We start from the raw sequence: 142,352 nt of genomic DNA on the forward strand, positions 1-142,352 counted from the left end.
ACATCAACAATTTCCAGTTCCCTGGCCCCAACCGCTTCCTCTTCACCATGGACGTCCAATCCCTCTACACCTCCATCCCCCACCAGGATGGTCTGAGGGCCCTTAGCTTCTTCCTCGAACAGAAGCCCGAACAATCCCCCTTGTCCTCACTTATCACCCCACCAGCCTCCGCATTCAAAGGATCATCCTCCGCCATTTCCGCCAACTCCAGCATGATGCCACCACCAAACACATCTTCCCTTCACCCCCCTTATTGGCATTCCGTAGGGATCGCTCCCTCCGGGACACCCTGGTCCACTCCTCCATCGCCCCCTACTCCTCAACCCCCTCCTATGGCACCACCCCATGCCCACGCAAAAGATGCAACACCTGCCCCTCCACTTCCTCTCTCCTCACCGTCCAAGGACCCAAACACTCCTTTCAAGTGAAGCAGCATTTCACTTGCATTTCCCCCAACTTAGTCTACTGCATTCGTTGCTCCCAATGTGGTCTCCTCTACATTGGAGAGACCAAACGTAAACTGGGCGACCGCTTTGCAGAACACCTGCGGTCTGTCCGCAAGAATGACCCAAACCTCCCTGTCGCTTGCCATTTTAACACTCCACCCTGCTCTCTTGCCCACATGTCTGTCCTTGGCTTGCTGCATTGTTCCAGTGAAGCCCAACGCAAACTGGAGGAACAACACGTCATGTTCCGACTAGGCACTTTACAGCCTTCCGGACTGAATATTGAATTCAACAACTTTAGGTCGTGAGCTCCCTCCCCCATCCCCACCCCCTTTCTGTTTCCCCCTTCCTTTTTTTTCCAATAAATTATAAAGATTTTCCTTTTCCCACCTATTTCCATTATTTAAAAAAAATTTTTTAAAAAATTAAAAAAAAATAAAAAAAACCCCCCACTAGAGATATACCTTGAGTGCCCTACCATCCATTCTTAATTAGCACATTCGTTTAGATAATATCACCAACTTTAACTTTAACACCTATGTGTTCTATTGTCTCTTTGTCTCTCTATCTCTCCGCCCCCCACACACACACCTTAAACCAGCTTATATTTCAACTCTTTCTTGGACTCGAACGCAAGTTCTGTCGAAGGGTCATGAGGACTCGAAACGTCAACTCTTTTCTTCTCCGCCGATGCTGCCAGACCTGCTGAGTTTTTCCAGGTAATTCTGTTTTTGTTTTGTTCTATTGTACTATTGTCATTGACATCTTTTGATGATCTGCTTCTATCACTGCTTGTTTGTCCCTACAACCACAGCCCCCCCCCCCTCCACCTCTCTCTCTCTCTATCTCTCCGCCCCCCCCACTCACACACCTTAAACCAGCTTATATTTCAACTCTTTCTTGGACTCGAACTCAAGTTCTGTCGAAGGGTCATGAGGACTCGAAACGTCAACTCTTTTCTTCTCCGCCAATGCTGCCAGACCTGCTGAGTTTTTCCAGGTAATTCTGTTTTTGTTTTGGATTTCCAGCATCCGCAGTTTTTTTGTTTTTATATATAAATAAAATAAGAGCAGGACTAGGTCAGTTAGCCCTTTGAGCCTGCTCCGCCATTCAATATGATCATGGTTGATCCTTTATCTCAATGCCATACTCCTGCTCTCTCCCCATACCCCTTGATACATTTAGAGTCCAGAAATCAATTTCATTCTTAAATATATTTAGTGACTTGCCCTCCACAGCCCCCTGTGTTAGAGAATTCCACAGGTTCACCACCCTCTGAGTGAAATTACTCCTCATCTCAGTTGTAAATGGCTGTATCCTTATGGGTGACCCCTTATTCTAGGCCCTCCAGCCAGAGGAAATATTATCCCTGTAACCAGTCCATCCCTATCAGAATTTTATGCGTTTCAATGAGATCTCCTCTCATTCTTCCAAACTCCTTGAATACAGACTTAGTCGGCCCAATCTCTCCTCATACAACAATCCTGCTGTCCCAGGAATCAGTCTGGTGAACCTTCACTGCACTCTCTATGGCAAATATATCCTTTCTTAGGTAAGGAGAGAAAAACTGCACACAGCACTCCTGGTGTGGTTTGACCAAGGCCTTGTACAACTGCAGTAAGACATCCTTACTCCTGTATTCAAGTCCTTTTGCAATGAAGGCCAACATACCATTTGCCTTCTTAACTGCTTGCTGCACCTGCATGCTTGCTTTCAGTGACTGGTGTACAAGGACACCCAGGTCCCTTTGGACATCAACCTTTTCCAATCTATCACCATTTAAATAATACTCTGCTATTTTTTTTCCTACTGAAGTGGATAACTTCATACTTATTCGAGTTATACTGCATCTGCAATGTATTTGCCCACTCACTCAACCTGTCTAAATTATTTTGTCGCCTCCTGATATCCTCTTCAATGGTCATTTTCCCACCAAGTTTCATGTCATCAGCAAATTTGGAAATATTACATTTGGTTCCCTCATCCAAATCACTGATATATATTCTGCATCTACCCTGTCTAGTCCTGTTAGAATTTTATAGGTTTCTATAAGATCCCCCCCTCATTCTTCTGAACTCCAGCGAATATAATCCTAAACGACTCAATCTCTCCTCACATGTCAGTCCCACCATCCCAGGAATCAGTCGGGTAAAGCTTTGCTGCACTCCCTCTATAGCAAGTACATCCTTCCTCAGATAAAGTGACCAAAGCTGCACACAATATTCCAGGTGTGGTCTCACCAAGGCCCTGTATGATTGCAGCAAGACATCCCTGCTCCTGTACTCGAATCCTCTCGCTATGAAGGCCAACATACCACTTGCCTTCTTTACCGCCTGCTGCACCTGCATGCTTACCTTCAGCGACTGGTGTACGAGAACACCCAGGTCTCGTTACACATTCCCCTCTCTCAATTTATAGCCATTTAGATAATAATCTGCCTTCCTGATTTTGCTACCAAAATGGATAACCTCACATTTATCCACATTATACTGCATCTGCCATGCTTTTGCCCACTCACTCAGCTTGTCCAAACCATACTGAAGCATCTCTGCATCCTCCTCACAGCTCACCCTCCCACCCAGCTTTGTGTCATCTGCAAATTTGGAGATATTACATTAAGTTCTCTCATCTAAATCATTAACATATATTGTTAATAGCTGGGGTCCCAGCACAGATCCCTGGGGTACCCCACTAGTCACTGCCTGCCATTCAAAAAAGACAAGTTTATTCCTACTCTTTGTTTCCTGTCTGCCAACCAGTTTTCTATCCATCTCAATACACTACACCCAATCCCATGTGCTTTAATTTTACACACCAATCTCTTCTGTGGGACTTTATCAGAAGCTTTCTGAAAATCCAATTACGCCACATCCACTGGTTCTCCCTTAACTATTCTGCTAGCTACATCCTCAAAAAACTCCAGTAGGTTTGTCAAACATGATTTCCCTTTCATAAATCCATGCTGACTTTGTCAAATCCCGCTGCTATTTTCTAAATGTCCTGTTATCACATCCTTTATAATAGACTGTCACATTTTCCTTACTACTGATGTTAGGCTAACTGGCTGTAATTCGCTGTTTTTACAGAATCACAGAATCTCACAGTGCAGAAGAGGCCCTTCGGCCCATCGAGTCTGCACCAACACGTGAGAAACACCTGACCTACCTAACTAATCCCATTGACCAGCACTTGGCCCATAGCCTTGAATGTTATGATGTGCCAAGTGCTCATCCAGGTACTTTTTGAAGGATGTGAGACAACCCTCCTCCACCACACTCCCAGGCAGCGCATTCCAGACCGTCACCACCCTCTGGATAAAAAAGTTTTTTCTCACATCCCCCCTAAACCTCCTGCCCCTCACCTTGAACTTATGTCACCCTTCAATTAAGGGGAACTGCTACTCCCTATTCACCCTGTCCATGCCTCTCATAATCTTGTACACCTCGATCAGGTCGCCCCTCAGTCTTCTCTGCTCCAACGAAAACAACTCAAGTCTATCCAACCTCTCTTCATAACTTAAATGTTTCATCCCAGGCAACATCCTGGTGAATCTCCTCTGCACCCTCTCCAGTGCAATCACATCCTTCCTATAATGTGGTGATCAGAACTGCACACAATACTCCAGCTGTGGTCTCACCAAGGTTCTATACAACTCCAACATGTCCTCCCTACTTTTGTAATCTATGCCTTGATTGATAAAGGCAAGTGTCCCATATGCCTTTTTCACCACCCCACTAACATGCCCCTCCGCCTCCAGAGATCTATGGACACACACGCCAATGTCCCTTTGTTCCTCAGAACTTCCTAGTGTCATGCCCATTGAATACTTCCTTGTCAAATTACTCCTTTCAAAGTGTATCACCTCACACTTTTCAGGGTTAAATTCTACCTGCCACTAATCTGTCCATTTGACCATCCCGTCTCTCTCTTCCTGTAGCTCAAGACACTCAACCTCACTGTTAACCACTCGGCCAATCTTTGTGTCATCCGCAAACTTACTAATCCTACCACCCAAATAGTCATCTATGTCGTTTATATATATGACGAATAATAGGGGACCGAGCACAGATCTCTGTGGTATGCCACTGGACACTGGCTTCTAGTCACTAAAGCAGCCTTCTGTCATCACCCTCTATCTCCTACAACTAAGCCAATTTTGAATCCACCTTATCAAATTACCCTGTATCCCTTGTGCATTTGCCTTCTTTATAAGTCTCCCATATGGGACCTTGTCAAAGGCTTTGCTGAAATCCATGTAAACTACATCAACTGCACTACCCTCATCTACACACCTGGTCACCTCCTAAAAAAATTCAATCAAATTTTGTTAGGCATGACCTCCCTCTGACAAAGCCATGCTGACTATCCCTGATCAAACCTTGCCTCTCCAAGTGGAGTTAGATTCTCTCCTTCAGAATTTTCTTCAATAGTTTCCCAACTACTGACGTGAGACTCACTGGCCTGTAGTTCCCTGGCTTATCTCTACAACCCTTCTTAGATAACGGAACCACATTAGCTGTTCTCCAGTCTTCTGGCACCTCCCCCGTGGCCAGAAAGGAGTTAGAAATTTGGGTCAGAGCCCCTGCGATCTCCTCCCTTGCCTCCCTCAACAGTCTGGGACACCATTCATCCATTTTCTTCCTCCCTCCTTTTATAAATAGCGGGGTTACACGTGCCACCCTCCAATCTGCCAGGAAGGTTCCAGAATCAACAGGATTTTGGAAGATGACAACCAACGCATCCAGTATTTCCACGGCCACCTCCTTTAGTACCCTGGGATGTAGATTGTCAGGCCCTGGGGATTTATCGGCTTTCAGCCCCATTAATTTCTCCAGCACTATTGTTTTAGTAATACTAATTTCCTTCAATTCCTCCTACTCACGAGACCCTTGGTTCCCTAGTATTTCTGGGAAGTTATTTGTGTCTTCCTACTTTTCTGCCTTTAATTCCTATCTTTGTTTCCCTCTCTGTGTCTCCGTGGTCAGGTTCCCATCCCCCTGCCAATCTAGTTTAAACTCTCCCCCACAGTATGAGCAAATACCCCTGCAAGGATATTGTCCTGCTGGGGTGTGACCCATCCATCTTCCCCAGAATTTGTCCCAATTCCTCAGGAATCTAAATCCCGCCTTCCTACACCATCTCTCCAGCAATGCATTCATCTGGTCTATTCTCCTATTCCTGATCTCGCAAGCACGTGGCACTGGGAGTAATCCTGAGATTACTACCTTTGAGGTCCTGCTTTTTAATTTATTTGGTATATCCCTATATTCTACTTTCAGGACCTCATCCCTCTTTTTACCCAAGTTGTTGGTACCGATATGGACCACAACCTCTGGCCATTCACTTTCCCCCTTCAGAATGTCCTGCAGTTGCTCAGTGACATCCTTGACCCTGGCACCAGGGAGGCAACATACCTTCCTGGTGTCATGTCTGCAGCCACAGAAACATCTATCTGTTCCCCTTATGATAGAATCCCTTATCACTATTACTCTCCCGCTCTTTTCCACCCCACACTGTGCAGCTGAGCCACTTGTGGTGTCACGGACATGGCCCTTCTTGCATTCCCCTGAGAAACCATCTGCCCCAGCAGTATCCAAAAAGGAAAATTTGATGGAGAGGGAGAGGGTGATGGACCCAGGGAACTTCTGCACTACCTGCCTAGTGTTTCTCTCTGTCTGGCGGTCACCCATTCCCTTTCTGCCTATGTGATCTTTACCTGCGGTGTGACCACTTCACTATATATGCTATGCATGAAGATCATATCCTTGAGGATACTGGAAGTGTCCCTGATTTCCCACATTGCACAGGAGGAGCATTCCACTTGGCCGAGCCACCCTGCCATGGCTTACCCTTAAATAACTCCCTTTACTTGTAATTCCTCTAGTTTAGAGAATATTAAGGGCAGGTCCGTCACTCTTCTTACTGAGGAAAGATAGAAAATGAAAGGATCACCTCCTTCTCTCTTCAGCAAACTCCCTCTCTCACCGAACTCCAATTGGAGCTCTGCAATACGGCCCAGAGCAGTACTCCATGCGGACAAAAGCAGCACTGTCAATGGCTTGCTTTTATGTTGTCTGAATCTAGCTTCTGAAATCCTGCTTAAGCCAGAGCCTATATAATCCCTGTTTTAAAGCTGGACTAAAACTTACCTTCTCCCAACCCAAAGGGCAACTTTTAGTTAGCAGCTAAATTTAGTTAGCAGAGAAAGATTAGACTTTAGACAGAAATTAACCCTTAAAAGCCCATCTCTTACCAAACTCCAACTGAAGCACTCTAATGTATCCAAAGCAGCACTGTCTAGAAGCAGTTCTGTCTCCTGTATCACAGTCTGTAATATAACCATCCAGAACAGTCCCATCTCCTGTATCACAGCCTGTAATGCTAAAAAAAAGAGACATGTCTAAGCTTATTGTCTTGCACCCATCAGGACACTCGCAAGAATACCAATATAAGGGTTTAAACAACAATTTATGCCCTATACGAGCAGAGTGCTGATTGGTTGGCAAGTAGCATTGCCATGGAGAATGCACCACTGATGGTGACTTACAGTTTGAAATGTTAAATTGTTTGAAATTTAAATCGGGCTGCTTGACCCTGATTGGTCAAGGCATTGCCCTTAGGAATGAGTCAGCGAATGGCCGTCACTTATTTTGTTTAGCTGATACAGACGCAATGTGTGTACTTGTTCTTTCTGTCTGCGAAGAGCAAGTCCTGTGTATGTAGCTTCCAGTACACGCAAATGCGCCACATTGCGAGCCTGACTGACAATCTTAGATTGGTTGTCAGTGTAATTCTTAGCACACTGAGGATTATTTAGCAATCCAGTCACGGAATCACATCTAACATTGGACACTGTGTTTTGAGTTTTGCAAGCCCAGACTGGTTGGGAACAGAAACAAAAACAGAAACAGAAATACCTGGAAAAACTCAGCAGGTCTGGCAGCATTGAAGGGTCATGAGGACTCGAAACGTCAACTGTGCTCTTCTCCGCCGATGCTGCTAGACCTGCTGAGTTTTTCCAGGTATTTCTGTTTCTGTTTTTGTTTTGGATTTCCAGCATCCGCAGTTCTTTGTTTTTATCTCTGGTTGGGAACAGTCTGTACTCTGTTGCGAACAGCGGCTGGGACATGCTGTTTGGTACGATCTGCCGGTCTACATCACACTGGCACTGAAATTCATATACCACATTACTCCTTTGTGTGTTAGGGAGAATGTCTTTTTAGCTCGATGGCAGCATCCTGTTAGTTGCGAATACCACTCATGGCAGCGTGAAACAGTTTGAGACCACTTGCCCTTCTAGGGCAATCTGAGGTAGGCTGAAAGTGACAGCCTTAGGCCCATTCATGAGTTTGCATGATACACAGCATGAAATGATCTGATCAGAGTAACCAATATCCTGCAGGATGCCATTGATGTGCCCTATTTCAGCATCAAACTTGCATGGGGAGCAAATTGCTCAGGCCCCATTTACACAGTACCCTTTCCTCCATAACACTCCCTGTTAGTAGACAGAATGATTAGAGGCAGAAAACTGAAATAATAATCAACCCTTAGCAACTATAATGGATAAATGTGAGCAAATGTCACACTGCCTCTTCCCTGCCTCCAGTCCAATGATTGGTTTAGTTTCATTCATTCCCCAGCTGAATTGCTGACAATAAAATGATTGGACCTGAAGGTCATACTGCTTGTGATGTTTGTAATCTCGGCGAGCGTGCAATCGTGAGCTGTGTGAACAGTCCAATGATCACTTTGGTCGACAAGATCGAACGATCCATTAGGAATTTATCTGAAACTTTGGTTTCCACCTTCTAGTCGGTCACCAAAAAGTGGATTGGGCAAATTGTACGTTGCATCACCCACTTCACATCGCCTGGGCCCAGCAAAGGCAAATGTGAGCTGGGGAAGGAGGGGAAGGGAGGGGGAGGGAAAGGGAGAGGGCGTTGGGGTGGGGGGAGGGAGAGGAAGGAAGAGGAGGGAAGGCAGGTGGAGGGAGGGGAGGGAGGGGAGGGAGGGAAGGCAGGTGGAGGGAGGGGAGGGAGGGAAGGCAGGTGGAGGGAGGGGAGGCAGGTGGAGGGCTGGGGAGGAGAGGGAGAGGAGAAGGGTGGAAGGAAGCAAGGCATAGCAAAGTGAATGGGAGGAAAGGAGAGGGAGAGGGAGGGGGAGGGGAAAAGGGGAGGGAGGGAGGGGGAGGGGAAATGTGGAGGGGGAGGGGGAGGGGGAGGGGAAACGTGGAGGGGGAGGGGGAGGGGAAACGTGGAGGGGGAGGGGGAGGGGAAATGTGGAGGGGGAGGTGAAACGTGGAGGGGGAGGGGAAACGAGGAGGGGAAGGGGGAGGGGAAACGTGGAGGGGGAGGGGGAGGGGAAACGTGGAGGGGGAGGGGAAACGTGGAGGGGAGGGGGAGGGGAAAGGGAAATGGGGAAGGGAGGGGAAATGGGGAGGGGGAGGGGAAATAGGGAGGGGGACGGGGATGGGGAAATGGGGAGGGGGATGGGGAGGGGGAGAGGGAGGGGGACGGGAAATGGGGAGGTGGAGGAGACGGGAAATGGGGAGGTGGGGAAGGGGGAGTGGAGGGGGAATGGGTGGAGTTGGGGGGGGATGGATGGGGGTGAAAGGGGGATGGATTGGGGTGGAGGGGAGGGAAGGAGTGGGGGTGAGGGGAAGGTAGGGGGAAGGGCAGGTGGGTAAGGAGTGGAGAGGGGAGGGGGGAAAGGAGAGGGGGCGGGGCAGAGGGTGAGAGGGGGTGGGGTGGGGGGGATGGGAGAGGGGGCGGGATGGGGGGGAATGAGGGGGCGGGGGGAGAGTGAGGGGGCGGGGCCGGGGGAGAGTGAGGGGGCGGGGCGGGGCGGAGAGTGAGGGGGCGGGGTTTGCTGCTGTCCGTTTGCGGCTGTGATGGCAGCGGCGGTTGGGAGGATTGTGTGCGAAGGTGTTGTCTCTCACACAGAGTGAGGCCTCGGCACAGCCGCTGTACAGGATGGGTGGACAGCAAGAAGAAGAACCGAGTGTCCGCTTGTTCCGGGAGTACCTGCGAATCAGAACCGTGCACCCTCAGCCACACTATGGTAAGGTGGCTGTGCTGATGTGAGTGCTGCAGACTGGGCCTCCGTACAATGCGCTGATTATCACAGACTCAGCCACCTCCCGCGTTATGTATCTTCATCTTGTGGCTACGCTCACACACCAGCTTAGATCCAAATGTTTCTCTTTTTATTGCTGGCTTTGTTTCTGTTGCTCCAGGGGAGGAGAATTTAGAGTTGGATAAAGAAATCTTCTATTGTTAGCCCTCAGTGCTAGTTTCACACAGTCCCAGGATTGGTAGAGCACAGGCAGGTCAGAGTCAACAGCCTTTCTTTCACTCTGCAACAGTGTGGCATGTGTGACATTTTTCAACACCAGCCATCTACCAGGAGTGAGCTTGCAGGTTGGTGGGGAATTTAGTGAGGGCTTTCTGCCTGTTCACGTCAGCATCTGTCCAAGGGGTTTCTTTCTTGTAGGACCCTCAGTGCAGACCGAGTCTTTCACCTGATCAGTCCCGACCTCAGTAGTAGCATTCTGTCCTCTAGATCCCAGAGCCCAGACTGACAGTACTGAAGGTACTTGCTTGAGATATTAGGCTGAGACCCCATCTGCCTTGACAACTGGTCATGCAAGATCCTGTGGGACTCTTTGAAGAAGAGTTGGTGAGTTCGATTTCGGCCAATATTTAACCCTGGCCCAACACCATCAAATATAATGAGAAAATGTTGGAAATACTCAGCTCGTGTTTCACAGCACCTGTGAGAGAAAAAAAATAGAGTTTCATCAAATACAGTATAGATTTGTTTATCTCAGGGTTGCTCTCCTTGGAGAAGAGAAGGTTGAGAGGAGATTTGATAGAGGTTTTCAAAATCATGACTGGTCTGGACAGAGTAGATAGGGAGAAACTATTCCCATTGGCAGAAGGATCGAGAACCAGAGGGCAGTGATTGAAGGTAATCGGTAAAAGAGCCAGAGGCGCCATGAGGAAGAGCTTTTTCATGCAGCAAGCGGTTAGGATCTGGAATGCACTGCCTGAAAGTGTGATGGCAACAGGACCAATCATGGCTTTCAAAAGAGAGTTGGATTATTATCTGAAGAGAAAAAAAAATTGAAGGGCTGCAGGAAAAAGGCGGGGGAATTGGACGAGATGAGTTCCTCCAGCAGAGAGCTAGCACACACGATGGGCTGAATGGGCTCCTGTGCTGTAACTGTTGGATGATTCTGTAAATTATCTGTTCCATTTGCCTGCGAAGTGCCTTTGTGTAGCTGAGGATGTGAAAAACAATAAAAATGCAAATTCTTCCCCCTACTTTCCTTGAAACTGATAGGTAATGTAATATAACAAGACACAGATCAGTATATGAACCTGCTAGGAGCATAGGAAACGTACACAATAACTGAACTTCCTCAGCCCTCTGGATTAGAGAATTCCAAAGATTCACCACCCTCTGAGTGAAGAAATTCTTCCTCATCTCAGTTATAAATGGCCTTTTCAGAGAGTATGGTCCCTGGTTCTAGACTCCCCAACCAGTGGAACATCCTTCCTGCATCTACTCTGTCGAACCGTGTAAGACCATAAGCTACGTCTATGGAGTGTAGTGGTTATGTCAGTGGGCTAATAGTTTAGAGAATGTGTGTTCAAATCCCACCAGTTTGAGATTTTTTAAATTCAGTTTTAAAAACCTGGAGTTGGTGTCGGTAAAGAGACCATGGAGCTGTTGGCTTGTCATAAAAACCTAACTAGGTTCATTAATGCCCTTCAGGGGAGAAATCCTCCTGTCCTTACCCGGCCTGGCCTGTATGTGATTGTAGTCCCACACCAACATGGTTGACTCCAAACTGCCCTCTGAAGTTGACGGACAAGCTACTCAGTTGTGTAGAAGACATCCCACCACCATCTGGGTAACTAGGGATGGGCCATAAATGCCAGCCACGGCCTGAAAATGTTTTAAAGAAAGATAAAATGGATTCTTTCTCAGATAATTAACCATTTCTACATGTAAGCTAAAAATATATAGACAGGTAGTATTGGTTGGTACTTGTCTGTTGCTCTCGATTGGAACAACTATTCAGATTAACAACAGAAAATGTTGGGAATATTAGCAGGTCATGCAGCATTCCGTGAGAGAAACAGAGTTAAATGCTTCAGGTCGATGAACTAGGAGCTTTGGGACATCATGCGGTGGATATAATCCCAAAACTGTTGGAGATTTAACTTTTATCAGCAAGGCACAGAGGGATTGGGGGAGAGTAAAAGAGGAAGGTAGGAAAAGAGAGCAAGACAGGAGGGGGTGATAAATGGACAAGAAGAGAGAGAAGAAATGAGTCAAGCAGTGATGTAAACAATTACAACAGAATTAGAGAGAGAAGGGAAACATGGAAAATCAGCCTCAGACTAAGGCGCCTGTGACCTGGGAAGAAAAGCAAGTGAGCCTTGGGATGCGTTGCTGTCCAAGTACTGATAGGGGATCCCCATCCTAGTCACGAAGGGCCAAATGGCCTCCTTTGGCATTGTTAAAGTTATGTGATTCTGTGATATCAGCCATCTCACTGATAGGGGATTCCATCCCAATGCCCGTTTGTGGGAGCATCTGTCTGTTTTCATTCCCTCACAGTGTCTTGGCCCACTCCCTTGTTATTCACTCATCCCCACCCCCCCGTTCCCTTAGAATAACCAGGAAGAGGATTTGGACATTGGGGGAGACCGAGTGCCATGGGAGAGGGTCAGGAAACTGGGAGAGAGTGAATAACGTGGTAGAGGGTCAAGAAACTGGGAGAGAGTGAATGACACGGGAGAGAGTGAATGACACGGGAGAGAGTGAATGACACGGGAGAGAGTGAATGACACAGGAGAAGGCCAGGAAACTGGGAGGGAGTGAATAACATGGGAGAGGGTCAGGAAACTGGGAGAGAGTGAATGACAAAGGAGAGGGTTTGGACACTGGGAGATAGTGAATCACATGGGAGAGGGCCAGGAAACTGGGAGAGAGTGAATAATGTGGGAGAGGGTCAGGAAACTGGGCGAGTGAATGACAAGGGAGAGGGTTTGAACACTTGGAGAGAGTTTGGACACTAGGAGAGAGTGAATCACACGGGAGAGGGTCAGGAAACTGGGAGAGAGTGAATGACATGGGGAGAGGGTTTGGACACCAGGAGAGAATGAATAACGCGGGAGAGGGTCAAGAAACTGGGAGAGAGTGAATGAAACGGGAGAGGGCCAGGAAACTGGGAGAGAGTCAGGAAACTGGGAGAGAGTGAATGACAAGGGAGAGGGTTTGGACATAGGGAGAGAGTGAATGACCTGGGAGAGGGTTTGGACACTGGGAGAGAGTGAATGACACGGGAGAGGGCCAGGAAACTGGGAGAGAGTGAATGACACGGGAGAGACTGAATGACACGCGAGAGGGCCAGGAAACTGGGAGAGGGTCAGGAAACTGGGAGAGAGTGAATAATGTGGGAGAGGGACAGGAAACTGGGAGAGAGTGAATGACAAGGGAGAGGGTTTGGACACTGGGAGATAGTGAATCACATGGGAGAGGGCCAGGAAACTGGGAGAGAATGAATAATGTGGGAGAGGGACAGGAAACTGGGAGAGAGGGAATGAGCTGGGAGAGAGTTTGGACACTCGGAGATAGTGAATCACATGGGAGAGGACCAGGAAACTGGGAGAGAGTGAATAACATGGGAGAGGGTCAGGAAACTGGGCGAGTGAATGACAAGGGAGAGGGTTTGGACACTTGGAGAGAGTGAAAAACGCAGGAGAGGGTCAGGAAACTGGGAGAGAGTGAATGAGAAGGGAGAGGGTTTGGACACTTGGAGAGAGTTTGGACACTAGGAGAGAGTGAATAACACGGGAGAGGGTCAGGAAACTGGGAGAGAGTGAATGACATGGGGAGAGGGTTTGGACACCAGGAGAGAGTGAAAAACGCAGGAGAGGGTCAGGAAACTGGGAGAGAGTGAATGACACGGCAGAAGGTGAGGAAACTCGGAGAGACTAAATAACATGGGAGAGGGTCAGGAAACTGGGAGAGAGTGAATGACAAGGGAGAGGGTTTGGACATAGGGAGAGAGTGAATGACCTGGGAGAGGGTTTGGACACTGGGAGAGAGTGAATGACACGGGAGAGGGCCAGGAAACTGGGAGAGAGTGAATGACACGGCAGAAGGTGAGGAAACTCGGAGAGACTAAATAACATGGGAGAGGGTCAGGAAACTGGGAGAGAGTGAATGACATGGGAGAGGTTCAGGGCACTGGGAGAGAGTGAATGACACGGGAGAGGGTTTGGACACTGGGAGAGGGTGAATAACACGGGAGAGGGTCAGGAAACTGGGAGAGAGTGAATGACAAGGGAGAGGGTTTGGACACTGGGAGATAGTGAATCACATGGGAGAGGGCCAGGAAACTGGGAGAGAGTGAATAATGTGGGAGAGGGTCAGGAAACTGGGAGAGAGTGAATGAGCTGGGAGAGGGTTTGGATATTGGGAGATAGTGAATCACATGGGAGAGGGCCAAGAAACTGGGAGAGAGTGAATAACATGGGAGAGGGTCAGGAAACTGGGCGAGTGAATGACAAGGGAGAGGGTCAAGAAACTGGGAGAGAGTGAATGAGAAGGGAGAGGGTTTGGACACTGGGAGAGAGTGAATGACCCGGGAGAGGGTTTGGACACTGGGAGTGAGTGAATAACACGGGAGAGGGTCAGGAAACTGGGAGAGAGTGAATGACACGGCAGAAGATGAGGAAAATGGGAGAGAGTGAATAACACGGGAGAGGGTCAGGAAACTGGGAGAGAGTGAATGACATGGGAGAGGGCCAGGAAACTGGGAGAGAGTGTATAACACGGGAGAGGGTCACGAAACTGGGAAAGAGTGAATAAAGTGGGAGAGGGTCAGGAAACTGGGAGAGAGTGAATGACAAGGGAGAGGGTTTGGACACTGGGAGAGAGTGAATGAGCTGGGAGAGGGTTTGGACATTGGGGGAGACCGAGTGACACGGGAGAGTGTCAGGGAACTGGGAGAGAGTGAATAACATGAGAGAGAGTCAAGAAACTGGGAGAGAGTGAATGACACGGGAGAAGGCCAGGAAACTGGGAGAGAGTGAATAACGTGGTAGAGGGTCAAGAAACTGGGGGAGAGTGAATGACAAGGGAGAGGGTTTGGACACTGGGAGAGAGTGAATGAGCTTGTAGAGGGTTTGGACACTGGGCGAGAGTGAATGACACGTGAGAGGACCAGGAAACTGGGAGAGAGTGAATAACATGGGAGAGAGTGAATAACATGGGAGAGAGTGAATAACATGGGAGAGAGTGAATGAAGCTGGGAGAGGGCCAGGAAACTGGGAGAGGGCCAGGAAACTGGGAGAGAGTCAGGAAACTGGGAGAGAGTGAATGACAAGGGAGAGTGTTTGGACACAGGGAGAGAGTGAATGACCTGGGAGAGTGTTTGGACACTGGGAGAGAGAGAATGACACGGGAGAGGGCCAGGAAACTGGGAGAGAGTGAATGACACGGGAGAGAGTGAATGACAAGGGAGAGGGACAGGAAACTGGGAGAGAGTGAATGACACGGGAGAGACTGAATAACATGGGAGAGGGTCAGGAAACTGGTAGAGAGTGAATGACATGGGAGAGGTTCAGGGCACTGGGAGAGAGTGAATGACACGGGAGAGAGTTTGGATACTGGGAGAGAGTGAATGACACGGGAGAGGGTTTGGACACTGGGAGAGAGTGAATAACACGGAAGACGGCCAGCATTCTGGGAGAGAGTGAATAACATGGGAGAGGGTCAGGAAACTGAGAGAGAGTGTAACACGGGAGAGCGTGAGGAAACTGGGAGAGAGTGAATAATGTGGGAGAGGGTCAGGAAACTGGGAGAGAGTGAATGACACGGGAGAGGGTTTGGACACTGGGAGAGTGAATAACACGGGAGAGGGTCAGGAAACTGGGAGAGAGTGAATGACACGGCAGAAGATGAGGAAAATTGGAGAGAGTGAATAACACGGGAGAGGGTCAGGAAACTGGGAGCGAGTGAATGACACGGGAGCGAGTGAATGACGGGGGAGAGGGTTTGGACACTGGGAGAGAGCGAATGACACGGGAGAGGGACAGGAAACTGGGAGAGAGTGAATAACAGAGGAGAGGGTCAGGAAACTGGGAGAGAGTGAATGACATGGGAGAGGGGTGAGGAAACTGGGAGAGAGTGAATAACAGAGGAGAGGGCCAGGAAACTGGGAGAGAGTGAATGACATGGGAGAGGGTCAGGAAACTGGGAGAGAGTGAATAATGTGGGAGAGGGTCTGGAAACTGGGATAGAGTGAATGACAAGGGAGAGGGTTTGGAAACTGGGAGAGAGTGAATGACATGGGAGAGAGTGAATAACATGGGAGAGAGTGAATAACATGGGAGAGAGTGAATGAAACTGGGAGAGGGCCAGGAAACTGGGAGAGAGTCGGGAAACTGGGAGAGAGTGAATGACAAGGGAGAGGGTTTGGACACTGGGAGAGAGAGAATGACACGGGAGAGGGCCAGGAAACTGGGAGAGAGTGAATGACACGGGAGAGAGTGAATGACACGCGAGAGGGCCAGGAAACTGGGAGAGAGTGAATAACACGGGAGAGGGTCAGGAAACTGGGAGAGAGTGAATAATGTGGGAGAGGGTCAGGAAACTGGGAGAGAGTGAATGACAAGGGAGAGGGTTTGGACACTTGGAGATAGTGAATCACATGGGAGAGGGCCAGGAAACTGGGAGAGAGTGAATAATGTGGGAGAGGGTAAGGAAACTGGGAGAGAGTGAATGAGATGGGAGAGGGTTTGGACACTGGGAGATAGTGAATCACCTGGGAGAGGGCCAGGAAACTGGGAGAGAGTGAATAACATGGGAGAGGTTCAGGAAACTGGGTGAGTGAATGACAAGGGAGAGGGTCAAGAAACTGGGAGAGAGTGAATGAGAAGTGAGAGGGTTTGGACACTGGGAGAGAGTGAATGACCCGGGAGAGGGTTTGGACACTGGGAGCGAGTGAATAACACGGGAGAGGGTCAGGAAACCGGGAGAGAGTGAATGACACGGCAGAAGATGAGGAAAATGGGAGAGAGTGAATAACACGGGAGAGGGTCAGGAAACTGGGAGCGAGTGAATGACACAGGAGCGAGTGAATGACACGGGAGCGAGTGAATGACACGGGGGAGAGGGTTTGGACACTGGGATAGAGTGAATGACCTGGGAGAGGGTTTGGACACTGGGAGAGAGTGAATGACATGGGAGAGGGCCAGGAAACTGGGAGAGAGTGAATAACAGAGGAGAGGGTCAGGAAACTGGGAGAGAGTGAATGACAAGGGAGAGGGTTTGGACACTGGGAGATAGTGAATCACATGGGAGAGGGCCAGGAAACTGGGAGAGAGTGAATAATGTGGGAGAGGGTCAGGAAACTGGGAGAGAGTGAATGAGCTGGGAGAGGGTTTGGATATTGGGAGATAGTGAATCACATGGGAGAGGGCCAAGAAACTGGGAGAGAGTGAATAACATGGGAGAGGGTCAGGAAACTGGGCGAGTGAATGACAAGGGAGAGAGTCAAGAAACTGGGAGAGAGTGAATGAGAAGGGAGAGGGTTTGGACACTGGGAGAGAGTGAATGACCCGGGAGAGGGTTTGGACACTGGGAGTGAGTGAATAACACGGGAGAGGGTCAGGAAACTGGGAGAGAGTGAATGACACGGCAGAAGATGAGGAAAATGGGAGAGAGTGAATAACACGGGAGAGGGTCAGGAAACTGGGAGAGAGTGAATGACATGGGAGAGGGCCAGGAAACTGGGAGAGAGTGTATAACACGGGAGAGGGTCACGAAACTGGGAAAGAGTGAATAAAGTGGGAGAGGGTCAGGAAACTGGGAGAGAGTGAATGACAAGGGAGAGGGTTTGGACACTGGGAGAGAGTGAATGAGCTGGGAGAGGGTTTGGACATTGGGGGAGACCGAGTGACACGGGAGAGTGTCAGGGAACTGGGAGAGAGTGAATAACATGAGAGAGAGTCAAGAAACTGGGAGAGAGTGAATGACACGGGAGAAGGCCAGGAAACTGGGAGAGAGTGAATAACGTGGTAGAGGGTCAAGAAACTGGGGGAGAGTGAATGACAAGGGAGAGGGTTTGGACACTGGGAGAGAGTGAATGAGCTTGTAGAGGGTTTGGACACTGGGCGAGAGTGAATGACACGTGAGAGGACCAGGAAACTGGGAGAGAGTGAATAACATGGGAGAGAGTGAATAACATGGGAGAGAGTGAATAACATGGGAGAGAGTGAATAACATGGGAGAGAGTGAATAACATGGGAGAGAGTGAATAACATGGGAGAGAGTGAATGAAGCTGGGAGAGGGCCAGGAAACTGGGAGAGAGTCAGGAAACTGGGAGAGAGTGAATGACAAGGCAGAGGGTTTGGACACAGGGAGAGAGTGAATGACCTGGGAGAGTGTTTGGACACTGGGAGAGAGAGAATGACACGGGAGAGGGCCAGGAAACTGGGAGAGAGTGAATGACACGGGAGAGAGTGAATGGCAAGGGAGAGGGACAGGAAACTGGGAGAGAGTGAATGACACGGGAGAGACTGAATAACATGGGAGAGGGTCAGGAAACTGGTAGAGAGTGAATGACATGGGAGAGGTTCAGGGCACTGGGAGAGAGTGAATGACACGGGAGAGAGTTTGGATACTGGGAGAGAGTGAATGACACGGGAGAGGGTTTGGACACTGGGAGAGAGTGAATAACACGGAAGACGGCCAGCATTCTGGGAGAGAGTGAATAACATGGGAGAGGGTCAGGAAACTGAGAGAGTGTGTAACACGGGAGAGCGTGAGGAAACTGGGAGAGAGTGAATAATGTGGGAGAGGGTCAGGAAACTGGGAGAGAGTGAATGACACGGGAGAGGGTTTGGACACTGGGAGAGTGAATAACACGGGAGAGGGTCAGGAAACTGGGAGAGAGTGAATGACACGGCAGAAGATGAGGAAAATTGGAGAGAGTGAATAACACGGGAGAGGGTCAGGAAACTGGGAGCGAGTGAATGACACGGGAGCGAGTGAATGACGGGGGAGAGGGTTTGGACACTGGGAGAGAGTGAATGACACGGGAGAGGGTTTGGACATTGGGAGAGAGCGAATGACACGGGAGAGGGACAGGAAACTGGGAGAGAGTGAATAACAGAGGAGAGGGTCAGGAAACTGGGAGAGAGTGAATGACATGGGAGAGGGGTGAGGAAACTGGGAGAGAGTGAATAACAGAGGAGAGGGCCAGGAAACTGGGAGAGAGTGAATGACATGGGAGAGGGTCAGGAAACTGGGAGAGAGTGAATAATGTGGGAGAGGGTCTGGAAACTGGGATAGAGTGAATGACAAGGGAGAGGGTTTGGAAACTGGGAGAGAGTGAATGACATGGGAGAGAGTGAATGACATGGGAGAGAGTGAATAACATGGGAGAGAGTGAATGAAACTGGGAGAGGGCCAGGAAACTGGGAAAGAGTCGGGAAACTGGGAGAGAGTGAATGACAAGGGAGAGTGTTTGGACACTGGGAGAGAGAGAATGACACGGGAGAGGGCCAGGAAACTGGGAGAGAGTGAATGACACGGGAGAGAGTGAATGACACGCGAGAGGGCCAGGAAACTGGGAGAGAGTGAATAACACGGGAGAGGGTTAGGAAACTGGGAGAGAGTGAATAATGTGGGAGAGGGTCAGGAAACTGGGAGAGAGTGAATGACAAGGGAGAGGGTTTGGACACTTGGAGATAGTGAATCACATGGGAGAGGGCCAGGAAACTGGGAGAGAGTGAATAATGTGGGAGAGGGTAAGGAAACTGGGAGAGAGTGAATGAGATGGGAGAGGGTTTGGACACTGGGAGATAGTGAATCACCTGGGAGAGGGCCAGGAAACTGGGAGAGAGTGAATAACATGGGAGAGGTTCAGGAAACTGGGTGAGTGAATGACAAGGGAGAGGGTCAAGAAACTGGGAGAGAGTGAATGAGAAGTGAGAGGGTTTGGACACTGGGAGAGAGTGAATGACCCGGGAGAGGGTTTGGACACTGGGAGCGAGTGAATAACACGGGAGAGGGTCAGGAAACCGGGAGAGAGTGAATGACACGGCAGAAGATGAGGAAAATGGGAGAGAGTGAATAACATGGGAGAGGGTCAGGAAACTGGGAGCGAGTGAATGACACAGGAGCGAGTGAATGACACGGGAGCGAGTGAATGACACGGGGGAGAGGGTTTGGACACTGGGATAGAGTGAATGACCTGGGAGAGGGTTTGGACACTGGGAGAGAGTGAATGACATGGGAGAGGGCCAGGAAACTGGGAGAGAGTGAATAACAGAGGAGAGGGTCAGGAAACTGGGAGAGAGTGAATGACATGGGAGAGGGTGAGGAAACTGGGACAGAGTGATTATCACTGGAGAGGGTCAGGAAACTGGGAGAGTTTGAATAACGTGGGAGAGGGTCAGGAAACTGGAAGAGAGTGAATGACACGGGAGAGGGCCAGGAAACTGGGAGAGAGTGAATGACATGGGAAAGGGCCAGGAAACTGGGAGAGAGTGTATAACACGGGAGAGGGTCATGAAACTGGGAAAGAGTGAATAATGTGGGAGAGGGTCAGGAAACTGGGAGAGATTGAATGACAAGGGAGAGGGTTTGGACACTGGGAGAGAGTAAATGAGCTGGGAGAGGGTTTGGACATTGGGGGAGACCGAGTGACACGGGAGAGGGTCGGGACACTGGGAGAGAGTGAGAACATGGGAGAGGGTCAAGAAACTGGGAGAGAGTGAATGACACGGGAGAAGGCCAGGAAACTGGGAGAGAGAGTGAATAATGTGGGAGAGGGTCAGGAAGCTGGGGGAGAGTGAATGACAAGGGAGAGGGTTTGGACACTGGGAGATAGTGAATGAGCTTGTAGAGGGTTTGGACACTGGGAGAGAGTGAATGACACGTGAGAGGACCAGGAAACTAGGAGAGAGTGAATAACATGGGAGAGAGTGAATAACATGGGAGAGAGTGAATAACATGGGAGAGAGTGAATAACGTGGGAGAGAGTGAATGAAACTGGGAGAGGGCCAGGAAACTGGGAGAGGGCCAGGAAACTGGGAGAGGGCCAGGAAACTGGGAGAGGGCCAGGAAACTGGGAGAGGGCCAGGAAACTGGGAGAGGGCCAGGAAACTGGGAGAGGGCCAGGAAACTGGGAGAGAGTGAATGACAAGAGAGAGGGTTTGGACACAGGGAGAGAGTGAATGACCTCGGAGAGGGTTTGTACACTGGGAGAGAGAGAATGATATGGGAGACGGCCAGGAAACTGGGAGAGAGTGAATGACACGGGAGAGGGTCAGGAAGCTGGGAGAGAGTGAATAATGTGGGAGAGGGTCAGGAAACTGGGAGAAAGTGAATGACAAGGGATAGGGTTTGGACACTGGGAGATAGTGAATCACATGGGAGTGGGCCAGGAATCTGGGAGAGAGTGAATAACATGGGAGAGGGTCAGGAAACTGGGCAAGTGAATGACAAGGGAGAGGGTCAAGAAACTGGGAGAGAGTGAATGAGAAGTGAGAGGGTTTGGACACTGGGAGAGAGTGAATGACCCGGGAGAGGGTTTGGACACTGGGAGAGAGTGAATAACAAGGGAGAGGGTCAGGAAACTGGGAGAGAGTGTAACAAGGGAGAGGGTGATGAAACTGGGAGAGAGTGAATAATGTGGGAGAGGGTCAGGAAACTGGGAGAGAGTGAATGACACGGGAGTGGGTTTGGACACTGGGAGAGAGTGAATAACACGGGAGAGGGTCAGGAAATTGGGAGCGAGTGAATGACACGGGGGAGAGGGTTTGGACCCTGGGAGAGAGTGAATGACCTGGGAGAGGGTTTGGACACTGGGAGAGAGTGAATGACACGGGAGAGGGCCAGGAAACTGGGAGAGAGTGAATAACAGAGGAGAGGTTCAGGAAACTGGGACAGAGTGATTATCACTGGAGAGGTTCGGGAAACTGGGAGAGAGTGAATGACGTGGGAGAGGGTTAGGAAACTGGAAGAGAATGACACGGGAGAGAGTGAATGACACGGGAGAGGGCCAGGAATCTGGGAGAGAGTGAATGACACGGGAGAGAGTGAATGACAAGGCAGAGGTCCAGGAAACTGGGAGAGAATGAATGACACGGGAGCGAGGGAATGACACGGGAGCGAGTGAATGACACGGGGAGAGGGTTTGGACACTGGGAGAGAGTGAATGAGCTGGGAGAGGGTTTGGACATTGGGGGAGACCGAGTGACACGGGAGAGGGTCAGGAAACTGGGAGAGAGTGAATAACGTGGGAGAGGGTCAAGAAACTGGGATAGTGTGAATGACATGGGGAGAGGGTTGGGACACCAGGAGAGAGTGAATAACGCGGGAGAGGGTCAAGAAACTGGGAGAGAGTGAATGAAACGGGAGAGGGCCAGGAAGCTGGGAGAGAGTGAATGACGAGGGAGCGGTTTTGGACGCAGGGAGAGAGTGAATGACACGGGAGAGCGCCAGGAAACTGGGAGAGAGTGAATAATGTTGGAGAGGGTCAGGAAATTGGGAGAGAGTGAATGAGCTGGGAGAGGGTTTGGACACTTGGAGATAGTGAATCATATGGGAGAGGGCCAGGAAACTAGGAGAGAGTGAATAACACGGGAGAGGGTCAGGAAACTGGGCGAGTGAATGACAAGGGAGAGGGTTTGGACACTGGGAGAGAGTGAATGAGCTGGCAGAGTGTTTGTACACTGGGAGAGAGTGAATGACACGGGAGAGGGCCAGGAAACTGGGTGAGAGTGAATAGCATGGGAGAGGGACAGGAAACTGGGAGAGTGAATGACAATGTAGAGGGTTTGGACACTGGAAGAGAGTGAATAACACGGGAGAGGGTGAGGAAACTGGGAGAGAATGAATAATGTGGGAGAGGGTCAGGAAACTGGGAGAGAGTGAATGACACGGGAGAGGGTTTGGACACTGGTGAGAGTGAATAACGGGAGAGGCTTTGGACACTGGGAGAGAGTGAATGACACGGGAAAGGGTTTGGACACTGGGAGAGAGTGAATAACATGGGAGAGGGTCAGGAAACTGGGAGTGGGTCAGGAAACTGGGAAAGAGTGAATGACATGGGAGAGTGTCAGGAAACTGGGCGAGAGTGAATAACACGGGAGATGTTTAGGATACTGGGAGAGAGTGAATAACACGGGAGAGGGTCAGGAAACTGGGAGAGAGTGAATGACAAGGGAGAGGGTTTGAATACTGGGAGAGAGTGAATGAGCTGGGAGAGGGTTTGGGCACTGGGAGAGAGTGAATGACAAGGGAGAGAGTTTGGACACTAGGAGAGAGAATGTAACAGACAGAATCAGATGCTCCCACAAACTTTATAGAAACGTTGGCATTGCATCAAGCGATGATATATCCCCATGAGAGATGAAAAGGATTTGTTTCCATTTAGAGGATTGTTGGGACCTGGTACTCTTGACTTGGAAAAGTGGTTGGAGCTGATTGCATAAATAATGTAAAATGGCGTTGGACAAATGCTCGAGGGTGAGATGCCTTCAGGGTTACAGATAAAAGCAGGGATGTGGGATGAAGCTTTTTCAGCGAACTGCCACAGGCCCGTTAGAGCTCTGAACACATTGGTCCCTACAATTTCTACAATTCTAATTCTAATCAGTGTGTAACTTCTGAAGGATTGAGAGTTCAATAACAACTGGACATTGTTAATTGGCCAGTGCTTATATAATTCATGTAACTGTAGTTAAAACCACTCACTCATTTTGGAGCCCAAACTAATTTCAATGATTTTCATATTTCCAAGTCCTGTAATAACTAGGAAGCAAGCAAAGTGAACCCTGGTGATTCTGAATTCTTTGGCTACAGGATCTCTGCAAGGGCAGGTAGCCACAAGGCTGAACTTGGGGCATAGCAACAGAAGTGAGCCATTCAGCCATCAAGCCAGTTCAGTTAGACCATGTCTGATCTGTACCTTAACTCTGTCTACTTGGTTCTGTTACCACCCAGACACTTAACTAACAAAAACCTATCAATTTCACACTTGAAATTTTCAATTGATCCCCTAACCAGCAGCTTTTTGCTGGGGTGGGGTTGGGTGTTAGAGTTGGTAGGCAAGGTGGCGGGGCTACTGGTGGTGATAAATGGGAGAAGAGTTTCATATTTCCACTGCCCATTGTACAAAGAAATGCTTCCTGATTTCATGACCAAATGGTCTAGCACTAACTTTCAGGTTATAACCATTGCTCTGGACTCCCCCCTTTAGAGACAATATATAATATAACACAATACATAATAGCCAGGATGCTGGCACCATGCCAGTAATTAGCTGTAAAATCACTGCCCTCTTTCTATATCGGTAAACTGTGGGAAATGCAGTCGTCAGCGCCAGAGCCAGTTAATCATTGGCTCCTGCAGTTTTGCAAGTGTCGGAACCAAGGAGCCTGGCATTGAAGATTTGCTGTTTTGTACCTTTTTTTCTGTTAGCAAGCTCCCAGTCCATTAGTGGCACTTAATATAGTTAAGGGGAATGAGTTACTTGCAATGCTGAGAGATGCGCTGCTTTTCTTGTTGTTTGCCCCTTTTCCCTGTTTTGAAATGGTACCTCATGCCGTGGTTGCAGTTCTCTGTTGTTCAGAGTCCTCTGCCACATCTCAAGTCTGTTCTGCTATTCAGTGGGATCATGGCTGATCCTAACTCCATATACACACCTTTGCCCCACATCTCTTTAATATCTTTGCCTAACAAAACTCTAGCAACAAAATTAACAACTGATCTAGCATCAATTGTTGTTTGTGGAAGAGAGTTCCAACTTCTACCACCCTTTGTGTGAAGAAGTATTTCCTAATTTCACACCTAAAAGGTCTGGCACTCATTTTAGATTCTGCCCTGCAAGTCCTCGACTCCCTAAACACCAGAAGTAGTTTCTTCCAATTCCAACCAGGAATTATGGTTTTAAAATGCCTACCCTTACACACAGCCTTCGCTCCTTTATACATATTTTCCCCTTTGAATGCAAATTCCCATTGTTTCACCATGTCTTTGGACTTGACCTTTCTGATAAAAATCTCTCAAAACACTTAAGTTTTACCAGTAATCTTTGGGAAAAATAAACACATGTTTCTAAACTTCGCCTGGCTAGGTGACACATTCACCCTCCATTGAAAACAATCTGGTCTGGTTTATTTAACAATGCAAATGTCCCTTTTCACCTTACTTTCTAAACCTCCCCGATGTTTACCATATTTACATCAAAGCCTTCAGACCAGCTGCCTTTAATCCAATTAAGTCTCTCTCTCACTCACACACACACATACATAAAGACACAGATACTAGTATTTTACAATAAATTCCAATAACATTGAGAATTATTATATCTTCCTGATAGTGAACACTGACAAGCACGCCATTCCAAAAATCGAAGACCTGTGTACCAAGCTGGCAGGAGGGACAATGTACACAAAGGTTGACATGAGTCATGTTCATCAACAACTAGAGTTGGATAATTCCTCCTAGGAATTTTTCACAATTAATGCCCACAAAGTGTTGTACCAATATACACAATTGCATTTTGGTGTCTCCTCCGTTTGTGCCATATTTCAGAGAACAATGGAAAGCTTACTGCAGGGACTGACCCAGGTTGTAGTCTAGTTAGGCAATGTATTGGTGACTGGATTCACTGAAAAAGAGCATTTGGCAAACTTAGAAGAAGTTTTAAAACATTTCTTGAAAGCTGGAGTGCGTTTAATAAAAAAAGATAAGTGCACGTTCCTAGCAAGGGAGGTAATCTATCCATCCAGATGAGGAGAAAGTGAGAGCCATAAGAGAGGCATCTGCACCAAAGAACACCTCAGAGCTCAAATCATTTCTAGGAATGATCAGTTATTATGGGCGATTTTTAACTAATTTGTCTACAGTGCTGGTCCCCCTTCATCCTCTACTCAAAAAGAACCAATATTGGTCTTGAGAGGTGCCCCAGAAAGAAGCTTTCGTAAAGATGAAACAATTGTTGCACTCGTCCAATCTATTAGTACATTATGACCAGATGAAAGAATTGGTGATGCATCCCCCTACGGATGCATCTTTCACCGGATGGATGACGGCACAGAATGGCCAGTAGGTTACTTATCGAGAACTCTCACCATAGTGGAAAGGGATATTTGCAGATGGAAAAAGGCGGCTTGTCCATCATCTTTGCTGTCAAGAAATTTCACCAGTATGTATACAGCTGCTATTTTACAATTGTTCACACCACAAACCATTGTTAGGATTGTTTAGTGAGGACAAGGCTATACCACCCATAGCCTCAGCAAGAATACAACGATGGACTTTAATCCTGGCAGCGTACGCATACATTTTCATACGTAGGCCTGGTAATCAAATCACAAACACCAATGTCTTTAGTCATTTGCCTTTACAAGACAATGATGGGCACTTTCCAGTTCCATAGAAACTTAGTTTACTGTTAAATTTCTTAGAATCCTCACTGTTATGTGCTCGACAGATCAGAGACTGGACAAGTTGGGACCCAGTCCTATCTCAAATACGAGAACAAGTGCTGCAAGGTTGGTCACAGGAGCCCGTATCTGATTAAATGAAATCGTACTTCTAAATGAGACATGAAATAACCAACCATTTTATTGTGGGGAGCACGAATGATAGTTCCTCCAAAGGGAAGGGAGCCACTTTTGATTGAACTATACACAGGGTGCATCCAGGAATTTCACGAATGAAGACCATAGCATGCAACTATCTATGGTGGCCTGGGATGGATGGTGAAATAGAGAGTTTAGTAAAGCACTGTGTAAAATGTCAGCAAGTGCAAAAGTTGCCAGTGACAGCTCCATTACACCCATGGGAGTGGCCAGGTAGATGCTGGGTGTGGTTGCGCATTGACTACGTTGGACCTTTCCTGGGAACAATGTTTCTGCTCATTGTCGATGCCCATTCAAATTGGTTGGACGTGTATAAAATGAAGTCACCAATGTTGACCGCAGCAATTGAGAAACCACGTTAGAGTTTTGGCATTCACGGACTACCGGAAGTAGTCGTTTCTGATAAAGGCATGGCATTTATATGTGTTGAATTTCAACAGTTTATCAGCCTCAACAGTATCATTCATGTGAAAACTGCACGTACCACCCTTCCTCGAATGGACTGGTTGAAAGGGCATTTCAAACGTTCAAGGCAGTCATGAGAAAGCTAACTGGCGATTCCTTGTCAACCAAGCTAGCATGCTTACTTTTTCATTACAGGACTATCCCTCACAAAACAGGTGTCACACCTGTGGAGTTATTGTTGAAACGCCATCTCAGAACGAGATTGAACTTAATAATGCTGAATTTAGAGGGCAAGGTGGAAAGGGGTCAGGGAAGCCAGAAAACTAGAGATGATTGGCAAAGGCACGAGAGGAAATTTACAGTGGGAGAGCTGGTATACGTGAAGAACATCGGGGAAGGACCAAAGCGGATACCGGGTGACTGGATCTTTCTTACCACACGGAGGTGGAATGCCGGATCATCACTAAACATGTGGACCATTTCAGGAAGAGAGAGACAAATCACCAAGATATGTTTCCACCAGTGATCATGTGGGTCTGTGTTTCCTGTTGAGGATACTCAACCCAGGACTGACATGTCTGATGTTCCTGTAAGAGTTGAGGATACAGAACTGCAAGTGCCCAGCAAAGCACCTGATGTTCAGGCAACTCCAGAAAGGAGATTCCTGACAAAGAATCTGAAGTTGTGGAGCTGCGATGTTCCACACGTACCAGGAAACCACCTGAAAGACTTAACTTGTAAATTCTTTACCCAGTGTAAATGTTATGTTATCTTGAAAAATATGTATTTGTAAATATAATATGTATAGCCAAGTTAAAAGGGGAGGAATGTAGTAATTACGATTTTATTTAGTGTGCAGTGACCCTTTTAAGAATAATACTTGTTAAGGAAGTTCAAATAATCTGTAGTCACCAATGGGAGAGCAGCATGGGCCACCTCAGCAGTCAGTGTAGATAGAGTTGGAGTTGAAAGCACACGTGTAGTTGCTGCTGTGTATATTATAAATAAACTTAATGTTTCCACCCAAGAAGTGCCTGCAGATCAACTCTATCACTAATAGCACAATTCAGCCACCCTACAACGCTTCTGTATCGGTTCCCCTTAATATCTTGCAAATTTCACAGGTATGATTCTGATAAACACTACATTACCTCCAAGGTCAATATATCCTTCTTAAGGTGTGGTGCTCAGAACTGTTCACAGTAACTCCAGGTCTAGCCAGTTCTGACAAAGAGTCACATTGAACTCGAAATGTTCACCCTGTCTCTCTCCACAGATGTTGCCAGATCTGAGTTTTTCCAGCATTTTCTGTTTTTATTTCAGATCTCCAACACCCACAGTATTTTGCTGTTATTTTAGTAGTCCAACCAGAACTTTGTATAGCTGATTCATGAATTCTACCCCCTTGTATTCTAGCCCTCTAGATATAAAGGCCAGCATTTCGTTAGCCTTTTGGATTATTTTCTGTACATGTTCAGGACATTTTAATGATCTGTGTACCTGGACTCCCCTAATCTCTTTGGACCTCCACTGTTTCTAGCTTTTCACCATTAAGAAAATATCCTGTCCTATCTGTTTGGGTCCAAAGCAGATGACCTCACATTTACCTAAACTGCTCTGTCCAGACTCCTCATGATTTTGAACACCTCTTGTCACGACTCACTGGAGATGGTGCGCTGTGGTATCAAGCTTCCTGAGCCAAGACAAATGTGAAAAGTTTAATCAGACCACCAGATTGCCTCAATTCTACCTAACTGTTTAATTTAGGTTAAAAGAACACGAGCACCAGGTTTGTAAACTTAACAAATAAATAACTGTCTGTTAAACAAATTGACTGTAACCAGCGGCAAAAGAAAGAAATATGATATATATGTGTGTATATATATATATATATATATATATATATACACACACACACACAAAACATGGATTTTAAGGGTGGGATAAAACAGCTCAATAACACCAATCTGGAGTATAGGATTAGATGGGTTGACTTTGATTGCTTTCTTCCAAATTCCTTGCAAGTTGTTGTGGCTGACATGAGGTGGTTTCCCATCGCTTGCAGTGGTTCTCTGGTTGAACCTTGCTTTTGATGCCTCTACTTGTGATTTTTCCTCTTTTTCTTCTGTCAGGGGTTTCTCAAAGAAAGCAGGATATGGTGATGTGAGTAATAGCAAGCTAGCTACTATGGCAGGATTACTGGAGTCTTACAAACAGAGGAGAGAGAGGTTTCAGGTCTTTAAACTTTGCAGGGTAGGAGCTAATCCTCTGCACTATCCTCACACAAAACCTGGCCACTTGGTCAGGAGCCAATCAAAACACTGTCGCTAGGCAGCCCCCTCCTAAACTAGGTCTCCTTTCCAGCACCATTCTGTCCAACCTAGCATACATTGTTCCAGGATATAGCGACATTGTAGATTTTCTTCTTCCTGCTCTAGTGAACATCTCTTTTAAACTGCAGCCATGGTAATTTATAAAGCCACAGTCCAATCTTAAAGCCGCAGACCAAGAAAAAATAAAAAATATGTTCTTTACACTATACCAAATCTCCTCTTAATTTTCTCTACTCCAAAAAGGGTCCCAACTTTTCTGATCCTTCTACGTAACTGAAGTTCCTCATCCCTGGAACAATTCTTGTGAGTCTTTTCTGTGCACTCTCTAAAACTTTCACACCCTTCCTAAAATCTGGTGCCCAAAATGTAAGTGTGAGTCAATGTTTGATACCTTTAGTGCCGATTAGTCACCAATCACTCCGGGTGTGAGGCATTTTGTATAAGTTGTAGGAAATTTATTAAGTAGAAGCACAAGCAGCATGACAAAATGATACTTAGCAAGGCAGTAGTCACAATCTGTTGTTACGCACACTGGCTCTAGGCTGTCCGGTCGATTGGGGTGCTATCTCCTGTTCTGTTCTTGTTGACCATAGTCTATCTCCTTTCCTCTTAGTTATTTGCTGAGGATCACAAGACGACTTCCTATACACTTTTTGAGTCCAGCCTTGTGCCATACTGGGTGATGGATTAGTTTACTCTTGACTAACTTGATCAGTGTATTATTATTTTATTTTTGACCTGATTACTGTACCATTATTTCATTATTGTCCATTATTATAAGCTTATGTGGCCCTCTTACATGATGTCTTTGCTTATTAAGCTGGACACCCTTTAGCTAACATAGTTAACACAGTTCCTTATAACTGCTATTGTCTTATTATAGAGTTCAGCAGTTGAATTTGTTTCTTCAAGCTTCCAATCAACCAAAGGTCAGAATACTTCCTGACCCAAGCTTTTACAATAGCTTGACACTTCTTTCCACCGTCCCCCATACATCGGAATCTTACCTTGACTAGATTATTAAAAATTATGCCTCGCTTATCGGCATTTTCCGAATTCATACTTCCATATTAACCTACAAGAACTGGACGCAATACTCCAGTTGAGGCTGAACCAGTGTTTTAGACAGGTTTATCATAGCTTTGCACTCCTTGCTTTTGCAATCTATGCCCCTATTAATAAAGCTCAGGATCCATATCTTTAACCACTCTCTCAACCTGCCATTTTCAGTGATTTGTGCACCATATATCCCTAGGTCCCTCGCTCCTGCACCCCCCTTTAGAACTGTATCCTTTATTTTATGCTGTCTCTCCGAGTAGTTCCACCAAAATGAATCACTTCACACTTCTTTACATTACATTTCATTTGTCACTTGTCCCCCCATTCCACCAACCTGTCTATGTCCTTTTGAAGTCTATCACTAGCCTCCTCACAGTTCATATCCACAAATTTTGAAATTGTGCCCTGTACACCACTGTCTAGGTCATTAATATATACCAGGAAGAGCAGGAGTTCTAATATCAACCCTGGGGAACTCCAATATAAACCTTCCTCCTGTCTGATAAACAACCTTCACCACTATAAAAGCTTTTTCCATCTCATGTCACTCAGCCAATTTCATATCAGTGTTGCTACTGTTCCTTTTATTCCGTGAACTCTAACTTTGCTTACAAGCCTGTTATGTGGCACGTTATTAAATGCCTTTTGGAAGCCCAATGCACCACATCAACAGCATTACCCTCATCATCTCTCTCTCACCAAAAAACCTCCAGCAAGTTAGTTAAACACAATTTGCCTTTAACAAATCCATGCTGGCTTTTTAAAATTAATCCACATTTGTCCAAGTGACTACGTAAAGTCCAGCCATTCGCGGGGCAAACGTTCCCACAACACCTTGCAAATAGTGAAATCGTGAACGATGAACATGATTTTCAGTGGGAGTTAATTAGATAGGTTCCAGCAATGTGAAGGCAGCATTGGTTTATGCAGTTACTGCACAGCAAATTCTGGTACATTACCAGTATATAACAGATGGAGGGAGCTTCTGAGCAATACAAGATATGCATTGAAAGTTTTAAAAAAAGACTCTCCTCATTTAAGGAAAAAAATTAACCACCTGAAAACTGACAGACAAAATTGGTGAACTTTTCAAAATTGACCAGAGCCATTATCGCAGTTCTGGACTGAGAGATTTGGACACTTCCAGACTAATCTCTTTGTTCGGGCTGCACTTCAGCTGCACCCATTCCAGGCACTGGTTCTCACCCCTGTCGGAAAGATGCTTAAGAAAAGAGAATTAAGTGTTCACTGCCAGGAATAATGGAAGGAATTCGCTTCCAGAGACTTTGACACCATCTCCCCATTAAAAGCTCTCTGCTCCATCATGGCTGCCGTCTCCTCAGAGAAAGAGGAGAGAAAAGCTGGATAAGCAAACGTTACTCATGTGATGGGTGATGCGGTGTACAAAGGCATTAGCGCAGGGTAAGCGAATATGCGAACAAGGAAATCGTGAAAGGTGAGACTTTACCATATTAATTTTGCCCCGAATTGTTGTTTCTAAAAGCTTCCGCACCACAAAAGCTAAACTGACTGGCCTGTAGGTGCTGGGTTTATTTTTACACCCGTTTTTGGACAAGGGTGTAACATTTGCAATTTTCCAGTCCTCTGTCACCACCCCTGTTTCTAAGGAGGTTTGGAAGATTATCGTCAGTGCCTCCATAATTTCCACTCTCACTTCCCTCAGTATCCTTGGATGCATCTCACCCGGCCCAGGTGACTTAACAATTTTAAGTACAGACAGCCCATTCAATACCTTGTCTTTATCAATTTTTAACCCATCTCGGGTGTCTCAGCTGCCTACTCTTTCACTATGACTTAGACAGTATCTTCTTCCTTGGGAAGGACGGGTGCAATGTATTCATTTAAGACCTCAGCCATGCCTCGGTCTCCATGTGTAAATCCCCTTTTTGGTCTCTAACTGGCCTCACTTCTCTTATCACCCTATTTATATACCTACAGAAGACTTTTGGATTCCTTTTTATGTTAGTTGCCAGTCTCTTCTCATACTATCTCTCCCTGCTTCTCTTATTTGCTTTTTCAACTCCAGTCTGGATCTTCTATATTGTACCTGATTTTCAGTTGTATTATCCACCTGATATCTGTCATACACTCCCTTTTTCTGCTTTATCTTACTGTCTATTTTTTTTTCATCATCCAGGGGATTCTGGATTTATTTGCCTCATCTTTCCCCCTTTTGGGAATATACCTGGACCTTACCTAAGCTATCTCCTTTTTAAAGGCAGCTCGTTGTTCAATTACAGTTTTGCCTGCTAATGAATTCATTACATTCACAAACATAATTCACCTTTCTCAAAAATGCAATAGAATGTTTCTCATTTAACTGCGGATTCTGGGTACGAGAATATACAGGTTATATTACTGGACTGGTAATTCAGAGGTCCAGACATTCTCTCTGTATACACTCTATCAAAACCTTTAATAATTTTAAAGACCTCTTGTGAAGTGATCTTTCTTCAAAAGAAGGGACCCAGCCTGTCAATGCTGTCCTTATATGCATACCTATGCATTGTAACTTTTCTCTACCCCCTCTCCAATGACTCTATATTCTTTTTATAATATGACAAAATGGCAAAGACACACCCTCACTAACATCCAGGGACTTGTGCCATCATTGGGAGAGCTGTCCCACTAAACTTGACTAAACTAGCCAAGCAACAGCCTGACATAGTCATACTCACCAAATCATACCTTACAGCCAATGTCCCAGACTCCTCCATTCATCCCTGGGTGTGTCCTGTCCAACTAGCAGGACAGAACCACCATTGGCAGTCAGGCCTTCAGCTCCCTATGCCTCCCCACCAAACCTCTCTACTGAATCCTTTAAGGCATTTTTAAAAACCTACCTCTTTGATCAAGCTTTTGGTCATTATCCTAATATCACATTATGTGGGTTTGATCATTTTTATTTCATGCTCCTGAAGTGTCTTGGTGTCAAATGTTACAGCAACTTGTCCTTATATAAGGTGTTTAATGTAATAAAATGTCTCAAGGCTTCTTTCTTACTTAGGCTTAATTCCCGTGTGGGGGAATGAGCAGCAAGATTGCCACCAGCCCCATTCCATCACAATCAGCCTGAGTGCAAAGGACAATGCTGAAGAATTTTCAACTTCAGCCAGAAGTGCTGAGTAGATGACCCATCTTGGCCTCCTCCTGAGGTGCTCAGCATCACATAAGCCAATCTTCAGCCAATTTGATTCGCTCCATGTGATATCAAGAAATGGCTGAAGACACTGGATACTACAAAGGCTATGGGTCCTGACAAACTCAGCTCCGACCTCATTACAACCTTTGTTCAAACATGGACAAAAGAGCTGAACTCCCGTGGTGAGGTGAGAGTGACTGCCCTCGACATCAAGGAAGCATTTGATTGAGTGCGGCAACAAGGAGTCCTAGCAAAAATTGAAATCAGTGGAATCTGGGGAAAGCTCTGTACTGGTTGTTACCTAGCATAGAGAAAGATAGTTATGGCTGTTGGAAGTCAATCATAAAAACAAAAATAAAAACAAAAAACTGCGGATGCTGGAAATCCAAAACAAAAACAGAATTACCTGGAAAAACTCAGCAGGTCTGGCAGCATCGGCGGAGAAGAAAAGAGTTGATGTTTCGAGTCCTCATGACCCTTCGACAGAACTAGGTGAATCCCAGGAAGGGTTGAAATATAAGCTGGTTTAAGGTGGTTGGGAGGGGGATGGGGTGGGGGTTGGGTGGGGGGAGAGAAGTGGAGGGGGGTGGTGTGGTTGTAGGCAAAAGCAGTGATAGAAGCAGATCATCAAAAGATGTCACAGACAGCAGAACAAAAGAACACATAGGTGTCAAAGTTGGTGATATTATCTAAACGAATGTGCTAATTAAGAATGGATGGTAGGGCACTCAAGGTATAGCTCTAGTGGGGGTGGGGGGAGCATAAAAGATTTAAAAATACTTAAAAATAATGGAAATAGGAGGGAAAAAGAAAAATCTATATAATTTATTGGAAAAAAACAAAAGGAAGAGGGAAGAAACAGAAAGGGGGTGGGGATGGAGGAGGGAGGTCAAGACCTAAAGTTGTTGAATTCAATATTCAGTCCGGAAGGCTGGAAAGTGCCTAGTCGGAAGATGAGGTGTTGTTCCTCCAGTTTGTGTTGGGCTTCACTGGAACAATGCAGCAAGCCAAGGACAGACATGTGGGCAAGAGAGCAGGGTGGAGTGTTGAAATGGCAAGCGACAGGGAGGTTTGGGTCATTCTTGCAGACAGACCGCAGGTATTCTGCAAAGCGGTCGCCCAGTTTACGTTTGGTCTCTCCAATGTAGAGGAGACCACATTGGGAGCAACAAATGCAGTAGACTAAGTTGGGGGAAATGCAAGTGAAATGTTGCTTCACTTGAAAGGAGCGTTTGGGCCCTTGGACGGTGAGGAGAGAGGAAGTGAAGGGGCAGGTGTTACATCTTTTGCGTGGGCATGGGGTGATGCCATAGGTGGGGGTTGGGGAGTAGGGGGTGATGGAGGAGTGGACCAGGGTGTCCCGGAGGGAACGATCCCTACGGAATGCTGACAGTGGGGGTGAAGGGAAGATATGTTTGGTAGTGGCATCATGCTGGAGTTGGCGGAAATGGCGGAGGATGATCCTTTGAATGCGGAGGCTGGTGGGGTGATAAGTGAGGACAAGGGGGACCCTATCATGTTTCTGGGAGGGAGGAGAAGGCGTGAGGGCGGATGCGTGGGAGATGGGCCGGACACGATTGAGGGCCCTGTCAACGACCGTGGGTGGAAAACCTCGGTTAAGGAAGGAGGAGGACATGTCAGAGGAACTGTTTTTGAAGGTAGCATCATCGGAACAGATGCGACGGAGGCGAAGGAACTGAGAGAATGGGATGGAGTCCTTACAGGAAGCGGGGTGTGAGGAGCTGTAGTCAAGGTAGCTGTGGGAGTCGGTAGGCTTGTAATGGATATTGGTGGACAGTCTATCACCAGAGATTGAGACAGCGAGGTCAAGGAAAGGAAGGGAAGCGTCAGAGATGGACCACGTGAAAATGATGGAGGGGTGGAGATTGGAAGCAAAATTAATAAATTTTTCCAAGTCCCGCCGAGAGCACAAAGCAGCACCGAAGTAATCATCAATGTACTGGAAAAAGAGTTGTGGAAGGGGGCCGGAGTAGGACTGGAACAAGGAATGTTCCACATACCCCATAAAGAGACAGGCATAGCTGGGGCCCATGCGGGTACCCATAGCCACACCTTTTATTTGGAGGAAGTGAGAGGAGTTGAAGGAGAAATTGTTCAGTGTGAGAACAAGTTCAGCCAGACGGAGGAGAGTAGTGGTGGATGGGGATTGTTCGGGCCTCTGTTCGAGGAAGAAGCTAAGGGCCCTCAGACCATCCTGGTGGGGGATGGAGGTGTAGAGGGATTGGACGTCCATGGTGAAGAGGAAGCGGTTGGGGCCAGGGAACTGGAAATTGTAAGGTGTCAGAGGAATCACGGATGTAGGTGGGAAGGGACTGGACAAGGGGAGAGAGAAAGGAGTCCAGATAACGAGAGATGAGTTCTGTGGGGCAGGAGCAAGCTGACACGATCAGTCTACCGGGACAGTTCTGTTTGTGGATTTTGGGTAGGAGGTAGAAGCGGGCAGTCCGAGGTTGGGCGACTATCAGGTTGGAAGCTGTGGGAGGAAGATCCCCAGAGGAGATGAGGTCAGTGACAGTCCTGGAAACAATGGCTTGATGTTCAGTGGTGGGGTCATGGTCCAGGGAGAGGTAGGAGGAAGCGTCTGCGAGTTGACGCTCAGCCTCCGCGAGGTAGAGGTCAGTGCGACAGACAACAACAGCACCACCCTTGTCAGCGAGTTTGATGACGATGTCAGGGTTGGACCTGAGAGAATGGAGTGTAGTAAGTGGTGGGGAGGGGGTGGGGAAGAGCGGTTGGGTGGGGGGAGAGTAGGGATCGTTCCCTCCGGGACACCCTGGTCCACTCCTCCATCACCCCCTACTCCCCAACCCCCACCTATGGCACCACCCCATGCCCACGCAAAAGATGTAACACCTGCCCCTTCACCTCCTCTCTCCTCACCGTCCAAGGGCCCAAACACTCCTTTCAAGTGAAGCAACATTTCACTTGCATTTCCCCCAACCTAGTTTACTGCATTCGTTGCTCCTAATGCAGTCTCCTCTACATTGGAGAGACCAAACGTAAACTGGGCGACCACTTTGCAGAACACCTGCGGTCTGTCCGCAAGAATGACCCAAACCTCCCTGTTGCTTGCCATTTTAACACTCCACCCTGCTCTCTTGACCACATGTCTGTCCTTGGCTTGCTGCATTGTTCCAGTGAAGCCCAACGCAAACTGGAGGAACAACACATCTTCCGACTAGGCACTTTCCAGCCTTCCGGACTGAATATTGAATTCAACAACTTTAGGTCCTGAACTCCCTCCTCCATCCCCACCCCCTTTCTGTTTCTTCCCCCTTCCTTTTGTTTTTTTCCAATAAATTATATAGATTTTTCTTTTTCCCTCCTATTTCCATTATTTTTAAATATTTTTACATCTTTTATGCTCCCCCCACCCCCACTAGAGCTATACCTTGAGTGCCCTACCATCCAATCTTAATTAGCACATTCGTTTAGATAATATCACCAACTTCAACACCTCTGTGTTCTTTTGTTCTGCTGTCTGTGACATCTTTTGATGATCTGCTTCTATCACTGCTTGTTTGTCCCTACAACAACACCCCCCGCCTCCACTTCTCTCCCCCCACCAACTTAAACCAGCTTATATTTCAATCCTTCCTGGGATTCACCTAGTTCTGTTGAAGGGTCATGAGGACTCGAAACTTCAACTCTTTTCTTCTCCACCAATGCTGCCAGATCTGCTGAGTTTTTCCAGGGAAGTCAATCATCTCAGTTTTAGGACATCATTGCAAGAGTTCCTCAGGGTAGTTTATTGCGCCAGGTCTCTGCCTCCTGCTTGTCACTCCAGGTCTCTGCCTCCTGCTTGTCGCTCCAGGTCTCTGCCTCCTGCTTGTCGCTCCAGGTCTCTGCCTCCTGCTTGTCGCTCCAGGTCTCTGCCTCCTGCTTGTCGCTCCAGGTCTCTGCCTCCTGCTTGTCGCTCCAGGTCTCTGCCTCCTGCTTGTCACTCCAGGTCTCTGCCTCCTGCTTGTCACTCCAGGTCTCTGCCTCCTGCTTGTCACTCCAGGTCTCTGCCTCCTGCTTGTCGCTCCAGGTGTCTGTCTCCTGCTTGTTGCTCCAGGTGTCTGTCTCCTGCTTGTCGCTCCAGGTCTCTGTCTCCTGCTTGTCACTCCAGGTCTCTGTCTCCTGCTTGTCACTCCAGGTCTCTGTCTCCTGCTTGTCACTCCAGGTCTCTGTCTCCTGTTCTGTTTGTACAGCTTGAGCTGTAATGAGACCTCTTCCCCATCATGCTGTGCAGGGACTGCATGGGCCATGTTTCTATTTGATCTAAGATTAAGTCTAGTGCTTGTTCCTAGTCACCAAGGAACTTGTTTTGTCTCTCTGTGTCATATTTACCTGTGGAGTGAGGATTCTCTTCCCTGCACACTTCTAACTATTCCAGAGTAATAAAAGAATGACCTTTCAGCCACAGTAAATCATTTTCCAGGTTATTGGACATTTTCCGTCCTTTGCTACCACTTGTGTGCATACAATCATATGAAATCGAGGCATAGTAACAGACCTTCGTGTCCATCGAGCCTGTCCCAGTCAATCATGCCGTCATACAGACACTTCCCACCCCACCTATAACCATGGAATCTCCTGGGACAGGCAAAGAAGCCAATAAAAACCCAGGCCAGTTAGGGAGAATAACTGGAATATTCCTCTTCTACCTCCTCAGATGATCCAGTGTAGCCTAGGAGACCACTTTATCCTGACTGAAGTTGCAGGATACCGAGCTAGCTCAATGTGATTTCCACCCATCCAGAAACTAGTTCAGCTCTTGCTGGAAGGAAAATAGTGAATGAGAGGCCATTACTGCATCCAGTAGCCTGTTCCAGAGGCTCAGTATTCTCTGGGAAAGGAACCACCTCCTAATATTGAAGCTAGCTTTGCCCTCACGATTTAGCTGAAATAATTGGTCCATCTAAAGACAATCTAGTCCCTTCACTATTTTATAAACTTTGATCAAATCACCCCTGGATCTACACTTCTGGTGAGTGTAGTGCCCTAGTTTCTTTGAACCTATCTGGGTCACTAAGACATTTTAAGCTGGGAATTAGAGAGCAAAACTGGACACAGTATTCTGAGGCCTAGCCAAGGTCATGTACAAGGACAAAATGGTTTGTTTTGTAGTGAATTGTCGTGTGGATACACCCTCGAGCCCTGCTCACTCCTGACTATTGTTTCATTACATTGGTCATGGGCCTCTGGAGGTTAATGTACAAAAACACCTAGATCTCTCTCTGTCTCACCACTAGTTTTAAGTTTTCCCCTCAACTTTATGCCATTCCTCTAGTTTGGAGGATAACAGTGTTATAAAAGTACTCAGTCTGCCTTAGTCTGTCTTTGGATGTTGCAGGACTCACTGTGCCTGTGTTTTTTCAGATGGTGCTATTGATTTCCTGGAAAGGTTGAGTGTGGAGCTAGACCTTCCGTGTAAGAAGATTGAGGTGAGAAATTGTGCTTTTATAGATCTGCCCCCACCCCACGCAAAGCCAGAACAAGCTTATAATAAAGAACCTGGGCTTTGTTCATCCCATGAAGTGTGGGGAGGGGAAGGGGGGAGGAAACAGGTGGTGTAAGAATAGGCATAACTGTCCCTTTTTGAAGACATTTTTATCAAGGTCCCAGCAGGTTGCTTTATTGAGTGAGATGTACATGACAAGATGTTAGTACACATATTCACCTGATATTACTAGGTCACCAAGGGCAGCAGACACATGGGAACACCGCAACCTGCAAGTTCCCCTTCCAGCCACTCACCATCCTGACTTTGAAATATATAACTGTTCCTTCACTGTTACTGAGTCAAAATCCTGGAACTCCCTTCTTAACAGCACTATGGGTGTACCAACACCACAGGGACTGCAGTGGTTCAAGAAGGCAGCTCACCACCACCTTCTCAAGGGCATTCAGGTATGGGCTATAAATGCTGGCCTAGCCAGCGATGCCCAATCCCATGAATGAATAAATAAAATCCCCACACTGTAAGAGAGGTGGGTTAGTGCTAGTGCCTTTGAAAATGTTGTGAACCAGCTCAAGAGACTCCTCCAGAGTATGTTGCTGCCAACAGAGAGTGTATATAGGCACTAAAGCTGCACTGAGCTCAGTCAGTCTGTGCAAGCTGCAGACTGGTGCGGTGTATTAATAGCACTGCATACCGACTCAAGCACTGATGCTTGAGAGGGCAGAGGGAGCTTTGGTTTAATAGTGTGGTTTTACTGCTGCTGTACACTGTAGACAATGACCTCAGTTGACCCTGGAGGATTACCACAGATAGAAGATTTTATGTGGGGAGAGCTTGAGCATACAGTAGGGGATCTTGGATCTCTGTTTTGTTCTAAGTTTTCACGTGGCTGTGAGACTTCAGTGCTCTCCTGGGCAGCACCCCACTATACTCTCTGTAGACTTCAGTGCATCCAAATCGCTACCACCTAGATCCTGTCCTGCACTAAGATCCTTCACACCCATCATCATGAGCCTTGCTGACTCCCCAACATCTCCAATAAAGGATTCTCATCCCGTGTTCAATTCCTCCATGGCCCCACCCCTTCCTATTCCTGCAACCTTCACCAAGCTTGCAACCCTCTGAAATCCCCATTTCTCTGACGTTGGTCTCTTGAGCATTCCTGGTTTACGTTGCACTGGCATCGGTGGACATGCCTTCCACTGTCTAAGTCCCAATTCTCTCCCTCACCCTCTTCACCCCTCACTCCTCCTTTAAGATGCCCTTTAAATCCCATTTCTTCGACTAAACTTTTTTTTGCCTCTCCTAATGTGTCTTTTTTTTATTTGACACAATTTTTGTCTGGTTACACTTCTGCAAGGTGCCCTGTGACTGTGTTACAGGCGCAGTATAATTGTCAGTCGTTGTTTAGAGTGCGGAATGACAGAATGTACCGAGTGTGTGTGAGTGGAACATTGAAGCCTGCCTTATTGTCTAGGTTTGCCCAGGACGGACAATTGTCATCATCACCTGGGAGGGAACGGACCCCAAGCTGAAATCTATTCTCCTCAACTCCCACACGGATGTGGTACCAGTCTTTGAGGTAAGCTCTGCGGACAACACCAGTGGGATTGGTGCAGATTTTTGGGGATGAGGGTGCTGGGTGGGGTTACAATTCAGCTGGTGGAGCTGGGCTCACTCTGCTTTTCTGTGTGTAGGAGCACTGGAAACACGATCCGTTTGCAGCAGTGAAGGACCAGCAGGGGAATATTTACGGCCGAGGCGCACAGGACATGAAGTGTGTCACCATTCAGTGAGTTCGTTGAATGGCTTGTTAGGAGTAAGGGTGCCTCTGGACTGATACTGAGTCAAACAAACCAGCAGGATCCAGGAATCAGTTCCCTATCCGTGCTGAATTAGCTCATTTCAGCCAGGCTAGAGATATGGGGACGCTGACTGGAATGAATACCTTAGGTTCAGGTTAAAGTGTATCTTGAGAGTGTTTGATGGTTTAGTATAGTGGGTGCTTTACTTTATTTTCAACCCCATGCAGTACCTGCCCTGGGAGTGTTTGATGGGGACAGTGTAGAGGGAGCTTTACTCTGTATCTAACCCTGTGCTGTATCTATCCTGGGAGTGTTTGATGGGGAGGGTGTAGAGGGAGCTTTACTCTGTATCTAACCCCGTGCTGTATCTGCCCTGAGTGTTTGTTGGGGACAGTGTAGAGGGTACTTCACTCTGTATCTAACCCCGTGCTGTACCTGTCCTGAGAGTGTTTGATGGGGAGGGTGTAGAGGGAGCTTTGCTCTGTATCTAACCCTGTGCTCTACCTGCGCTGGGAGTATTGGATGGGACTCTGAGGTTCCCCAGCACTGCACCTCTTACCTTGAAAGTGTAAAAATTGCTTTAGATAGAAGTGTGTGGTGAGGAGGGTGAGATACAGTACTGTTTATTGTGGCTCAGTATGTAACAATGCCCCAAACTGGCTGTAAACCTTGTAGTTTGCAGGAGAATTTCTCTTCTGACTCTTTCAGGTATATTGAAGCAATTCGGAAGTTGAAATCAGAAGGAAAACGATTTCCTCGGACAATTCACCTGTCATTTATTCCTGGTAAATATAAAAAGGGCTGAAGTTTCTCCAGGGTAAGGGTGCAGTTGTATCGAGCGTTAGTGCAGTGATTGTCTCAAATCCCTTTATTTGTGATGCATGTGACAAAAATGGAGCACTCCATTTCATTTTGGACTGGCGGCAGTCAGTTTAATCCAGTCACAGTATATTAGGAAAAGTAGTTGTGCGTTTATATAGTGCCTTTCATGACCACGGAAGGTCTAAAAATGTTTACAACCAGTGAAGTCACTGTTGTAATGTAGGAAACATGGGAGCCAATTTGTGTGCAATGTGTTCCTTCGAACAGCAATGTGATAGCAAAATAGCTAATCTGTTTTACGTTGAGTTTCAAAGTCAGCTGCTGCCAGAATCCTGTGCTCAGAATAAATGGATCACATGTTGCTTAACTTTGGCTGGTGTCCAGGTAAATTTGCTGCAGGAATTCCCAAGCCTCGCTTCTCTACAACAGCTTTCATTTTGTATCACACATTTAGTGCAGTAAAATGTCCCAAGGTGCTTCTCAGGAGTGTTATCAGATGTAATTGGTCATGAAAATTTGTTACTGTGCCGCATAAGGAGATATTAGGACAGGTGATCAAAAGCTTGGTCAAAAATAGGTAGATTTTAAGGAGGGTTCACAGGAGGAGAGAGAGAGGTTCAGGGAATGAATTCCAGAGTTTAGGGCCCAGGCAGCTGAAAGCAGGGCCTTGGGTGATGAACCGATTAAAATCGGGGGAATGCAGAGATCTCAAGGATCATGTATTTCGAATATAAACAAGCTGAGATTTTTGTTTCCACTCAGTGCGGAATGGGAAGCTCCTTATTGGATTGATTTATTTAAATCCAATAAATGCTAAAAACTGCTGATGTATTGAAGTAGGTTTTTCAAATCGGCAAGTTGATTTGGAATCTCTAGAGAGAGAGGGAGATCAAGATGGTAAGGTTTGAAAATGTAAGAAATTAAGGATAACTTTGAATTTAAAGGTTAACCCTGCTCAATAAATCTGCTTGTTAGTGTTTAGGTTGAGCTCTGACATTGTTACGCTCTTATCACTTTCGAAGATAGATTGGTCTTTCACAGGAAGGTTTTCAGTTTGTTTTCCTGGGGTCATTATCAAAACCCCACTTTGATATCAGGTCAAGTGAAGATACACCTGAGTTTGCGAGGAGTAAAAACTCAGCTGTGAGAACAGTTTATATAATAGAGAAGCCAGAGCAGGAAAAGACATAAAAACAGAGGCGCCATCTCTCTCACTGGAGAAGCTTGAGAGTACGGAGCCAGTGATCCCTCCAGATTTCTAAAATGATTTGATTGCTTGCTCTCTCCCTGGATTGTGATGTAACTTGGTGCCTGATTTTGCAGTTTTCTCTCCCTGCTGTGCCGAAGTGAGCTGGCATTACCCTGTCCACCATGGCTGAGTTGGTACCATTTTCACCTCTCAGTCAGAAGGTCAAGCGCCACCAACACTCCCTCTAATTTCTCTTTGCTCTGTGCAGCCGGATTGTTGCACTGTGTGGTCCCATTAAGATTGACGTGTGGCCGCACATGCTTGCACCTTAAAGGGAATGTTGCTTGTTGTGGTCTGTTTGTTCCCTGTGCAGCACATTCCCAGTTGCTGTGTGACTGTCACTCATACACACCTGGAGTACTGTGTGCAGTTTTAGTCTCCATATTGCTTCTCTGTTCTCTGCCCGAAGGCAGGTCTGACCACAGCACCATGGTCTCCACCACGGGTAGGGCAAAGCGGCAGCTCCCCAAATCCACCCCAGCCGGAACAGGGATCGAACCTGCATGCTGTTGGCACCAATCTGACCCACACCGGCTGTCCAACTAACTGGCTTCCTGAGCAGTCCGAGTTGCCGTGGCAACCCACACTTTTTTTACATGTATAATATACATGTTGTAGTCTGGAGCTATGGATGGTGATGGCAGAGGCTCCGATTTCTTTCCATCACGTGGCTGAGCAGGAATCACTTCCACTCTTACCGCCTGCCAGTGGCGTGTGTTGGAAGAATTTACAAGTTGATGCTCAAACTTTTTGGCTGCATTAGTCCAGGAGTGGAGTTTGAATCCAGAGCTTGTGGCTCAAGAGGCAGGGATGTTACCTACTGCACCACAAGACCTCCACTCTCCATATTTAAGGAAGGATATACTTGCATTGGAGGAAGTACAGTGAAGGTTTATTAAATTGGTCCCTGGGGTTGTCCTATGATGAGAGGCTGAGTAAATTGGGCCTCATATTCCCTGGAGCTTAGAAGGATGAGAGGCGATCTCATTGAAACCTACAAGACTTGACAAGGTAAACGCCGAGGGACTGTTTCCCCTGGCTGGGGAATTGAGAATACGGGGGGGCACAGTCTCAGGATAAGGGGACAATCCTTTAGGATTGAGATGAGCAGAAGTTTCTTCACTCAAAGATTTTGAATCTTTGGATTTCTCAGCCCCAGAGGGTTGGGGATGCTTTATCGTTGAATATAAATAAGACCGGGGTAGACAGATTTTTGTTCTCTCAGGGAATCAGGGCCATGGGGAGTTGGGAAAGTGGCGATCAAGCTCAAGGTGATTGTATTGAATGATGGAACAAGCTCGATGAGCTGTATGGCATACTCCAGCTTATATCTCTTATGTTCTTACGTGCAGCTTAGAGGCAACATTGAGCCCCACTCCAAAGACTTGAACGCAAAAGCCTAGTTAACACACCCCCAATGCAATATACATGGAGTGCTGCTCTGTTGAAGATACATTTTTACAGATAGGACATTAAACCAGGTCCCCTCCCTTCTTAGCACCCCTCCCCCCAGCCCCCACTGCATCTCCAACCTCGCTGCACCAGTTCCCTGAAGTGGGCACGGTGGAGGACGGGGAGGCGGGTGCAGGGGGAGGGGGAGGCGGGTGCAGGGGGAGGGGGAGGCGGGTGCAGGGGATGGTGGTGGGAGGAGGAGGCGGGTGCAGGGGGAGGGGGAGGTGGGTGCAGGGGGAGGGGGAGGTGGGTGCAGGGGGAGGGGGAGGCGGTGGTGGGTGCAGAGGGAGGGGGAGGCGATGGTGGGTGCAGGGGGAGGGGGAGGCGATGGTTGCAGGAGGAGGGGGAGGTGGGTGTAGTGGGCGGGGGAGGCGGGTGCAGGGGGAGGTGGGGGGGAGGCAGGTGCAGGGGATGGTGGTGTGAGGGGACAGTGGATGCAGGGGGATGGCGGTTGCAGGGGATGGTGGTGGGAGGGGAGGCGGGGGGAGGGGGAGGCGATGGTGGGTGCAGGGGAGTGGCAGGTGCAGGGGTGTTGGGGGGAGGGGTGGCGGGTGCAGGGGGAGGGGGAGGCGGGCGCAGGGGATGGTGGTGGGAGGGGAGGTGGGTGCAGGGGGAGGGGAGGCGGGAGCAGGGGGAGGGGGAGGCGATGGTGGGTGCAGGGGGAGGAAATGATGGGTGCAGGGGGAGGGGGAGCCGATAGTGGGTGCAGGGGGAGCGGGAGGTGGTTGCAGGGGATGGTGGTGGGAGGTGACAGTGTGTGCAGGGGGGTGGCGGGTGCAGGGGGAGGGGGAGGCGATGGTGGGTGCAGGGGGACGGGGTGGCGGTTGCAGGGGGAGGGGGAGTCGGGTGCAGGGGGAGGGGGATGCGGGTGCAGGGGTGGTGAGGGGAGGGGACAGTGGATGCAGGGGGAGGGGGAGGCGGTTGCAGGGGGAGGGGGAGGCGGTTGCAGGGGGAGGCGGTTGCAGGGGGAGGCGGGTGCAGGGGGAGGGGAAGGCGGGTGCAGTGGGAGGGGTAGGCGGGTGCAGGGGACGGTGGTGGGAGTGGGAGGCGGGTGCAGTGGGAGGGGGAGACGATGGTGGGTGCAGGGAGAGACGGGGGGGACGGGGAGGTGGTTGTAGCAGTTTTTCCTAATATGAAGTGGCCTAATTCCTGTTGCTGTGCCTGACGAGATTCTCTCTGTTGTAGATGAGGAAATCGGGGGTCAGACTGGGATGGCAACATTTGTTAAGCATGAGGAGTTCAGGGCATTAAACATCGGATTCGGCCTCGATGAAGGTAGGACCTGTTTCTTCTCCGTTTTTCTCCCTGTCATCTGTAAAAAAAAATGTTCTTTCTCTCTTGAGTTTTTAGCTGCCAGGCATGGCTAATTGACAAAGAGTTCTTGGTGGCCAGCCCTTTGCCAGAGGCAGCGAGAGAGGTACCTGGGTAACTGTGGCTCCGCGCTGTCCTTTGTGGAGAAACACCAGGTCTCCTCTGGGACAATGGCAGTGGAATTGCCCACTCAAAGAAGCAGACACAAAGTGGTCTCTGTGCTGGATTAATGGCTTGGCACCTGCTCCAGTATTTGAGGAGATGTGTGATTTATGGCTGAACTCCAAAATGTTATCAGACTAGACTCAGCAGTTCAATCTTTATTACATCAGGCCCTGTCAGCTCTCACTCTACGTTCCAGTCTCTATAAAGTTATGCTTGTTCGCTCACATTTCACATCTGTCTCTGTTGTCCAACCAACTCCACGACCCTCAAATCACAACCCCCTCCACACCGCCAAAACAGCCTCTGCCTTGAATCACCTCGCCCCCCACTCTGAGACCCCAAAATCCCCAACTCGCACTCTCAAACCTTGTGTCCATGACACCCCGCCTCACAGCCACCCCCACCTCTTAACCCTGGTTCTGCTTTTCCTCCCCAAACTTCACTTCCATAAAGTCTCCCTTTATCTTTTACTTCACATTCTCCTTTGTTTCCTTTCCCCTTCAATCCTTTTCCCTCTCCATCTCCCATGTTTTTACTCTTCCCTCCCCAATCTCCCCCTTACCGCCTCTCCAACAACCCCTCTTTTGCACCATACTCACCCCTCGCCCCTTCTCCACTTCTCGCCCCTCTCCCCTGCCCCTTTACCCAGTCAGTAAGCAGCTCGCCTGCCTGTTCTTATCTCAAATATCAGGGCTGGCTTTAATTGTGCAGCTGTCCACCTCTGAGCAAGATACTGACTGCTGAACTTCCACATTGTGCCCACAGGTTTGGCTAACCCTGGCGATGCATTCACGGTGTTCTATGGTGAGAGGAGCGTGTGGTGTAAGTATTTTATTGTTCGTGGGTTCAAGCAGATGTTCAGAGATTGTGGATGATGCAGCTATAGGGATATAGCTACAAGCTTTACTCTGTATCTAAACCCGTGCCATGGGAGTGTTTGATGGGGATGGGGACAGTGTAGAGGGAGCTTTACTCTGTATCTAACTCCGTGTTGTACCTGTTCTGGGGTATTTGATGGAGACAGTGTAAAGGGAGCTTTATTCTGTATCTAACCCCGTGCTGTACCTGCCCTGGGAGTGTTTGATGGGACAGTGTAGAGGGAACTTTACTCTGTATCTAACCCCATGCTGTACCTGCCCTGGGACTGTTTGATGCTGCCATTGGATGTCAGGAAAAGAAAGGATTCCCTTTTGATTGCTGCCATCCTGGGAGTTCTGGTAGATGAGGTTGACGGGAGGGAATGCTGTACATAAACCTGTCCTAACCCCTGTGTGTCACTCTAGGGGTTACAGTCCGGTGCCAGGGGAGCCCAGGACATGGGTCTCGCTTCATAACGAACACTGCTGCAGAAAAACTGGTAAATGTTGAATTTTGGTGACCCCCTCTCCAATCCTTCCTCCTTATCGAACTCCACTCTTCCCAAAACTGCTCCCATCCACAAACCCGTCCTCTTCTCAAATCCATACCCTTCACAAGTCCACCGCCCTCCATGTACCCATTCCCCATCTCCCAAACCCGTGCCCCCTCCCCTGTGGCCCATCACCCCTTCCCCGAGCCCCTGCCCCCTTCCCCGAGCCCCTGCCCCCTCCGCCGAGGCCCTGCCCCCTCCGCCAAGCCCGTGCCCCCTCGCCTGTGGCCCATCACCCCATCCCTGAACCCCTCACCCCTTCCCCGAGCCCGTGCCCCCTCAGCCGAGCCCGTGCCCCCTCAGCCGAGCCCGTGCCCCCTCCGCCGAGCCTGTGCCCCCTCCGCCGAGCCCCAAACCCGTGCACGCTGAACCCCAAACCTGTCCCCGCTCTCCCCATACCGGTCCCCCCTTCACTTGAACCCTTCCGCTACCCATCCTCAAACCTGTCCTCCACCCCCACCCCAAGCCCCATGGTCTCCACAATTCCTTCTCAAAACCCCACCCCAACCCCAAACCATTCCCTCTCCCCAAACCCCTACATCTCCCAAAACCTGCTAGCCGTGCTCCTAACCTGAAACACCTCCTCTGCCCAAACCACTTCCCCCTCCCAAATCTCTCCCCCCTCCATCACAGCCTTGACCAAAGGTGGACATAGGAGTATTTTCTGGAGGTGAGGTGAGAGTGACTGTCCTTGACATCGAGGCAGCATTTGACCGAGTGCGGCATCAAGGAATCCTCATAAAACTGGAGTCAATGGGAATCGGGGGGAGAAATCTCCACTGGTTGGAGTCATACCCAGCACAAAGGAAGATGGTTGTGGTTGCTGGAGGTCAGTCATCTCAGCTCCAAGACATCACTGCAGGAGTTCCTCAGGGTAGTGTCCTCAGTCCAACCATCTTCAGCTGCTTCATCAATGACCTTCCTTCCAACATAAGGTTAGAATTGGGGATATTTGCTGATGTTTTCACAATGTTCAGCCCATTCGCGATTCCTCAGATACTGAAGCAGTCCATGTCCAAATGTAGCAAGACCTGGATGATATCCAGGCTTGGGCTGACAAGTGGCAAGTAATATTCATGCCACACAAGTGTCAGGCAATGACTATCTCCAACAGGAGTGAATCCAACCATCTCCCCTTGGCATTCAATAGCATTACCATCGCCTGTGAGGATTGGGAAGTTACTCTGAGGAGATTTAGCTTACAGCATCATTAATACTTTTACTTTTTAAAAAATATTTCAGCGCAAAGTTCTCAATTCATTCCTGGACTTCAGAGAGAAAGAGAAGAAGAGGTGAGGTTCCATTGTGTCCTCTGTCTTGTTTTCCAGTTGTCATCTTGGGGCTGGTGTCATTGTTAGATCTCCTTCTGAGCACTCACTCCATACGCCCCATAGTCTGAGCTGATACTTTAGTATCGAAAGGCTGCACAATAGAAGGTGCCGTCATTTGAATGAATGGTTAAACTGACTGATCAGGTGGATCAAACATCTTTATTCAAAAATGAGTGAAGAGTCTGATCAATCACCACCCTTCCACCAACATCATCAAAATAGATTCACTTGTCCTCCATTTGATTTATTTATGGGACCTTACTGTGTGAAAATTGGTTTCTAGATTTGCCTCCAAAATGGTGAATAATTATTTGGCTGTAAAGTGCCTCTGGTAGGTAATAAGATGATTTGATGATGCCTCCTCAGTGACTAAATAGTGATCAGTTTTATTTTGCTGCTTTGGTCACTGATTAACATCTGACTCCCATTGTGCTGGAGAATCACTAGCCCTGGGAGATTGGCAGCAGGTCTGGCAGGATTTCCCTTTCTGGCTGCAAGCAGCAAGAGATAAAACATAGAGAAAAAGTTTTGAAAGAAAAAGAGTCAAAAGCAGTAATCCCCAATGAAAGGCTGCAATGCAGGTAGAGTTAGAAATCAGTTTGCATCAGTCAGGTAAGGTGACCCATTGACATGGGAATGCATAGCATGCTCATCATTTTTGTTCTATAACATCAAGGCAATTTGTATCAATTGAATATGATCATAACAGCTACCCTGTATGAAATAGAGCAGCTTAACAATTTGTATCCCACCTCGACTCATCCACTTCCAGTGAGATTGAGGAAGTTCATGTGTGAAAGAAACAAATATGCAGTCAAGATCACAAGAGGAAATGGGTGCCACGCGCCTGAGTTACACACCATACAGACAGCTTACAGGAGCGACCAGTGCCTTTGAAAGCAAAAAAGTATCTACCTACCACAGGCCCAAGTTTGTCACAAAGCCCTTCAGATCATTTAATCTTATCCTTTGCATTACAACAACCATCTTATACACAAATCCAGTACCCTTGCTGCATCCAGTCTTCTCTATGCCCATTGAGTTACTGAGCATCCTTTGTGTAAAAACTGGAGATCACCCTTATTCCTCTCATGTTACAGCCTCTAGATGCTTCCCTTATCTCCCAGTGATCCTACCCGTATCAGTATTGCAGCTATAACCTGCCAGGGACCCCGACTTCTGCTTTAGGTCAGTGTCCAATTTACTTTGTTTATTGCCGTTCACATGGATGTCTAGCTAAAAAAAAATGACCTATATTTCTTTAACTGTCTCCCCTTTCGGAGCTCTTTCTCACCATGGAGTGCAGGTACCTCTTGCATTTAACCTCAGTGTGCAAGACACTTCGTATTGGCCTGCATTGAACTTCTTTTGCCACTGATCAACTCAGGTTCAAATTCTGCTGAGCTGTATAAATTCAAGTGCTTCCTTTAAGACCCCCACCCTCTCCTCTGGGTCCATGGTTAGACTGAGCTTGATGGGCCTGGGAATTGTAACCAGTGGGGCCGATAGTCTGAGGAAAGTTCGTGATATCAGTGACAAACATTGTCACGATGGATTGAGAATTACTTTCAAAGCAGAAGACAGGGAGTTGGTGACGAATAGATAATACACTATCTGGGTAAAGTAACCACTAGGACTCCCTGTTGTGGAACATAGGACTTCAGAACAGGAGTATGCCATACAGCCCTTCAAGCTTGCTCTGCCATTCAGTAAGATCATGGCTGATCTGGTTGTGTCTCAACTCCGCTTTGTCATCTGCCTCCCAAAACCCTTGACTCCCTTGTCTATCAAAAACGTCCAACTCAGCCTTGAATAAATTCAATGACCCAGCCTCCACTGCTCTCTGGAGAAGAGAATTCCACAGTCTAACGACCCTCAGAGAGAAAAAAATTCTCCTCATCTCCATCTTAAAATGGAGACCTCTTATTCTTAAACAGTGTTCCTGGTCCTCGTCTCTCCTACAAGTGGAAACATCCTCCCGGTCTGTTCCCTATCAAATCCCCTCAGGGTCTTATGTTTCGATAAAATCACCCCTCATTTTTCTATAACAATGAGTATAGGTCCAACCTGTTCAACTTTTCCTCATCCCAGGAATGAGTCAAGTGAACTGTTGTAATAGGCTTGCTAATGGCACAAGGTTCTGTGCTGTTAACAAATGGAAAGGAAATTTAATATCTTCAGATAGAATGGACCAACTATATTGCTGGACAGAGATTTTAATGTGGATAAATGTAAGATAATGAATATAGGAGGATCAGGAACATTAAATGTGATAAAATGGGAGGAGTCTTTTTAATATATGTGGGTAAACTAAGCCTCGGCTCACCAATATACAGCAGCTCCATCCCTTGAAAGGAAATTCCGTTAGGATTTCCAAGTGGGGAAATGCAGATGACAAAGGCAGGAGATGAGAGACATAATTTCTCATAGTTTGAAAGCAGTGCAGGAGTTAATCGCATGGACTAATCGCAATAGATTGAATTTGGCAGTCATTAATTCCTGCATATGCAGGGGAGAAATATTGAGCGAATTTCTCAAAGAATCCATGGTTACCGTAGCCATATTCGTACACTCCCCTAGTGTGGTCATTTAATTCTGGCTAACCCAATTAACGACTACCAAATTCAATCAATTACGATTAGTCCATTAACAATTGTAACATCACCAAGCACCGGAAACAGTCTCTCAGTGTTTACCCTGTTGAGCCCTTTCAGAACTTTGTAGGTTTTAATGAGATCAGCTCTCATTCTTCTAAACTCCAGGGAATATAGACGGATAGGTGGATTTTCGGTCTCTCGGGGAATTAAGGGGTATGGGGAGTGGGCAGGAAAGTGGAGTTAAAGCCCAAGATCAGCCATGATCATACTGAATGGTGGAGCAGGCTCAGGCCATGTGGTCTACTCTGGTTCCTATCTCTTATGTTCTTATATTTTGGACTGGGGTGAGCTGAAATTCCTTCACTCAAAGGATTGTGAATCTTTGGAATTCTCTACCCGGGGGGTTGTGGATACTCAGAGTATATTCAAGAGTGGGATTGCTAAATTTTTCAACTCAAAGGAAATCGAGGGATCGGGCGAAGTAGGTGGAAATGAAGACAAAGCCTTGATTTTATTGAAAAGCACAGCAGGCTCGAGGGTAATATAGTCTACTCCTGCTCTTATTTCTTATCTCCTTCTGTTCTTACTCGGTTAGCCTGCACCGCTTTCAAACAATGAGAAATTATGCCTCTCATCTCCTGCCTTTGTTACCTGCATTTCCCCACTTGGAAATCCTAATGGAATTTCCTTTTGAAGGATGGAGCTGCTGTATATTGGTGAGCCGGGGCTTAGTTTATCCCCATATATTAAAAAGACTCCTCCCATTTTATCACACTTAATGTTCCTGATCCTCCTATATTCATTATTTTATTTTTATCCACATTATAATCTGTGCCCAGCAATATAATTGTAACAAGCAATTTATTGACCCATAGTTGCCCCACCACACCAATCACCTCTCATTCTTCTAAATTCCAGGGGATAAGCCCAATCTACTGCGGACCACAGTCATTACAAGCACTGCTGACATTGTACAGATCAAATGAAAACAGAAAATGCTGGAAAAACTTAGGTCTGACAGCATCTCTGGAGAGACAAACAGAGTTAACGTTTCGAGTCCTAACTCTTCTTCAGATCAATGTTGAAAGCAGTTCTGGACTAAGGTGCAGAGCAAAGTACTGCGGATGCTGGAAAACATGATAAAAATCAAAAATACTGTCAATGCTCAGCAGGTCAAGCATGGCAATATCTGTGGAGAGAGACGCAGAGTTAACATGTCAGGTAGATGACTTTTTGTCAGGATGTTTCCAGTATTTTCTGTTTTTACTTCTGGAGTAAGGCGTGCTGCCTCATAAAGAATGGAGCTGCACTAGAGAGACCGCAGAGTAGAGTGACCATGGCGGTTCCCAGTCCTTGGTGACCGACGAGTAGAAAAGCTAAAAGGATGAAATAATAGGAAACGTGGCAGCACCTGTAATAATCAGAGGTATGTATAAGGTGGAGGCAGCTTAGACAATGAACACGGGATTGGAGAGCACAGGTACAGGGCAATGACCTGGTCCCACCTGTAACCATGCTCTTGGTCTATGTCTTAGACTGAATCTGAGTGAGTGCCTAACTCTGGGAGATGTCACCACTATCAACCTGACTTTATTACAAGGAGGCGTGGCCTATAATGTTGTCCCCAAAGAGCTGATGGCCAGCTTTGATATCCGGATTCCCCCTACTGTGGACCTTAAGGTAAGATTGGATCTGTGTTTTTCTGTTGAAATGTTGACATTAATATATGGAGACCTGTCACCTGTATCAATACAGGGAGATGTGTCACATATATGGGTAAAGCGAGACATCTATGGTACTTTGGTAAAGGGAGGCATGTCTCCTAGGTTAGTAAAGGGACACGTGTCCATAAACCGATAAAGGGATTGATGTATCCATCCTCCATCCACTCCATCCTTCTCTCCTGAGATTAAGCTAGTCTGTTTGTAAACTTGGTGTCACATTTGATTCTGAGATGTGCTTTCGTCCTCATATGCTATCACGAAGACTGCCTGTTTCCACATTAGTAATATCGCTCGACTTTACTCCTGTCTCAGCTCATCTGCTGCTGAAACCTTCATTTGTGCCTTCATTACCTCTAGACTCGACCAATCCAATGCACTGCTGGCTGGTCTCTCACATTCTATCCTCTGTGAACTTCAGGTCATCCAAAACCCTGCTCTCCATGTCTTAACTCGCAATCTCCCAATCACCCCTGTGCTCACTGACCTCCATTGGCTTCTGGTCAAGCAACACCTTGATTTTAAAATTCTCATCCTTGTTTTCAAATCCCTCCTTGTCTTCGCCCCTCCCTATCTCTGTAATCTCCAACACTCTGAGATATCTGCACTCCTCTATTTCCGGTCTCTTGTGCATTCTCAATTTTAATCATGCCACCATTGGTGGCCGTGTCTTCAGTTGCCCAGGCCTCAAGCTCTGGAATACTCTCCCTAGATCTCTCCATCTCTCTACCGCCCTATCCTTTTAGAAACTTGTTAAAACCACCTCCTTGACCAAGCTTGTGGCCATCTGCCTGAATACCTCCTTATGTGACTCGGTGTTATAGTCTTTATGATGTTCCTGTGAAGCACCTTGGGACGTTTCATTACGTGAAAGGCACTATATAACTATAGGTTCAAGTTGTCTGCTGTGTCAGCAAAGGGAGATATTAGCCATTGTGACTTTGTCTTGTTACAGGCATTCGAAGAGCAAATTCAGAAGTGGTGTCAGGATGCAGGCGATGGAGTTCAGTACGAGTTTCAGCAGGTGATAACACAACAGACAAATCTTCTCCGTAGTTTATTCTGCAGTGAACTCCCAGCTGTATTTACAACGATTATGCTGAGTCCCAGCTCCCAGTAACCATGATGACAGATGGGTTTTGAGCAGATTGGATTCTTACTGTGCAGGCAGTATGTGGGCTGCACACTCACTGTGTGGGCACGGTGCGTGTGGGCTGCACACTCACTGTGTGGGCACAGTGCGTGTGGTCTGCACACTCAGTGTGGGCACAGTACGTGTGGGCTGCACACTCAGTGTGGGCACAGTGCGTGTGGGCTGCACACTCACCGTGTGGGCACAGTGCGTGTGGGCTGCACACTCACTGTGTGGGCACGGTATCTGGGCTGCACACTCACTGTGTGGGCACAGTGCGTGTGGGCTGCATACTCACTGTGTGGGCACAGTGCGTGTGGGCTGCACACTCACTGTGTGGGCACAGTGCGTGTGGGCTGCACACTCACTGTGTGGGCACAGTGCGTGTGGGCTGCACACTCACTGTGTGGGCACAGTGCGTGTGGGCTGCACACTCACTGTGTGGGCACAGTGCGTGTGGGCTGCACACTCACTGTGTGGGCACAGTGCGTGTGGGCTGCACACTCACCGTGTGGGCACAGTGCGTGTGGGCTGCACACTCACTGTGTGGGCACGGTATCTGGGCTGCACACTCACTGTGTGGGCACGGTATCTGGGCTGCACGCTCGCTTTGTGGGCACGGTATCTGGGCTGCACGCTCGCTTTGTGGGCACGGTATCTGGGCTGCACGCTCACTGTGTGGGCACGGTATCTGGGCTGCACGCTCGCTTTGTGGGCACGGTATCTGGACTGGACACTCGCTTTGTGGGCACGGTATCTGGACTGGACACTCACTGTGTGGGCATGGTGTGTATGGACTGGACACTCACTGTGTGGGCATAATGGCAGCGGTTTGGACACTCACTATGGGCATAATTTCTGTGGACTGGACACTCACTGTGTGGGCACAGTGCATGTGGGCTGCACACTCTGTGTGGGCACGGTATCTGGACTGGACCCTCGCTGTGCCCACTCTGTGTGGGCACGGTGTGTGTGGGCTGCACACACTGTGTGGGCACGGTGCGTGTGGGCTGCACACTCACTGTGTGGGCATGGTGCATGTGTTCTGCACACTCACTGTGTGGGCACGGTACATGTGTTCTGCACCCTCACTGTGTGGGCACGGTGCATGTGTTCTGCACACTCACTGTGTGGGCACGGTATGTGGACTAGACACTCGCTTTGTGGGCATGGTATCTGGACTGGACCCTCACTGTGTGGGCACAGTATCTGGACTAGACACTCGCTTTGTGGGCACGGTATCTGGACTGGACACTCGCTTTGTGGGCACGGTATCTGGACTGGACACTCGCTTTGTGGGCATGGTACCTGGACTGGACACTCGCTTTGTGGTCACGGTATCTGGACTGGACCCTCGCTTTGTGAGCACGGTATCTGGACTGGACCCTCGCTTTGTGGGCACGGTATCTGGACTGGACCCTCGCTTTGTGGGCACGGTATCTGTACTGGACATTCGCTTTGTGGGCACAGTATCTAGACTGGACACTCACTGTGTGGGTACGGTGTGTATGGACCGGACACTCACTGTGTGGGCATAGTGGCAACGGATTGGACACTCACTGTATGGGCACAATTTCTGTGGCCTTGCCACTCACTGTGTGGGTACGGTGCATGTGGACTAGACATTCACTGTGTGGGCACAGTGCTCTGGACACTCACTGTGTTGGCACGGTGCATTTGGGCTGCACACTGTGTGGGTACGGTATCTGGACAAGACACTCGCTTTGTGGGCACAGTATCTGGACTAGACACTCGCTTTGTGGGCACGGCATCTTGACTAGACACTCGCTTTGTGGGCACGGTATCTGGACTAGACACTCGCTTTGTGGGCACGGTATCTGGACTAGACACTCGCTTTGTGGGCACGGTATCTAGACTAGACACTCGCTTTGTGGGCACGGTATCTGGACTGGACCCTCACTTTGTGGGCACGGTATCTGGACTGGACCCTTGCTTTGCGGGCACGGATTCTGGACTGGACCCTCACTGTGTGGGCACGGTATCTGGACTGGACACTCGCTTTGTGGGCACGTTATCTGGACTGGACACTCGCTTTGTGGGCACGGTATCTGGACTGGACACTCGCTTTGTTGGCACAGTATCTGGACTGGCCAGTCACTGTGTGGGCACGTTGTGTATGGACTGGACCCTCACTGTGTGGGCATAGTGGCAGCGGATTGGACACTCACTGTATGGGCACAATTTCTGTGGCCTGGACACTCACTGTGTGGGCACGGTCCGTGTGGACTGGACATTCATTGTGTGGGCACGGTGCGTGTGGACTGGACATTCATTGTGTGGGCACGGTGCGTGTGAACTGGACATTCACTGTGTGGGCACGATGCGTGTGGACTGGACATTCACTGTGTGGGCACGGTGCGTGTGGACTGGACATTCACTGTGTGGGCACGGTGCGTGTGGACTGGACAATCACTGTGTGGGCACGGTGCGTGTGGACTGGACAATCACTGTGTGGGCACGGTGCGTGTGGACTGGACAATCACTGTGTGGGCACAGTTTCTGTGGACAGGATGCTAGCTTTATGGGCACAGATTTTGTGGACTGGGTACTCTGTGTGGACACACTGTGTATTCACAGTGCGCGTGGACTGGACTCTCACTGTGTGGGCACAGTGTGTGTTTTTAAAAATTATTTCATGGGATGTGGGCATTGCTGCTAGGCCAGCATGTATTACCCTGGTTCACCTAAGTGTCAACACATTGTTATGTCTCTGGAATCACATGTAGGCCAGACCAGGTAAGGATGGCAGATTTCCTTCCGGAAAGGACATTAGTGAACCATATGGGGTTTTACGACAATCGACAATGGTTTCATGGTCATCATTAGGGGTAATTGCTGTGAGCTTTGTGTACTGGGGTTATTGATGGGAGCTGTGTGTACTGGGGTTATTGATGGGAGCTGTGTGTACTGGGATTATTGATGGGAGCTGTGTGTACTGGGATTATTGATGGGAGCTGTATGTACTGGGATTATTGATGGGAGCTGTATGTACTGGGATTATTGATGGGAGCTGTGTGTACTGGAATTATTGATGGGAGCTGTGTGTACTGGGGTTATTGATGGGAGCCGTTGTTGTGTGAGGTGGCTGAGTTGGTACTCTTGATAGAGTTGATCAGCAGACACTTCTTTGTAAATGAACTTAAAATTTCCACCTAAGGTACTAAGCAGCAACTACATGTGTGAAACTCTATCTCCACACTTCTAACTACTAACTACAGAGGTAGCCCGTGCTACTCCCCTTTTGGGTACTAAAGATAATGTGATCTTCCTTAGCAAGCATTATTCTTAAAAGGTATATTACACATCAAATAAAACCATAATTACAACATCCCTCCCCCTTTACTGATATACATTATATATTTAGAAGTACAATTTTCTAAGGACAGCAAAATATTTACACTGCTAAGTAATTTACAAGTTCAGTCTTTCTGGTTGTGGACTGATGATACATAAATAGGTAGGAGGGCATGTTATGATGAGGACACAAGGAATCTGCAAGGGGAGTGAGTGGGCAAAAACTTGGCAGAAGGAGTTTTATGTGAGGTCATGCACTTTGGTAAGAAGAATCAAAAGGCAGACTACTATTTAAATGGAGAGAGACTCCAAAAAAGTGCAGCATAGAGGGATCTTGGTGTTCTTGAGTATGAAACACAAAAAGTTAGCATGCAGGTGCAGCAAATAATTTAGAAGGCAAATGGAAATTTAGCCTGTATTGCTAGGAGGTTGGAGTTTAAAAATAAGGAAGTCTTGTTACAGCTGTGCAGGGTGTTGGCGAGGCCGCACCTGGAGTACTGTGTACAGTTTTGGTCCCCGCATTTAAGAAAGGATATGCAGGCATTGGAGGTAGTTCAAAAGAGATTCACTAGGCTGATTCCTGGGATTAAGGGGTTAATTTATCAAGAAAAGCTAAATAGGTTAGGCCTTTATTCATTAGAGTTTAGAAGAATGAGGGGTGATCTTATTGAAATGCACAGGATTCTGAGGGGGCTTGACAGGGTAGATGTTGAGAAGATGTTTCTACCAGTGAGAGAATATTGAACTAGGGGGCATAGTTACAGAATAAGAGGACACCCATTTAAAACTGACGTGCAGGAATTTCTTCAGTCAGAGGGTAGTGAATGTCAGGAATTCTCAAACCCAGAGAGTTGTGGAGGCTAGATCACTGAAAGTATTTAAAGAGCAGGTGGATAGATTTTTGAAATATCGGGGAGTTGAGGGTTGTGAGGAGCTGGCATGAAAGATGAGTTGAGACCTTGGGCAGATCAGCCATGATCTTATTGAATGGTGGGGCAGGCTTGAGGGGCCTCTACTCTTCCTCCTATTTCTTATGTTATGTCCTTTTAGGTGTAGAACGCCCCAGACCTACAACTTCAGATGCTTTGTCAGGAACCTCCTTTTCCAGAGTTGCCTGAACATCAGGTGCTTTGCTGGGCTCCTGCAGTTCTGTATCCTCAACTCTTACAGGAACATCAGACATGTCTGTACTGGGCTGAGTACTCTCAACAGGAAACACTGGCCCAGTCGTGAACACTGGTGAAACCAATTCTTGGTGATTTGTTTCTCTCTTCCTTAAACGGTCCACATGTTTCCATGTGACTTGGCCTCCCACCTTCATGTGGTAAGATAGAGGTCCAGTCACTGCACTGATTTCAATCGATAACCACTTTGGTGCTTCCCTGAAGTTCTTCACCTTATACCACCTCTCCCGCGGTAAATTTCCTCTCACGACTATGCCAGCTGTGTCTAGTTTTCTGATTCCCCTGACTCCTTTCCACCTTCCCCCTAAATTTGGCATTATTAAGCACAATCTCGTCCTGAGATGACGTTTCAACAGGAACTCCACAGGTGTGACACCTGTTGTTGTGTGAGGGGTTGTCCTATAATGGAAAAGAAAGCGTGCTAGCTTAGTTGCTAAAGAATCTCCAGTTAGCTTCTTCATGCCCACCTTGAATGTTTGAACCGCCCTCTCAGCCAGCCCATTTGAGGAAGGGTGGTACCGTGAAGTTTTTACATTAGTGATACCATTGAGGCTGATAAACCGTTGAAACTCAGCGCTTGTAAATGCCGTGCCATTATCAGAAACGACTACTTCTCGTAGTCTGTTAACAGCAAAACTTTGACATAACTTCTCAATTGTAGCAGAAGATTTTTGTGACTTGACCTCATATATGTCATCCTTTATGAGTGGGCAGCGACAGTGAGCAGAAACATTCTTCCCAAGAAAGTTCCCACATAATCAATGTGTAATGGCACCCATGGCCTTTCTGGCCACTCCCAAGGGTGTAATGGAGCTGTTGGTTGGCAACTTTTGCAGTTGCTGTCATTGCACACAATTCTTCACTTCACCATCCATCCCAGGCCACCATAGGTAGCTGCGAGCTATGGTCTTCATTCAGGAAATTCCTGGGTGTGCGCTATGTAGTTCAATTAAAAGTGGCTCTCTTCTCTTTGTAGGAACTATCACTCATGCTCCCCACAATAAGATGCCATCCTGGCTGGTTATTTCATGTCTTCTGTTGAAGTACGTCTTCGTTTCGTCAGGTACGGGCTCCTGTGACCAACCAAGAAGCACTTGTTCTCATACTTGAAATAGGACTGGGTCCCGACTGGTCCAGTCTCTGATCTGTCAAGCGCATAGCTGCGAGAAATCTAAGAAATTTAACAATAAAACAAGTCCCTGTGGAACTGGGATGTGCTCATCATTTTCTTGTAAAGGCAAACAACTAAGTTTGCGATTTGATTTCCAGGCCTATATATGAAAGTGTACTTGTATGCTGCCAGAATTAAAGCCCATCCTTGTATTCTTGCCGAAGGTATGGGTGGTATAGCTTTGTCCTCGCTGAACAATCCTATCAATGGCTTGTGGTGTGAAACGACTGTAAAATGGCAGCCTTGTACGTACTGGTGAAATTTTCTGACACCAAAGATGATGGACTGGCTTTCATTTTCTATCTGCTAGTGTCCTTTTTCTGCTGTGGTGAGCGTTCTTGATACATAGCCTATAGGCCATTCTGTGCCATCGTCCATCCGATGGGAGAGCACTGCTCCCAATTCGTAGGGAGATGCATCACGTGTCAGCACCAATCCTTTCGTCTGGTCATCATGCACTAATAGATTGGACGGGTGCAACAATTGTTTCATCTCTATTAAAGCTTCTTTCTTGGGCACCTCCCAAGACCAACATTGGTTCTCTTTAAGTAGATAATGTAAGGGGGCCAGTTCTGTGGACAAATTGGATAAGAACTGCCCATAATAGTTGATCATTCCTAGGAATGATTTGAGTTCTGAGACATTCTTTGGCTCAGATACCTCTTATGGCTCTCACCTTCTCCTCAACTAGGTGAAGTTCCCTGTGAATTTACCTGGTGACCAAGTAGATTACCTCCCTCGCTTGGAATGTGTACTTTTCATTTTTTAGACACACTCCAGCTTGCAAGGACCTTTTTAAGATTTCTTCTAAGTTTTCTAAATGCTCTTTTTCAGTGAATCCTGTCACCAATACATGTCTAAATAGATTATAACCTGGGGTACTCCCTGCAGTAAGCTTTCCATTGTTCTCTGAAGGATGGCACAAGCTAAGGAGACACTGAAAGGCAATCGTGTATATTGGTACAATCTTTTGTGGGTATTAATTGTGACAAATTCCTGCAAGGCATTATCCAACCCTAGTTGTTGATAAGCATGACTCATGTCAAGCTTTGTGTACATTGTCCCTCCTGCCAGCTTGGTATACAGGTCTTCAATTTTTGGAATGGGCTGCCTGTCTAGCTTAGCTATTTTATTAACTGTCAGTTTGTAGTCTCCACAAATTCAGACACTTTGGTCGGGTTTAAGGACGGGGACTTTGGGTGCTGCCCATTCTGAGAACTGAATAGGTTGTATTAGGCCCAGTTTCTCTAGTCTGTTCAGTTCAATGTCGACTTTTTCTCGCAGGGCATTATGGTACCAGTCTCACCTTCATGAAGCAAGGGATTTCTTCCAAATCCACATGAATCTTGGCCTGCAGTCCCTGGATTTTCCCCAGTTCATCCTTAAAGACTGTAGTGTATTTTCGAAGTAGCTCTGGTAACCCACTTACTCTCAAGTGGAAAATAACAGACCATTCTAACTTAATCTCCTTTAGCCAGTTTCTTGCCAGGAAGCTTGGCCCCTCGTTTGCTACCACCATCAAGGGTAGCTTTGCCAATTGGCTTCCATAATGGACAGTTACTCTACTTATGCCTCTGACTTGAATGTCTGCATCTGTGTATGTTTTTAATTGGGCCATTGTTTCTTTTAAATTTAATTGATGTCCCCCATTATTCAGATATCTGAAGGTATGTTCCCTAATTATTGTAGTGGAAGCTCCTGTGTCCACTTCCATTCAAACAGGTCTGCCATTTACTTTCACTGTTACAAATATTGGTTCTGTCTTTCCGACCTTCAGATTAAACAACGAGTAAGTATCTGCTTTTGTTGTTTCAGGTTCTTCTACATTGTAGATCTGACTTGGTTTTTTCTTTCGTTTAAAAGCCTGCTTGAATCTTTCCTTGCATTGTCTCATTATATGTCCATTTCTGTGACAATAATAACGTTCAATTTTTTAAACTGCCAATCGTTATAAGACTGCTTGTTTCCACCTCTATGTTTTCACTGCTTAGTCATTTTTTCTCATTTTCCAGCTAGCAGGGTCTGTTTCCAGCTTTGAAAGAGTCTTGCATTTTCGTGTCCTTTTTGGCTGGGGTTTCCTACCTGAAATGGAGGATGGCGCCATCTTGTGCCCCTTGTATGGCTTATGAATCTCTTGCAGACCTCTCCACGGCCAGTGCTATCTCTAGCGCCTTCTTGAAATCCAAATTTACTTCAGACGATAACCTCTTCTGAATTGTGTCCTCATTCACACCGCATACTAAACGATCTCTGAGCATGTTATTCAGAGATGTACCAAACTTTTGTGCTCCATTAACTGCTTCAAACTTACCACATAGCATGCAACTGTCTCCCTCAGGGCTCCATTTCTCGAGTTAAACTTGAACCTTTACATCATTACTGAGGGCTTTGGTTGATAATGACCCTTCACAAGGTTCACCAATTCATGAAAAATTTTTGAATCTGGGGCACTGGGTGCCGTCAAACTTAGAATCAAGCCATAGGTTTTATTCCCACATGTACATAACAGGATTGCTCGCCTCTTCTCTTCTCCCGTAATCTCGTCCTCTTGGAAAAAGAATGCGAGGCCAATCGTCCATTGCTGGATCAAAGGGGTCAATTCTTCTGAATTGCAGCATTCTGTGAGAAAATTACTTCTTCAATTCGAACGAAACTTCTGCTTACAATTACTGGGCGAGATACAGTGCTGATTTCTTTTCACTTGATTTCTTCTGTTAAACTTGTTTTATCCTCATCGCCAGTTTGTTGTGAGAGATGGCCAATTTAGTACTATTGACAGAGTTGATCAGCAGACACTTATTTGGTAGTTTATTTACAAATGTGCTCAGCAGCAACTACACGTGTGCTTTCACTTCAAACTCTATCTCCACACCATGAACAACAGAGGTAGCCAATGCTACTCCCTCATTGGGTACTAAAGATCATGTGATCTTCCTTAACAAGCATTATTCTTAAAGATATATTACACACTAAATAAAACAATAATTACCACAGCTGTGTACACCGGGGTTATTGTTGGGAGCTTTGTACACTGGGGTTATTAATGCGAGCAGTGTATACTGGCATTATTGATGGGAACTGTGTACATTGGGGTTATTTCTGGGAGCTGGGTACATGGGTTATTAATGGGAGGTGTGTATGTGGTTATTGATGGGAGCTCTGTGTACTGGGGTTATTGCTGGGAGTTTTGTGTACTGGGGATGTTGAAGGGAGCTGTATACACTGGGGTTATTGATGGAGCTGTGTACACATGGGTTACTGAATAGAGTTGTGTATACCGTGGTTATTGATGGGAGCTGTGTATACTGGGAGTATAGATGGAAGCTGTGTACACTGAGGGTGTTGATGCGAGCTGTGTACATTGAGGTTATTCATAGGAGATGTGTATACTGGGGTTACTGATGGGAGCTGTGTGTACAGGGTATTTGAAGGGAGCTGGGGACATTGATCAGAGCCATGTATAGTGGCGGTATTTGTACTGGTGTGATTGATGAGCGGTGTGTATACTGGGGATTTTGATGGGTCCTGTGTACACTGGGGTTACTGTTTGGAGCTGTGTACACTGGGTTTACTGATGGGAGCTGTAGATACTGAGGTTATTGATGGGAGCTGTACATACTGGGGCTATTGATGAGAGCTGTGTATGCTGGGGCTATTGATCAGAGCTGTGTATAATGGGGTTATTGATGGGAGCTGTATTCGCTGGGGTTTTCGATGGGAGCTGTGTGCACTATGGTTATTAATGGGAGATGTGTATCTGGTGTTATTGATGGGAGTTGTATATACTGGGGATATTGATGGGAGCCGTATACATTGGGGTTATTGTTGAAGCTGTGTACATCTGGGTTATTGAATGGAGCTGTGTATACTGTGGTTATTGATGGGAGCTGTGTATACTGGGAGTATAGATGGGAGCTGCGTACACTGAGGGTGTTGATGCAAGTTGTGTACATTGAGGGTATTCATGGGAGATGTGTATACTGGGGCTTTTGATGGGAGCTGCATATACTGGAGTTATTGATGGGAGCTGTGTGTACAAGGTATTTGAAGGGACCTGTGTATACTGGGGACATTGATCAGAGCCATGTATAGTGGTGGTATTTGTATTGGCAGATTGATGGGTGGTGTGTATACTGGGGATTTTGATGGATCCTGTGTACACGTGTTACTGTTTGGAGCTGTGTACACTTGAGTTACTGATTGGAGTGTAGATACTGAGGTTATTGATGGGAGCTGTACATATTTGGACTGTTGATGGAAGCTATGTATACAGGTGTTATTGATGGAAGCCGTGTATATTGGGGTTATAGATGGAAGCTGTGTGTACTGGGGTTATAGGTGGGAGCCGTGTATACTGGGATTATAGATGGAAGCTGTGTCTACTGGGGTTATAGATGGGAGCTGTGTATACTGGGGATCTTGATGAGAACCGTGCATACTTGGGTTTCTGATGGGAGCTATGTATACTGGGGTTATTGTGGGAGCTGTGTATACTGGGGTTATTGATCAGAGCTGCATATACTGGGGTTATTCATGGGAACTGTGTAACCTGGGGTTATTAATGGGAGGCATGTCTACTGGGGTGACTGATGGGAGTTGTCTATAGTGGTGTTATTGATGGGAGCTGTAGATATTGGGGCTACTGATGGAAGCTCTGTGCACCTGGGCTATTGACAGGAGTTGTGTGTACTGGGTTTATTGATGTGAGCTGTGTATACTCACGTATTTGATGAGAGCTATGTATGCTGGGGTTATTGTGTGGAGCTGTGTATGTTCCAGTAAATTGACGGGAGCTCTGTAAACGGGGGTTATTGATGGGATCTGTGGATATTGGGTTATTGATCATAGCTGTGTATACTAGGGTTATTGATGGGAGTTCTGTAAACAGGGGTTATTGATGGGAACTGTGGATACTGGGTTATTGACGATAGCTATGTATACCGGGGCTATTGACAGGAACTGTTTATACTGGGGCTTTGATGGGAGCGTGAATACTGGGGTTATTGTTCGGAACTGTGTATATTGCGGTAAATGATGGGAGCTGTATATACAGGAGTTATCGATCGGAGCCTTGTACACTGATGTTTTTGATGGGATTTGTGTATACTGGGGACATTGATGGATGCTATGTATACTGGCAGCATTGATGGGAGCCCTTTGTACTGGCGTAATTGATGGGAGGTGTGTATACTGGGAATTTTGATAGGACCTGTGTACACTGGGGTTACTGATGAGAGCTGTAGATAATGGGGCTATTAATGGAAGCTCTGTACACCTGGGCTATTGACAGGAGCTGTGTATACTGGGTTTATTGATGTGAGCTGTGTAAACCCAGGTATTTGATCAGAGCTGTGTATACTGGGATTATTATGTGGAGCTGTGTATATTCCGATGAATGATGGCAGCTATGTATAGTGTCATTATTGATGAGAATGATGTATGCTGGTGTTACTGATGGGAGCTGTGTACACCTGGGCTGTTGATGCGAGCTATGCATACTGGGGTTATTGATGGGGGCTGTGTACACTGAGGGTGTTGATGCGAGCTGTTTACACTGGGGATTTTAATGGGAGCTGCATATACTGGGGTTATTGATGGGAGCTGCATATACTGGGGTTATTGATGGGAGCTGCATATACTGGGGTTATTGATGGGAGCTGCATATACTGGGGTTATTGATGGGAGCTGCATATACTGGGGTTATTGATGGGAGCTGCATATACTGGGGTTATTGATGGGAGCTGCATATACTGGGGTTATTGATGGGAGCTGTGTATACAGAGTATTTGAAGCGAGCTGTGTACACAGGGTATTTGAAGCGAGCTGTGTATACAGGGTATTTGAAGGGAGCTGTGTATACAGGGTATTTGAAGCGAGCTGTGTATACAGGGTATTTGAAGGGAGCTGTGTATACAGGGTATTTGAAGGGAGCTGTGTACACAGGGTATTTGAAGCGAGCTGTGTATACAGGGTATTTGAAGGGAGCTGTGTATACAGGGTATTTGAAGGGAGCTGTGTATACAGGGTATTTGAAGGGAGCTGTGTATACAGGGTATTTGATGGGAGCTGTGCATACTGGGGTTTTTGATGGGAGCTGTGTATACTGGGGTTTTTGATGGGAGCTGTGCATACTGGGGTTTTTGATGGGAGCAGTGTATACTGGGGTTTTTGATGGGAGCAGTGTATACTGGGGTTTTTGATGGGAGCTGTGTATACAGGGTATTTGATGGGAGCTGTGTATACAGGGTATTTGATGGGAGCTGTGCATACAGGGTATTTGATGGGAGCTGTGTATACAGGGTTTTTGATGGGAGCTGTGTATACAGGGTATTTGATGGGAGCTGTGTATACTGGGGTTTTTGATGGGAGCAGTGTATACTGGGGTTTTTGATGGGAGCTGTGTATACAGGGTATTTGATGGGAGCTGTGCATACTGGGGTTTTTGATGGGAGCTGTGTATACAGGGTATTTGATGGGAGCTGTGTATACTGGGGTTTTTGATGGGAGCTGTGCATACTGGGGTTTTTGATGGGAGCTGTGCATACTGGGGTTTTTGATGGGAGCTGTGCATACTGGGTATTTGATGGGAGCTGTGCATACTGGGTATTTGATGGGAGCTGTGTATACTGGGGTTTTTGATGGGAGCTGTGCATACTGGGGTTTTTGATGGGAGCTGTGCATACTGGGGTTTTTGATGGGAGCTGTGCATACTGGGGTTTTTGATGGGAGCTGTGTATACAGGGTATTTGAAGGGAGCTGTGTATACTGGGGTTTTTGATGGGAGCTGTGTATACAGGGTATTTGATGGGAGCTGTGTATACTGGGGTTTTTGATGGGAGCTGTGTATACAGGGTATTTGAAGGGAGCTGTGTATACTGGGGTTTTTGATGGGAGCTGTGCATACTGGGGTTTTTGATGGGAGCTGTGCATACTGGGGTTTTTGATGGGAGCTGTGTATACTGGGGTTTTTGATGGGAGCTGTGTATACAGGGTATTTGAAGGGAGCTGTGTATACTGGGGTATTTGATGGGAGCTGTGTATACTGGGGTTTTTGATGGGAGCTGTGTATACAGGGTATTTGAAGGGAGCTGTGTATACTGGGGTTTTTGAAGGGAGCTGTGCATACTGGGTATTTGATGGGAGCTGTGTATACAGGGTATTTGATGGGAGCTGTGTATACAGGGTATTTGATGGGAGCTGTGTATACAGGGTTTTTGATGGGAGCTGTGCATACTGGGTATTTGATGGGAGCTGTGTATACAGGGTATTTGATGGGAGCTGTGTATACTGGGGTTTTTGATGGGAGCTGTGCATACAGGGTATTTGATGGGAGCTGTGTATACAGGGTATTTGATGGGAGCTGTGCATACTGGGGTTTTTGATGGGAGCTGTGTATGCTGGGGTTTTTGATGGGAGCTGTGTATGCTGGGGTTTTTGATGGGAGCTGTGTATACTGGGGTTTTTGATGGGAGCTGTGTATACAGGGTATTTGAAGGGAGCTGTGTATACAGGGTATTTGATGGGAGCTGTGTATACAGGGTATTTGAAGGGAGCTGTGTATACAGGGTTTTTGATGGGAGCTGTGTATACTGGGTATTTGAAGGGAGCTGTGTATACTGGGTATTTGAAGGGAGCTGTGTATACAGGGTATTTGAAGGGAGCTGTGTATACAGGGTATTTGAAGGGAGCTGTGTATACAGGGTATTTGATGGGAGCTGTGCATACTGGGGTTTTTGATGGGAGCTGTGTATACAGGGTATTTGATGGGAGCTGTGCATACTGGGGTTTTTGATGGGAGCTGTGTATACAGGGTATTTGATGGGAGCTGTGTATACAGGGTATTTGATGGGAGCTGTGTATACAGGGTATTTGATGGGAGCTGTGCATACTGGGGTTTTTGATGGGAGCTGTGTATACTGGGGTTTTTGATGGGAGCTGTGATTACAGGGTATTTGAAGGGAGCTGTGTATACAGGGTATTTGATGGGAGCTGTGTATACTGGGGTTTTTGATGGGAGCTGTGTATACTGGGGTTTTTGATGGGAGCTGTGTATACAGGGTATTTGATGGGAGCTGTGTATACTGGGGTTTTTGATGGGAGCTGTGTATACAGGGTATTTGATGGGAGCTGTGTATACTGGGGTTTTTGATGGGAGCTGTGCATACTGGGTATTTGATGGGAGCTGTGCATACTGGGGTTTTTGATGGGAGCTGTGTATACTGGGGTTTTTGATGGGAGCTGTGTATACAGGGTATTTGAAGGGAGCTGTGTATACAGGGTATTTGATGGGAGCTGTGTATACAGGGTATTTGAAGGGAGCTGTGTATACAGGGTATTTGATGGGAGCTGTGTATACTGGGGTTTTTGATGGGAGCTGTGTATACAGGGTATTTGATGGGAGCTGTGTATACAGGGTATTTGATGGGAGCTGTGCATACTGGGGTTTTTGATGGGAGCTGTGTATACTGGGGTTTTTGATGGGAGCTGTGTATACAGGGTATTTGATGGGAGCTGTGTATACTGGGGTTTTTGATGGGAGCTGTGTATACAGGGTATTTGATGGGAGCTGTGTATACAGGGTATTTGATGGGAGCTGTGTATACTGGGGTTTTTGATGGGAGCTGTGTATACTGGGTATTTGAAGGGAGCTGTGTATACAGGGTATTTGATGGGAGCTGTGTATACAGGGTATTTGATGGGAGCTGTGCATACAGGGTTTTTGAAGGGAGCTGTGTATACAGGGTTTTTGATGGGAGCTGTGTATACAGGGTTTTTGATGGGAGCTGTGTATACAGGGTATTTGATGGGAGCTGTGCATACAGGGTTTTTGATGGGAGCTGTGTATACAGGGTTTTTGATGGGAGCTGTGTATACAGGGTATTTGATGGGAGCTGTGTATACAGGGTATTTGATGGGAGCTGTGCATACAGGGTTTTTGATGGGAGCTGTGTATACAGGGTTTTTGATGGGAGCTGTGTATACAGGGTATTTGATGGGAGCTGTGCATACAGGGTTTTTGATGGGAGCTGTGTATACAGGGTTTTTGATGGGAGCTGTGTATACAGGGTATTTGATGGGAGCTGTGCATACAGGGTTTTTGATGGGAGCTGTGTATACAGGGTTTTTGATGGGAGCTGTGTATACAGGGTATTTGATGGGAGCTGTGTATACAGGGTATTTGATGGGAGCTGTGCATACTGGGGTTTTTGATGGGAGCTGTGTATACTGGGGTTTTTGATGGGAGCTGTGTATACAGGGTATTTGATGGGAGCTGTGTATACAGGGTATTTGATGGGAGCTGTGTATACAGGGTATTTGATGGGAGCTGTGCATACTGGGGTTTTTGATGGGAGCTGTGTATACAGGGTATTTGATGGGAGCTGTGCATACTGGGGTTTTTGATGGGAGCTGTGTATACTGGGGTTTTTGATGGGAGCTGTGTATACAGGGTATTTGATGGGAGCTGTGTATACTGGGGTTTTTGATGGGAGCTGTGTATACAGGGTATTTGATGGGAGCTGTGTATACAGGGTATTTGATGGGAGCTGTGTATACTGGGGTTTTTGATGGGAGCTGTGTATACTGGGTATTTGAAGGGAGCTGTGTATACAGGGTATTTGATGGGAGCTGTGTATACAGGGTATTTGATGGGAGCTGTGTATACAGGGTATTTGATGGGAGCTGTGCATACAGGGTTTTTGATGGGAGCTGTGTATACAGGGTTTTTGATGGGAGCTGTGTATACAGGGTATTTGATGGGAGCTGTGTATACTGGGGTTTTTGATGGGAGCTGTGTATACAGGGTATTTGATGGGAGCTGTGCATACAGGGTTTTTGATGGGAGCTGTGTATACAGGGTATTTGATGGGAGCTGTGCATACTGGGGTTTTTGATGGGAGCTGTGTATACTGGGGTTTTTGATGGGAGCTGTGTATACAGGGTATTTGATGGGAGCTGTGTATACTGGGGTTTTTGATGGGAGCTGTGTATACAGGGTATTTGATGGGAGCTGTGTATACAGGGTATTTGATGGGAGCTGTGTATACTGGGGTTTTTGATGGGAGCTGTGTATACAGGGTATTTGATGGGAGCTGTGTATACAGGGTATTTGATGGGAGCTGTGTATACTGGGGTTTTTGATGGGAGCTGTGTATACAGGGTATTTGAAGGGAGCTGTGTATACTGGGGTTTTTGATGGGAGCTGTGTATACAGGGTATTTGATGGGAGCTGTGTATACAGGGTATTTGATGGGAGCTGTGTATACAGGGTATTTGATGGGAGCTGTGCATACTGGGGTTTTTGATGGGAGCTGTGCATACTGGGGTTTTTGATGGGAGCTGTGTATACTGGGGTTTTTGATGGGAGCTGTGTATACAGGGTATTTGATGGGAGCTGTGCATACTGGGGTTTTTGATGGGAGCTGTGTATACTGGGGTTTTTGATGGGAGCTGTGTATACTGGGGTTTTTGATGGGAGCTGTGTATACTGGGGTTTTTGATGGGAGCTGTGTATACTGGGGTTTTTGATGGGAGCTGTGTATACAGGGTTTTTGATGGGAGCTGTGTATACTGGGGTTTTTGATGGGAGCTGTGTATACTGGGGTTTTTGATGGGAGCTGTGTATACAGGGTATTTGATGGGAGCTGTGTATACTGGGGTTTTTGATGGGAGCTGTGTATACTGGGGTTTTTGATGGGAGCTGTGTATACTGGGGTTTTTGATGGGAGCTGTGTATACAGGGTATTTGATGGGAGCTGTGCATACTGGGGTTTTTGATGGGAGCTGTGTATACTGGGGTTTTTGATGGGAGCTGTGTATACTGGGGTTTTTGATGGGAGCTGTGTATACAGGGTTTTTGATGGGAGCTGTGTATACTGGGGTTTTTGATGGGAGCTGTGTATACAGGGTTTTTGATGGGAGCTGTGTATACTGGGGTTTTTGATGGGAGCTGTGTATACTGGGGTTTTTGATGGGAGCTGTGTATACAGGGTATTTGATGGGAGCTGTGTATACTGGGGTTTTTGATGGGAGCTGTGTATACTGGGGTTTTTGATGGGAGCTGTGTATACTGGGGTTTTTGATGGGAGCTGTGTATACAGGGTATTTGATGGGAGCTGTGTATACAGGGTATTTGATGGGAGCTGTGTATACTGGGGTTATTGATGGAGTTCTCTATACTGGAATTATTGATGGGAGCTTTGTACACTGGGGTTATGGATGGGAGTTGTTTATACTGCGGGTATTGATGGGAACTGTGTATACTGGGGTTTTTGATGTGAGTTGCATGTACTGAGGTATTGACAGGCATCTTGACAGTTGTTCATTATTCTGCAGAAAGGAATGGATCAGCAAGTTACATCAATTGATAAGTCCAACCCATGGTGGCAAACCTTCAGCAGTACCTGCCAGAAACTGTGAGTAATGGAAGTTTTGTTACTTGGGTGCTGGCTGTCCACAACATAGGTCTGTTAGTCCACAGGACTGAGAAGCTCAATGGACGCATTGAGGAGAAAGACTGTACTTTGACTACTATGGAAGTGTGTTACAGGAGGGACAGGAAACTGATTGCTGTGGGCTGTGTTACAGTGAGGGATGACATGTGTGGGATTGGATTATGTTGAGATCTGCACACTGACAACAGTGGGTGTTTGTTACAGTGAGGACTGGACACTGACTGCTGCGGCTCTGTGTTACAATGAGGAACTGCACAGTGACTGCTGTGGGAGTATGTTACAGTGAGGAGCTGAGTGCAGTGGGACTGTTAGAGTGAGGGAATGTGTGCTGTGGGACTGTGTTACAATGACAGACTACACACTGATTGCTGTGGGACTGTGTTACAGTGAGGGACTGCTCACTGCTGCAGCTCTGTGTTACAGTGAGGGACTGCACACTGACTGCTGCAGCTCTATGTTACAGTGAGGGACTGCACACTGACTGCTGCAGCTCTATGTTACAGTGAGGGACTGCACACTGACTGCTGCAGCTCTATGTTACAGTGAGGGACTGCATACTGACTGCTGCAGCTCTATGTTACAGTGAGGGACTGCACACAGACTGCTGTGGGTCTGTGTTATAGTGACGAACTGCACACTGACTGCTGTGGGACTGTGTTACAGTGAGGGACTGCACACTGACTGCTGCAGCTCTATGTTACAGTGAGGGACTGCACACAGACTGCTGTGGCTCTGTGTTATAGTGACGAACTGCACACTGACTGCTGTGGGACTGTGTTACAGTGAGGAACTGCACAGTGACTGCTGTGGGAGTATGTTACAGTGAGGAGCTAAGTGCAGTGGGACTGTTACAGTGAGGGAATGTGTGCTGTGGGACTGTGTTACAGTGACGGACTACACACTGATTGCTGTGGGACTGTGTTACAGTGAGGGACTGCACAGTGACTGCGGTGGGATTGTGTTACAGTGAGAGACTGCGAACTGTGTGCTGTGGGAGTGTTACATTGAGGGACTGGACACTGCTATTTTACCGTGTTACAGTGAGGAACTGGACACTGATTGCTGTGGGACTGTGTTACAGTGATTGACTGGGCACTGACTGCTGTGGGACTGTGTTACAGTGAGGGACTGCATGCTGATAGCTGTGGGATTGTGTTACAGTGAAGGACTGCAAACTGTGTGCTGTGGGAGTGTTACATTGACGGACTGGATCCTGCTGTTTTACCGTGTTACGGTGAGGGACTGGACGCTGATTGCTGTGGGACTGTGTTACAGTGAGTGACTTCACAGTGACTGCTGTGGATCTGTGTTCAAGTGAGGGACTGCACACTGACCACTGTGGGTCTGTGCTACAGCAGCACACAGTAACTAGTCCCTCACCGTAACACAATCCCACAGCAGTCAGTGTGCAGTCCCTCACTTGAACACAAATCCACAGTGGGTACTGTGCAGTCCCTCACCATATCATAGAAACACAGCAGTCAGTGTCCAGTCCCTCATTGTAACATGCTCCCACAGCACACAGTTCACAGTCCCTCACTGTAACACAGTACCAGAGCAGTCAGTGTGCAGTCCCTCACTGTAACACAGAGCCACAGCAGTGTGCAGTACCTCACTGTAACAAACACCCAGCATTGTCAGTGTGCAGTCCTCGTTGTAAGTCAGTCCCATACAAGTCACTGTGCAGTCCCTCAGCATAACACAGTCTGACAGAAGTCACTGGGTAGTCCCTCACTGGAACACAGACACACAGCAGTCAGTGTGCAGTGCCTCACTGTAACACAGTCCCACAGCAGTCAGTGTGCAGCCTCTCACTGCTGTGGGACTGTATTACAGTATGATGTTGCACAGTGACGAGTTGGGAGAGGGCAGTGCTCCCATCAATGGACCTGCCTTATTGTGTCTTGTGTTTCAGGGACATGACCCTGCAGTGTGAGATCTTCCCTGCTGCCACCGACAGTCGATTCATTCGTGCTGTGAGTATCTCGCTGAATCGTAACCCTAGAACACGGAGGACCTCTGTGTGCCGCATATTCCGAGCAGAGGAGGGTGGTTTGTTGGGCATATTTGTGATGAGGGGTGGGGTCAGTTTGGGATGTGGGTTGTGTTTGGAGATGTTTGTCAAGATGGGCCATGTATGGGGGTGTGTATATAGGGATGTGGGAGATGTTTAGTAGTGTATTTGGGATTTTAGTGTGTTTGTGTGGGTGGGGTATGTTTGAGAGTGTTATTGGGGGTGGGGAAGATGTTTCGGTTGGTGTTTGGGGTGTGTTTATCTTGCGGCTGGATCTGTGACCCACTCCTCTCTCCCTCAACAGATGGGTTACCCGGCTATCGGATTCTCACCCATGAACCAGACTCCTATCCTGCTTCACGATCACAATGAGTTCCTGAACGAGAGAGTCTTCCTGACCGGGATCGAGATCTACCGCAGCCTGATCCCCGCTCTCGCCACAGTTTCACCCCTGGAGGGGGAAGCCTGAGGGAGCAGGCCTCAAAAACTTGCCCCTCATCCCCAACACCCCCCTCCCTTCTTAACATCCCATGCCTTCACTCTGTCCCCACACCCCCTTCATCCTTTCCTCAGGCTTCCTCCCCTCTTTCTCCACACCACCTCCTGCACCCCTCCCCCATACCCCATCCCATCACCCCCTCCTTTCTGCTGTTTTGAATCTCTGACAGATTTACCTCATTTATTGAATGTTTTGATAATCACTCAGGCTTTCAATATATCATCATCAGCCTTTCCAATATGACTGGAAATTTGATTATCTTACTCTTTTTATGCTTTATAATTGACTGGACTTTACTCAGAAAAGCTTTCTAGATTTTTAAAATATTTTGCTCTATCCAGGAGAGTTTTACAGAAATAGTTCTTCCACCCAGCCTCACTCACTCACCCTGTCCTTTTTAAGTTGTTGCTGTGCTGAGACATGATCCTTCAGTACCTCAGCCCAAGACCTCCTGCGTGAAACAGCGAGTGTGGCTCGGTTATTTGACTGGAGACATCACAACAATTGTCTGTTAACTGTGGCTGTGCTTCCCTGGCAGGGGTCACTAAGCAGTAGCGATGTCCCTCTCCTGCTACCATAGCAGTATGGAAGAGAGTGTTGGAATTCTCTTGTGGCACTCTCAACAGATACAGTCACCATAATGATATTTCAACCTCTCCCTCCCCAACCACAACATTATCAGCTATCAGAGTCATGTTTTTAGGTCACACTTGATTACAAATTCATCTCTGAAGCTGAATCTCTGAGGTGATGTGTAAGGAGACCAGACAATAGAGAGAGAGCAGGATTCCAAAAACTAGCTACAAGATCAGGTCAGAAGTTAGGAATCATTTGGCGAGTAACTCATCTCCTGACTCCCCAAAGATTGTCCACCATCTACAAGCCACAAGTCAGGAGTGTGATAGAATACTCCCCACTTGCCTGGATGAGTGCAGCTCCACAACACTCAAGAAGTTTGTTACTACCCAGGACAAAGCAGCCCGCTTGATTGGCACCTCATCCACAAACATTCACTCCCTCCACCACTGATGCAAAGTAGCAGCAGTGTGTACAATCTACAAGATGCCCTGCAGGAATTCACCAAGGCTCCTTCGACAGCACCTTCCAAACCCACAACCAAAACCATCTAGAAGGACATGGGCAGCAGGTAGATGGGAATACCACCACCTGGAAGTTCCCGTCCAAGTCACTCATCATCCTGACTTGGAAATATATCGCCGTTCCTTCACTGTTGCTGGGTCAAAATCGTGGAACTCCCCCCCCTCCCCTAACAGCACTGTGGGTGTACCTACACCACATGGACTGCAGAGGTTCAAGAAGGCAGCTCAACACCACCTTCTCAAGGGCAGTTAGAGATGGGCAATAAATGCTGGCCTAGCCAATGCTTAGCTGATGGCACCCAAATGCTGAGAAAGATTGAGGGGCGCTGGTTGTCGAGGCAGCAGCATGATGCTAGAGAATGAACAAAGAATGGGGCAGTGTTCCTGGGCTGATTAGGATTTGAGTCTGATTTAAATATGATTTTGTTCCTCCAAAATAAAGTCTGATTGAAAGCAAGGTGCAGAATCTTTTCTCTCTTTTGTCTGTCTTTTTCTATTGCTGCATCTGTATTACAAAGTACACAGAAACAGGCCATTCAGCCCAGTTGGTCCATACGAGTGTTTATACTGCACACGAGTCTCCTCCCACATCTTCATCTCACCCTCTCAGCAATCAGCACAAATCTGAACTTTTTGAAGAGGTGACTAAAGTAGTAGATAGGGGAATGCCTATGGATATTATTTATATCGATTTCCAGGAGTTATTTGATCAAGTCCTGAATAAGAAACTGTTAGCTAACGTTGAAACTCATGGAATTGAAGGCAAACAATTGACCTGGTTAGAAAATTGGCTGAGTGAAGGAGACAGAGTAGGGATAATTGCAGGTACTCTAATTGGCAGGATCTGACTAGTGGTGTCCCACAGGGATCTATGTTGGAGCCTCAACTATTCACTATATTATTCACAACTTAGATGATGGACAGAAAACCACAAATCCAAATTTGCTAATGACACAAGATAGGTAGTATTATTACAGGAAGTGTAGCTGGAAGAGTAACATTACAAAGAGATAGAAATAGATTAAGTAAATGGGCAAAACTGGTAAATGGATTTCAGCATAGGCAAATGTGAGGTCATGCACTTTGGACATAGAAAGAATACTGTTCTGTCCTTTTTAAATAGTGAAAAGCCAAAAAACAGTGGAGGTCCAAAGAGCCATGGGGAATCCAGGTACACAGACCATTATAATGTCCTGAAGAGGCACAGAAAATAATCAATGGAATGCTGGCCTTCGTATCTAGAGGACTAGAATACATGAGGGTAGAAGCTATGCTTCAGCTTTACAAAGGCCTGTTTAGACTACAGCTGGAATACTGAGAGCAGTTCTGGGTGCCACACTTTAAGAAGTCTATATTGACCCAGGAGGAAGTGCAGCATAGATTTACCAGACTGATACCTGGATTCCTAGGGTTAAATGAGAGTGTTACGATTCTGTTAAGGAACATTATCATATACAGAGAAAGCCGAAAACCCAGCAATATAATCAATAGAACTCTGCCACAGAATTCCACATTTTCTAAACCGTGTACTTTCTTGTATTTATAAGAATTAGAACTATAGGTGATAACTATGTATGTTATGCACTCCATTTTACTCTCCTTATAAGACACATCAATCTTCAAGTTATTTCCTTCTGTAGGGACCATCTGCCAGTCCTCTGGAAACTAATTCTTTTCAGTTCCAGCTATTCTCAGAGGTAAAACTTTTAATTTCTTCATCTCTTGACTGTTTACATCTCAGTCCCTTTTCTGGTAACTTTCCTAATGCTTCCAAGCTAATCTGATTGCTTTCTTTTGCAACAAGATTCTATGAGGATCACTAGATTTTTCCCACTAGCTGCAAGGTCGAATAAATCTTCCAATTCCTGTTCCCTCATGAAATCCAAACTGATATTAAGGCTTACCCACATTCCACATGGTGAATTATGATGTTAGCGTTTTCTTTGCTTAAACTGTATGTCCAACTAACTCATTTATTGTGGCTATCTTCTCTGTGAGCTGCACCAAAATCCAAATTGCAACTAAAAAAATTCTCAGCAAACATCCAGGAGAACTTCCCTAATCTCCACCCATCTCCATGATGACATGGCATACTCTGGGATGTCCTCAAACAGACCTTCAGGTTAAGTATCCCTCATTTAAAATTCCTTCTTCAATCTGAAGAACGAAATGGATTTTACAACCCTGCATGATTTACTGAATGCTTTTGAACTATTTAGCTCTAACTCCCAAAACAGAAACATCTCTCTGGACTGCCCTTACTACGTGGATTACAGACGTCATGTCTCCACTCAAAAGACTCACAGGTCATCTATGGTTTCAGTCCCTCCATCTGCTGTTTTATGACTTTTACCCTCTTACTCTGACCTTTTAACATGGCCCTGCCTTTTGATAAACATGACCAATTCTTTGAATTCTAATTAACTCGGGCATGTTCAAGTTGCATTCACATCAGATGTTTACCGGTTTTAAATTACAGATTCCTCCAGTTCCCTAATTAAACTTTATTTTTTAAAATCATAAGTTATATCTCAAAACATTTAGATTATGAACTAATTATTCCTGACTATATGACAGATTAATGTTGTAGTCGTTTGGAAACGCAGAGGCACTCACTGGTTCCCTACATCTCCCCTTCTGCAAGAAGCTCTGCAGATTATTATAAACCCCACTAGATGGCACTTTAATACAGCAAATCCATTGATATGTAACTAAAACTTTTTCTGTCTAGCTCCCTCTATTGTGTATGCATGTGTGCGTCTGTGTCGCTTACATTGTCCCTGTTGTGTGTTGAGTCTCTGTTGTTCTGTCTGTACCTATCTCAGTGTCTATGTGTGTATCTCTCTCTCTATCTGTCTTTCACTATGTGTGTGTGCCTCTCTTGCAATATGTGTGGCTCTCACTTTATGTCCCTCTCCAGGTGTGGGTGTGTGCGTCTCCCTGCCTGTGTGTGTGCAGGTGTGAGTACCTATTTGCATGCAACCATCTGTGTGCCTGTGTAGATGTATATATTTGTCTCCATGTATTTGTACGTATGTGTGTCCCTCTCATCATGCATATGTGGGCCTGTGTAGTTGTTGGTGTAAGTATAACAGACCATTTAGCCCCTGAGCCTGTTCTGCTATTCAATGTGATCAAGGCTCACTCCTCTTCTCTTCCTGAATACTGTTGACCATAGTCTGTCAGTTTTCTTCTAGATGTACCAGATATGTCCTGCAGTGCCATTTCTTTTATGCCCGTTGATGACGTGTGCCATGCCATATGAGGTCATAGTGTGTTCTAGCCATTCAATTCCATTTAATTCACTTTTATTCTACACATTGAAATTTGTTTTGAGTACATTGCTCATTCGTGAAAAAAAAATAATGAATAATAACAATAAAACTGACCCTATCACAAAGATCTAACTTTAATTAAATGTATATTAAAAACAAACCAATACATTGAAATAGGGTGAGTCCCACCCTAAGTGCATATCCTTGTCCATACATCAAACTTCTGTTAAGAATTCTTGCAGTGAAGGGCATAAATGAGTTCAGGAACTGATTTGTCCTGCACCTGAGGGATTGTAGCACACCTGACAGTAATACTGACAAGGGGTGATTCTCATTGTTCGTCACACTGTTTATTTTCATCAACATCCTTCAAGAACAGATTTCATCAAGAGAGATCTGCTTATCAATACCCTTCCTGCCTGGTTCAATAGTCTCTGTACCCTTAAAGAGTCCACTTTCCTAAGACAACTACAGGCGAGACATCCAAAAAGGCAACTACAGGCGAATGGAAGAGTTTCACGATTATTGAATCTACTCAAAAGGGTTTTAATTTACTGAGATGTTATATTGTGTATGTTCCTTGGCCACCACATCTGTACACTGTTCCCTCCAATTCAATTTATCACCTACTTTAGCACCTAGATTCTTGTATAATGAAAACAGAAAAATACTGGGAAAACTCAGCACGTCTGGTAGGATCCGTGGAGAGAGAAACAGAGTTAATGTTTTGAGTCCATGTGATTCTTCTTCAGAGCTGAATACTTGAGGTTGGCAACAATTTCAATGCCTTGCCAATTTCAATGCGACCAATTGCTGAAAAGGGTTCTGAACTCTCTCGATGTAACTCTTTCGAGTACAAACATGTTTCCATCTGAAGTTACATTGTTTCATAATTTGCCATTGTGAGATTTGAACTCTTGATCTTGGGGTTACATGCCTAGTACCTTAACCACTTGGTTATTTAGGCCAAGCTGTTCTCTCTCTCGATGTAGTGTCTTAATTGCCCAGTGTTGCTAATCACAGAAGCTATTCATGGATCTCAACACATCTGCACGGTATCTCAATGGAAAAAGTAGAAAAAAAAACCCTAGAACTACCTGGGTCCAGTATTTCAGAGGTAAGAATACTGAGAACTGACCCATAGCTATCAACAGGTTCTGATGAAGAGTCATACAGACTGGAAAGGTTAACTGTATTCCTCTCTGCAGATAATGTCAGTCCTGCTGAGTTTTTCCAGTTATTTTTGTTTTTGCTATCAACAATGTTATGCTTTCATCTGCTCTGTTTACAATGCTGCCTAACTTTGTGCCATTGAGAAATTTGGATACGTGGCTTTTTCTATCCCAACATCTAAGTGATTAATGAATACAGTGAATAGTTGATCCTTGTGGGAAACCACCAATCACTTTCTGCCACTTAGATTACCTGTCGATTATCTCTACTCTCTGTCTCCAGTCGCTCAGCCAATTTCCTAACCAGGTTAACCCAAATTCAGCTAACAGTCTGTAATGAGAGCCACATCGATAAACTGTGGAGCGCTCTCTCAGGCCTGCTGCTCCATTCCCCTTGTACACAATTGAAACACTGGCAGTCAGCAGCTGTCTCCTGCGATATAGTGCAACCCCAGGACACAGCTGATCCTGGGGGGAGTGGGAGAGGAGGAAGTCATAGCCTCATCAGAAAAGACATTGGGTTCTCAATTCTAGGTGTTGCCCAGGCAGACATACTGGATCCGGTCAGTAGGAGTAAATGTTCTCATTGTCTGGATCCAAGCCCCTCTCCCACCAGTGACTGCTGCTTTCCCAACACCATCCACACTGCAAGTTGAAAAACATATTTAAGGAGCTAACCTGCCTCCTTGGTGCTCGTTGATTGCCCACTCACATTCGAGCCTTGGTTAAAGCTGGAAGGGAGTGGATTGGAGGTGGGTCTGGGTCATATTTCTGAACTTTAAGGCTTTAATAACACCTGGTCCAACCCCACCCATTTGTTGTAATTAAGATTCCTGCATGGTGTTGGCTGTATTTCTTTCATTCTGTACTTGTGTGTTTGTGTCTCAGTGCATGTATTAATCCCTTTCTCTCTCTACCCATGTGTCTCTCACTGTTTGTGTCTCACTTGTTTAATGTCTGCTCTCGATTTTAATTAGAGAAGATGCTGGGTGAGGGGAAGGGGTCTGATACCACATCAGAAATCTGCAAGAAAGTTCAGTGAGTCCTTCAGGGGCTTTTTAAACACCTCTATTTTTCTTCCGGAATCCTCATCCAGTCAATGGCAGTAGGTGTGATGTGTACAACATTGTTTCAATCTGTCACCATGCTTTGTTGAGGTTTTGCTTATTCTATAAGTGCCTTGAAGACATTCAGCACATAGTCCTTCTTGAAACTATTTAATAAGAAGAACTATTTACAAAGACATCATGGTGAGTACATGGTTTTCTGGACACAGTCTTTTGGAACTTCTTGGTCATCTGACCTTTGATATCATGCCTACATCATCATTAACATCATTGTCTCATTAACATGATCATTAACCTGTCACGACTCACTAGGATAGTGCGCTATATCAGCCCCACTGTTCCCCGAGCCACGACAGATGTGAAAAGTTTTACCAAACCACCAGGTTGCCCCAATTCTACTGACCTGTTTAATTTAGGTTAACAGAATACAAGCACCAGCTTTGTAAGCTTAATAAGTAAATAACTGTTTATTGAACAAATTGTCTTTAACTAGTGACAAAAGAAAGAAGAATGAACTGCTAATTTCTAAATCTGTAACTTAAACTCTACCCCCTTCATAAACCCCTACACACACACACACACACACATGACACATAAGTCACAAAAAACATAGATTTTAAGGGTGGGATAAAACAGTTCAATAGCACCAATTCCAGTGTACAGGATTCGATGGGTTGATTTTGATCAGTGTCTTCCAATTCCTTTCAGTTCTTGTTGATGACACAAGGTGGTCTTCCAGCACTTTTAGGATTTAGTTCACTGGTTGAGCACTTGCCTTTCAATGTCTCTAACAGTGATATTCCTCTTTGCCTCTTTGCAAAGAGCAAGCAGGTTATGGAGATAAGCGGTGAAAAAAGCCAGCTAGCTATTATTGTGGAACTATTGGAATCTTCCACACACAGGAGAAAGAGGTTTTAGATCTTGTTCCTTTCGGGCTAGGAGATGCTGCACTGCCCTCACACAAAACCTGGTCAGCTGGTCAGGAGCCAATTAAAATGCTATTGTTAGGCAGCTCCCTTGGTTCGGGACTCCTTTCCGGCACCATCCTGTCTTTCATGGCACACTCTGTTCCAGGACTGCAACATGGTACATATCTATCATCCTGTTCCAGTGGGCATGTCTTTCAACTGTAGCTATTCTAATTTTACGACAGTCCAACAGAATATAAAAAGATATGTTCTTTACACAGTCCAAAAGAAATAAAATATATGTTCCTTATACACCATTTACAGATATGACCTGAACTTCTATATTTAATGTTGGATGATGTCGGTTGAAGTAGTTGAAATTGGCAGAAAGAGAAGTGAAAATTTACAATGGAGTCTAGGCATTTAAAGATTGCACCTGTTCCACTGATGCCTCCCTTAATGTGCTCTGGGGGCAGTCAGGGATTGGAGAGAGATACCCTTCGCCAGTGACAGGAAAATACTTGTTGCTGAGATGAGATGTGGCCGGAGGTGGCCAAGGAGATCAGCAACACGAGTATGGTAGGTCCAGTGCAGAAAGCGGTTTAATGAAAGCTGAGTTCAGTGGCACATTTACCTATGCCTTCCTCCGCATATCCCTCCACCCCTCATACTGCCTGGCTCAGCCTACCCTATCACATCACTCCTCTCACCCACTTAACATGCACACCCCATCCTGCTCTTTCTGGGCCCTACCTCCCATTGCCATTATCCACTCCCCAATCCCACTCACCCCCATTGTTGCTTTCTCCCTCAATAAAGGTGCTACATCCATTGGTAAACACATGCCAGTATAATTAACTCACAGATCTGTTCATTCCCTCCTTACTGGAGAAGAGAGCACAGAACACGAGGGAGAGGCAGAGAACTGAAGGCGGCCCTCCATGTATTTCCAAAATTGCAAGCACCCAGAAGGAGACACTGGAGACTAGTGGATTTTGGGAATCTCTGGCTGTCAGACATGTCGAGACAGGGATTTTCCAGTTACCTGGTGACAAAATGAACTATTAGTGACTTACATGTCAAAGGACACTCAGTCACACTGACTTGATTTCAATAACCTGTGGGATATGCTGCTGCTGCTGCTTGTAGCTACTCCTACTAGGAGATCTGCTGTCATGTTATGCCATGCTCGTCTGTCTTGTACCTACCTCACACATCCTCTGGAGCTCGTCTACAATGCTCTGCCAGTCTGACATCCAAATACCCCAGCCCGACCTTTCTTTCTGCTGCCCTCCACTTTGCCCTCGAGAAGAGGATCTCTGGAGCTTTTCAGCTCTGATCAAATGGCCAAAATACTGACATTTTCTTTTCTGGATGTCACTTTTGAGAGCTCTTTTCACTCTTGTAATTTCAAGCACCACTTTTCACTTGTCCTAAGGTCTGTATAAGGAATTTTTAGCTTACATCTTAGCATCCACATTTCAAAGACATTGATTTTCTTCCCCAGATCTTTATTTATTGTCCAGGTTTTTGGGGCATCAGGGAAGTGGATAGAACATAGCACCTTGTGTGAAATATGATCATCTTCACGATGACAGGTTGCAACATATTCTTACCTTGGTCAGACTAATTCATGTTTTCCTCTCCAACAGGGCCCTCAGTATGAGTCATTAGAGATGGTCGACAATGATTCCTCAGATGAGCTGAGTTTTCTGTCGAGGCATTATTTACAGGGCTCTGGTGGATCAGACTCTGGCTCACACTTTGGTGGGACCTCCTAGACCGATAGTTGAGTTTTCACCTGTGGCTCACCTTTTTCAAGTGAAGAAGAGTAGACAGCACAGAGAATCTGTGTCAGAGGGCACAGCTGTCTCCAAGCTTCACTCGGCTGCACACAAATGCAATTTCGGAGGGCTGCAAGTCACAGGCAGTTCATTGACAATCCTTCCACGATTGCAGAATGGAGGAGTCCACCTCAGAGAAGGTTTTTGTGGATGAGAAATGTCCAGTCACGGTAAAATGGAGGCAAAGGACATGCCAAGGCCAAGACTCGCTCCTCCAGATCCGGTCACCAGTTCCCCGTTGGCCACATCCACCGGCTGCTGAACAAGGGTCACTATGCTGCACAGGTCGGAGCCGGAGCTCCCGTATGCCTGCTGCTGTCCTCGAGTACTTGATGGCCGAGATCCTTGAGCTGGCTGGCAACGCGGTCCGGGACAACGAGAGGACCCGCATCGCACCACCCCCTGCCGTCAGCAGCTCGCCATCTGCAATGACGAGGAGCTCAACAGGGGAGTCACCATAGCCCAGGGTGGAGTCCTGCCCAATACCCAGGCTGTGCTGCTGCCCAAGAAAACTGCACCCCAGCAAGGTTTACCCCTGAAGGGGTGAGATCAGAAAAAGATCGAACATGAGTGGGTTGATTTCGCAGGCCAATGAGACAAAGTGCCCTCACATGACCAGCATTGTGGAACATCAAATGCTCCAATCAAGTAAGTCCATACATGTCTGGACCAGGGCGTGCACAAACTGGGTGCCAACATGTCTGTCACCTTGAATAGCTACCTTACCCTCAGCCTCACAAAGCTGCACTGACCTACAACTTTGTGTTCTCCAGCACAATGGTAGCAATGAGCGAGCCTGGTGTATGAGAGCAACAATGATGAAAAGGGACTTGAGAGTGGGGAATGCACTCAAAGTGCTGCCATGTCTCACTGGTTGCCCCTGCTGCTCCCACCAAGTCAGTGTCGACCAAGCTATCTCATCTCCCCGTGGCTGTGACTGCCCCTGCACACATGCAGAGGGAACAGTCTTTGTCAGGGCTGCTCAGGGGCTCCAAAACCCAGGGGATGTCAGCCAAGAGCATCTGAGTAGTTAGAGCAAGGATCTGAGCAACCTGCTAAAGCCACAGGGGTTACACCATATAGGAGAAGCCAACAAAGGAAGCATAAAGATTTATAGTTGCACATGGGTGAATGAGGAAATATTATTGTTGTTAATTTTCTACCATCTAGCTAGGTCACATAAATATTACTATTTTGTGCCACTTTCCCACCTTGCCCACATGGGGGCTGGGTGGCAGTTGCTTTTTCACATGTTTAATGATGAATGTGAAAACAGGAATTGATGGGGACCAATGGGGGATGTTCACAAGGTGATTGGTTATTTGCAGGATTGTGTTTGTGTCAGTGGCATTGGGTGCTGGGGAGGGGCACAGGAAGTGTTGCCATTCCTTGTGCTTCTGACATGGATGCACTGCTGAAACCTGAGTGAAGCTTGCACTAATAAACACATCACTGGCATCCAGGCAGCAACACCAGTGTTAGGGATGTATTGTCTTCATCAACCTCCTACTCCTACCTCCCTCCCAATACAAACCATCTGAGGAAGATCTGAATTATTCAACTTGTTCCTCCTGTGGGTCCAAACATTGCTACTGTGCAATGTTGTGCCGTATGCAGTGCACCAGAATCATTCTGGAGACCCTGGCTGGTACGTACTGAAGGACACCTCCAGATCTGTCCAGGTACCTGAATCACATCTTCAGTATGTTGTCGGCTATCTTATTGCACATATTGTGATGATATGGTTTCTACTGTATCATTGTTTATTTTCATTGTATTTGTTTGTGACGGGTATCATCAGCCAAGTTGAAAGTGAGCATCTCTTGTCTCCGAGCAGCCGCCTTTAAGTCTGTTTGTAGATCTGAAGATGTGAAGGAGCTTAGCTGCTGCAGAATGAAACCATCATGGCAGCTGCCTGAGACTATGCCACACAGCTGCAGAAAGATCTTTCGGTGGTTAAACACCAGCTGCACGTTGATGCAGTGAAAACCCTTGTGGTTGATGAATCTTCCTGAGTGACCTGGGAGGGTCTGGATTGCCGTGTGTGAGCAGTCGATGATGCTCTAGCCTGTGGGAAGCCAACCAGAGCTGCAAACTCGGGTATCCACTCCTGCTGACTGGCATCATTGCAGGTCAAGCTCACATAAATGCCAACCCTGCAAAACAAGCCACCTGTCAAATCTATTTGTGGGCAGAACTGGGAGATCCTGGATATGTTTAGAGGCAAAAAGCATTGAGAATGGTGATGATGTTCACAGCCACTGGTCATGTGTAGCCATCAGTACAGCAGAGAATAGATCTCCTTCCAGGATGCTGCAAATATCTGTCACTATCTGACAGAGCAAACCAAACATCCTGAGACACTGTTGTTCAGAAATGTTGAAGAATCTAAACCTCTGTCTGTACTCACTATGTTGTGGATCATGTCTCAAGCTACTAGAGGCTGCTGCTGCGCACCTCTGTGCTACTGATCACCACTCTGCTGCTGCAACACCCTCTTTGCTGCTGCAACACCCTCTCTGCTGCTGTGCCCCTCTCTGCTGCTGTCAATCTCTCTGCTACTGTAACCCTCCAGGCTGCAGTAACCTTTTCTGCTGCTGCAAACCTCTCTGCTGCTGTGCTCCATTCTGCTGCTGCTGCAACCCTAATTGTGGCTGCAACCCTCTCTGCTGCTGCAACCCTCCCTGCTGCTGCTATAATCCTCTCTGCTGCTGTAACCCACTCTGCTGCTGCAACCCACTCTGCTGCTGTAACACTCTCTGCTGCTGTAACCCTCTCTGCTGCTGCAACCCTCTCTGCTGCTGCAACCCTCTCTGCTGCTGCAACCTTCCCTGCTGCTGTAACCCTCTCTGCTGCTGCAACCCTCCCTGCTGCTGCTATAACCCTCTCTGCTGCTGTAACCCTGTCTGCTGCTGCAACCCTCCCTGCTGCTGCTATAACCCTCTCTGCTGCTGTAACCCTCTCTGCTGCTGCAACCCTCTCTGCTGCTGCAACCTTCCCTGCTGCTGCTATAACCCTCTCTGCTGCTGTAACCCTCTCTGCTGCTGTAACCCGCTCTGCTGCTGCAACTCGCTCTGCTGCTGCAACTCGCTCTGCTGCTGCAACCCCCTCTGCTGCTGCAATCCTCTCTGCTGCTGCAACCCTTTCTGCTGCTGTAACCCACTCTGCTGCTGCAACCCTCTCTGCTGCTGTAACACTCACTGCTGCTGCAAACCTTTCTGTTGCTGCAGCCCTCCCTGCTGCTGTAAGTCTCTCTGCTGCTATAACACTCTCTTCAGCTGCAATCCTCTCTGCTGCTGCAACCTGCTCTGCTGCTGCTGCAACCCTCTCTGTTGCTGTAACCCTCTCGGCTGCTGTAACACTCTCTGCTGCTGCAACACTCTCTGCTGCAGTAACCCACTCAGCTGCTGCAATCCTATTTGCTGCTGTGCTCCTCTTTGCTGCTGTGCTCCTTTCTGCTGCTGCTGCAACCCTCTCTGCTGTTGTAACCCTCTCTGCTGCTGCAACCCTCTCTGCTGCTGCAACCCTCTCTGCTGCTGCAACCCTCTCTGCTGCTGTAACCCTCTCTGCTGTTGTAACCCTCTCTGCTGTTGTAACCCTCTCTGCTGCTGCGCCCCTCTCTGCTGCTGCAACCATCTCTGCTGCTGCAACATCCTCTGCTGCTGCAACACCCTCTCTGCTGTTCCTCTCTCTGCTGCTGTGCCCCGCTCTTCTGCTGCAAACCTCTCTGCTGCTGTAAACCCCTCTCTGCTGCTGTGCCTCCCTCTGCTGCTGCAACTCTCTCCACTGCTGCACGCTTCTCTGGTGCTGCACCCCTCTCTGCTACTGCTGTAACCCTCTCTGCTACTGCTGTAACCCTCCCTGCTGCTGCTGTAACCCTCTCTGCTGCTGCAACCCGCTCTGCTGCTGCAACCCTCTCTGCTGCTGCAACCCGCTCTGCTGCTGCAACCCTCTCTGCTGCTGTAACACTCACTGCTGCTGCAACCCTTTCTGTTGCTGCAGCCCTCCCTGCTGCTGTAAGCCTCTCTGCTGCTATAACACTCTCTTCAGAAGCAACCCTCTCTGCTGCTGCAACCCTCTCTGCTGCTGTAACACTCACTGCTGCTGCAACCCTTTCTGTTGCTGCAGCCCTCCCTGCTGCTGTAAGCCTCTCTGCTGCTATAACACTCTCTTCAGAAGCAACCCTCTCTGCTGCTGCAACCCTCTCTGTTGCTGTAACCCTCTCTGTTGCTGTAACACTCTCTGCTGCTGCAACCCTCTCTGCTGCTGCAACCCTCCCTGCTGCTGCTATAATCCTCTCTGCTGCTGTAACCCACTCTGCTGCTGCAACCCACTCTGCTGCTGTAACCCTCTCTGCTGCTGTAACCCTCTCTGCTGCTGCAACTCTCTCTGCTGCTGCAACCCTCTCTGCTGCTGCAACCCTCTCTGCTGCTGCAACCTTCCCTGCTGCTGTAACCCTCTCTGCTGCTGTAACCCTGTCTGCTGCTGCAACCCTCCCTGCTGCTGCTATAACCCTGTCTGCTGCTGTAACCCTCTCTGCTGCTGCAACCCTCTCTGCTGCTGCAACCCTCCCTGCTGCTGCTATAACCCTCTCTGCTGCTGTAACCCTCTCTGCTGCTGCAACCCGCTCTGCTGCTGCAACTTGCTCTGCTGCTGCAACCCCCTCTGCTGCTGCAACCCTCTCTGCTGCTGCAACCCGCACTGCTGCTGCAACCCGCTCTGCTGCTGCAACCCGCTCTGCTGCTGTAACCTACTCTGCTGCTGCAACCCTCTCTGCTGCTGTAACACTCACTGCTGCTGCAAACCTTTCTGTTGCTGCAGCCCTCCCTGCTGCTGTAAGCCTCTCTGCTGCTATAACACTCTCTTCAGCTGCAATCCTCTCTGCTGCTGCAACCTGCTCTGCTGCTGCTGCAACACTCTCTGTTGCTGTAACCCTCTCTGCTGCTGTAACACTCTCTGCTGCTGCAACACTCTCTGCTGCTGCAACACTCTCTGCTGCTGCAACACTCTCTGCTGCAGTAACCCACTCAGCTGCTGCAATCCTATTTGCTGCTGTGCTCCTCTTTGCTGCTGCTGCAACCCTCTCTGCTGCTGCTGCAACCCTCTCTGCTGTTGCAACCCTCTCTGCTGTTGCAACCCTCTCTGCTGTTGCAACCCTCTCTGCTGCTGCAACCCTCTCTGCTGTTGTAACCCTCTCTGCTGCTGTAACCCTCTCTGCTGTTGTAACCCGCTGCTGCTGCAACCCTCTCTGCTGTTGTAACCCTCTCTGCTGCTGCAACCCTCTCTGCTGCTGTAACCCTCTCTGCTGTTGTAACTCTCTCTGCTGCTGCGCCCTTCTCTGCTGCTGCAACCATCTCTGCTGCTGCAACATCCTCTGCTGCTGCAACACCCTCTCTGCTGTTCCTCTCTCTGCTGCTGTGCCCCGCTCTTCTGCTGCAAACCTCTCTGCTGCTGTAAACCCCTCTCTGCTGCTGTGCCTCCCTCTGCTGCTGCAACTCTCTCCACTGCTGCGCCCTTCTCTGGTGCTGCACCCCTCTCTGCTACTGCTGTAACCCCCTCTCTGCTGGTGCAACCCTCTCTGCTGCTGTAACCCTCTCTGCTGCTGCAACCCTCTCTGCTGCTGCAACCCTCTCTGCTGCTGCAACCCGCTCTGCTGCTGCAACCCTCTCTGCTGCTGCAACCCTCTCTGCTGCTGTAACACTCACTGCTGCTGCAACCCTTTCTGTTGCTGCAGCCCTCCCTGCTGCTGTAAGCCTCTCTGCTGCTATAACACTCTCTTCAGAAGCAACCCTCTCTGCTGCTGCAACCTGCTCTGCTGCTGCTGCAACCCTCTCTGTTGCTGTAACACTCTCTGCTGCTGCAACCCTCTCTGCTGCTGCTGCAACACTGTCTGCTGCAGTAACCCACTCAGCTGCTGCAATCCTATTTGCTGCTGTGCTCCTCTTTGCTGCTGTGCTCCTTTCTGCTGCTGCTGCAACCCTCTCTGCTGTTGCAACCCTCTCTGCTGTTGTAACCCTCTCTGCTGTTGTAACCCTCTCTGCTGCTGCAACCCTCTCTGCTGCTGTAACCCTTTCTGCTGCTGCAACCCTCTCTGCTGCTGCAACCCTCTCTGCTGCTGTAACCCGCTCTGCTGCTGCAACCCTCTCTGCTGCTGCAACCCTCTCTGCTGCTGTAACTCTCTCTGCTGCTGCAACCCTCTCTGCTGCTGCAACCCACTCTACTGCTGCAACCCGCTCTGCTGCTGCAACCTACTCTGCTGCTGTAACCTACTCTGCTGCTGCAACCCTCTCTGCTGCTGTAACACTCACTGCTGCTGCAAACCTTTCTGTTGCTGCAGCCCTCCCTGCTTCTGTAAGCCTCTCTGCTGCTATAACACTCTCTTCAGCTCCAATCCTCTCTGCTGCTGCAACCTGCTCTGCTGCTGCTGCAACCCTCTCTGTTGCTGTAACCCTCTCTGCTGCTGTAACACTCTCTGCTGCTGCAACCCTCTCTGCTGCTGCAACCCTCTCTGCTGTTGTAACTCTCTCTGCTGCTGCAACCCTCTCTGCTGCTGCAACCCGCTCTGCTGCTGCAACCCTCTCTGCTGCTGCAACCCTCTCTGCTGCTGCAACCCTCTCTGTTGCTGTAACCCTCTCTGCTGCTGTAACACTCTCTGCTGCTGCAACACTCTCTGCTGCAGTAACCCACTCAGCTGCTGCAATCCTATTTGCTGCTGTGCTCCTCTTTGCTGCTGTGATCCTTTCTGCTGCTGCTGCAACCCTCTCTGCTGTTGTAACCCTCTCTGCTGCTGTAACCCTCTCTGCTGCTGTAACCCTCTCTGCTGCTGTAACCCTCTCTGCTGCTGTAACCCGCTGCTGCTGCAACCCTCTCTGCTGTTGTAACCCTCTCTGCTGCTGCAACCCTCTCTGCTGCTGCAACCCTCTCTGCTGTTGTAACCCTCTCTGCTGCTGCAACCCTCTCTGCTGCTGTGCCCCTCTCTGCTGCTCTAACACTCTCTGTTGCTCTAACCCTCTCTGCTGCAGCAACCATCTCTGCTGCTGCCACCTTCTCTGTTGCTGCAAGCCCCTCTCCGTTGCTGCTGCAGTGCTCACACTGCTGCTGCGCCCCTCTCTGCTGCTGCTGCAAGCATCTAACCCAAACCCTAACCCTAATGCTGCAAACCTCTCAACTGCTGCGCCCCTCTCTGGTTCTGCGCCCCTCTCTCATGCTGCAACACTCTCTGCTGCTGCAACCCTCTCTGCTTCTGCAACCCTCTCTACTGCTGCACCCCTCTCTGCTGTTGCTGCAACAACCACTGCTGCTGTTCCCCTCTCTGCTGTTGTGCCCCTCTCTGGTGCTGTAGCCCACACAGCTGCTGCACCACTCTCTGCTGCTGCTGCAACACCCTCTGCTGCTATTCCCCTCTCTGCTGTTGTGCCCCTCTCTGGTGCTGCAACCCTCTCTGTTGCAGTCACCCTCTCAGCTTCTGCAATCCTGCCTGCTGCTGCGCACCTCTCTACTGCTGCAATCTTCTCTGCTGCAGTAACCCTCTCCACTGCTGCAACCCTCTCCACAGCTTTGCTCCTCTCTGCTGTTGTAACCCTCTCTTCTGCTGCAACATTCTCTGCTGCTGCTGTAACACTCTCTGTTGCTGTAACCCACTCTGGTGCTGCAACCCTCTCAGCTGCTGCAGCAACCATCTCTGGCGCTGACACACTCCCTGCTGCTGCTGCAACACCCTCTGCTGCTGTTCCCCTCTCTGCTGCAGTGCCCCTCTCTGATGCTGCAACCCTCTCTGTTACTGTAACCCACTCAGTTGCTGCAATCCTATCTGCTGCTGCGCACCTCTCTGCTGCTGCAGCCCTCTCTGCTGCTGCTGCAACCGTCTCTGCTGCTGCAACACCCTCTGCTGCTGTTCCCCTCTCTGCTACTGTGCCCCGCTCTTCTGTTGCAACTCTCGCTGCTGCTGCAACCCTCTGCTGCTGCTGTAACCCCCTCTCTGCTGCTGCAACCCTCTCTGCTGCTGCTGTAACCCCCTCTCTGCTGCTGCAAACCTCTCTGGTGCTGCGCCCTTCTCTGCTGCTGTGCCCCTCTCTGCTGCTGTGCCCCTCTCTGCTGCTGTGCCCCTCTCTGCTGCTGTGCCCCTCTCTGGTGCTGCGCCCCTCTCTCCTGCTGCTCCAACACTCTCTGCTGCTGTAACCCACTCAGCTGCTGCAATCCTATCTGCTGCTGTCCCCCTCTCTGCTGCTGTGCCCCGCTCTTCTGTTTCAACTCTCGCTGCTGCTGCAACCCTCTCTGCTGCTGCTGTAACTCCCTCCCTGGTGCTGTGCCCCTCTCTGGTGCTGCGCCCCTCTCTGGTGCTGTGCCCCTCTCTGGTGCTGTGCCCCTCTCTGGTGCTGTGCCCCTCTCTGCTCCTGCACCCCTCTCTGCTCCTGCACCCCTCTCTCCTGCTGCTCCAACACTCTCTGCTGCTGTAACCCACTCAGCTGCTGCAATCCTATCTGCTGCTGTGCACCTCTTTGCTGCTGTTCCCCTCTCTGCAGCTGTAACCCTTTCAACTGCTGCACCCCTCTCTTCTGCTGGAAGCCTCTCTGCTGCTGCAGCTACTGCAAACCTCTTGAATGCTTCAACCCTCTCTGCCGCTGCAATGCTCTCAGCTGCTGTAAACCTCTCAGCTGCTGTGCTCCTCTCTGCTGCTGACGCAACCCTATATATTGCTGCAACCCTCTGTGCTGCTGCAACCCTCCCTGCTGCTGCTGTAAACCTCTCTGCTGCTGTGCTCCACTCTGCTGCTGCTGAAACCCTATCTGATGCTGCAACCCTGTCTGCTGCTGCAACCCTATCTGCTGCTGTGGTCCTCTCTGCTGCAGCAACCCTCTCTGCTCCTGCAAACATACCTGCTGCTACTGCAACCCTATCTGATGCTGCAACTCTCCCTACTGCTGCTGCAACCCTCTCTTGCCGCTGCACTCCTCTTTGCTGCTTTGCCCCTATCTGCGCTGCAAATCTCCCCGTTGCTGCAACCCTCTCAGCTGCTATGCTCCTCTCTGCTGATGTAACCCTCCCTCTGCTGTAACCCACTCTTCTGCTGCAATGTTCACTGCTGCTGCTGTGACACTCTCTGCTGCTGCAACCCTCTCTGCTGCTGCTGTGCCACTCTCTGCTGCTGCAACCCTCTCTGCTGCTGTGCTCCTCTCTGCTTCTGCTGCAAACCTGTTTGCTGCTGCACCCATCTCTGGTGCTGCAACCCTCTCTGCTGCTGCAGTAACCATCTCTGTTGCTGCAAACCCCTCTCTGCCGCTGCTGCAATGCTAACACTGCTGCTGCGCCCATCTCTGCTGCTGCTGCAACCACCTCTGCTGCTATGTCCCTCTCTGTTGCTGGTACACCCTCTCTGCTACTGCAACCCTCTCTGCTGCTGCTGTTCCCCTGTCTGCAGCTATGCCCCACTCTGCTGCAACTCGCTCTGCTGCTTCAACACGCTTTGCTGCTGTAACCCTCTCTGTTGCTGCGACCCTCTCTGCTGCTTTAACCCCCTCTCTGCTACTGCAACCCTCTCTGCTGAGGTGCCCCTCTCTGCTGCTGTGCCCCGCTCCACTGCTCCAACACTCTCTGTTGCTCTAACTCACTCGGCTGCTGCAATCTTATCTGCTGCTGTGCCCCATCTTCTGCTGCAACCCTCTCTGCTGCTGCAATTCTTGCTGCTGCAGCTGCAACTCTCTCTGCAGCAGCGCCCCTCTCTGCTGCTGTGCCCCTCTCTGCTGCTGTGACCCTCTCTGCTGCTCTGACCCTCTTTGTTGCTGTAACCCACTCAGCTGCTGAATACCATCTGCTGCTGCACACCACTCTGCTGCTGCCACTCTCTCGGATGCTGCTGCAACCCTCTCTGCTGTTGCAACACCCTCTTGGCTGCTGCAACCCTCTCTGCTGCGGTGTGCCGCTCTGTAGCTGCACTTCTCTGCTGCTGCCACTCTCTCGGATGCTGCTGCAACTCTCTCTGCTGCTGTTGCAAACCTCTCTGCTGCTGCAACCCTCTCTGCTGCTGTGCCACTCTCTGCTGCTGTGCCCCTCATGGCTGCTCTAACACTCTCTGTTGCTCTAACACGTTTGGCTGCTGCAATCCTATCTGCTGCTGTGCTCCATTCAGCTGCTGCTGCACCATATCTGATGCTGCAACCTTCTCTGCCGCTGCAACCCTATCTGCTGCTGTAACCCTCTCTGCTGCTGTGCTCCTCTCTGCTGCTGCGCTCCTCTCTGCTGCTGCGCTCCTCTCTGCTGCTGCGCTCCTCTCTGCTGCTGTGCTTCTCTCTGCTGCTCTAACACTCTCTGTTGCTGCTGCAACAATCTCTGCTGCTGCTGCACCCCCCTCTGCTGCTGTGCCCCTCTCTGATGCTGCAACCCTCTCTGCTGCTGCTGCAACCTTCTCAACTGCTGCGCCCTCTATGCTGCTGTGCCCCTCTCTGGTGCTGCAACACTCTCTGCTGCTGCAACCCTCTCTGCTTCTGCAACCCTCTCTACCACTGCACCCCTCTCTGCTGTTGCTGCAACGACCTCTGATGCTGTTCTCCTCTCTGCTGCTGTGCTCCTCTCTGCTGCTGTGCCTCTCTCTGCTGCCCCGACCCTCTCTGTTGCTGTAACCCACACAGCTGCTGCAATACTATCTGCTGCTGCCACCCTCTCTGCTGCTGTGCCCCTCTCTGCTGCTGTGCCCCTCTCTGCTGCTGCAACCCTCTCTGCTGCTGCGGCCCACTCTGTTGCTGCGGCCCACTCTGTTGCTGCAACACCCTCTCTGCTGCTGCAAACCTCTCTTCTGCTGCTGCAACACCCTCTGCTGCTGTGCCCCTCTCTGCTGCTGTGCCCCTCTCTGCTGCTGTGCCCCTCTCTGATGCTGCAACCCCCTCTGTTGCTGTAACCCCCTCTGTTGCTGCAATCCTATCTGCTGCTGCGCATGTCTCTGCTGTTGCAATCCTCTCTGCTGCTGTAACCCTCTATGCTGCTGCAACCTTCTCCACTGCTGCGCCACTCTCTGGTGCTGCAACCCTCCCTGCTGCTATAACCCACCCTGCTGCTGCAGCCGTCTCTGCTGCTGCAAAACCCTCTGCTGCTGTGCCTCTCTCTTCTGCTGCAAACCTCTCTGCTGCTGCAAACCTCTCTGCTGCTGCTGTAACACACTGTCGGCTGCTGAAACTCTGCTGCTGCGGACCTCTCTGCTGCTGTAACCCACTCTACTGCTGCAGCCCTCTCTGCTGCTGCTGCAACCGTCTCTGCTGCTGCAAAACCCTCTGCTGCTGTTCCCCTCTCTGCTGCTGCGCCCTTCTCTGCTGCTGCGCCCCTCTCTGGTGCTGTAAACCGATCTGCTGCTGTGCGCCACTCTGTGGCTGCTGCAAACCTTTCTGCTGCAGTGCTCCACTCTGCTGCTGCTGCAACCATATCTGATGCTGCAACCCTATCTGCTGCTGTGCTCCTCTCTGCTGCTGTGCTCCTCTCTGCTGCTGTGCTCCACTCAGCTGCTACAGCAACCCTATCTGTTGCTGCAACCTTCTCTGCTGCTGCTGCAACGCCCTCTGCTGCTGTTCCCCTGTCTGCTGCTATGCCGCTTTCTGATGCTGCAACCCACTCAGCTGCTGCAATCCTATCTGTTGCTGTGCACCTCTCTGCTGCTGCGACTCTCTCTGCTGCTGCTGTAACCCCCTCTCTGCTGCTGCAACACTCTCTGTTGCGGTGCCCCTCTCTGCTGCTGCTATAATCCCCTCTCTGCTGCTGCAACCCTCTCTGCTGCTGCTGCAGCCCTCTCTGCGGCATCGCCCCTCTCTGCTGCTGTGCCCCTCTCTGCTGCTGTGCCCCTCTCTGCTGTTCTAACCCTCTCTGTTGCTGTAACCCACTCAGCTGCCGCAATGCTATCTGCTGCTGCACACCCCTCTGCTGCTGCAACACCCTCTTGACTGCTGCAACCCTCTCCGCTGCTGCGCCACTCTGCAGCTGCAACTCTTTCTGCAGCTGCAACCCTCCCCGCTGCTGCACCCCTCTCTGGTGCCTCGCCCCTCTCTGCTGCTGCAACCCACTCTGCTTCTGCAACCCACTCTGCTGCTGCACCCCTCTGTGCTGTTGCTGCAACAACCTCTGCTGCTGTTCCCCTCTCTGCTGCTGTAACCCTCTCTGCTGCTGTAACCCTCTCTGCTGCTGCAACCCTCTCAACTACTGCGCCCTCTCTGCTGCTATGATCATCTCTGCTGCTGTGCCCCTCTCTGCTGCCCTGACCCTCTCTGTTGCTGAAACCCACACAGCTGCTGCAATACTATCTGCTGCTGCGCACCTCGCTTGTGGTGCAACCCTCTCTGCTGCTGCTACAACCCTCTCAGCTGCTGCGCTCATCTCTCTTGCTGCAACACCCTCTCAGCTGGTGCAACACTCTCTGCTGTGGCACGCCACTTTGCAGCTGCAGCTCTCTCTGCTGCTGCAACCCTCTCTGCTACTGCTGCAACTCTCTCTGCTGCTGCAACCCTCTCTGCTGCTGTGCCCTTAACTGCTGCTGTGCCCCTAACTGCTGCTGTGCCCCTAACTGCTGCTGTGCCCTTCTCTGCTGCTGCAACCCTCTCAACTGCTGCACCCTCTCTGCTGTTGTTGTCCTCTCTGCTGCTGTGCCCCTCTCTGCTGCTCTAACACTCTCTGTTGCTCTAACACACTCGGCTGCTACAATCCTATCTGTGGCTGCTGCAAACATCTCTGTTGCTGTGCTCCACTCAGCTGCTGTTGCAACCATATCTGATGCTGCAACTCTCTCTGCTGCTGCTGTAACCCCCTCTCTGCTGCTGCGCTCCTCTTTGCTGCTTTGCCCCACTCTGCACTGCAAATCTGCCTGTTGCTGCAACCCTCTCTGCGGCTATGCTCCTCTCTGCTGCTGTAACCCTCTCTCTGCTGTAACCCACCCTTCTGCTGCAACGTTCTCTGCTGCTGCGGAAGCACGCTTTGCTGCTTCAACCCTCTCATCTTGCTGTAACCCACTCAGCTGCTGCAATCCTATCTGTTGCTGTGCACCTTTCCGTTGTTGCAACTTTCTCTGCTGCTGTAACCCTCTCTGCTGCTGTGCCCCTCTCTGCTGCTGTGCTCCTCTCTGCTGCTGCTGCAACCTTATCTGTTGCTGCAACCCTCTCTGCTGCTGCAACCCACTCTGCTGCTGTGCTCCACTCAGCTGCTACAGCAACCCTATCTGTCGCTGGAACCCTCTCTGCTGCTGCTGCAACGCCCCCTGCTGCTGTTCCCCTGTCTGCTGCTATGCCCCTCTCTGATGCTGCAACCCTCTCTGTTGCTGTAACTCACTCAGCTGCTGCAATCCTATCTGTTACTGCGCAACTCTCTGCTGCTACAACCCTCTCTGCTGCTGCAACCCTCTCTGCTGCAGTGTCCCTCTCTGCTGCAGTGTCCCTCTCTGCTGCTGCTGTAATCCCCCCTCTACTGCTGCAACCCTCTCTGCTGTTGCAATTCTCTCTGCTGCTGCTGCAGTACTCTCTGCTGCTGTGCCCCTCTCTGCTGCTGTGCCCCTCTCTGCAGTTCTGACCCTCTCTGTTGCTGTAACCCACTCAGCTGCTGCAATACTATCTGCTGCTGCAACCCTCTCTGCTGCTGCACACCTCCCTGTTGTTGCAACACCCTCTTGAGTGCTGCAACCTCTCTGCTACAATGCGCCACTCTGCTGCTGCAAATCTCTCTGCTGCTACTGCAAACCTCTCTGCTGCTGCTGCAACACCCTCTGCTGCTGTTCACCTGTCTGCCGCTATGCCCCTCTCTGTTGCTGTAACCCACTCAGCTGCTGCAATCCTATATGTTGCTGCGCACCGCTCGGCTGCTGTAACCCTCTCCGCTGCTGCAACCCTCTCTGCAGCTGCAACCCTCTCTGCTGCTGTAACCCTCTCTGCTGCTGCAAGCCTCTCTGCTGCTGCAACCCTCTCTGCTGCTGTAACCCTCTCTGCTGCTGCAAGCCTCTCTGCTGCTGTAACCCTCCAAGCTGCTGCAACCCTCTCTGTTGCTGTGCCCCTCTCTCCTGCTGTGCCCCTCTCTCCTGCTGTGCCCCTCTCTCCTGCTGTGCCCCTCTCTGCTGCTCTAACACTCTCTGTTGCTCTAACACACTCGGCTGCTGCAATCCTATCTGCTGCTGCGCACCTTGCTGCTGCTGTAAACCTCTCTACTGCTGTGCTCCACTCTGCGGCTGCTGCAACCCTATCTGCTGCTGTGCTCCTCTCTGCTGCTGTGCTCCTCTCTGCTGCTGTGCTCCTCTCTGCTGCTGTGCTCCTCTCTGCTGCTGTGCTCCTCTCTGATGCTGCAACCCTCTCTGATGCTGCAACCCTCTCTGATGCTGCAACCCTCTCTGATGCTGTAACCTAGTCAGCTGCTGTGCCCCTCTCTGCTGCTCTAACACTCTTTGTTGCTCTAACACATTCGGCTGCTGCAAATCTTTCTGCTGCTGCGCACCACGCTGCTGCTGTAAACTTCTCTGCTGCTGTGCTCCTCTCTGATTCTGCTGTAAACTTCTATGCTTCTGCACCCATCTCTGGTGCTGCAACCCTCTCTGCTGCTGCAACCCTCTCTGCTGCTGCTACGCCCATCTCTGCTGCTGCTGCAACCACCTCTGCTGCTGCTGCAACCACCTCTGCTGCTATGCCCCTTTCTGTTGCTGGAACAACCTCTCTGCTCTTGCAACCCACTCTGCTGCTGCTGAAACACCCTCTGCTGCTGTTCCCTGTCTGCAGTTATGCCCCTCTCTGATGCTGCAACCCTTTCTGTTGCTGTAACCCACTCAGCTGCTGCAATCCTATCTGTTGCTGTAACACACTCAGCTGCTGCAATCCTATCTGTTGCTGTGCACCTCTCTGCTGCTGCAACTCTCTCTGCTGCTGTGACCCTCTCTGTTGCTCTAACACTTTCTGTGCTCTAACACACTCGGCTGCTGCAATCCTATCTGCTGCTGCTGTAAAACACACTGCTGCTGTGCTCCTCTCTGCAGCTGCAACTCTCTCTGCTGCCACAACACTCTCTGCTGCTACTGCAACCCTCTTTGCTGCTACTTCAACCCTCTCTGCTGCTACTGCAACCCTCTCTGCTGCTACTGCAACCCTCTCTGCTGCTACTGCAACGCCCTCTGCTGCTGTTCCCCTGCCTACAGCTATGCCCCTCTCTGATGCTGCAACCCTCTCTGTTGCTGTAACCCACTTAGCTGCTCCAATCCTATCTGTTGCTGCACACCTCTCTGCTGCTGTGCCCCTCACTGCTGCTATGCCCCTCTCTGCTGCTGCAACCCTCTCTGCTGCTGCAACCCTCTCTGCTGCTGTGCTCCACTCTGCGGCTGCTGCAACCATATCTGATGCTGCAACCCTCTCTGCTGCTGCAACCCTATCTGCTGCTGTGCTCCTCTCTGATGCTGCAACCCTCTCTGTTGCTGTAACCTACTCAGCTGCTGCAATCCTATCTGTTGCTGCACACCTCTCTGCTGCTGTGCCCCTCTCTGCTGCTCTAACACTCTTTGTTGCTCTAACACATTCGGCTGCTGAAAATCTTTCTGCTGCTGCGCACCTCTCTGCTGCTGTGCCCCTCTCTGCTGCTCTAACACTCTTTGTTGCTCTAACACATTCGGCTGCTGCAAATCTTTCTGCTGCTGCGCACCACTCTGCTGCTGTAAACTTCTCTGCTGCTGTGCTCCTCTCTGATTCTGCTGTAAACTTCTATGCTTCTGCACCCATCTCTGGTGCTGCAACCCTCTCTGCTGCTGCAACCCTCTCTGCTGCTGCTACGCCCATCTCTGCAGCTGCTGCAACCACCTCTGCTGCTGCTGCAACCACCTCTGCTGCTATGCCCCTTTCTGTTGCTGGAACAACCTCTCTGCTCTTGCAACCCACTCTGCTGCTACTGAAACACCCTCTGCTGCTGTTCCCCTGTCTGCAGTTATGCCCCTCTCTGATGCTGCAACCCTTTCTGTTGCTGTAACCCACTCAGCCGCTGCAATCCTATCTGTTGCTGTAACACACTCAGCTGCTGCAATCCTATCTGTTGCTGTGCACCTCTCTGCTGCTGCAACTCTCTCTGCTGCTGTAACCCTCTCTGCTGCTGTAACCCTCTCTGCTGCTGCAACCTTCTCCGCTGCTGTAACCCTCTCTGCTGCTGTGACCCTCTCTGCTGCTCTAACACTTTCTGTGATCTGACACACTCGGCTGCTGCAATCCTATCTGCTGCTGCTGTAAAACACACTGCTGCTGTGCTCCTCTCTGCAGCTGCAACTCTCTCTGCTGCCACAACACTCTCTGCTGCTACTGCAACCCTCTCTGCTGCTACTGCAACCCTCTTTGCTGCTACTGCAACCCTCTCTGCTACTGCAACACACTCTGCTGCTGTTCCCCTGCCTACAGCTATGCCACTCTCTGATGCTGCAACCCTCTCTGTTGCTGTAACCCACTCAACTGCTCCAATCCTATCTGTTGCTGCACACCTCTCTGCTGCTGTGCCCCTCACTGCTGCTGTGCAACTCACTGCTGCTGTGCCACTCACTGCTGCTGTGCTGCACTCAGCTGCTGCAGCAACCCTATCTGTTGCTGTATCCTACTCAGCTGCTGCAATCCTATCTGTTGCTGCACACCTCTCTGCTGCTGCAACCCTCTCTGCTGCTGCAACCCTCTCTGCTGCTGTGCTCCACTCTGCGGCTGCTGCAACCATATCTGATGCTGCAACCCTCTTTGTTGCTGTAACCCACTCAGCTGCTGCAATCCTATCTGTTGCTGCACACCCCTCTGCTGCTGCAACCCTCTCTGCTGCTGCAACCCTATCTGTTGCTGGAACCTTCTCTGCTGCTGCTGCAACGCCCTCTGCTGCTGTTCCCCTGTCTGCTGCTATGCTGCTCTCTGATGCTGCAACCCTCTCTGTTGCTATAACCTACTCAGCTGCTGCAATCCTATCTGTTGCTGCGCACCTTGCTGCTGTTGTAACTCTCTCTGCTGCTGCTGTAACCCCCTCTCTGCTGCTGCAACCCTCTTGGATGCTGCTGCAACCCTCTCTGCTGCTCCACCCCTCTCTGTTGCTGCAACACCTTCTTGGCTGCTACAACCCTCTCTGCTACAGCGCTCCACTCTGCAGCTGCAAATCTCGCTGCTGCTACTGCAACCCTCTTTGCTGCTACTGCAACCCTCTCTGCTGCTGCTGCAACGCCCTCTGCTGCTGTTCCCCTGTCTGCAGCTATGCCCCTCTCTGTTGCTGTAACCCACTCAGCTGCTGCAATCCTATATGTAGCTGCGCACCGCTCTGCTGCTGCAACCCTCTCCGCTGCTGCAACCCTCTCTGCTGCTGTAACCCTCTCTGCTGCTGTGCCCCTCTCTGCTGCTCTAACACTCTCTGTTGCTCTAACACTCTCGGCTGCTGCAATCCTATCTGCTGCTGCGCATCGCTCTGTGGCTGCAGAAAACCTCTCTGCTGCTGTTCTCCACTCAGCTGCTGCTGCAACCCTCTCTGCTTCTGCAACCCTCTCTGCTGCTGTGCTACACTCAGCTGCTACAGCAACCCTATCTGTTGCTGCAAACTTCTCTGCTGCTGCTGCAACGCCCTCTGCTGCTGTTCCCCTGTCTGTTGCTATGCCGCTCTCTGATGCTGCAACCCTCTCTGTTGCTGTAACCCAGTCAGCCGCTGCAATCCTATCTGTTGCTTTGCACATCTCTGCTGCTGCAACTCTCTCTGCTGCTGCTGTAACCCCCTCTCTGCTGCTGCATCCCTCTCTGCTGTGGTGCCCCTCACTGCTGCTGCTGTAATACCCTCTCTACTGCTGCAACCCTCTCAGCTGTTGCAATTCTCTCTGCTGCTGCTGCAACCATCTCTGGGGCAGTGCCCCTCTCTGCTGCTGTGCCCCTCTCTGCTGTTCTGTCCCTCTCTGTTGCTGTAACCCACTCAGCTGCTGCAATACTATCTGCTGCTGCGCACCTCTCTGTTGCTGTCACGCTCTCGGATGCTGCTTCAACACTCTCTACTGCTGTAACCCTCTCTCTGCTGTAACCCTCTCTGCTGCTGCGCCACTCTCTGGTGCTGCAAACCTCTCTGCTGCTGTAACCCTCTCTGCTGCTGTGTTCCTCTCTGGTTCTGCTGTAAACCTCTCTGCTGCTGCACCCATCACTGGCACTCAACCCTCTCTGCTGCTGCAACCCTCTCTGTTGCTGCAAGCCCCGCTCTGCTGCTGCTGCAAGGCTAACACTGCTGCTGCACCCATCTCTGCTGCAGCTCCAAGCATCTCTGCTGTGCTGCAACCACCTCTGCTGCTATGCCCCTCTCTGTTGCTGGAACACCCTCTCTGCTCCTGCAACCCTCTCTGCTGCTGGTGCAACACCCTCTGCTGCTGTTCCCCTGTCTGCACTTATGTCCCACTCTGATGCTGCAACCATCTCTGTTGCTGTAACCCACTCAGCTGCTGCAATCCTATCTATTGCTGTGCACCTCTCTGCTGCTGCAACTGTCTCTACTGCTGTAACCCTCCCTGCTGCTGGAACCCTCTCTGCTGCTGCAACCCTCTCTGCTGCTGCAACCCTCTCTGCTGCTGCAACCCTCTCTGCTGCTCTAACACTCTCTGTTGCTCCAACACACCCGGCTGCTGCAATCCTATCTGCTGCTGCGCACCTCGCTGCTGCTGTAAACCTCTCTGCTTCTGTGCTCCACTCTGCTGCTGCTGCAACCCTCCCTGCTGCTGCTGCAACCCTCCCTGCTACTGCTGCAACCCTCCCTGCTACTGCTGCAACCCTCTCTTGCTGCTGCGCTCCTCTTTGCTGCTTTGCCCCACTCTGCACTGCAAATCTCCCCGTTGCTGCAACCCTCTCTGTGGCTTTGCTCCTCTCTGCTGCTGTAACCCTTTCTCTGCTGTAACCCATTCTTCTGCTGTAATGTTCTCTGCTGCTGCTGTAACATGCTCTGCTGCTACAACCCTCTCTGCTGCTGCACCACTCTCTGGTGCTGCAACCCCCTCTGCTGCTGTAACCCACTCTGCTGCTGTGCTCCTCTCTGATTCCGCTGTAAGCCTCTCTGCTGCAGCACCCATCTCTGGTGCTGCAAACCTCTCTGCTGCTGCTGCGTTGTTCTCTGTTGCTGCTGCAATGCTAACAATGCTGCTGTGCCTATCTCTGCTGCAGCTGCAAACACATCTGCTGCTATGCCCCTCTCTGTTGCTGCAACACACTCTCTGCTACTGCAACCCTCTCTGCTGCTGCTGCAACATCCTCTGCTGCTGATCCCCTGTCTGCAGCTATGCCCCTCTCTGCAGTTCTGACCCTCTCTGTTGATAGAGCCCATTCAGCTGCTGCAATCCTATACGTTGCTGCGCACTGCTCTGCTGCTGCAACCCTCTCTACTGCCGCAACCCTCTCTGCTGCTGCAACCCTGTCTGCTGCTGTGCCCCTCTCTGCTGCTTTAACACTCTCTGTTGCTCTAACGCACTCGGCTGCTGCAATCCTATCTGCTGCTGCACACCTTGCTGCTGCTGTAAACCTCTCTGTTGCTCTGCTCCATTCTGCGGCTGCTGCAAACCTCTCTGCTGCTGTGCTCCTCTCTGCTGCTGCTGCAACCCTATCTGTTGCTGTAACCTACTCAGCTCTGCTGCTGTTCCCCTCTCTGCTGCTATGCCGCTCTCTGAGGCTGCAACCTTCTCTGTTGCTGTAACCTACTCAGCTGCTGCAATCCTCTCTGCAGCAGGGCCCCTCTCTGCTGCTGTGCCCCTCTCTGCAGTTCTGACCCTCTCTGTTGCTGTAACCCACTCAGCTGCTGCAATACTATCTGCTGCTGCGCACCTCTCTGCTGCTAACACCCTCTCGGATGCTGCTTCAACCCTCTCTGCTGCGCACCTCTCTGCTGCTAACACCCTCTCGGATGCTGCTTCAACTCTCTCTGCTGCTGCACACCTCTCTGTTGCTGCAACACCCTCTTGGCTGCTGCAACCCTCTCTGCTACAGTGCACCACTCTGCAGCTGCAAATCCCTCTGCTACTACTGGAACCCTCTCTGCTGCTACTGCAACACCCTCTGCTGCTGTTCCTCTGTCTGCAGCTATGCCCCTCTCTGATGCTGCAACGCCCTCTGCTGCTGTTCCCCTGTCTGCAGCTATGTTCCTCTCTGATGCTGCAACCCTCTCATCTTGCTGTAACCCACTCAGCTGCTGCAATCCTATCTGTTGCTGCGCACCGCTCTGCTGCTGTAACCCTCTCTGATGCTGCAACCCTCTCTGATGCTGCAACCCTCTCTGATGCTGCAACCCTCTCTGCTGCTGCAACCCTCTCTGCTGCTGTGCCCCTCTCTGCTGCTGTACCCCTCTCTGCTGCTCTAACATAGCCGGCTGCTGCAATCCTCTCTGCTGCTGTGCACCTCGCTGCTACTGTAGACCTCTCTACTGCTGTGCTCCACTCAGCTGCTGCTGCAACCATATCTGATGCTGCAACCCTCTCTGCTGCTGCAAGCCTATCTGCTGCTGTGTTCCTCTCTGCTGCTGCTGCAACCCTCTCTGCTGCTGTAACCCTATCTGCAGCTGTGCTCCTCTCTGATGCGTCAACCCTCTCTGTTGCTGTAACCCACTCAGCTGCTGCATTCCTATCTGTTGCTGTGCACATCTCTGCTGCTGCAACTCTCTCTGCTGCTGCTGTAACCCCCTTTCTGCTGCTGCAACCCTCTCTGCTGCGCACCTCTCTGCTGCTGTGCTTCTCTCTGCTGCTGTGCCCCTCTCTGCTGTTCTGACCCTCTCTGTTGCTGTAATCCACTCAGCTGCTGCAATACTATCTGCTGCTGCGCACCTCTCTGCTGCTGCCGCCCTCTTGGATGCTGCTGCAACCCTCTCTGCTGCTGCGCCCATCTCTGTTGCTGCAACACCCTCCTGGCTGCTACAAAACTATATGCTACAGCGTGCCACTCTGCAAATCTCTCTGCTGCTGCTGCAACTCTCCATGCTGCTGCTGCAACCCTCTCTGCTGCTGCAACCCTCTCTGCTGCTGTGCCCCTCTTTGCTGCTGCAACCCTCTCTGCTGCTGTGCCCCTCTCTGCTGCTGTGCCCCTCTCTGCTGCTCTAACACTCTCTGTTGCTCTAACACACTCGTCTGCTGCAATCCTATCTGCTGCTGCTGCAACCCTCTCTGCTGCTGCAACCCTATCATCCACTGTGCTCCACTCAGCTGCTACAGCAACCCTCTCTGCTGCTGTAACCCTCTCTGCTGCTGTGCCCCTCACTGCTGCTGTGTGCCTCTCTGCTGCTGTGCCCCTCTCTGCTGCTGTGCCCCTCTCTGCTGCTGTGCTCCACTCTGCGGCTGCTGCAACCATATCTGATGCTGCAACCCTCTCTGCTGCTGCAACCCTATCTGCTGCTGTGCTCCACTCAGCTGCTATAGCAACCCTATCTGTTGCTGGAACCTTCTCTGCTGCTGCTGCAACGCCCTCTGCTGCTGTTCCCCTGTCTACTGCTATGCCGCTCTCTGATGCTGCAACCCTCTCTGTTGCTATAACCTACTCAGCTGTTGCAATCCTATCTGTTGCTGTATCCTACTCAGCTGCTGCAATCCTATCTGTTGCTGCGCACCTCTCTGCTGCTACAACTCTCTCTGCTGCTGCTATAAACCCCTCTCTGCTGCTGCAACCCTCTTGGATGCTGCTGCAACCCTCTCTGCTGCTCCACACCTCTCTGTTGCTGCAACACCTTCTTGGCTGCTACAACCCTCTCTGCTACAGCGCACCACTCTGCAGCTGCAAATCTCTCTGCTGCTACTGCAACCCTCTCTGCTGCTGCTGCAACGCCCTCTGCTGCTGTTCCCCTGTCTGCAGCTATGTTCCTCTCTGATGCTGCAACCCTCTCATCTTGCTGTAACCCACTCAGCTGCTGCAATCCTATATGTAGCTGCGCACCGCTCTGCTGCTGCAACCCTCTCTGCAGCTGCAACTCTCTCTGCTGCTCTAACACACTCGGCTGCTGCAATCATATCAGCTGCTGCGCTCCCTGCTGCTGTTCTCCACTCAGCTGCTGCTGCAACCCTCTCTGCTGCTGTTCTCCACTCAGCTGCTACAGCAACCCTATCTGTTGTTGCAAACTTCTCTGCTGCTGCTGCAACGCCTCTGCTGCTGTTCCCCTGTCTTCTGCTATGCCGCTCTCTGATGCTGCAACCCACTCTGTTGCTGTAACCCAGTCAGCCGCTGCAATCCTATCTGTTGCTTTGCACATCTCTGCTGCTGCAACTCTCTCTGCTGCTGCTGTAACCCCCTCTCTGCTGCTGCATCCCTCTCTGCTGTGGTGCCCCTCACTGCTGCTGCTGTAATACCCTCTCTACTGCTGCAACCCTCTCAGCTGTTGCAATTCTCTCTGCTGCTGCTGCAACCCTCTCTGGGGCAGCGCCCCTCTCTGCTGCTGTGCCCCTCTCTGCTGTTCTGTCCCTCTCTATTGCTGTAACCCACTCAGCTGCTGCAATGCTATCTGCTGCTGCGCACCTCCCTGCTGCTGTCACCCTCTCGGATGCTGCTGCAACCCTCTCTACTGCTGCACTCATCTCTGTTGCTGCAACACCCTCTGCTACAGCACGCCACTCTGCAGCTGCAAATCACTCTGCTGCTGCTGCAACTCTCCGTGCTGCTGCTGCAACTCTCTGTGCTGCTGCTGCAACTCTCTGTGTTGTTGCTGCTGCGCTCCTCTTTGCTGCTATGCCCCTATCTGCACTGCAAATCTCCCCATTGCTGCAACCCTCTCTACTGCTGTAACCCTCTCTCTGCTGTAAACCTCTCTTCTGCTGCAACGTTCTCTGCTGCTGCTGTAACACTCTCTGCTGCTGCGCCACTCTCTGCTGCTGCAACCCTCTCTGCTGCTGCAACCCTCTCTGCTGCTGCAAGCCCCGCTCTGCTGCTGCTGCAAGGCTAACACTGCTGCTGCACCCATCTCTGCTGCAGCTCCAAGCATCTCTGCTGTGCTGCAACCACCTCTGCTGCTATGCCCCTCTCTGTTGCTGGAACACCCTGTCTGCTCCTGCAACCCTCTCTGCTGCTGGTGCAACACCCTCTACTGCTGTTCCCCTGTCTGCAGTTATGCCCCTCTCTGATGCTGCAATCATCTCTGTTGCTGTAACCCACACAGCTGCTGCAATCCTATCTGTTGCTGTGCACCTCTCTGCTGCTGCAACTGTCTCTTCTGCTGTAACCCTCCCTGCTGCTGCAACCCTCTCTGCTGCTGCAACCCTCTCTGCTGCTGTAACACTCTCTGCTGCTGTAACCCTCTCTGCTGCTGTGCCCCTCTGTGCTGCTGTGCCCCTCTCTGCTGCTGTGCCCCTCTCTGCTGCTCTAACACTCTCTGTTGCTCTAACACACTCAGCTGCTGCAATCCTATCTGCTGCTGCGCACCTCGCTGCTGCTGTAAACCTCTCTGCTTCTGTGCTCCACTGTGCTGCTGCGATATTCTCTGCTGCTGCAACCCTCTCTGCTGCGTTACGCCACTCTGCAGCTGCAACTCCCTCTTCTGCCGCAACCCTCTCTGCTGCTGCAGCAACCCTCCCTGCTGCTGCTGCAACCCTCTCTTGCTGCTGCGCTCCTCTTTGCTGCTTTGCCCCACTCTGCACTGCAAATCTCCCCGTTGCTGCAACCCTCTCTGCGGCTTTGTTCCTCTCTGCTGCTGTAACCCTCTCTCTGCTGTAACCCATTCTTCTGCTGTAACGTTTTCTGCTGCTGCTGAAACACTCTCTGCTGCTACAACCCTCTCTGCTGCTGCACCACTCTCTGGTGCTGCAATCCCCTCTGCTGCTGTAACCCACTCTGCTGCTGTGCTCTTCTCTGATTCCGCTGTAAGCCTCTCTGCTGCAGCACCCATCTCTAGTGCTGCAAACCTCTCTGTTGCTGCAAGCCCCTCTCTGTTTCTGCTGCTACGCTCACACTGCTGCTGCGCCCATCTCTGCTGCTGCTGGAACCATCTCTGCTGCTGCTGCAACCACCTCTGCTGCTATGCCCCTCTCTGTTGCTGCAACACACTCTCTGCTACTGCAACCCTCTCTGCTGCTGCTGCAACAACCTCTACTGCTGATCCCCTGTCTGCAGTTCTGACCCTCTCTGTTGATAGAGCCCACTCAGCTGCTGCAATCCTATATGTTGCTGCGCCCCGCTCTGCTGCTGCAACCCTCTCTGCTGCTGCAACCCTCTCTGCTGCTGTGCCCCTCTCTGCTGCTCTAAACTCTCTGTAGCTCTAACACACTCGGCTGCTGCAATCCTATCTGCTGCTGCACACCTTGCTGCTGTAAACCTCTCTGCTGCTCTGCTCCATTCTGCGGCTGCTGCAAACCTCTCTGCTGCTGTGCTCCTCTCTGCTGCTGCTGCAACCCTATCTGTTGCTGGAACCTTCTCTGCTGCTGCTGTAACGCCCTCTGCTGCTGTTCCCCTCTCTGCTGCTATGCCGCTCTCTGAGGCTGCAACCTTCTCTGTTGCTGTAACCTACTCAGCTGCTGCAATCCTATCTGTTGCTGAGCACCTCTCTGCTGCTGCAACTCTCTCTGCTGCTGCTGTAACCCCCTCTCTGCTGCTGCAACCCTCTCTGCTGCGGTGCCCCTCTCTGCTGCTGCAACCCTCTCTGCTACTGCAATTCTCTCTGCTGCTGCTGCAGTACTCTCTGTGGCAGGGCCCATCTCTGCTGCTGTGCCTCTCTCTGCTGCGGTGCCCCTCTCTGCTGTTCTGACCCTCTCTGTTGCTGTAAACCACTCAGCTGCTGCAATGCTATCTGCTGCTGTGCACCTCTCTGCTGCTGCCACCCTCTTGGATGCTGCTTCAACCCTCGCTGCTGCTGCACCCCTCTCTGTGGCTGCAACACCCTCTTGGCTGCTGCAACCCTCTATGCTACAGCGCGCAATTCAGCAGCTGCAAATCTGCTGCTGCTGCAACGCCCTCTGCTGCTGTTCCCCTGCCTGCAGCTATGCCCCTCTCTGATGCTGCAACCATCTCTGTTGCTATAACCTACTCAGCTGCTCCAATCCTATCTGCTGCTGTGCCCCTCTCTGCTGATCTAACACTCTCTGTTGCTCTAACACACTAGGCTGCTGCAATCCTATCTGCTGCTGCGCACCGCTCTGCTGCTGTAAATTTATCTGCTGCTGTGCTCCTCTCTGCTGCTGCAACCATATCTGATGCGGCAACCCTCTCTGCTGCTGCTGCAACCATATCTGATGCGGCAACCCTCTCTGCTGCTGCAACCCACTCTGCTGCTGTGCTCCACTCAGCTGCTGCAGCAACCCTATCTGTTGCCACAACATTCTCTGCTGCTGCTGCAACGCCCTCTGCTGCTGTTCCCCTGCCTGCAGCTACGCCCCTCTCTGATGCTGCAACCCTCTCTGTTGTTACAACCTACTCAGCTGCTCCAATCCTATCTGCTGCTGTGCCCCTCTCTGCTGCTCTAACACTCTTTGTTGCTCTAACGCACTCGGCTGCTGCAATCCTATCTGCTGCTGCGCACCTTGCTGCTGCTGTAAACCTCTCTGCTGCTGTGCTCCTCTCTGATGCTGCAACCCTCTCTGTTGCTGTAACCTACTCAGCTGCTGCAATCCTATCTGTTGCTGCGCACCTCTCTGCTGCTGTGCCCCGCTCTGCTGCTCTAACACTCTTTGTTGCTCTAACACGGTCGGCTGCTGCAAATCTTTCTGCTGATGCGCACCACTCTGCTGCTGTAATCTTCTCTGCTGCTGTGCTCCTCTCTGATTCTGCTGTAAACTTCTATGCTTCTGCACCCATCTCTGGTGCAGCAACCCTCTCTGCTGCTGCAGCAACCATCTCTGCTGCTGCAACCCTCTCTGCTACAGCACACCACTCAGCAGCTGCAAATCTCTCTGCTGCTGCTGCAACACCCTCTGCTGCTGTTCCCCTGCCTGCAGCTATGCCCCTCTCTGATGCTGCAACCATCTCTGTTGCTATAACCTACTCAGCTGCTCCAATCCTATCTGTTGCTGTGCCCCTCTCTGCTGCTGTGCCCTTCTCTGCTGCTCTAACACTCTCTGTTGCTCTAACACACTCGGCTGCTGCAATCCTATCTGCTGCTGCGCACCGCTCTGCTGCTGTAAATTTCTCTGCTGCTGTGCTCCTCTCTGCTGCTGCAACCATATCTGATGCGGCAACCCTCTCTGCTGCTGCAACCCACTCTGCTGCTGTGCTCCACTCAGCTGCTACAGCAACCCTATCTGTTGCTGCAACCTTCTCTGCTGCTGCTGCAACGCCCTCTGCTGCTGTTCCCCTGTCTGCTGCTATGCTGCTCTCTGTTGCTGTATCCTACTCAGCTGCTGCAATCCTATCTGTTGCTGTGCACATCTCTGCTGCTGCAACTCTCTCTGATGCTCATGTAACCCCCTCTCCGCTGCTGCAACCCTCTCTGCTGCGGTGCCCCTCTCTGCTGCTGCTGCTGTAATCCCCTCTCTACTGCTGCAACCCTCTCTGCTGCTGCAATTCTCTCTGCTGCTGCTGCAGTACTCTCTGTGGCAGGGCCCCTCTCCGCTGCTGTGCCCCTCTCTGCTGCTGTGCCCCTCTCTGTTGTTCTGACCCTCTCTGTTGCTGTAACCCACTCAGCTGCTGCAATGCTATCTGCTGCTGCGCACCCCTCTGCTGCTGCCACCCTCTCGGATGCTGCTGCAACCCTCTCTGCTGCTGCTGCAGTACTCTCTGCGGCAGGGCCCCTCTCTGCTGCTGTGCCCCTCTCTGCTGCTGTGCCCCTCTCTGCTGGTCTGACCCTCTCTGTTGCTGCGCACCGCTCTGCTGCTGCAATACTACCTGCTGCTGCAACACCCTCTTGGCTGCTGCAACCCTCTCTGCTACAGCACACCACTCTGCAGCTGCAAATATCTCTGCTGCTGCTGCAAACCTCTCTGCTGCTGCTGCAACCCTCTCTTGCTGCTGCGCTCATCTTTGCTGCTTTGCCCCACTCTGCACTGCAAATCTCCCTGTTGCTGCAACCCTCTCTGCGGCTATGCTCCTCTCGGCTGCTGTAACCCTCTCTCTGCTGTAACCCACTCTTCTGCTGCAAAGTTCTCTGCTGCTGCTGTAACACTCTCTGCTGCTGCAACCCTCTCTGCTGCTGCACCACTCTCTGGTGCTGTAACCCTCTCTGCTGCTGTAACCCACTCTGCTGCTGTGCTCCTCTCTACTTCTGCTGTAAACCTCTATGCTGCTGCACCCATCTCTGGTGCTGCAACCCTCTCTGCTGCTGCAGCAACCATCTCTGCCGCTGCAATCTCTCTATTGCTGCTGCAACCCTCTCTGCAGCAGCGCCCCTCTCTGCTGCTGTGCCCATCTCTGCTGTTCTGACCCTCTTTGTTGCTGCAACCCACTCTGCTGCTGCAATACTATCTGCTGCTGCGCACCACTCTGCTGCTGCGCACCACTCTGCTGCTGCGCACCACTCTGCTGCTGCCACCCACTTGGATGCTGCTGCAACCCTCTCTGCTACTGCACCCCTCTCTGTTGCTGCAACACCCTCTTGGCTGCTGCAAACCTCTCTGCTATAGCACGCCACTCTGCAGCTGCAAATCTCTCTGCTGCTGCTGCAACGCCCTCTGCTGCTGTTCTCCTGCCTGCAGCTATGACCCTCTCTGATGCTGCAATCCTCTCTGTTGCTGTGGCAAATGTCTCTGCTGCTGCAACTCTCTCTGCTGCTGCTGTAACCCCCTCTTTGCTGCTGTGCCCCTCTCTGCTGCTCTAACACTCTCTGTTGCTCTAACACATTCGGCTGCTGCAATCCTATCTGCTGCTGGGCACCACTTTGCTGCTGTACTCCTTTCAGCTGCTGCTGCAACTCTATCTGTTGCAGCAAACCTGTCTGCTGCTGCAACCCCCTCTCTGCTGCTGTGCCCCTCTCTGCTGCTCTAACACTCTCTGTTGCTCTAACACATTCGGCTGCTGCAACTCTATCTGTTGCTGCAACCCTTTCTGACGCTGTACTCCTTTCAGCTGCTGCTGCAACTCTATCTGTTGCAGCAAACCTGTCTGCTGCTGCAACCCTGTCTGCTGCTGCAACTCTCTCTGCTGCTGCAACCGTCTGCTGCTGCAACCCTCTCTGCTGCTGTGCTCCTCTCTGATTCTGCTATAAACCGCTCTGCTTCTGCATCCATCTCTGGTGCTGCAACCGTCTCTGCTGCTGCATCAACCCTCTCTGCCACTGCAACCCTCTCCGTTGCTGCAAGCCCCTCTCTGCTTCTGCTGCTACGCTCACACTGCTGCTGCGCCCATCTCTGCTGCTGCTGGAACCATCTCTGCTGCTGCTGCAACCACCTCTGCTGCTATGCCCCTCTCTGTTGCTGGAACACACTCTCTGCTACTGCAACCCTCTCTGCTGCTGCTGCAACACCCTCTGCTGCTCTTCCCCTGTCTGCAGTTATGCCCATCTCTGATGCTGCAACCCTTTCTCTTGGTGTTACCCACTCAGCTGCTGCAATCCTATCTGTTGCTGGGCACCTCTCTGCTGCTGCAACTCTCTCTACTGCTATGCCCCTCTCTGCTGCTCTAACACTCTCTGTTGCTCTAACCCACTTGGCTGCTGCAATCCTATCTGCTGCTGCGCACCTCTTTGAGCTGTAAACCTCTCTGCTCCCGTGCCCCTCTCTACTGCTGCAACTCTCTCTGCTGCTGCAATGCTCGCTGCTGCTGCTGCAACCCTCTCTGCAGCAGTGCCCCTCTCTGCTACTGTGCCCCTCTCTGCTGCTGTGCCCCTCTCTGCTGCTCTGACCCTCTTTGTTGCTGTAACCCACTCAGCTGCTGCAATACTATCTGCTGCTGCCACCGTCTCTGCTGCTGCTGCAAACCTCTCTGCTGCTGCTGTAACCCCCTCTCTGCTGCTGCAACCCTCTCTGCTGCTGTGCTTCTCTCTGCTGCTGTGCCACTCTCTGCTGCTGTGCCACTCTCTGCTGCTGTGCCACTCTCTGTTGCCCTAACACATTCGGCTGCTGCAATCCTATCAGCAGCTGCGCACCGCTCTACTGCTGTGCTCCTCTCTGCTTCTGCTGTAAACCTCTCTGCTGCTACAACCATCTCTGCTGCTGCAACCCTCTCTGTTGCTGCAAGCCCTGCTCTGCTGCTGCTGCAACCATCTCTGCAGCTGCTGCAACCACCTCTGCTGCTATGCCCCTCTTTGTTGCTGGAACACACTCTCTGCTACTGCAACCCTCTCTGTTGCTGTAAGCCCCACTCTGCTGCTGCTGCAACCATCTCTGCAGCTGTTGCAACCACCTCTGCAGCTATGCCCCTCGCTGATGCTGTGACCCTCGCTGATGCTGTAACCCACTCAGCTGCTGCAATCCTATCTGCTGCTGTGCCTATCTCTGCTGCTGCTGCAACCCCCTCTGCTGCTATCCTTCCCTCTGTTGCTGGGATATCCTCTCGTCTCCTGCAACCCTCTCTGCTGTTGTTGCAACACCCTCTGCTGCTGTTCCCCTCTCTGCTGCTGCATCCCTTTCAACTGCTGCAACCCTCTCTTCTGCTGGAAGCCTCTCTGCTGCTGCTACTGCAACCCCCTCTGATGCTGCAACCCTCTCAGCTGCTGTAAACCTCTCTGCTGCTGTGCTCCACTCTGCTGCTGCTGAAACCCTATCTGATGCTGCAACCCTCTCAGCTGCTGCAACCATCTCTTGCTGCTGCTGCAACCCTCTCTGCTGCTGCAACCCTCTCTTGCTGCTGCTGCAACCCCCTCTGCTGCTGCAAACCTCTCTGCTGCTGCAACCCTCTCTGATCCTGCAAACATACCTGCTGCTGCTTCAACTCTCTCAGCTACTGCAACCCTCTCTTCTGCTGTGCTCCACTCAGCTGCTACAGCAACCCTATCTGTTGCAGCAACACTTTCTGCTGCTGCTGCAACGCCCTCTGCTGCTGTTCCCCTGTCTGTTGCTATGTCGCTCTCTGATGCTGCAACCCACTCAGCTGCTGCAATCCTATCTGTTGCTGTGCACCTCTCTGCTGCTGCAACTCTCTCTGCTATGGTGCCCCTCTCTGCTGCTGCTGTAATCCCCTCTCTACTGCTGCAACCCTCTCTGCTGCTGCAATTCTCTCTGCCGCTGCTGCAACCATCTCTGCTGCTGCTGCTGCTGCAACCCCCTCTGCTGCTATGCTTCTCTCTGCTGCTGTTACCCCCTCTCAGCTGCTGCAACCCTCTCTGCTATGGTGCCCCTCTCTGCTGCTGCTGTAATCCCCTCTCTACTGCTGCAACCCTCTCTCTGCTGCAATTCTCTCTGCTGCTGCTGCAACCATCTCTGCTGCTGCTGCTGCAACCCCCTCTGCTGCTATGCTTCTCTCTGTTGCTGGGATATCCTCTCGGCTTCTGCAACCCTCTCTGCTGCTGTGCTTCTCTCTGTTGCTGCAATTCTCTCTGCTGATGCTGTAACCCCCTCTCTGCTGCTGTGCCCCTCTCTGCTGCTCTAACACTTTCTGTTGCTCTAACACATTCGGCTGCTGCAATCCTATCTGCTGCTGCGCACCACTCTGCTGCTGTAAACCTCTCTTCTGCTGTGCTCCTATCTGCTGCTGCAACTTTATCTGTTGCTGCAACCCTATCTGTTGCTGCAACCCTGTCTGCTGCTGCCACCCTCTCTGCTGCTGCACCGCTCTCTGCTACTGCACCGCTCTCTGGTGCTGCAACCCTGTCTGCTGCTGTAACCCACTCTGCTGCTATGCTGCTCTCTGATTCTGCTGTAAACCTCTCTGCTTCTGCACCCATCTCTGGTGCTGCAACCCTCTCTGCTGCTGCAGCAACCATCTCTGCTGCTGCAACCCTGTGTGTTGCAGCTGTTCCCCTCTCTGCTGCAGTATCCATCTCTGCTGCTACCACCCGCTCTGTTGCTGCTGCGCCCCTCTCTGTTGCTGCAACATCCTCTCTGCTGTTGCAACCCTCTCTGCTGCTGCTGCAACACCCTCTGATGCTGCTCCCCTCTCTACCACTGTGCCCCTCTCTGATGCTGCAACCCTCTCCGTTGCTGTAACCCACTCAGCTGCTGCAATCCTGTCTGCTGCTGTGCCCGTCTCTGCTGCTCTAACCCTCTCTGTTGCTGTAACCCTCTCTGCTGCTCTAATACTCTCTGTTGCTCTAACCCACTCGGCTGCTGCAATCCCATATGCTGCTGCACACCTCTCTGCTGCTGTAAACCTCTCTGCTGCTGTGCTCCACTCTTATGCTGCAAACCTCTCTGCTGCTGCTGTAACCATCTCTGCTGCTGCTGTAACCTTCTCTGCTGCTGTGACCCTTTCCGCTCCTGTAACCTTCCCTGCTTCTGCAATGCTCTTACTGCTATAACCCTCTCTGCTGCTGTGCTCCTCTCCGCTGCTGTAACCCTTTCTGCTGCAGCGTTAAATTGATTCAAAGCCAGTTGGTGAAGTACGAAACCAGGTACTAATCATTTTCTTGATTATTGGCTTATTTACAGACTGCAGAATTACATATGCCTGCTTCCAACCTACTAGCCCTGTGTCTCAGCAGTCTTTCTTAAGCAGTGCTCTCGGTACTTCATTAAACAATGCCCTATGTCTGTGTATGTTAACAATATAATTAACATGCCATTAACAGATCTTTAAACAAAAACGTTTGATTTCTTTATGTAAAATCTTCCAATAATTAGTGACTTGTACCAACCCATTTTTTCTTTGAAATCCCTTTTCCCTCCAACATTTCTTTTATACTAGCAAGACCAATCCTTAGCTGTTTCTCAGTCACACTCTTTGTTGAATATACATTATCCTAGAGCGAGTAGTTATCCACGTAACATTTAATGGGAAAACTTTACTCAGAATGCCCCTTGAATGAGATTTCCCTCAATATCTTTGATAAGTAAATCCCAAAATCTCTCACTTCTGCTAGAGCCACTGTTTCTGAAGCTAGGGTACTTTTAATCACCCTTGTTATTCTCTTCGCTCCCCAGGCCAAGGGAACACTTTCCATGGTTACCCACCAAGAATATTATAAACCCAGCTGTACTCAAATATCCATCTGGAAGATTGACATGGGAAGCATCATTAAAAAGGACTAATCTCATGTCCTTTGGTCACCCAAGGCCGGAAACTTGTGTGCATGTTTCTCCGAATTTAATTACGTTAGTTTTTTTACCCTCCGAATCTCCTCAATTGTGATGTGTTTTATCATAATACTAAGTTCCAGTATGCCATAACTAGCATCAGGTCTTGTCGGAGTTTATATACCCATCTTAACTGTCCAATTAAACTCCTTAACTCTATGGATGGAAGAACACCTTTCTGTGATGACCTAGCCTGATTTTATCGGGATACGTGTAACTTTCTAGATATGATTGTTGATTCAATTGTTGAGGCTGGGCTAATGAATTCAAGGCAGAATTAGACAGATTTTTTTATAGATATAGGAGTCAAGGGTTATGGGGGGCAGATGGCAAAGTGGAGTTGAGAGCATAACCAGCTCAGCCATAATCTTATTGAATGGTGGAGCAGGCTAGAGGGGCTGAATGGCCTACTCCTGCTCCTAAGTCCTATGTTCCTATTATTCAAGCCTGACTTCTATTCTTGAATTCTCCTTGGATCCTATCTATAACAAATTGCTTAAATTCCACAGAACCTCCCCATAGAAAATCATTGGCATGCATCATAAACATGCCTGAGAGTTTCTCTTTGTGGTGCCAGTAGAACATTGCTGGACCTGCTTTAAGCTGAATACAGCCTGCTTTCAGCAAGGCAGACGTAATCAAGAAATACCATACCCTTGATTCATCATGTAATCCATAAGTGTATTTGTTCAATTTTTTTAAGTTTCTATTCTACATCACTTGATTCTTTGGTGGTTTCAATAGCACTTGTCTTTGAAATTTTCCACTTGCAAAAATGCAGCCTTCATAATCGATTGGCCTAACATTCGCATGAATATGTGGCTGACAGAGCTAAGAAAATTCTCAAGATTACTTTTCCTGCTGTGGGGGAGTCCATTCTATAATCTTGCTCTCCAAATCTCTCTTCAAAACCCGAGTCACTTGTCCTGCTTTAGCCTCATATGTCCCAGCAGGAAGAAATTTTCCTGTATATATCCATCTGTGTGAGAAGGCTGGCTCTCCCCTGCCCAGCACTTACAGTAGACACCAAATTCCTTCCAACTATCCAACTCTTTTTAACTTGGCCTCTTTTATTAAATTATCTTCTAATTTGTTTTCAGCCCCCAAAACCTCCTGATCATATGGGCTTCTATTTCTGGTATTGCTCCTAAATTGTTCTATCATCCTTATTCTATCACATAATCTGGTCAATTTACTTGCCCTCCGACCTTTCTGGATGACTGCTACAGAATCTCTCCCTCCCATGATCAGAGGTTTTAATGCTAGTATGTGATCATTTCCATGTGACAGAGTCACTCCCTGATCCACTATGGGGAATGGTTGTGTGCTTTCTTGCTTTTCACAGTTTCACCTCATTTTGCCAATCCATAGACCTTACCTCTTGTCCATCATCTTGGATATTTAGCCAATTTTTGAATTTGCCGATGGCTTTCCCTGCTTTCCCAACAATGGTCACATCCCCCCATTCACTGGATCCTTCTGGTCTGTACATTATCCCAGTACCGACTTTAGGTAGTTGGGTGCATTGTTATCACTTTGTCTATCCCCATCCAGTCCCTTAGCTACTATATTCTGTTCCTCATAACTGTAAAACATTTGAACATGTGAGGTGTAATGTATTGCATCACCTTCTATTAATTGCTCAGACTCTGTAAATTTATAATCAATCCCGATTAATGAGATGAATAGGCTTTAATAATTTGACTACCATATTGGAGAACGACTGTCTTCCCATCACACCCTATCACCTTATCCAGTCCTTTCCATTCTTTCTGACCTTCTATTTAAGGTTAAAGTTTATCTCTGACAGCCTTATTCAATGCAGTCCAGTTGACTGAATTTTCTCAGAGATTTCTGCCTTGATGAATGCTCTTCTCCCTGTCTTTAGAACGTGGAAAAGGTGGAACTAATTGTAGTCCCTTCCAAAGCCTGGGGACTAACACACAGCACAGAAGGTACTTCTTATAAACTAACTACAACAGATTATAGCCCTCAGCCATTTGAAGTGAATTCTTTGCATGGATTGCCTATGCAAGGGCAGATGTTAGTTTGCAATTTGATTGATCAGATGAGACCTTATAGATCTTATCTCACCAATCACTGTGTGATTTTTTTCACAAAGTTCATTACTGCAAGGGACTTTCAGCTGCAGTGTTCATAACTGCAACATTCATATTTTTGCACATATCTAAACTCATTATTGGCAAAATAGAAAGGAAGAATGAATCTTGTTCTATGACCTTTGACTATGAATTCAGGTCTATGAAATAGAAAATGAAAATATTTCTATCCTTGTCCCACACTTATAAATCCATAGCTATTTCATTAAAGTCTCATGCTAATGGGAGACTTCCAATGGACTGTGATAGTGTCCTCCAATACTTTTTGCATACACCACATTTTTCACTAATCTTTTCAGTAAACTTTGTGTACTCATCATCAACCACTCCTGCATCCTTTAGTAGGATTTTTAATCTGTGACAAGAGTGATGAGAAGATTGTTAAGTAACTTTAAGGCAATTTGCTTTCCCTGTCTCAAACTCCTATCATCTGATGCCATTAACCCTTTAAGATTCTGATTAGAGATGCTAGGCTTTGTAAAAGGAATTAACAATGTCCTGATTGGGTAAATTGTAAATCTACTTTCCAATGACAATTGCTTTCTCATGATCCATGTCTCATTTTATTTGTTTCTCATGGAAGGACTTCTCAGCAGCAAAGGCATCTCACACAATACTACATCTATACTAATAAAGTGGCTTATCCCAGCTATTCTGCATGGAGTTACCACTCTTTTCAGTTACTTTAACGTGTCATCCCTAAAGTCGAAACAAGTTAAATTTTTGTATTCCCTCACCTTATTTCAATCCTTATCATTGAGTGAATCTAAATAACATTTCAACCAATCCATTCCACACACTGTCGAGGTGCAACCACTGCCCACCACGGCACAGTGAAATGAAAGGGCCAGTACACTCATTACCCCACTGAAGCTTCTTGTGACCAATCCAGTTTCCTCAAACTGATCAATATCAGCATCTTCCACTGTTGAATTTCCTGTGCCATGTGTCACTTTGAAATCCCTGCTGTTCCGTTTTGGACACTACCACATGATGATATTTGGAGTCACATCTGCCATACCTGTAAACAGCTCCCCAGGCATTCCTGCATTTCATTCTTCTGCTATTATTACTCCAATCCTGTCATCTGCCGCATCCTCATTCCGTTTGTCTGTGGTTCTTCTCCTGTATTGATGCCTATGATCTGCATCTGAACAATCTTGAAAGGCTGTAATGATTTGAGTCCTCCACCTTCTGTGACATTGCTGAATGTCCCATTCATGTCTTGTAGGCTGCTGATAATGACTGCTTTCCCAGGGTTTTTTTTTAAAAAGTATCAGACATCTGATTCAAAAGCATGCCTTCTTCTGAGAATCTAACTCCAGTTTAAGACCAGAAGCCTATCCATGTGCGACAATTTAACACAATCCAACATTTGAAAGTGAGCACTGAACAAAGAATTTCCAAATGTAATTTCTGCAGTGTTTTTTACAGTCCTCAATGGAATAATTGTTCATCTTTCGAAAACTGTCAAAGTCTAGCAATGATTCATAGGCAGTTAATAGATTATCTTCCTTATAAATTTGTCCATCAATTTTAATAGATTACCTAAACTTTCCTCAGTGTCCAAATGATGGGCATCCAGTTCACAAAAATCATTGCTGCTTATTTTGCTTTTGTCAGCAAGTGACAATGCCCTACCTTGTGTTCCCTCCATAAAGTCATGAACAGTGTCCGCATGTCCACTCTACTTCTCCACTGATCATAAGGTTCAGATTTAGGGAACACCATTGGTTAATCATACCCTGACACTTTACACCTGCCTTTGGCTATTTTTTTCATAAAAGTAACTCAGTTTAAAATCTTCTGTCTGAAAAAAATTCTTAGTTTCCAATCTTTATCATTAGGCAACTATCCTCTGTTACCATGTTAAGCTGATCCCAAGATAGTTGGTGAAGTATGAAACTAGAACTAATGCTTTGCTTATGTATTATTTTCATATGCTCATACATATGTATGTCCTTGATAATAGCTTTATTTACATATTCCTGCTTACGACCTACTACTCCAGTGTACTCCTTAACCTCAAAAGAGTTTAAACAATAAACAGGTGGGCAAATTAGCAAATCAAATTAAAGTGATAGCCCCTTAAAGTAACAAAAGACAATAATCTTAAAGGAAATTATGAAATCAGATTTAAATATCATTTTGGAAGCTAAGATGCGCTCCAGCCCCCGTGGGGCTCACCAGTTATGGAAGGCATCAACCGTGCCAGCAGACATAGTGTGCTCCATCTCCAAGGACACCCAACCATGAACATAGCCACAGAAGAGGGGCAGACAATGGGGCTGGACAACTCCCCTCAACCGTCCACTGCCTGGACCTGTTAACGGCAGTGTCACTTCATACTGAGTACTGGTCAAAACAAAAACTAACTAACCAATAAAGAAAAGCCAGTTAAACCAAATGATAGATCTTTAATAGGCACTGTGAACAAAAAGAAAGTTAAGGAACTGTACATAATTAAATGAGAATAATGTTTTTGGGGCTGATAATGTGCCCCACGGTGCCCACTGGTCATGGAAAGCCTAAAGACACTGCATGCCCGCTCTCCAAGGAGCACCCAGCCTCTGGACAGAGGCAGACCATCGGATGGACGGCCCCTTGCCTGGACCAGTTAATGCCAGTCTCTGTTTATACTCTGTTGAGTATATCAATTAAACAAATTTAACAAATTTAACAGTTGAAAAAAAATGCCAATTAAACCAGCTGATGATCCCTAAGGGGCACTGGAACTAAAGAAAGAATTTAAAGGAGCCTTACTGAATTAAATTAAAATGTAATTTTGGGGCTGATAATGCACACCAGCCCCTGCAGTGCCCATCGGTCGTGGAAGACCTGAAGTGCGCTAGTGGACACCATCTGCCCCATCTATCAGGACACACGGCTGTGAAGATAGCTGTGGAATAGGGGCAGATAATCAGGCCGTATGACACTGTCAACTGCCCGTTGCCAGGACCGGTTAATCGTTATAAGTGGAAGCCAATACCCTTTGCCTTAACAATATAAGTGCATCTCTCTCTGTTGCTCTGTCCCTATTTGTCGCTGTGTTCCTCTCTCTTACTGTGTCCCTAACAGTTGCTCTGTTCCTCTCTGTTACTGTGTCCCTATCAGTTGCTCCATCCCCCTGTGTTGCTCTGTTCCTTTCTGTTACTGTGTCCCTAACAGTTGCTCTGTTCCTCTCTGTTACTATGTCCCTATCTGTTACTGTGTCCCTAACAGTTGCTCTGTTCCTCTGTTACTATGTCCCTATCTGTTACTGTGTCCCTATCAGTTGCTCCATCCCCCTCTGTTGCTCTGTTCCTTTCTGTTACTGTGTCCCTAACAGTTGCTCTGTTCCTCTCTGTTACTATGTCCCTGTCTGTTACTGTGTCCCTATGAGTTGCTCTGTCCCTCTCTGTTGCTAGGTGCCTCCCTGTTTCTGTGTCCCTATCAGTTGCACTGCCCCTCTCTATTGCTTTGACTTACTCTGTTGCAGTGTCCCTCTAAGTTGCTGTGTCCATTTCAGTTGCTCTGTCCCTCTCTGTTACTCTGTCCCGCTCTGTTGCTCTGCCTTGCTCTGTTGCTCTGCGCCTCTCTATTCCTTTGTCTCACTCTGTTGCTGTGTGAGTCTCTGTTCTGTCCCTCTCTGTTACTGTGAACCTCTCTGTTGCTCTGTCTCTCTCTGTTCATCTGTCCCTCTCTGTTGCTCTGCCTCTCTCCGTTTTGTCCCTCTGTGTTGCTGTGTCCCTCTCCGTTACTCTGTCCCTCTCTGTTGGTCTCTCTCTCTGTTTCTCTGTCCCTCTCCGTTTCTCTGTTCTCCTCTGTTGGTCTCTCTCTATTGGTCACTGTGTCCCTCTCTGTTACTCTATCCGCTTCTGTTACTCTGTCCTTCTATATTGCTCTGTCCCTCTCTGTTTCTGTGTCCCTCACAGTTGCTCTGTCCCTCTTTGTTATTCTGTCCCCCTCTGTTGCTCTATCCCTCTCTGTTCCTCTGTCCCTCTCTGTTGCGCTGTCCTTCTCTGTTGCTCGGTACTACTCTGTTGCTCTGTCCCTGTCTGCTCCTGTGTCCCTCTCTGATCCTCTGTCCTCCTCTCTTACTGTGTCCCTCTATATAACTCTGTCCCTCTCTGTTGCTCTGTCCCTCTCTGTTGCTCTGTCCCTCTCTGTTACTCTGTCCTTCTCTATTGCACGTCCCTCTCTGTTGCTCTGTCTCTCTCTGTTGCCATGTCCCTCTCTGCTGTTCAGGCCCTCTCTGTTACTATGTCCCTACTATGCGCCTGCTCTGGGGAGCTCCACTGTGTGACCCAGTAACAGTGCCAGAGATCATCATCATCTCTGCACTAGCTGCTCCAACAAAAGGGGTGGAGCTTTACAGCCAGGGGACATGGAGACATGATCGTCAGCGAACAAGGGGAATGAAGAAGAGGAGGATGAGCAGGAAGGATGTGCTGCATCATCTGTCTGCAGCAGATGTCAGAGGGATGGAAATATGAGCCTGGTTCTCACCTGCTGCCAGCATCCACCCAGCTCATCAGGGGCAGCCGCTGCCCAAGCTACTCTGTACCCTCAGATGTCACATGTCCCTGGAATGACATTAGCTGACACACCAGCTTATGGTCTGCTCCATTCCTCTGCTCTTCAGCAGGAGCCTCCTTCCCCACCTGTACATGGGCAGCCACGGGTTCCATCAGGCAGCCATTAAACAGCCACCAGTGAATCAGTCAAAGCATAAACACGGTTTAACCATTCACAAGCAACACTAAGTAAACACAAAGATGTAAACGCCTGGGTCACCCTGCGGTGTCCAAGTGCTCTTTTTGAAGTGGTTTCTTTTACTGTCATGAGCAGGAGGGAGCTTGCTGATCTCCAGGTCCCCGGACTGTGGTGACATTGGCGGGGCTCCCCGGGGTGCCTGAAGCCAGGGGGGGCCCAACAAAATGAGGGCCTCGTGCACCAGTGCAGAAATCTCCTCTGTGGCCACTTCCATTGGAGGAGATTGGGTCACTGGCAGAGGGGCTGGGGAGCTCCTGTCAACCCTCAGAGGACCCCGTGAGTGGAGGCTAGATGGGATCCCACTGCTTTCCATCGATGGTGATGTACCTGGAGGGCTCTCCAGGGGCACTGTCCACCTCTCTCTGGCCCACTATCACAATGAGGTCACGACACCAGTGATGATCTGCAGATTAATGCTAACACCAGACATCCACTGAGTCCTGGAGGAAGCCAGGCACTCACCCACCTGAGACAAGGTCTGGATGGACTCTTCCATTGTCCGTGCACATCTAGCTCAGTGCCTCAAGCAGCTCTTCCAGATTCTCCCCTGTTTGTCACTGCATCTCTAGCAGGTTGAGCGTGGTCCTCATCAGAGGCCCTTTCTCAGCCTGGGGAGTGGCATGGGTCTGGTCTCCAGCAGTCACCTGTCTGCCTGAGTCCTCCACCTCCATCACCTGCATCTGTGTTTCAGTGAGCTGCTCACTCAGTCAGCTGATCCTGAGCTGATTCACCAGGGTGTTGTGTGTATTATCAACACTTTCGCTCTCCTAAGGAAGGATATACTGGCCATAGAGGTTCTCTGTACTGATCCCTGGAATGGCGGGATTGTCCTATGGGGACAGCTTGAGGAGACGGGGCCTGTATTCTCTAGGGTTTAGAAGAATGAGAGGTGATCTCATTGAAGCTTACAAAGTTCTTACAGGGCTTGACAGGGGAGATGCAGGAAGGATGTTTCCCCCTGGCCGGAGGATCTAGAACCAGGGACACCCTGTCAGAATGAGAGGACTGAGATGAGGAAGAATTTCTTCACTCAGAGGATGGTGAACCTTTGGAATTCTCTGTCCCAGAAGGCTGTGGAGGCTCAGTCATTAATATGTAGAAATCTGTTGGTCTCTGTCTTGAACAGACTCCAAGATATCAAAGGATATGGGGATAGTGCAGGAAAATGGTGTTGAGGTAAAAGATCCGCCACCATCTAGTTGAATGGTGGAGCAGACTTGAAGGGCTGAATGGCCTACTCCTCTCCTATTTCCTATGAGGTAATGGGATCTGTGTTGGTGCATGGTGTGGGGGGAAGGTATGACGCTGCGTCTTCTGAGGCAGGACCAGTCTCTCCCTCAGAGGAGATATGAAGAGCTCCAGTGGTGGCTTCTCAATGTTCCACCTCAGCACTTCCCCCTGCAAAGCAGAACACACACAATTAGCTCCTCCATCCTTCACTGCCCTAGTCCCATCCATGGGTGCCTAAAGGTGGTGAAAAAACTCAAGTCCTCCTCACTCTCTACACCCAGTACTCAAGCCTTGGTGTGAGAGATGGATCGGCTACTCTGTGGGGTCATTGCTCGGATGTCTGGTACTCCTCCTCCCAACTGCCCTTTTCCCACTGTTATGGGCCCACTTCTCTTGCAGCCAGAAGGGGAGAGAGAGCCTCCAGAGTTTGATGTGGTGGAGCCCTTATTGCCAGCCACCCACTAGGCCCATGATGGCTCCTGGAGTATGTGTCTTCCACATGATCACTGTTGCAGGCCTTGGAGAACACTAAAACTGAGAGATGTCTGTCATCCACCTACAGCCATTTCTGCTGAGCTAGCTGTGAGGGGGCCTAATATATGCACAGCCATTCACGTGATCACTTCCCAAGTGCTGACCCTTCACTTCCCCCCCCAGGTCACATGACTTTCACTCAAACTCACCCTCACACTACAGAATAGCTCATTCATCCTTTTCCTGCATGGGCCCTAAGTCTCTTTGCTGCACCCTAAGAATTCTTACTCTGCTTTTTCAGGTATGTTTATCGCAAATGCACCAATCACAGAACAAGGATGGATAAAGCAATAATGTGTGTTCTTTATTTGAAGATAAGACTGTATGCATAAAATGGTAACTGGGAGGCTATGTAGAACACGTCTGATCTGTAGGACTACTGCTCGGTTCTGTCTACAGAGTACAAAGGATTATATATCACATTCTGTTCCATAGTGGATACTGATGGTCAGCAGTTTAAGATATGCCCCCTTAAAGATACATCACAACATCTCCCATTTTTCTAAATTAAAGTTTTATTCTTAAAGAATCAAAAACCGTTTACGTTACATCAAAAGAAAGGTACATCGTGTTGAAATATATTATTACAAAAAACAATGAATTGATAAGTCTCGGAAGTGTGCTAGTGGTTTGCTTATACTCCCAGACTTGGTTCAGTGAAGTTGGTTTGAAATTACCATTTGTTCTCATAAGGCTGGCTGTCGGTAAGGGTGCTGTGTTGGGGCTGTGTCTTGGAATGTGTTCCACTAGCAATAGGGTTACTAGGTGTTTCTGACTGTGGTATTGGTCTGATTTGGCATTTGTTTCATCACACTGTCATGCCATTAGTTGTTCATACTTGATATGATCTTGGCTTTGGGCATATGCTGACGATTTCAGCTGGATTCCATGTGCCATTTGTTGGGTGCTGTACTCAAACTTTCTGTCCAACATTTAGGTTGGATAATTCGTTGCCTTCATGACGGTCATGGGCATTTCCCATCTTCCCGTTTTTCGAATAAGAGATCTTGTACACCTGAGAGTATTGACAAGTGATGTCAGGAAAGGGTTGTTCGCACTAGTCTGCCGAATAATAATTCCATAGTAACTGATTCTACAGTAAGATGAAGTTTGTAAGGTCAGAATAGGCATACATATTCACTACAAACTGTGCCTTGTAACTTGTTGGCTAATGATCTGTATTGTAGAATTAGGTGGTCTTCTCCTGGAGTAAGCTTGGGTCTGTGGGCTATGGTCTTAGTCTTTATCTTTACAATACCATGAATGGTAACCAAGGACAGGTCCCTCCGTGCTGGTAGACCTGCAATCACTAAACCTATGGTGTCCACTATGTAAAATATCTAGGGTGACCAGGGTGAGTTGTTGTTGTGACACTCCAGTGTAATGGATCCCAGGGACGGAATCACCCAGCCATTGTACACAGTAAATTTGGCAGTAATTGGTTGAGCCACCACTTGCTACTTCTGTGGGTACAAAGTGTGCATAGTGGAAGGATGTTTGCACCTGCACCAATATCAACTTTTGTGTATATTTTATGCTGTCCCTGTATCTGTGGCAAAGTTTGATGTTCACTGTATGAAATGTCTGCTCACTTCATGTATCAATGTTCTGGTCATCCCCATCATCTGACCGTATAGCCTGGCTAGTCATTTTGTGGATTATGTTTTGGCAATGTTTGCAATGCTATCTTGGTTGGTTGGAATGCTGTCCCTGACTGGCTTCAAGTGTTGACCATATTTTGTTTGGATTTTTAAAGTTATCGTCTGACATACTTGAGGTATTCAGACAGCCAAGGCCTTAATTTTCAATAGAAATTTTAACCTTTATGGCTTGTTCATCTGGTTCAGAAATGTCCAGGTCCAGAAAACTGAACTCTCTGCGTTGTCTGAACAGAGTGAACTCAGAGAGGAGGTGGGCTGCCTTCCAATTGAATGGTGGAAATTTTGTGGTTATCCTGTGACCTTTTGCAGAGCAGGAATAAATGTTAAGATTTTCATGTTCCATCAGAACTTGATTTCTGTAACTGCTCTGACTTGCAGTTCCTTGACCGGCCACAGCTTGTTGCTAGATGGCAATGATGGCACTGTTGTTAGTTGCTGCCTTCCTGGACGTTTGAGGGGCTCCACCCAGGAAGCTGTATTTTTGGTGTGAAAACATGCCCCAGGCCTGAAAAGATAAATTTAATGGTGAAAAAAAATGCTTTTTACAGCCTTCTACAAGTAGTTGGAAGGACTTCTCTTTCTTGGCCCAGTCACAAAGGTTATGGGGAGAAGGCGGGAGAATGGGGTTGAGAAACTTATCAGCCATGATTGATTGGCAGAGCAGACTCGATGGGCCGAATGGCCAAATTTCTGCTCCAATGTCTTATGGTCTTAATCATCTCTCCATCCTGCAACCTCCTGAAGTGATGGCTTGCAACAGTAATGGATGTTCCTGCCTGTGGAGCTCTGCCCAGCACTACACACCCAGAGTCAGCTATCTAGTGACTGTTCCTGTACAGACCTTCACAACAGGTACTCTTAGACCACTCAAGTTCTCCTGATTTTCAGCAATCTTACTGGGACCTGGTGCCTGCTGGTTGGAGCAAGGTATGTGTCCCAGATCAGAGTGCGAGGAGAAGGGATCGTCAGTGTGTGAGGGGATTGGGAGGTCAGTGTGCAAGGGGATTGGAGGTAAGTGTGCAAGGGGAGTGGGACGTCAGTGTGCAAGAGGAAGGGGAGGTCTGTGAGCGAGGGGATGGAGAGGTAAGTGTGCGAGTGGAAGGGGAGGTCAGTGTGTGAGGAGATAGGGACGTCAGTGTGCGAGGGGAAGGAGAGGTCAGTGTGCGAGGGGACAGAGAGGTCAGTGTGCGAGTAGAAGGGAAGGTCAGTGTGTGAGGGGATTGGGATGTCCGTGTGCTAGGGGAAGGTGAGGTCAGTGTGTGAGGGGAAGGGGAGCTAAGTGTGCGAGGGGAAGTGGAGTTAGGTGTGCGAGCAGAAGGATGTCAATGTGCGAGGGAAAGTTGTCAGTGTGCAAGGGGAAGGGTACGTAAGTGTGCAAAGGGAAAGGGACATCAGTGTGCGAGGGGAAGGGGACATCAGTGTGCCAGGGGATTGGGATGTCAGTGTGTGAGGGGAAGGGGAGGTCAGAGTGCAAGGGGAAGGGGAGGTCTGAGTGCGAGGGGAAGGGGAGGTCTGAGTGCGAGGGGAAGGGGAGGTCAGTGTGCGAAGGTAGTGGGACGTTAATGTGCGAGGGGAATGGAAGGTCAGTGTAGGAGGGGACAGAGAGGTCAGTATGCGAGTGGAAGGGGAGTTCAGTGTGTGAGGGGATTGGGATGTCCGTGTGCGAGGGTAAGGTGAGGTCAGTGTGCGAGGGGAAGGGGACGTAAGTGAGCGAGCAGAAGGATGTCAATGTACGAGTGAAAGAGGTCAGTGTGCAAAGGGAAGGGGACGTCAGTGTGCGAGGGGAAGGGGAGGTCAGTCTGGGAGGGGGAGGGGAGATCAGTGTGCGAGGGGAAGGGTAGGTCAGTCGGCGAGGGGAAAGGGAGGTCAATGTGTGAGGGGATTGGGAGTTTAGTTAGCGAGGCGAAGGAGAGGTCAGTGGGCGAGGGGAAGGAGAGGTCAGTGGGCGAGGGGAAGGAGAGGTCAGTGTGCGAGGGGAAGGGGATGTCAGTGTGCGAGTGGAAGTGGAGGTCAGTGTGCGAGGGGAAGGGGAGGTCAGGGATTGAGAGGAAATAAGCGTCAGTATGTGAGAGGAAGGAGAGGTCAATGTCCGAGGGGTTTCGGACATCACTGTGCGAGGGGAAGTGGGCGTCAGTGTGCGAGGGGAAGGCAGGTCAGAGTGCGAGGGGAAGGGGAGGTCAGTGTGCGAGGGGAAAGGGAGGTCAGTGTGCGAAGGGAAGGGTAGGTCTGTGTGCGAGGGGAAGTGGGTGTCAGTGTGCGAGGGGAAGGCAGGTCAGAGTGCAAGGGGAAGGGGAGGTCAGTGTACGAGGGGCAGGGGAGGTCAGTGTGCGAGGGCAAGGTGAGGTCAGTGTGCGAGGGGAAGGGGAGGACAGTGTGCAAGAGGAAGGGGAGGTCAGTGTGTGAGGGGAAGGGAAGGTCAGTGTGCGAGGGCAAGGTGAGGTCAGTGTGCGAGGGGAAGGGGAGGACAGTGTGCAAGAGGAAGGGGAGGTCAGTGTGCGAGGGGGAGGGGTGGGTCAGTGTACGAGGGGAAGGGGAGGTCAGTGTGCAAGAGGAAGGGGAGGTCAGTGTGCGAGGGGAAGGGGAGGTCAGTGTGCGAGGGGAAGGGGAGGTCAGTGTGCGAGGGGAAAGGGAGGTCAGTGTGCGAGGGGGAAGGGTGGTCAGTGTGTGAGGGCAAGGGAGATCAGTGTGCGAGGGGAATGGGAGGTCAGTGTGCGAGGGCAAGGGAGATCAGTGTGCGAGGGAAAGGGGAGGTCAGTGTGCGAGGGGAAAGGGAGGTCAGTGTGCGAAGGGAAGGGTAGGTCTGTGTGCGAGGGGAAGTGGGTGTCAGTGTGCGAGGGGAAGGCAGGTCAGAGTGCGAGGGGAAGGGGAGGTCAGTGTACGAGGGGCAGGGGAGGTCAGTGTGCGAGGGCAAGGTGAGGTCAGTGTGCGAGGGGAAGGGGAGGACAGTGTGCAAGAGGAAGGGGAGGTCAGTGTGTGAGGGGGAGGGGTGGGTCAGTGTACGAGGGGAAGGGGAGGTCAGTGTGCAAGAGGAAGGGGAGGTCAGTGTGCGAGGGGAAGGGGAGGTCAGTGTGCGAGGGGGAAGGCAGGTCAGAGTGCGAGGGGAAGGGGAGGTCAGTGTACGAGGGGCAGGGGAGGTCAGTGTGCGAGGGCAAGGGGAGGTCAGTGTGCAAGGGGAAGGGGAGGTCAGTGTGTGAGGGGAAGGGAAGGTCAGTGTGCGAGGGCAAGGTGAGGTCAGTGTGCGAGGGGAAGGGGAGGACAGTGTGCAAGAGGAAGGGGAGGTCAGTGTGCGAGGGGGAGGGGTGGGTCAGTGTACGAGGGGAAGGGGAGGTCAGTGTGCAAGAGGAAGGGGAGGTCAGTGTGCGAGGGGAAGGGGAGGTCAGTGTGCGAGGGGAAGGGGAGGTCAGTGTGCGAGGGGAAAGGGAGGTCAGTGTGCGAGGGGAAAGGGAGGTCAGTGTGCGAGGGGGAAGGGTGGTCAGTGTGCAAGGGCAAGGGAGATCAGTGTGCGAGGGGAATGGGAGGTCAGTGTGCGAGGGCAAGGGAGATCAGTGTGCGAGGGAAAGGGGAGGTCAGTGTGCGAGGGGAAAGGGAGGTCAGTGTGCGAAGGGAAGGGGAGGACAGTGTGCGAGGGGAAGTGGGTGTCAGTGTGCGAGGGGAAGGCAGGTCAGAGTGCGAGGGGAAGGGGAGGTCAGTGTACGAGGGGCAGGGGAGGTCAGTGTGCGAGGGCAAGGGGAGGTCAGTGTGCAAGGGGAAGGGGAGGTCAGTGTGTGAGGGGAAGGGAAGGTCAGTGTGCGAGGGCAAGGTGAGGTCAGTGTGCGAGGGGAAGGGGAGGACAGTGTGCAAGAGGAAGGGGAGGTCAGTGTGTGAGGGGGAGGGGTGGGTCAGTGTACGAGGGGAAGGGGAGGTCAGTGTGCAAGAGGAAGGGGAGGTCAGTGTGCGAGGGGAAGGGGAGGTCAGTGTGCGAGGGGAAGGGGAGGTCAGTGTGCGAGAGGAAATGGAGGTCAGTGTGCGAGGGGAAGGGGAGGTCAGTGTGCAAGGGGAAGGGGAGATCAGTGTGTGAGAGGGAGGGGAGGACAGTGTGCAATAGGAAAGGGAGGTCAGTGTGCGAGGGGAAGGGGAGGTCAGTGTGCAAGGGGAAGGGGAGATCAGTATGCGAGGGGAAGGGGAGGTCAGTGTGCAAGGGGAAGGGGAGATCAGTGTGTGAGAGGGAGGGGAGGACAGTGTGCAATAGGAAGGGGAGGTCAGTGTGCGAGGGGGAGGGGAGGTCTGTACGAGGGGAAGGGGAGGTCAGTGTGCAAGAGGTAGGGGAGGTCAGTGTGCGAGGGGAAAGGGAGGTCAGTGTGCGAGGGGAAGGGGAGGTCAGTGTGCAAGGGGAAGGGGAGATCAGTGTGTGAGAGGGAGGGGAGGACAGTGTGCAATAGGAAGGGGAGGTCAGTGTGCGAGGGGGAGGGGGGGTCACTGTACGAGGGAAAGGGGAGGTCAGTGTGCAAGAGGAAGGGGAGGTCAGTGTGCGAGGGGAAGGGGAGGTCAGTGTGCGAGGGGAAAGGGAGTTCACTGTGCGAGGGGAAGGGGAGGTCACTGTGCAAGAGGAAGGGGAGGTCAGTGTGCGAGGGGAATGGGAGATCAGTGTGCGAGGGGATTGGGAGGTCAGTGTGCGAGTGGAAAGGGAGATCAGTGTGCGAGGGGAAGGGGAGGTCAGTGTGCGAGGGTTGGGGAGATCAGTGTGCGAGGGGGAAGGGTGGTCAGTGTGCGAGGGCAAGGGAGATCAGTGTGCGAGGGGAATGGGAGGTCAGTGTGCGAGGGGAATGGGAGGTCAGTGTGCGAGGGCAAGGGAGATCAGTGTGCGAGGGGAATGGGAGGTCAGTGTGCGAGGGGAAGGGGAGATCAGTGTGCGAGGGGGAAGGGAGATCAGTGTGTGAGAGGGAGGGGAGGACAGTGTGCAATAGGAAGGGGAGGTCAGTGTGCGAGGGGGAGGGGGGGTCACTGTACGAGGGGAAGGGGAGGTCAGTGTGCAAGAGGAAGGGGAGGTCAGTGTGCGAGGGGAAGGGGAGGTCAGTGTGCGAGGGGAAAGGGAGGTCACTGTGCGAGGGGAAGGGGAGGTCACTGTGCAAGAGGAAGGGGAGGTCAGTGTGCGAGGGGAATGGGAGATCAGTGTGCGAGGGGATTGGGAGGTCAGTGTGCGAGTGGAAAGGGAGATCAGTGTGCGAGGGGAAGGGGAGGTCAGTGTGCGAGGGGAAGGGGAGATCAGTGTGCGAGGGGGAAGGGTGGTCAGTGTGCGAGGGCAAAGGAGATCAGTGTGCGAGGGGAATGGGAAGTCAGTGTGCGAGGGGAAGGGGAGATCAGTGTGCGAGGGGGAAGGGTGGTCAGTGTGCGAGGGCAAGGGAGATCAGTGTGCGAGGGGAATGGGAGGTCAGTGTGCGAGGGGAATGGGAGGTCAGTGTGCGAGGGCAAGGGAGATCAGTGTGCGAGGGGAATGGGAGGTCAGTGTGCGAGGGGAAGGGGAGATCAGTGTGCGAGGGGGAAGGGAGATCAGTGTGCGAGGGAAAGGGGAGGTCAGGGATTGAGAGGAAATAAGCGTCAGTGTGCGAGGGGAAGGGGATGTCAGTGTCTGAGGGGTTTGGGACATCAGTGTGCGAGGGGAAGGGGAGGCCAGTATGCGAGGGGAAAGGGTGGTCAATGTGCGAAGGGAAGGGTAGGTCTGTGTGCGAGGGGAAGTGGGCGTCAGTGCGCGTGGGGAAGGTGAGGTCAGTGTACGAGGGGCAGGGGAGGTCAGTGTGCGAGGGGAAGGGGAGGACAGTGTGCAAGAGGAAGGGGAGGTCAGTGTGCGAGGGGGAGGGGTGGGTCAGTGTACGAGGGGAAGGGGAGGTCAGTGTGCAAGAGGAAGGGGAGGTCAGTGTGCGAGGGGAAGGGGAGGACAGTGTGCAAGAGGAAGGGGAGGTCAGTGTGCGAGGGGGATTGGTGGGTCAGTGTACGAGGGGAAGGGGAGGTCAGTGTGCAAGAGGAAGGGGAGGTCAGTGTGCGAGGGGAAGGGGAGGTCAGTGTGCGAGGGGAAGGGGAGGTCAGTGTGCGAGGGGAAAGGGTGGTCAGTGTGCGAGGGGAAGGGGAGGTCAGTGTGCAAGGGGAAGGGGAGATCAGTGTGGGAGAGGGAGGGGAGGAAAGTGTGCAATAGGAAGGGGAGGTCAGTGTGCGAGGGGGAGGGGGGGTCACTGTACGAGGGGAAGGGGAGGTCAGTGTGCAAGAGGAAGGGGAGGTCAGTGTGCGAGGGGAAGGGGAGGTCAGTGAGCGAGGGGAAAGGGAGGTCACTGTGCGAGGGTAAGGGGAGGTCACTGTGCAAGAGGAAGGGGAGGTCAGTGTGCGAGGGGAAGGGGAGGTCAGTGTGCGAGGGGATTGGGAGGTCAGTGTGCGAGTGGAAAGGGAGATCAGTGTGCGAGGGGAAGGGGAGGTCAGTGTGCGAGGGGAAGGGGAGATCAGTGTGCAAGGGGGAAGGGTGGTCAGTGTGCGAGGGCAAGGGAGATCAGTGTGCGAGGGGAATGGGAGGTCAGTGTGCGAGGGCAAGGGAGGTCAGTGTGCGAGGGGAAGGGTAGGTCAGTGTGCGAGGGGAAGGGGAGGTCAGTGTGCGAGGGTTAGGGAGATCAGTGTGCGAGGGGAAGTGGAGCTCAGTGTGCGAGGGGAAGGGTAGGTCAGTCTGCGAGGGGAAGGGGAGGTCACTGTGCGAGGGAAAGGGGAGGTCAGTGTGCGAGGGAAAGGGGAGGTCAGTGTGGGAGGGGATTGGGACGTCAGTGTGTGAGGGGATTGGGAGGTTAGTGAGCGAGGGGAAGGAGAGGTCAGTGGGCGAGGGGATGGCGAGGTCAGTGGGAAAGGGGATTGGGACATGAGTGTGTGCGGGGAAGGGGAGGTCAGTGTGCGAAGGGAAGGGGAGGTCAGTGTGCGAGTGGAAGTGGAGGTCAGTGTGCGAAGGGAAGGGGAGGTCAGTGCGCGAGGGGAAGGGGAGGTCAGTGTGTGAGTGGAAGGAGAGGTCAGTGACCGAGGGGGAAGGGGAGGTCAGTGTGCGAAAGGAAGGAGAGTACAGTGTCCTTCAGTGTGCGAGGGGGAGGGGAGGACAGAGTGCAAGAGGAAGGGGAGGTCAGTGTTTGAGGGGAAGGGGAGGTCAGTGAGCGAGCGGAAGGGGAGTTCAGTGTGCGAGGGGAACGGGAGGTCAGTGTGTGAGTGGAAGGGGAGGTCACTGTGCGAGGGGGAGGGAAGGTCTGTGTGCGAGAGGGAGGGGAGGTCAGTGTGCAAGGGGGAGGGGAGGACAGTGTGCAAGAGGAAGGGGAGGTCAATGTGCAAGGGGGAGGGGGGGTCAGTGTACGAGGGGAAGGGGAGGTCAGTGTGCGAGGGAAAGGGGAGGTCCATGTGCGAGGGAAAGGGGAGGTCCGTGTGCGAGGGAAAGGGGAGGTCCGTGTGCGAGGGGAAGGGGAGGTCAGTGTGCGAGGCGAAGGGGAGGTCACTGTGCGAGGGGAAGGGGAGGTCAGTGTGCGAGGGGAAGGGGAGGTCTGTGTGCGAGGGGGAGGGGAGGTCAGTGTGCGAGGGGGAGGGGAGGTCAGTGTGCAAGGGGGAGGGGAGGTCAGTGTGCAAGGGGGAGGGGGGGGTCAGTGTACGAGGGGAAGGGGAGGTCAGTGTGCAAGGGAAAGGGGAGGACAGTGTGCGAGGGGAAGGGGAGGTCACTGTGCGAGGGGAAGGGGATGACAGTGTGCAAGAGGAAGGGGAGGTCAGGGTGCAAGGGGGAGGGGGTGTCAGTGTACGAGGGGAAGGGGAGGTCAGTGTGCGAGTGGAAGGTGAGGTCAGTGTGCGAGGGGAAGGGTAGGTCAGTGTGCGAGGGGAAGGGGAGGTCCGTGTGCGAGGGTTAGGGAGATCAGTGTGCGAGGCGAAGTGGAGCTCAGTGTGCGAGGGGAAGGGTAGGTCAGTCTGCGAGGGGAAGGGGAGGTCACTGTGCGAGGGAAAGGGGAGGTCAGTGTGCGAGGGGATTGGGAGGTCAGTGTGGGAGGGGATTGGGACGTCAGTGTGTGAGGGGATTGGGAGGTTAGTGAGCGAGGGGAAGGAGAGGTCAGTGGGCGAGGGGATGGCGAGGTCAGTGGGAAAGGGGACTGGGACATGAGTGTGTGCGGGGAAGGGGAGGTCAGTGTGCGAAGGGAAGGGGAGGTCAGTGTGCGAGTGGAAGTGGAGGTCAGTGTGCGAAGGGAAGGGGAGGTCAGTGCGCGAGGGGAAGGGGAGGTCAGTGTGTGAGTGGAAGGAGAGGTCAGTGACCGAGGGGGAAGGGGAGGTCAGTGTGCGAAAGGAAGGAGAGTACAGTGTCCTTCAGTGTGCGAGGGGGAGGGGAGGACAGTGTGCAAGAGGAAGGGGAGGTCAGTGTTTGAGGGGAAGGGGAGGTCAGTGAGCGAGCGGAAGGGGAGTTCAGTGTGCGAGGGGAATGGGAGGTCAGTGTGTGAGTGGAAGGGGAGGTCACTGTGCGAGGGGGAGGGAAGGTCTGTGTGCGAGAGGGAGGGGAGATCAGTGTGCAAGGGGGAGGGAAGGACAGTGTGCAAGAGGAAGGGGAGGTCAGTGTGCAAGGGGGAGGGGGGGGTCAGTGTACGAGGGGAAGGGGAGGTCAGTGTGCAAGGGAAAGGGGAGGTCCGTGTGCGAGGGAAAGGGGAGGTCCGTGTGCGAGGGAAAGGGGAGGTCCGTGTGCGAGGGGAAGGGGAGGTCAGTGTGCGAGGCGAAGGGGAGGTCAGTGTGCGAGGGGAAGGGGAGGTCCGTGTGCGAGGGAAAGGGGAGGTCCGTGTGCGAGGGAAAGGGGAGGTCGGTGTGCGAGGGGGAGGGGAGGTCAGTGTGCGAGGGGGTGGGGAGGTCAGTGTGCAAGGGGGAGGGGAGGACAGTGTGCAAGAGGAAGGGGAGGTCAGTGTGCAAGGGGGAGGGGGGGTCAGTGTACGAGGGGAAGGGGAGGTCAGTGTGCAAGGGAAAGGGGAGGACAGTGTGCGAGGGGAAGGGGAGGTCACTGTGCGAGGGGAAGGGGATGACAGTGTGCAAGAGGAAGGGGAGGTCAGGGTGCAAGGGGGAGGGGGGGTCAGTGTACGAGGGGAAGGGGAGGTCAGTGTGCGAGTGGAAGGTGAGGTCAGTGTGCGAGGGGAAGGGGAGGTCAGTGTGCGAGGGGAAGGGGAGGTCAGTGTGCGAGTGGAAGGTGAGGTCAGTGTGCGAGGGGAAGGGTAGGTCAGTGTGCGAGGGGAAGGGGAGGTCCGTGTGCGAGGGTTAGGGAGATCAGTGTGCGAGGCGAAGTGGAGCTCAGTGTGCGAGGGGAAGGGTAGGTCAGTCTGCGAGGGGAAGGGGAGGTCACTGTGCGAGGGAAAGGGGAGGTCAGTGTGCGAGGGGATTGGGAGGTCAGTGTGGGAGGGGATTGGGACGTCAGTGTGTGAGGGGATTGGGAGGTTAGTGAGCGAGGGGAAGGAGAGGTCAGTGGGCGAGGGGATGGCGAGGTCAGTGGGAAAGGGGATTGGGACATGAGTGTGTGCGGGGAAGGGGAGGTCAGTGTGCGAAGGGAAGGGGAGGTCAGTGTGCGAGTGGAAGTGGAGGTCAGTGTGCGAAGGGAAGGGGAGGTCAGTGCGCGAGGGGAAGGGGAGGTCAGTGTGTGAGTGGAAGGAGAGGTCAGTGACCGAGGGGGAAGGGGAGGTCAGTGTGCGAAAGGAAGGAGAGTACAGTGTCCTTCAGTGTGCGAGGGGGAGGGGAGGACAGTGTGCAAGAGGAAGGGGAGGTCAGTGTTTGAGGGGAAGGGGAGGTCAGTGAGCGAGCGGAAGGGGAGTTCAGTGTGCGAGGGGAATGGGAGGTCAGTGTGTGAGTGGAAGGGGAGGTCACTGTGCGAGGGGGAGGGAAGGTCTGTGTGCGAGAGGGAGGGGAGATCAGTGTGCAAGGGGGAGGGAAGGACAGTGTGCAAGAGGAAGGGGAGGTCAGTGTGCAAGGGGGAGGGGGGGGGGTCAGTGTACGAGGGGAAGGGGAGGTCAGTGTGCAAGGGAAAGGGGAGGTCCGTGTGCGAGGGAAAGGGGAGGTCCGTGTGCGAGGGAAAGGGGAGGTCCGTGTGCGAGGGGAAGGGGAGGTCAGTGTGCGAGGCGAAGGGGAGGTCAGTGTGCGAGGGGAAGGGGAGGTCCGTGTGCGAGGGAAAGGGGAGGTCCGTGTGCGAGGGAAAGGGGAGGTCGGTGTGCGAGGGGGAGGGGAGGTCAGTGTGCGAGGGGGTGGGGAGGTCAGTGTGCAAGGGGGAGGGGAGGACAGTGTGCAAGAGGAAGGGGAGGTCAGTGTGCAAGGGGGAGGGGGGGTCAGTGTACGAGGGGAAGGGGAGGTCAGTGTGCAAGGGAAAGGGGAGGACAGTGTGCGAGGGGAAGGGGAGGTCACTGTGCGAGGGGAAGGGGATGACAGTGTGCAAGAGGAAGGGGAGGTCAGGGTGCAAGGGGGAGGGGGGGGTCAGTGTACGAGGGGAAGGGGAGGTCAGTGTGCGAGTGGAAGGTGAGGTCAGTGTGCGAGGGGAAGGGGAGGTCAGTGTGCGAGGGGAAGGGGAGGTCAGTGTGCGAGGGGAAGGGGAGGTCAGTGTGCGAGGCAAAGGGGAGGTCCGTGTACGAGGGAAAGGGGAGGTCAGTGTGCGAGAGGAAGGGGAGCTCAGTGTGCGAGGGGAAGGGGAGGTCAGTGTGCGAGGGAAAGGGGAGTTCCGTGTGCGAGGGAAAGGGGAGGTCAGTGTGCGAGAGGAAGGTGAGCTCAGTGTGCAAGGGGAAGGGAGATCAGTGTGCGAGGGGAAGTGGAGGTCGGTGTGCGAGGGGAAGTGGAGATCAGTGTGCGATGGGAAGGGGAGGTCAGTGCGCGAGGGGTAGGGAGATCAGTGTGCGAGGGGTAGGGAGATCAGTGTGCGAGGGGTAGGGAGATCAGTGTGCGAGGGGTAGGGAGATCAGTGTGCGAGGGGTAGGGAGATCAATGTGTGAGGGGAAGGGGAGGTCATTGTGCAAGAGGAAGGGGAGGTCAGTGTGCGAGGGGAAGGGGAGGTCAGTGTGCGAGTGGAAGGGGAGGTCAGTGTGCGAGGGGAAAGGGTGGTCAGTGTGCGAGGGGAAGGGGAGGTCAGTGTGCAAGGGGAAGGGGAGATCAGTGTGTGAGAGGGAGGGGAGGAAAGTGTGCAATAGGAAGGGGAGGTCAGTGTGCGAGGGGGAGGGGGGGTCACTGTACGAGGGGAAGGGGAGGTCAGTGTGCAAGAGGAAGGGGAGGTCAGTGTGCGAGGGGAAGGGGAGGTCAGTGAGCGAGGGGAAAGGGAGGTCACTGTGCGAGGGTAAGGGGAGGTCAGTGTGCAAGAGGAAGGGGAGGTCAGTGTGCGAGGGAAGGGGAGGTCAGTGAGCGAGGGGAAAGGGAGGTCACTGTGCGAGGGTAAGGGGAGGTCACTGTGCAAGAGGAAGGGGAGGTCAGTGTGCGAGGGGAAGGGGAGGTCAGTGTGCGAGGGGATTGGGAGGTCAGTGTGCGAGTGGAAAGGGAGATCAGTGTGCGAGTGGAAGGGGAGATCAGTGTGCGAGGGGGAAGGGTGGTCAGTGTGCGAGGGCAAGGGAGATCAGTGTGCGAGGGGAATGGGAGGTCAGTGTGCGAGGGCAAGGGAGGTCAGTGTGCGAGGGGAAGGGTAGGTCACTGTGCAAGAGGAAGGGGAGGTCAGTGTGCGAGGGGGAAGGGTGGTCAGTGTGCGAGGGCAAGGGAGATCAGTGTGCGAGGGGAATGGGAGGTCAGTGTGCGAGGGGAATGGGAGGTCAGTGTGCGAGGGCAAGGGAGATCAGTGTGCGAGGGGAATGGGAGGTCAGTGTGCGAGGGGAAGGGGAGATCAGTGTGCGAGGGGGAAGGGAGATCAGTGTGCGAGGGAAAGGGGAGGTCAGGGATTGAGAGGAAATAAGCGTCAGTGTGCGAGGGGAAGGGGATGTCAGTGTCTGAGGGGTTTGGGACATCAGTGTGCGAGGGGAAGGGGAGGCCAGTATGCGAGGGGAAAGGGAGGTCAGTGTGCGAAGGGAAGGGTAGGTCTGTGTGCGAGGGGAAGTGTGCGTCAGTGCGCGTGGGGAAGGTGAGGTCAGTGTACGAGGGGCAGGGGAGGTCAGTGTGCGAGGGGAAGGGGAGGACAGTGTGCAAGAGGAAGGGGAGGTCAGTGTGCGAGGGGGAGGGGTGGGTCAGTGTACGAGGGGAAGGGGAGGTCAGTGTGCAAGAGGAAGGGGAGGTCAGAGTGCGAGGGGAAGGGGAGGACAGTGTGCAAGAGGAAGGGTAGGTCAGTGTGCGAGGGGGAGGGGTGGGTCAGTGTACGAGGGGAAGGGGAGGTCAGTGTGCAAGAGGAAGGGGAGGTCAGTGTGCGAGGGGAAGGGGAGGTCAGTGTGCGAGGGGAAGGGGAGGTCAGTGTGCGAGGGGAAAGGGTGGTCAGTGTGCGAGGGGAAGGGGAGGTCAGTGTGCAAGGGGAAGGGGAGATCAGTGTGTGAGAGGGAGGGGAGGAAAGTGTGCAATAGGAAGGGGAGGTCAGTGTGCGAGGGGGAGGGGGGGTCACTGTACGAGGGGAAGGGGAGGTCAGTGTGCAAGAGGAAGGGGAGGTCAGTGTGCGAGGGGAAGGGGAGGTCAGTGAGCGAGGGGAAAGGGAGGTCACTGTGCGAGGGTAAGGGGAGGTCACTGTGCAAGAGGAAGGGGAGGTCAGTGTGCGAGGGGAAGGGGAGGTCAGTGTGCGAGGGGATTGGGAGGTCAGTGTGCGAGTGGAAAGGGAGATCAGTGTGCGGGGGGAAGGGGAGGTCAGTGTGCGAGGGGAAGGGGAGATCAGTGTGCGAGGGGGAAGGGTGGTCAGTGTGCGAGGGCAAGGGAGATCAGTGTGCGAGGGGAATGGGAGGTCAGTGTGCGAGGGCAAGGGAGGTCAGTGTGCGAGGGGAAGGGTAGGTCAGTGTGCGAGGGGAAGGGGAGGTCAGTGTGCGAGGGGAAGGGGAGATCAGTGTGCGAGGGGGAAGGGTGGTCAGTGTGCGAGGGCAAGGGAGATCAGTGTGCGAGGGGAATGGGAGGTCAGTGTGCGAGGGCAAGGGAGGTCAGTGTGCGAGGGGAAGGGTAGGTCAGTGTGCGAGGGGAAGGGGAGGTCAGTGTGCGAGGGTTAGGGAGATCAGTGTGCGAGGGGAAGTGGAGCTCAGTGTGCGAGGGGAAGGGTAGGTCAGTCTGCGAGGGGAAGGGGAGGTCACTGTGCGAGGGAAAGGGGAGGTCAGTGTGCGAGGGGATTGGGAGGTCAGTGTGGGAGGGGATTGGGACGTCAGTGTGTGAGGGGATTGGGAGGTTAGTGAGCGAGGGGAAGGAGAGGTCAGTGGGCGAGGGGATGGCGAGGTCAGTGGGAAAGGGGATTGGGACATGAGTGTGTGCGGGGAAGGGGAGGTCAGTGTGCGAAGGGAAGGGGAGGTCAGTGTGCGAGTGGAAGTGGAGGTCAGTGTGCGAAGGGAAGGGGAGGTCAGTGCGCGAGGGGAAGGGGAGGTCCGTGTACGAGGGAAAGGGGAGGTCAGTGTGCGAGAGGAAGGGGAGCTCAGTGTGCGAGGGGAAGGGGAGGTCAGTGTGCGAGGGAAAGGGGAGTTCCGTGTGCGAGGGAAAGGGGAGGTCAGTGTGCGAGAGGAAGGTGAGCTCAGTGTGCAAGGGGAAGGGAGATCAGTGTGCGAGGGGAAGTGGAGGTCGGTGTGCGAGGGGAAGTGGAGATCAGTGTGCGATGGGAAGGGGAGGTCAGTGCGCGAGGGGTAGGGAGATCAGTGTGCGAGGGGTAGGGAGATCAGTGTGCGAGGTGTAGGGAGATCAGTGTGCGAGGGGTAGGGAGATCAGTGTGCGAGGGGTAGGGAGATCAATGTGTGAGGGGAAGGGGAGGTCAGTGTGCAAGAGGAAGGGGAGGTCAGTGTGCGAGGGGAAGGAGAGGTCAGTGTGCGAGTGGAAGGGGAGGTCAGTGTGCGAGGGGAAAGGGTGGTCAGTGTGCGAGGGGAAGGGGAGGTCAGTGTGCAAGGGGAAGGGGAGATCAGTGTGTGAGAGGGAGGGGAGGAAAGTGTGCAATAGGAAGGGGAGGTCAGTGTGCGAGGGGGAGGGGGGGTCACTGTACGAGGGGAAGGGGAGGTCACTGTGCGAGGGTAAGGGGAGGTCAGTGTGCGAGGGGGAGGGGGGGTCACTGTACGAGGGGAAGGGGAGGTCAGTGTGCGAGGGGATTGGGAGGTCAGTGTGCGAGTGGAAAGGGAGATCAGTGTGCGAGGGGAATGGGAGGTCAGTGTGCGAGGGGGAAGGGAGATCAGTGTGCGAGGGAAAGGGGAGGTCAGGGATTGAGAGGAAATAAGCGTCAGTGTGCGAGGGGAAGGGGATTTCAGTGTCTGAGGGGTTTGGGACATCAGTGTGCGAGGGGAAGGGGAGGCCAGTATGCGAGGGGAAAGGGAGGTCAGTGTGCGAAGGGAAGGGTAGGTCTGTGTGCGAGGGGAAGTGGGCGTCAGTGCGCGTGGGGAAGGTGAGGTCATTGTACGAGGGGCAGGGGAGGTCAGTGTGCGAGGGGAAGGGGATGACAGTGTGCAAGAGGAAGGGGAGGTCAGTGTGCGAGGGGGAGGGATGGGTCAGTGTACGAGGGGAAGGGGAGGTCAGTGTGCAAGAGGAAGGGGCGGTCAGTGTGCGAGGGGAAGGGGAGGACAGTGTGCAAGAGGAAGGGGAGGTCAGTGTGCGAGGGGGAGGGGTGGGTCAGTGTATGAGGGGAAGGGGAGGTCAGTGTGCAAGAGGAAGGGGAGGTCAGTGTGCGAGGGGAAGGGGAGGTCAGTGTGCGAGGGGAAGGGGAGGTCAGTGTGCGAGGGGAAAGGGTGGTCAGTGTGCGAGGGGAAGGGGAGGTCAGTGTGCAAGGGGAAGGGGAGATCAGTGTGTGAGAGGGAGGGGAGGAAAGTGTGCAATAGGAAGGGGAGGTCAGTGTGCGAGGGGGAGGGGGGGTCACTGTACGAGGGGAAGGGGAGGTCAGTGTGCAAGAGGAAGGGGAGGTCAGTGTGCGAGGGGAAGGGGAGGTCATTGAGCGAGGGGAAAGGGAGGTCACTGTGCGAGGGTAAGGGGAGGTCACTGTGCAAGAGGAAGGGGAGGTCAGTGTGCGAGGGGAAGGGGAGGTCAGTGTGCGAGGGGATTGGGAGGTCAGTGTGCGAGTGGAAAGGGAGATCAGTGTGCGAGGGGAAGGGGAGGTCAGTGTGCGAGGGGAAGGGGAGATCAGTGTGCGAGGGGGAAGGGTGGTCAGTGTGTGAGGGCAAGGGAGATCAGTGTGCGAGGGGAATGGGAGGTCAGTGTGCGAGGGCAAGGGAGGTCAGTGTGCGAGGGGAAGGGTAGGTCAGTGTGCGAGGGGAAGGGGAGGTCAGTGTGCGAGGGTTAGGGAGATCAGTGTGCGAGGGGAAGGGGAGCTCAGTGTGCGAGGGGAAGGGTAGGTCAGTCTGCGAGGGGAAGGGGAGGTCACTGTGCGAGGGAAAGGGGAGGTCAGTGTGCGAGGGGATTGGGAGGTCAGTGTGGGAGGGGATTGGGACGTCAGTGTGTGAGGGGATTGGGAGGTTAGTGAGCGAGGGGAAGGAGAGGTCAGTGGGCGAGGGGATGGCGAGGTCAGTGGGAAAGGGGATTGGGACATGAGTGTGTGCGGGGAAGGGGAGGTCAGTGTGCGAAGGGAAGGGGAGGTCAGTGTGCGAGTGGAAGTGGAGGTCAGTGTGCGAAGGGAAGGGGAGGTCAGTGCGCGAGGGGAAGGGGAGGTCCGTGTACGAGGGAAAGGGGAGGTCAGTGTGCGAGAGGAAGGGGAGCTCAGTGTGCGAGGGGAAGGGGAGGTCAGTGTGCGAGGGAAAGGGGAGTTCCGTGTGCGAGGGAAAGGGGAGGTCAGTGTGCGAGAGGAAGGTGAGCTCAGTGTGCAAGGGGAAGGGAGATCAGTGTGCGAGGGGAAGTGGAGGTCGGTGTGCGAGGGGAAGTGGAGATCAGTGTGCAATGGGAAGGGGAGGTCAGTGCGCGAGGGGTAGGGAGATCAGTGTGCGAGGGGTAGGGAGATCAGTGTGCGAGGGGTAGGGAGATCAGTGTGCGAGGGGTAGGGAGAACAGTGTGCGAGGGGTAGGGAGATCAATGTGTGAGGGGAAGGGGAGGTCAGTGTGCAAGAGGAAGGGGAGGTCAGTGTGCGAGGGGAAGGAGAGGTCAGTGTGCGAGTGGAAGGGGAGGTCAGTGTGCGAGGGGAAAGGGTGGTCAGTGTGCGAGGGGAAGGGGAGGTCAGTGTGCAAGGGGAAGGGGAGATCAGTGTGTGAGAGGGAGGGGAGGAAAGTGTGCAATAGGAAGGGGAGGTCAGTGTGCGAGGGGGAGGGGGGGTCACTGTACGAGGGGAAGGGGAGGTCACTGTGCGAGGGTAAGGGGAGGTCACTGTGCAAGAGGAAGGGGAGGTCAGTGTGCGAGGGGAAGGGGAGGTCAGTGTGCGAGGGGATTGGGAGGTCAGTGTGCGAGTGGAAAGGGAGATCAGTGTGCGAGGGGAATGGGAGGTCAGTGTGCGAGGGGGAAGGGAGATCAGTGTGCGAGGGAAAGGGGAGGTCAGGGATTGAGAGGAAATAAGCGTCAGTGTGCGAGGGGAAGGGGATTTCAGTGTCTGAGGGGTTTGGGACATCAGTGTGCGAGGGGAAGGGGAGGCCAGTATGCGAGGGGAAAGGGAGGTCATTGTGCGAAGGGAAGGGTAGGTCTGTGTGCGAGGGCAAGTGGGCGTCAGTGCGCGTGGGGAAGGTGAGGTCAGTGTACGAGGGGCAGGGGAGGTCAGTGTGCGAGGGGAAGGGGAGGACAGTGTGCAAGAGGAAGGGGAGGTCAGTGTGCGAGGGGGAGGGATGGGTCAGTGTACGAGGGGAAGGGGAGGTCAGTGTGCAAGAGGAAGGGGCGGTCAGTGTGCGAGGGGAAGGGGAGGACAGTGTGCAAGAGGAAGGGGAGGTCAGTGTGCGAGGGGGAGGGGTGGGTCAGTGTATGAGGGGAAGGGGAGGTCAGTGTGCAAGAGGAAGGGGAGGTCAGTGTGCGAGGGGAAGGGGAGGTCAGTGTGCGAGGGGAAGGGGAGGTCAGTGTGCGAGGGGAAAGGGTGGTCAGTGTGCGAGGGGAAGGGGAGGTCAGTGTGCAAGGGGAAGGGGAGATCAGTGTGTGAGAGGGAGGGGAGGAAAGTGTGCAATAGGAAGGGGAGGTCAGTGTGCGAGGGGGAGGGGGGGTCACTGTACGAGGGGAAGGGGAGGTCAGTGTGCAAGAGGAAGGGGAGGTCAGTGTGCGAGGGGAAGGGGAGGTCAGTGAGCGAGGGGAAAGGGAGGTCACTGTGCGAGGGTAAGGGGAGGTCACTGTGCAAGAGGAAGCGGAGGTCAGTGTGCGAGGGGAAGGGGAGGTCAGTGTGCGAGGGGATTGGGAGTTCAGTGTGCGAGTGGAAAGGGAGATCAGTGTGCGAGGGGAAGGGGAGGTCAGTGTGCGAGGGGAAGGGGAGATCAGTGTGCGAGGGGGAAG

General features: G+C 50.4%; 1 protein-coding gene and 1 pseudogene across 2 annotated transcripts; both read left to right on the plus strand.

Moving 5' to 3' along the window:
* Positions 1-9,318: 9,318 nt before the first annotated feature.
* On the plus strand, positions 9,319-74,082 carry LOC121280554 (aminoacylase-1B-like). Of its 2 annotated transcripts, XM_041192684.1 has the most exons (14): positions 9,319-9,509; positions 38,481-38,545; positions 40,040-40,144; positions 40,260-40,354; positions 41,076-41,152; positions 45,076-45,165; positions 46,132-46,188; positions 46,650-46,723; positions 48,017-48,066; positions 52,238-52,382; positions 53,379-53,447; positions 70,560-70,639; positions 72,594-72,654; positions 72,997-74,082. In XM_041192684.1, exons 1-14 carry the CDS (start codon positions 9,422-9,424, stop codon positions 73,159-73,161), a joined length of 1,221 nt encoding a protein of 406 aa, XP_041048618.1. In that variant the 5' UTR covers positions 9,319-9,421; the 3' UTR covers positions 73,162-74,082. The 2 variants fall into 2 exon arrangements, with proteins under 2 accessions (XP_041048618.1, XP_041048619.1); XM_041192685.1 differs by lacking the exons at positions 48,017-48,066; positions 52,238-52,382.
* Positions 74,083-82,731: 8,649 nt separating this feature from the next.
* On the plus strand, positions 82,732-83,104 carry LOC121280012 (annotated as a pseudogene).
* The last annotated feature ends 59,248 nt before the right edge of the window (positions 83,105-142,352 follow it).

The sequence above is a fragment of the Carcharodon carcharias genome, chromosome 7 (assembly GCF_017639515.1).
Source record: "Carcharodon carcharias isolate sCarCar2 chromosome 7, sCarCar2.pri, whole genome shotgun sequence".
Classification (NCBI taxonomy): domain Eukaryota; kingdom Metazoa; phylum Chordata; class Chondrichthyes; order Lamniformes; family Lamnidae; genus Carcharodon; species Carcharodon carcharias.

What these genes read in the sequence shown, in the direction of transcription:
- LOC121280554 (XM_041192684.1), top strand. Translation starts at nt 9,422, where the DNA reads ATGGGTGGACAGCAAGAAGAAGAACCGAGTGTCCGCTTGTTCCGGGAG. An exon ending in TGGTGAGAGGAGCGTGTGGT is followed by an intron (nt 46,189 to 46,649) that starts GTAAGTATTTTA and finishes GTGTCACTCTAG; the next exon opens with GGGTTACAGTCCGGTGCCAG. An exon ending in CCCCTACTGTGGACCTTAAG is followed by an intron (nt 52,383 to 53,378) that starts GTAAGATTGGAT and finishes GTCTTGTTACAG; the next exon opens with GCATTCGAAGAGCAAATTCA.